The following is a 144,179-nucleotide window of genomic DNA, read 5'->3' on the forward strand; positions in this document are numbered from 1 at the left end:
AAAGACTCCTGTGAAGTCCCTCACCCCCATGTCAAGATTACTGTGCATGCTTAACCCCCAATTGGTGTCTCACCTAATCACTTCACTAGATGTTAGCTGGATAGTGGCAGATTTTAACCATAATTTCTATTATATTCTATGTTTTGTAGGTGATATAGTACTATCTGGTGGAAATTGAGAAATATGGGCAGATCATCCTCTTTTATTTCTGATTTATGTCGGCAGATTGAATTCAGAAATCCAGCACGAGCAACTGATTCACTATGCTGACAGCACAACTCTCTGGTTCAAAAATAAATCCCTTCAGAATTTGGCGATCATATCATTCTTAGAATAAAATTAAATTCACACATGTAATTCTTTTCAGAAATGAACTTGAAAACGAACCAGTCGAAATCAGATCTTCATTTGTCCCCCTGAGAGTCAGATCATGCAGTGCGGCCTGCTATTTTTGTGGATGTTTTAGAGTAAAGTAATTCCACAGTTTTTGGGAATGCTCTTTAATAGAGGATTGACCTGGAACGATCATGTAGACAACGTATGTGCTAGATTTTCTCTCAAAAATATTTGCCTTGTGAAAACCAGCAATGTTCTGTTCCCCAAAAGTCTTAAATACGGCTTATTATGGCCTTATCCATGTACATTTAGCGTATGGAATAAGGCTCGCGTAGGTTGTTCTAAAAACAAAATAGAGTGAGTTGTCAAACTCCCAAACACAGTTGTCAGAGCAATTGGAAAGTTCAACTTTAGAGAATTGTGCAAGGAATCTTTTAAGGAGCTGGGATTGTTGACAGCCCTGCTTCTATATTTCTAAGGTCATCATGTAGTGCATGTCCAGGTATGCTTTGGTTCGTGGTGGGGATGTTTACCAATTTGAAACCATAGGCAGGGACAACTTCAGAACACAAACTAACATCATCTCGACTCCACCCACAACAAATTGGTGTCAAACTAATTAAAAAGGTCTCAAACAACGTTTTATTCTGTTGAAGAATGAACAATGAGCCACTGGGACATTTGGAAAACAAGCTGGATCTGACGTCGGAGTCAATGTGTTTTTATGAGTTTATGAACATTTTATTGTTATTTAACATCTTGTCTAAATGTATGTCTCACTGCAAGAAAACGTGTACGTATGTTTTACAGAATTTTTATACAAGTTGACGATTGCGATACAATTAATATTGGATATTGTTAAATGCAATAAAGATGTCATTATTATAGATTCAAATGCTGCAACTGTAAATAAAAGAGTTATCATTATTAGTAGAATAATAATTAAAAAAAAAAAACACTGCGTTACTATTATAGCTTTACAGCACATTTCCAAACACAATCTTCGTATGGATGCAAGGTCTATTCTGTTTTAAAAGTCAAACGCACTATTATAAAAAAAGTAAGTGACTCCACTTTGTTTACAACAAAGCTTCAAAAACTAGGAACATAATTTTTTAGAATAATGTTAATAATACTAGTTTTGAGAAATATAATTTAAAACGTAAGTAGCGTCCACACTTTAAGCCTACAGGCAACGATTTTATCTAATGGTCAGTAGATTGATTTAGATAAACAAACAATCCTTTGCGCTATTTCCACGGGATCTTGTTGCATATATAAACTAAGGCTGAAAGACGTTCCGGTGGATATTTTCCTCAAAAGAGACCAAGAATTTCCATATAATGCAAAAAAACCATCATGGCTGAGAACAGATGATGACTAACCGGGATTGATGGCGTGTGTTCGTCCTCTCACACTACATTTTTTTTCTTGTATGCATTCTCTACTGTCATCCCAGCTCGGGCCACACTCATTCGTGGAATTTATACCGAGCCTTGTACTACATTGGCAAGAACAAATGGGTCAGACAAATTCCCAAATATGGTCTTCTTCTTTCATCTATTTTCATCTTCGTCAACTATATATCATCTAGCTGATGCTCTTTGTATCTGTATATTATTATTGTACTACGCATTATAATGGTATTAATATAGATGTGGTTTTATTTATATCTTTCGTTTAAGACATATTTAACCTTTGAGGTAGGATAGTGAAAGAGTATAAAATAAGAATAAAACTATGTACAACTGTACAATAATTATATATGTTTTCCTAATTAGACAGAATTGGTATCAGTTTGTTCCATCAATAATGCAGATTAAAATTATATACAGTTTGTAAATATTTTGAGCAACAGGTATCGAACTAGGTCAGTAAGAGTGCGCGAGTGCGGGTTCTCGCAATGCTTTACAAGCAGGCACAGCTCTGTCTCTCAGCTACCGTGACGTCACAACGGAGCCTGCCAGCCCGGAGTTAACGCTGACCCCAGTACACGCAGCCATGGCGTTGTTGATCCGCAGCGATTTACTACTTCATCATTCATTAATAAATGTTCAACAGTAGAACACTTAACGGAGATTACCTTACACTTGCATAGTAAAGGGTCAGTATTTAACTAAGAAGATACTTTGCTAATAATTCACAATAAATTAATTAAAAATATACATTACCATGACATTAACCATTATTTAAATGCTAATGTAAACAGATACGGGAAAAACGTAAAGAAATATTATTGCATCCATGATTTTGCTACGGAAATCTGGTAGTTAGTAAATTATTCGTGATAAAGATATCAAATTGATGTCATTAGCAATTATCTATGAGACATCTCAAAAGCAAATTTTTTATCGATTAACGGATCATAACAAGTGAATGCACAGACTACTACTCTGATAAAAAAACGGCCTTAACGTATTTACAGATAATTTTAAGAGACTATTGTTTTTATTTTCAGTGGAAACATATTTACTATTATTTTTATTATTTAAGTATGGGAAGAACAATCGTCAAGAACTAGAATATTGGCACTTTCAATATAATAGCTTTAAATTACTATGTTCTTTATGCATTAAACATTTAATATGTTTGGTTTCACAAAAATCTTCCCGAACTGATGGCGACGAACCAAAAACATTCCTCAAGACAATGCCTTTCAGGTAACAGGCAAGGATTGTCGTTGAGTAGAACTTACGGCTAATTACATTAAAAATAAACTTGAGTCAAACTTTAAAAACATGTCATATTAAATTTTTGAGAAAAATAATTTAAAACTTGAAAACATAACTTAATGTAGCCAAAAATGGGCAATGTTTAAGAAATTGAGAATCATTGTAATCTGCAAAATATAAACATTTAAATATATATTCTTCCCTCAGTACAGTTATTCTTCTGTATTTGGACGATCATTCCTCCAGTAGTTAAGCAATGAAAAGTAAGTGTTCGTTGAACACAAAACACTTTTTCGTCTATACAATTAATTAAAAAGAAATATTAAAATCAGAGTCGTCGTTAGTAAATTTACTATTAACAATAATAAACATCTAATACATATTTTTTGAACATAACAAATTCTCTAATAATTGTAATGAACTTATTACATATGTAACTAATACAAGCAAGAAAAGGAATTAATTCACAAAATGTTCTTTTCAACCTCTATATACCTTTAACTTCCCTACATCCCACTTTTTACTAACATTATACTCTAACATGAACATAAATGTATGTAACTAATATCCAAATGTAAACAGTTTCATATGTAAAAATACAACAAGAATGAACTTCAACCACAGAAGAAAAAGTAATTGCAAAAACACAGTGAACATCGCGGCTAAATGACAAAGTCATAGCCTTAAAAAAAATCCGAACTCGGGCTGTCTTTACTGAAGTTTTCGACAAAACAAAAACTAAACAGACATCATTGGTCGGTGTTTGACTGAGGTTGTTATGTTGGTGTTGTTTCGTATGAGATGTGATGGTGGTGTATTAATGTTAGTTAATTAATTGTACAGTTTACACTTATATTAGGATTTAACGCGTAAGTGAATTTATTAGGTGTTTAAAATATACAGAGTGGTGTTTTGGGCATTTTAAGTGATAATACTATTTTCACTGTGGACCTCATAGACTAGTCATTTTTCTTTAACCTATCTTATTTCAGAAACATAATGTCAAAGTTACTTAACTGAACCATATTTTAGAACGATTATTATAAGTATAAATCCATTGATTTCAAATTTTAGTATCAACTTACTAAACAAGTGAAATATGCCGCTTCCAGCAGCCCTTGCAGCAAGGTTAGCCAAACGAGGTTTGGTCCCAGATAAAGTTATTGAGGATAATTTGGAAGGCAACAAAACTAGTGACCAAACTGTTAATACTATTACAGAGGTAGTAGACACATCAAAATTGGAACAAGAAGAGGAAGTAATAGCAGAAAATTATGATGATCAAATTGAAAATCAGGAACCAAATCAAATGATAAGCAAGCCTCAGATACAGTTTAATGACGAAGACAGTAATGATTCTTTTTTGGATAGTTCAGGTAGAAAATTTAAGGGATTCGCATACTGTCCAAACAAAAATAACATCTTTCATGACTGCACAAAGTTTTGCGAAGAAACCTGGAAGAAACGTGAACCTGATCCAAAATATTTGAAGAGGAAAAAGAAAATGCTAGCAAAATATCCTCTACCAAGTCACTGGAAAGAAGTATATGATGCTGGAATTGGACATTTTTATTATTGGGAAGTTGATAGTGATTCTGTTTCTTGGCTTCCTCCTTCTCATCCTAAAGCTGTTATAACTGAATCTGCTGCTATATGTCGTCAGCAGAGAGATTTATTGTCAGATTCAGAAGATAATGATTCTGATGAAAAAAGTGAAAAGAGTGAATCCTCCGATGAAGAAAGTGAAGATGAAGCCCAACGCAAGAAAGATATTAAAAGACGAAGACTAGAAGAAATGGAGAAATCAAGAGCTAAAGGAAGAAACAAATTGAAAGAAAATAATTTAGATCCCATGGACCCTGCAGCCTACTCAGATATACCAAGAGGAGGATGGTCTGATGGACTGAGTAGGGGAAATGAAGCTAAAACTGGCGTTGACGTAACTGCATCTGGATCACTGTATCAAATGCGACCTTACCCTAACCCTGGTGCTGTGTTAAGAGCCAATGTTGAACACAAGAAAATTCCTCCAAACGCATTGAAACCAGTTGTTAATAAGCCTGAAAAACCTGAAAAAGGAAAAAAAGCGTTAATCTGAATCAAATGTGACCAAACATTTTGGCCTGTATTTAAAAACTGTGTTAATTAAATTCGTTAATTAGTGATAAATGTTGTGTTTTATTACCTAGGCAACGGCCACAACATTGTATCAATGAAAATTTTGAAGAAATATTATAAATTTGTTTTATTGGAATGGTTTGATTGTCAAACTTTTGTGTGTGTTTTTTATTCGAACCACATATAATTTAATGTGTATTATATAGGACTTGGTGTGTACTGTATAATTTGTTTTTGGAAACCATTATAGGTTAATTGATAGTTCCACAGAAACTAGTAGCCTACAATTTCAAATAAAATATCTTGGTTTTAAAATTGATTGCCAATAGTGTATTTATGTGCTGCTTAGTCTTTCATAGGATAGTTTAATATTGATCAATCATTGGAAAAGCACTGTGTTAGCACTACTGTGAACCATAGGTCTACGGTACAGTACCTATTGGTACTTGTACAATGATATTGTTTTGTTTTTTCTGCTAAATTTGTGGATTATAAATGCATATCTCGTCAACTGCACCAAAACATCAATGTATGTATAATATGCAGCAGAGTTTTTGACTGCAGTATAATAAGTGGTCACCACCACAATTGAATCAATGATATTCATTATTATAAAATCATCGATGTTCATAACTATCTAAAAATACTGAAAACAAAATTTCGAACTAAATTGTTATAGGTATTTCAAATAAAAATATAGTTCTGCTCATTTTACGTATGTTAAAAATCAATATATTAACGATAGATACGATTACTTTAAGGGGTAAACATGTCTGACAGCATTTAAGAAATGCTCAAATGTATCACACCACCATCAAGGTCATTCATTATTTTGTAACCAAAAATGGTTCAATGTTTAAAAATACATTTTGAGACAAATCTCATGTTCATTGGCATTGTTCTTGCTGATGTTACTAGCTTACTCAGTTACTAAATGATTTTACTTTATTGAATTCAATTAATTATCAGCAATATTGTTATTCTATTAAATAAAAACAGCTGGTAAAATGTTTTTATATTTGATTGTTTAGATATTTCTAATTGATAGTGATTTGATTGAGGTGGTGGCAGCTTATTATACTGCAGTGTTTTCCAAATTCAAAGTTATACTTTTTGGTCTATTTGTAATATTAACTTCAGTTTGTTTGCTTATTTGTCATATTTCATGTAACTAAACTAGATTTTATTGTTGAAATGAATTATTTGACTGTTCACAATAAAATGGTTGAAAAAATGAGATTGTATTTCTAGCATATACAATATAAGCATATAATAAACACTGTCAGCCCAAATTCATTCCACTTTGTTTATACTTGTAAAATATGAAATATGTCTCAGTCAGTCCGCAAACAATAAATACATTAGTGATAAAACTTGTATTACATAAATAAACAGACATTATTTTGTGCAGTCCTGAAACATTTGATTTAAATACAACATTGAAGATGGCTGGTTCACCTGAAAGGACTTTTAAATCTGTAAGTATAATTATTATATTTATTACCTTTTAACCTTGAGTTCTATGCTTATAAAATCAACATGTATTACAGCTATACTTGCCACTAATCTTCAAAGTTTTCGTTCTTACTTATTGTTAGGCATGCAATAAAAAATAAAATAAAAATCACTGTTGCATTTTAATACTTAACTCTGTGAAGTCGTGGTTCCTTAACACCTTCATAGTTATTGACGTAATATTACATTCATAGCAATTGCGTAAAAGTGTGCTACTGACATAATATTACGCATCGTTATATTGTTCCTGTTTTATTCCGTTGTTTGCTGTAATGTCGCAAGAAGCATTTCTATGACAACCATGCGTCTCGCAAGTAGTTCTGGTGCTATCAACTAAATATCAGCACTTTCTTGATCTTCTGTCATGAGAAGTTCGCTGTAGTCTCACAGTGCAGACAGTTACCAGTGTTATTGAAGTTCAGCCGTCCTGGAGTATTTTATGGTTTTATTTCTAATGTTTATTGTACCATGGAAGTATCCGACGCACAAATAGACGATTGGCTTTGTTCGCTTGATGGACACTGATAGTAAAAATGAATTAGTGGATGGTACATAAAAAAACTAAAAAAATTGAAAAAGAGTAATAGGATAATTAAATTTTGTATAAAAAGTATTTATATAAATTCTATAAACCTGTCTCTGTACAAAAAGAAAACTTTAGTGAAAAATAATTAAGTATAAAAACAAGACAATTGATTATGGACCCTCGCTAACCCGGTGCTCTTGTTCTTGCGCTGATTCATATTTGTCTACCCAGTGTGCATTGATCAGTTTGATATATTCATATAAATTCACTAAATTATGTTATTAACCCCACATTACAGGGTTATTTTTCTATTATTATTTAGTATAATTAATAGTCAACTAAAACCCTTATACCCTTAAGTTATTTTATTGCCATACATATGTTTCGGTATTCAATTATCGTCAGTGTACATTAACCTGTAAGCAAATAATAAACAACTAAATATACACATACACATATGGACCATTTAAACAGATGTTAAATTTATGACAGTTGTAATTTTGAGAATATTCTGTATTTAATATCTAATTTTTTTAAATTGGGTTTTTTCTTATTTTTTATATTGCTATTTAAAATGTTATGAGGCTTTTGATTATAATTTAGGTTGATGTTAGTTAGATCTGTTTGAGTTGTTTTTCTATAAATTTCAAATGAGTGCTTTACATTCAGATTAGAAATACTTATATCAAGGAAGTTAATTTTGACTAAATCACTAAATCATATTTCATAAGTCATCATCATAGCCTAAGAAAATTAATCTAAATACAATATAACTTATTTAAATAATCAAGATAACTTTCAAATGTAACAGGCTATTAATCTTGGATTCTACAACACAGTATGTTTTAGGCTATTGTTGTAATCTTTCAATCGGGGGCATGGCATACAGAAACTACCTCTTTAATGCAACTTATTGAAATAATGTTATGAAATATGTCCATAAAAACATATGGAAAGTGTGTCTAAAGACAGTGTGAATGTAGTGGAATGAACATTTTAAAAATCACATACATGTTTTTGTATAAAGACACCATCATCGGAGGATAAAAACACAATGCATAAGTTGGCATTAGCTACATCAAAATAAATATTGATTACACAACACAAATAAACAAAAACCGATAGGCATACCCGGACACACATTTCAGGTGCACATAGAAAATGTACTGTTTTCTATACCAAAATGCATGAGTGGTTTTAATCTTGAATTGTATGACAAGTTATGTTTTAGCTTATAGGTGTTGTAATTTTGCAATCTGGGCCGTTCAACACAAATTTATACCAGATTGTGTTCTGTTAAAGAGCACTACCATTTTTAGTGATAATTTTAAACAGTCATGTGCCACCTGTGAGTTTACCAGACACGTCATATTCAATTAGTTGTAAGGAAATAAACTATATAACAGCACCAAAACACGACAAACAAAGATCTGCCCTATATTGTAGCTTATACAATGACAACAACTGAAATCAGCGTGAACAAGGGATAACTGGGCATGTCCGAGTCATGGGTGACACATATGCCACACTTGAGAAATAAGTGCAAGCAAAATAAGCAAAGTGCGGCATGAGCCACCCTTGACACGTCATTGTATTAATAATTCAATATACTTTTTGCTACTTCAATTCTAAATTAATTTGGTCTCAATAATACAATGTCATTGTAATAATAATTCAATATACTTCTCGCTACTTTGATTCTCAATTAATTTAGTCTCAATAATACACATCATTGTAATAATAATTCAATATACTTCTCGCAACTTCAATTCTCAATTAATTTGGTACGAAACTGTTAAAAATATAAAAACTATAGTACATTTGGTGAAATTTAGTAGGATGCTCAACTAAAAGTGTACCATATAAAGTGATATGATAAGAGCTTACTATTTTTTATATACTTCTCTAATGAAAGAGATATTTTTAGGCAAGTTATATTTAGTGGTGTTTATACCTTACGAGGTACCTACTAGAAGTGTAGGTCCCAGTATCTTTATTATTCCTTTCATTGTCCTAGTTTCTGGTGGTAACATTTAAAGAAATAAGTGTATGTTGTGTCGGAAATTGTATTGTTTGATGATGAAGGGGGGCAAGAACATAAGTCTGCTGTCACTGTAGCCAAGGTTGTTCAGCATACGATACGATATTTGATTCACAGTAACTTCTATAGATTTGTTTGGAATTCAAGGCCTTTACTATTGTGTGAATATGTATATCGGCATTGTAGAATGATGTTGAACAAATTAAGAGGCATGGTAGAACGACATAGGTAACCATGTGCCTTTTAGTTTTCGAAAATACTTTGCAACCACCCAGCTTTAGGAGACTAGGTATCAATTTACAAAATCGTGACCATGGAAAGGTATGTTAATTTTTTTTTCCTGAAAACTACAATTTTTCCTGAAAACAATAGTGAAGAAAAAATTCGTCGGCAACGAAAATCAAAGGAGTTACGATTTTTTGAAATCCTCTGAAAACTCTGTTTTTGACAGTACCTCTGGCAATTTTACTGAAATGATGACGTTAATCCTATCAACGATGCCTGCCCGCTGCGCAGTGCTGCGCACTGCTTGCTCTTTTAGAAAAAAAATTAACTCGAGCTTGCAAAAGTCGAATCCCAGATCACGTGATGCCCCTGATCCTTAACCCTCCAAGTGTTGTTCGACAAAATTTTGTCGGTTATTTTCCATCCTTAATGCAATAATGGCCGAAAGGCATCAATATAATACAATGATATACTTTCCCCCCAGTTTATATGCACCTGTGATAATAATACTTGGCTATAAATGCCCAACCCATGAAAAAAAAGTCCATTTTTCATGGTCACGGTATTGTAAATAAATACCGGAGACTATACTAGGAGATATGCATGGTCTAACTGGGGATAAACTTTGTAAAGTACATCAGAAAATTGCTTTCACAGTATGAAAAATATCTTAAATATTGTATCTACTGAGTTTGTAGTAATAACATAGTTTTATTACTTAAGTATGATAGTATTTTTATTGTAAGTCTGAGGTAACAGCTTTCATAATTTGCCAACACATGTCAGTCAGTGTTCATGTATTGTTTATAAAACATAAATATAATTATTTAGGTTCACTTTTTCTTAGTCCTACTCCATATTTAACTCATAACCTTTGTGAAGCATTGTACCATACTTGGCAGGAGACCACAAAAGAAGTGCTGAAGCTCTATTTCCGTGGGCAGAAGACGCGTGTGACAGATGAGGCGACACAGATGGTCGCAGAGGTGACCAGTCTGGCCGTGGTGGAGGCAGTGCTCAGAGCTGGAAAGCAAGCAAAGGCTGAGGGCTCCTCTGTAATCCAAGCAGGACATCTCGAGAAAATCATCCCCCAGCTGGTGAGAGATATTTCAGTGAATCTATATAACCATTAGATTCTAAATCAAAAGAGTGCAAAATAGAATGACATCTAAAGTTTTCTATGAAGGGAGAGGAAAATTTCATAAATAATGCTGATTTTTAAGAGCATATGTGTATAAATAAGTTTTAACCCATTATAAATACAGTTACGATAGCTTTGGACTAATTTTCAATACAGTTGAGATCTGCCAATCATTTTTTATCTTTAGCAAAGTTGGCTCATTATTTCTCTCCCAGACATTAGTTTCCCTGTATAAACACATCAGTGTGATTCCATTATTTATTTTGACAGTCCTCTGTTCAAACAGCTGATTTTAACACCAAAGTAATTAATTATAAAGTAGTGTTACATTTTCTTTTGGAGAAATAATTACTAGACTGAAATATCAGATAATCTTTCAAAAGATTTTGTGTGCTTTTTTACATCATTATGAAAAGTATCATTCAATACTCGTCTCGAAAGTTCTATTTCAGGGCTCAATAGCATTTTCCACACTCGGCCTCGCCTCGCATGTAAATGCAATCTCACCCTTGTAATCTTAACCCTTTGCACTAGGATGATCACTCAATCACCATTCCTTTGCAGCTCATAATTGCTTAGTTTGAATTACGAGGGTCTTCCAGAAAGTAAAGAACGTTTTGTTATAAGTCAATAAAAACAAAAGATAAGAGCATGAAAATTTATTTATAAATACTTATAAACTTACTCTATTTTTCTACAAAATCGCCGGAACTGTCAAGGCACTTGTTGTAGCGTGGCACCAGTTTTTCTATACCGACGTTATACTGTTCTGCCGCCAAGGAATGAAGCCACGTTTTTACTCCTTCTTTGAGGTCTTCGTCACCCAAAAAGTTTTTTCCGCCTAAAAACACTTTCAACTTTGGAAACAAGTGATAGTCACTCGGAGCCAGATCTGGACTATACGGAGGGTGTCCGAAGATTTGCCATTTGAAAGAATTGAGTTCTGCTTTGGTTCGTGCACTGCAATGAGGCCGAGCATTGTCGTGGATCAGCACCACTTTCGACGACAGCATTCCGCGTCGTTTGTTCTGAATAGCGCGGCGAAGCCGGTGCAAGGTCTCGATGTAGGCCTCTGAGTTGATTGTTTCGCCTCTCGGCATGAACTCCACATGGATTAGGCCTTTTCGGTCCCAAAAAACTGTTGCCATCAATTTCCTGGTGTTCAAATTTGGTTTTTCTTTCCTGTTTTTTGTTGGTGAATTCGAGTGATGCCATTCCATTGACTGGAGCTTTGTTTCCGGGGTTCGATAGGAAACCCAAGTTTCGTCACCCGTTACGATGCGGTCAAGAAACGCATCACCTTCTTCGTCATACTGAGTCAAAAAACTCAAGAGCTGCTCCCATCCGTTTAGTCTTGTGGACATCAGTAAGAATCTTAGGCACCCAACGAGCACACATTTTCTGATAACCAAGACGTTCAGTCACTATTTCGTGCAAAAGCGACCTTGAAATTTGTGGAAAAAAATTCCACTAGACCACTCAAAGTGAAACGACGGTTTTGTTGAATTTTTCCATCAACTTTCGCTGCCAACTCGTCAGTAACGAGTGACGGCCTTCCACTTCGTTCCTCGTCGTGCACATTAGTTCGACCTTCCTTAAATTGAATGCACCATTTTCTCACTGATGACTCGTTCATCGCATTGTCACCGTAAACTGCCTTAATTTGCCTATAAATTTCAATAGGTCGAACATTCTGTGCATTCAGAAACCGTATCACACTACGCAGTTCACACTTGGCGGGATTTTCAATTAACGCCGCCATTTTAAACTTTCACAGGAGACGCAAACGTGACCTCACGGTACCGCTACTCAGCTCACACTGAGGCAGAAGGTGTGGCTAACGAACAAGCTATCTACAAGCGGTGGTGGGGGAACTGCGCCGCCCGTGATGCGCAATCGTTCTTTACTTTCTGGAAGACCCTCGTATCTTCTCAGATTGGATGGCCAGCTACTAACTATGTCATCCCGGACAATTCAGCAATTTGCCCCAGAGGTTGGGTGTACAGCACAACTGACCTTACAAAAAAGTTTTTATTATATTCTATGTGGTTGCTGAGGAAATGCAAGAAAGAAACCGCAACATTTAACACCATTTTGAGAACAAAGGGTTAACCCATTGCGGATCAGTTTGTTTGGCCATGCAACTTACGTTGAACTGGATTCTCAAATACAAGTTGGAACATATTTTCATCTATATACTTAAAAAAAGATATATAGTAATTATTTCATGAATTATTGTAATATTTCACACTTCACTCATTAGCACTCTAATACTAACACAATTTGGAAAATTGTACATTTTCTATTTTGATCAGCATATATTAATACACGAAACCAATACTGTAAAATTCGCAACTAATTGCTGTTATAAAAACAGGAGAGAAAAACAATAGAGATACACAGTGGATAGTAAATTCAGGAGATTTTTCAACTTCTACACACAAATGTGACCTAAGAATATTTACAAACTAGCTGTTTCCCGCGGCTTTGCATGCTTTTTGTAAGCTTTGCTTATGACATAAGCATTGTATGATTATGTCGTGCTCTATATTTATCTATATATATCTATATTTCAAGTGAATTATATTTCTAATGCTGATGTAGAGTTTATTTACCTTGTCATGATCAAGAAAATATATAGCCATTGTACACATTGATGTACTTTATTATAAAGTGGTATAACACTCAGGCTTGAAGTTCAACCAAAAATTTATTTTAAAGACAAATATGCATCAAAACTTAGCGTGCACCTTCAAATAGTGTTTTGCTATTTAATATACTTAACTGTCTCGTAATTGCAGTTTATAATGTGCAGGCACTTTGATAACTTTTATATTTTGCAGTGCTGCCTGGTGGTGAGTTACATCAATGGGTATAGCATATAAACCTTCTACGTGAAAAAAATACATATACATACAAATTTTCATAATAATCAGTCATATAGTTTCTGAGTCTATAAAGGACATACAAACGTTCATTTATATATGTGTGTTTGAGCATTCTCAAACACACACATATATAAATAAACCGTTCATTAAGGATAAACCGTTGTTAAAAACATTAAGTAGACTAATAATGAGCTCACCCTGTCTACAAGACATTATTAGAACAATTAGGGCCAAAATTAAAAGCGGATCACTTTTGTAGCTGAACTCGTTATCAAGGCCCAGCCACTCCGTGACGAGATATTCCGTCAGTGATCTGTAATAGGATAATTGTGCGTGCTGTCCTATAATTTTATTGAAAAGCTCCTTCCTGTTCATCAATATGTATTAAAAACTCCTCAAAAACAATGGTATTAGATTAATCCGGAATACCATTTCAAAATGGAAATAAATACAGTGTTAATTTTAAATATGATTATTTATCACATATTTAAACTGCAATGTAAAATGTTTTAATTTTTGTTTCAGATTTTGGATCTGTGAAGACTAATTGGATCTTCTGCTGTGAAAACACACTTTATTTTGTGATTTATATTATTTCTTACATTCTGATATTTTAATAAATAACAAATATAATTAAATAAAAACTACAAAATTTTGTTGTAAATATTTATAAGTGTTATAAAGTCATTGTAACTCCACTAAAATCCTATTCCTTACCTGTTTCATGCCAGTTTGTATTTTAAACTGTTTATGTACTCTAACATCCATGAGTTTATCCAGTTTTTATCAATCTCTATCAACGTTTGGTTCAAGCATTTAAATCTCATACTTGGTCAAAAATGCTGGAAACAAAGACATTTATACGAAATGCTTTACCATTTAAGGAGACGTTTAGATAGAGGATTCAGACTTCTTTCTGTTTGTTTGTATATGAGGAAAATGCAATACTTTAAAATCTTAAGGGGTAAACCAGGTAAATTTTATGAACAAATTCAAGCAAGTAATGTTTAATAGTCATGTAATGCTGCGTCAAACCCCCACCCTCCTCCGTAATGGTGCGTAGTGGTGTGAAAATTCCCTCCTGCCTCCCTTAGGGCGTTACATAATAAAGGGGACAACCTCCTAGGGGATGTGAGTATTAAACCACTTGTACATTATAAAAATTAACATAAAAAAAATATTGTCTTATTGGTATAAATCCATTTCAAATCAGAAATTTACTGAAGTAGTTTATGGATAGTCCTACACATTACTACAGCATAAAAATAACACTCTAAGAGTTTTATGGTTTTAAGTGATAGTGTTATGGTTATGAACAAGTTAAAAGTGACTGTTGCTAGAAGCAGACTGTGTTGCCATAGTGCCGTGTAGTTTCATGCTTGTGCCATAACATTTTCTTGTGAAGGAAACAGGATTTTTCCGGACATTTGCCATCGTTCAGTGAACACAACGTTTCGAGATCTGCAATCTGATCTCTTCTTCGGGTAAAGAACTAACCTAATACATAATTACAAAGTAGGTTAAAATAAACAAATCTTACCAAAGCGTTGTGGCACGCCTAAGTCGGGAATCACAACCACCATGTTGTTTGTCAACTTCACTAACTCTATAAAACATGCACTTAAAATTTGGTTACCAATTCTAAAAAATGAACTAAAGAGAAAACCAAAAGTATCAAACGGATCAGATATTTGTAATAAACCAATGCGGAGTCACAATATGGTTTTAAGAAGTTCATCTAGCATGAATAACAAAGGGGCCCATTCCTATCCCCCTTCCTTTTTAGTGCCCTCTGGTCAGTCGTAGGTTGTTGGCAGACGTATTGTGACCTGTATTCTGTAGTTCAGTTTTAATGATTAGTGTTGTGTATAGTTTTTTGTTAAGTGCATGTTTGTTGCACATGTGTTAGGTTGCACAAACAACACAAAACACAACATGGTGGTTGTGATTCCTGACTTAGGCGTGCCACAACGCTTTGGTAAGATTTGTTTATTTTAACCTAGTTTGTAATTATGTATTAGGTTAGTTCTTTACCTGAAGAAGAGATCAGATTCCAGATCTCGAAATGTAGTGTTACTGATTTCTTGTTTCACTGAACAATGGCAAATGTCCGGAAAAATCCTGTTTCCTTCACAATCCTTCCATGGTCAAAAATAACCTTCAAACAAAAAAAAACATTTTCTTATTAACGAATTTACCTTATGATGTTCCGTAATATTGACGTTACGGTTACGAAACACGTCGTAACCCTGCAATATTACAAACATCTGAGGATAAATTCATAATTCATTAATATTATGAATGTTCCAGCAGGAGAAATGAACTTGGATATTTTCTTTAATGTGTGTTAATTTGTAAACTCATACATAACAAAGTAACAATTTATTTAGTCCTCTATATGCTGTTAGTTTGCTTTCTTTAGAGATTTGAGTATATTTAAAGCTAGCAAACAATGACTCGTTCTGTGTGCTATTTATACGTGACGTCACTGGTCAGTTCTTAGATATCAAAGCCAACTGGAAGCAATAATGATGGTCCGTTTTTATGTAAGGTTTTTTTTCTCCAAAATAAGCTTGTCTTATCAACTTCTGAAAACTTATACATACAAGTATTTTTTTTATCCAGACTAGTTTTTTTTTTAAGTGGTACCCTGGCCAAAGCAAAATATACAAATAAATATCTCAGGTGAAAAAAACATTTTGAAATTTACCTAGATTTAGAAAATATATAATCTTTGACATGTTATATAGTTGGAAATATTGATAGTTCCGACTGGAGATAGTTAAAGAAGGCAAAATTGGTTACAGCAAGTATTTTGTTATAGTCTGAAATAGCGTATTAAGCTGGCTGACTAATAAACTTAGCCAGTCAAGAAATTGGCAAGGTTAATTTTTGTACTAAAGGTTCGTATGAGATTTACAAGTAATTTATATCTTTAAAACTGTTTATTTACAAAAAAAATTGTATACTATAATATGTTAAAATAATTGTACTGACGCTATTCTCATCTTGATGTTGACGAATAAAAATTTCTGTATGAGCATTGTCAAAAATAATTATGAGGCTTCCCAACCTTTTCGCTTGAGAGCCAGATTTTAGACTGCTAGGTCAAATACCTTCCATGATGTTAGGGGTATGAATTACATTATATAGGAACAAAACTAACATTTTCTGCTGTTTGACATTATTTCCAAGGTGTACACTTTCAAGAAAAAAAGTGTTTTTTCAGTGAAAATGTTTCCAACTGCTCCAGTTTTTGTACCAGATCTATTTTTGCCAAGGTCTATAGTCAAGCCTTTCTAACGTGTGCAAGTCCAAGATGGTAGTAAATATTTTCTATTGCCTTGTCAACAAAAAATTTTCCCCTTTCACACTAATGAACATCAACCTCTCTGCAATCATAAATTCACAAAGAACTTGAGTCGATTATGTAATGCTAATTGATTCATCCAAAGCAACAGAGGGCTACTTGAAACCCTTGTAGGCAACTTTAAATCAAAACACAAAAGTTGTAGTTAATATTTTCTATTCTAGATATCACTGTTTGCCCACAAAGTAATGCATCAAATAATAAATGTTTATCAGGACATACTTTTCACAGTAGTCAAAGTGTAATTTTTCATTAGTCTGCCTGCTTTAGCAAAACATTACTAACTTTAAACTGGCCCTTACAACAGACTTGTTTTTTAATGTTGAATTTAGCTCCAGTTCACCTTCCTTTTTATTGCAGCGTCAAGTATCTGACGCTATCTCAGACTTGACTCCTCGAATCTGGAGTCATGTTCCTCTGAAGAGATCTACTTCATCTGTTTATAGGTGTCTCTGATATCAAACTGATGTAAAGGTTCGTTTTGAGCTTCTTTGTCACCGACTTTGTTTTGTGACGGAATTATAATAGTGAAACTACAATATTGCTGCAGTGGAATTATGGTGAAATGACAGTAGTGGTATGATGATATTATGGCAAAACGATAATAGTGCTGGGTCGGAATTATAGAGAAGTAAGGATAATGCTGTGATGAAATTATGGTGAAACAACACTAGTGTTATGACGGAATTATAGTGAAATGACAATAGTGCTGTGGTGGAATTATGGAGAAATGAGAGTAGTGCTGTGGTGGAATTATAGTGAAACAATAGTGATGTAGCAGAATTTTTGCTAAGCGAATGAAGTATTGCTATAGCAGAATAATGGTGAAATGGTACCCACTTTATTATCTTTCCCAACCAGAAAACAAGATGCTTAGTTATGCACTGTAGTAAAAATTCTAAATGCTTGAGCTCAATATCATCTGCATTAGTGCAGTTTGCAAACAAATTATTTTTAAGAGGTTGTGTATTTTAAACACGCCTTACTAAAATAGATCACAGAACACAAATTTTTTTAGTAAGTCCTTGTATTGTTATTTTCTGTCTACCTGAAACTCCCTTCCTGAATCCACTAAATAAATAAACCCCCTTTTAATGTTTTATGGTGGGATAAAAAAAATATTTTTCCAAGAGTGGGGATGCCTGAGGTACAATTGTTGTAACTCTCTATCCTCCTAGTTTAATTAATATTAAAAATAAAAGCAAATGGTTTGGGAGATGTTCATCAGACTTCCAGTAGCAGGCTGTACTGGTTACCATCTTGATTTTAATTCCATAATACAACTACGCCCTTAATCATAGAGTTATGGAAGTGTCTTATTATCTTATGGGATAAAACACAAGGTCGTTTTATTACAGCTGATTCATAAGTTTGTTTGACAGTACAGCACCATTGGATCGGTTTTGTAGATTGGAGGAAGTCAATTTTATTAAAGAATAAACAATACTGGCTGAATTTCTAGTGTAATTTTTGTTCCGTTAACATATGTTCAGCATTCAGAACAATGCGTAACAACACACGTATTAAGACAGAAGGGCATCTGACTCATCCGACAACGGGCCATCATGAAGGGTGACACCACCTAGTAAAGCCTTTGGACCTAAGCTCACAGGTCTTCAAGTGGATGTCGGCTCCCACTAGGCAGGATTTAACGTAGAAATATTTAAGCATAATCCCTCGGATGGTAACTTTACAGCACTGTCACCGGCTGATCAATCAAATACATAAATAAAATGTTTGAACTGGTGGTTCCTTTCCTAATGTGCAGAATTACTGTCTTGTGACACTATAAACTCAAGTCAGTTCAGATCATATTATGTAAATATACATCAAACTGTTATGCTATTAACCCTTCCCACGCTGTAGATGGATATATTAAAATGGTAGACTGACCGAAACACCAAATACCGATATTATAGATTATGTCTCAAGAGTTTTTTAGCTCACAAAAGGCCTTCAAAATGCCTAGTGCACGCTCCGTGCTTATCCCGGTTGCCAAGGAAGTATTTATAAATGACTTTCACTCTGCGGCAGGGTCTAACTCCGACCCCCTGCTCATCAGTTCTGCGTCTCCTACAGAGCCATAACCAAACATATCTGTGGCGTGTATTGCTGCTTTCTCAGTTGTCACAAGTGCGCGTCGACTACGTATCTATTATTCTTCATCATGTGGTAGTGTTGTGATTAGTTTGAAATATTTATCTTGTTTTATAGTAAAATGTAATTAATTTCACTACATTGTACAAATGTAATTAAACTGAAAAGTTTAAAATTAAATTTAAAGTTGAAATTAACATTTATTTGAAATAAACAGTTATGTAAATAGTTTCTTTTTTAATTTGTATCAATAAATACGCTAAAATTATAATGCCCTGCTTTATACTTTTTTGTTTTTACCTTTTATAGTTTAGATATAATAAAAATTAGCTTTGAACTTAAAGAAATACAATTTTTTTACTTGTCTTGGTGTTACAGGAAAGTTAATGGATTTATTAGTGACATGCGAAGGGTTAACAATGTTGTAGTAGGCCTACAAGAAATTGATAATTGTAAATTTAGAAGATGGTAATCATACAGGCTTCAAACCAACCAATAGCATTGGTGCAACGATCGACATAGAAATTTTACCACCTGCTTGATCTTCAACAGGAACAGAGGACAGTGAAAACAGTTCTGATAATGAAGAAACACGATATTATGACTCATTCTAATGCTACGGCACAGCTAGATTGGTTTATGGTTTATTTTGAGAGACAATCTAAAAATTCCTCAGTGGAAGTAAAAACCTTCAAACATCTGTGTGATCGCACTTTCTGGAAGCGATGTACCAAAGTTTAACAAAAGAGACTAACGAGTATTTTTGTTCAAAATAATATATAACACTTCTTTTTAATATTGTGTTCTCTGTAACCTCTGTAGAATTAAATAAAAATTGCCTCTCCTTTATTGATATATTTAGAACTAATTCATTCCTTATCCATAATCTATATTCTCGGTTGTTAATTTTTCTGAATCACTTCCAGTAATCTTGATAAAAGAGGTTGTACTTTTATTTTACTCCCTTTTCCCAAAATTGTTTATTGTTTTTCTTATTGCTGTCAAAATTGTCTTGGGCGTTTTTAAGATTTTGACTCTATGTAAGCTGCACCCATTTAGGGGAAAGATAAAAAGTTTCTCTTCAGAAGTATGGGATTATTACGGTTTGCTTGTTTTCAATTTTAAAATGTTGAGTTCCACATAAAATTTTGGAAAAAGAGTAGGATACTTCAAAACAAACTTTAAGTACTGTAATTAATATCTCGAACAGCTTTAGCTCACATTTTTGATGTTGAAAGAGTTAGAGAATATTACTTCCTTTCTATACAGCCAATATAACCTACATTGAAGTCAATTCTTCTCCAAATATTCTGAAATACTCACATTTATCATCACTCTGTGTAGATAGATATGAACTTACAGGTTACCAGCTAATTTCTCATTACATATCCACTTCTTTGTCTTATGTTTATTATTAAAAATGTATGATTTGAAAGGATTACTAATATTTGCTGTTATTATTTGTGTTAACAATAAAAGTATGACATTTCGAGATATGATAACCTGTCCTTTTCAGGTATCAAATCTTAACCACAAGATCCACAGCTTTCAAACTGCATCACTTGTTCATCAAATGTCAAGGATGTAAAAAGGTTAGAAAAAAATTATAAGTATATAAAAACAAAAATCTTTTGACAACGAGGGAGAAAGATATCACTTCTGGCCTACTGTTTATCTTTTTTTCTGGATCTCAAGATCATCCAGTGCATTGTCCATTGGATGAAGTTTCTTTATTTCTTAAATTTGGTAATGTTTCCTAGTTAATTCTTTTTCTATTATTGGTAATCCATGTGGCCTAACTTAACAAAAATTAGACTTAGCAGTTAGTCTGCTAACTGTATTTGTGTTGTGATTTTTCATTTATACTTCTCCTGACTTGCTCAAATTCAAGCATGTGTTTGTAATTTTGAAATGAAAAATTCTGTATTTTTACAAGCAAAGTAGGGCCCACATGGCCCTTTCTTACACTTAACCTGTGACAACAAGAAATTAACAAATGAAATTAAATATTACCTTATGAATAAATATCATAGAAATAATTATTACAATTAAATTACGTCGAGAAATTAATATAATACTACAAATACAATGTAAAATACGGTATTTTTTATCCACAAAAAGTTTAATGTTTTTACTGCCATATTTTCAAATTGTTTACTTTTTTGCATAATTAATCTTGTATTGTTTTAGAACCGGATACCTGAAGAATATGACAGATACCAGATCTCGTATCTGATGTAACCTATAAAGATGCTCATCATTTCAGAAATCTCAATCAATTATACACGTTTTACAAACCTTTTGCTGCAAACCTCATAATATTGGATTTCAATCGAATAATTGCATAAATTTATCTGTTTGCCCAACAGATTATTTCAAGATTTTTTAAAATTCGTATTTCAAAAGAAAGTATTCATACGTTAAGCCTGAAACGTATTTGTTTATTGCAGATACAAAATGAATCATTCTTTTGTGTTCTTAAAACACCTGTGCATGAAATAGTCAATAAATATGGTGACAGGGTTGTGTCCAGTTTACCATATATACAAAAATGGATGTCAGGAAAATCAAACACAAAATGTCTCGTATCGATCAATACTTAAAAAAATAGCTGATTACAACATTAATGTATAAATACATTAGAAAAATATTACCAAGTAATTACGATATTTACATGCTACGGTACTTAATATTACTGTAATATCACAAAATTCAAAACACATCCATTTCGTCGACATCTAAGTCCAAAAAGTCACCGTCGTCGTCGTCTTCGTAGCTAACAACCTTGCGACCTATACTCTCCGCGCAGATGGACGTGCCGGTGTCCACATGTTCGGTCTCGTCCTCGCTGTAGACTAGCGTGCGCGAAGGAGGCGTATCCTGGTCTGTGGCGGGAGACGGCGGTGGGTTCGTTACGGTCAGCTCCACCTCGCCCTCTTCTAGGTTATTGCTTTCTGCGTCCAGTAGACCACCAGACTGTTTTGTATCCGACTCGGGAGGATACGCAGCAGTGTTAAGCCCAAGGAGTTTTTCTACAAAAATTAAATTAAAAAGTATTCAATAACGATCTTTTAAGCTGTACTTTATTATGTTGTTGTTTCTAAATGATTTCAAGTGCAGATATCCTAGTGAGGCTCACATTCCTATAATTTGCTTTCAGCTTAATATTTCAGAAAAATTATTTTAATTTTTAATAAAAGAATTATGCAATATTCCTGGTGGATTTTTCACACTGTAAGTTTACAGATACGGAATATTCTCTCAAAGGAACAAAGCAATACAAAAATGATGGACCATTTTGATTTGTGGCAAAAAATAAGTCTAGATATAACAGTCGTATTATACTAATAGTGCTTAATTTTGTTAAACTTTGGAATAATTATTATCACCTAATTGCTGCTTTCCATTAACCATTTACTTGAAATTATTAGATTAGATCATATACCGGTGGTTCATAATCGTTTTCAGTTTATACAGCCCGTTACAGTGGTTTTCATAACTAGCTGTACATTTAAACAAAAACTCTTTCATAATGTGTAGGCCAGCAACATAAACAAGTAATAAAGCTATTTTACATGTACTGGCAGATTTCTCATTAGTCACAGAATATATCCAAGTTAGTTTTAAAATATTTGACATAGCCCTGTCTACGTAATATTATTTTTAAAATAATATTTGAACACTTCTTAAAAATAGTAATATTTTTGATTAGCAAACTTAACATTCACTAAAATGTATAGTGAAAAATCACTCAAAAAAAGTCGTAACCTGGTTAACAACAAGGGTAAAAATATTTGTGACCTGAAAGGGTTCATGATAAATGAAATAATACGTTTTTTGTTTCTTATTATGTGACCATATTAAAGATGGGTTGATATTACGACTATAAATGCCTATGATATTTTGTGGAAAGATCAAAACTTATTTTATTTTTCCTGTTTTCAGGCAAGGTATATAAAAGGCCTGTGATTATGAAATTAAAAAAATGAAAATGAAATGCACTTGGCCCTACATGAAATGTAGTAATGTAGCAACTTGCAAAATTGTAGGTCAATAATGCAACAAACTCTATTTTTTATGCTTGAGTAATTTATATTGGAGTGAACTATTCCACAATTTGATGTGTTTGTTAATGTATTAGTAAATTTGGGAGAGTGAATTTATTCTATTATCTAAACAACTTGAACTTTTAATCTACAATCCTCGACTATACTGTAACCAAACTATTGTAAAATTATTTTTAATATATATTAATATACAGGGGGGGGGGTTAATATATATATATATATATATATATATATATATATATATATATATATATATATATTAATATATATTAACAAACTTCTGTGGCTGATGGTACTCATCATTTAAAAAATTAAATGTCATATTAACAGGTAGAGAAATGTCTCGTTTAGCCACTAGCCGCCATTTTGTATAAAAAAAACTCTAAAAATAGTTAAGCTAAAGAAACAAAATTTGGCACATAGGTTTGAATACACAAGAGGAAAATTTACAAAAATAATTGTGTTATTTTCTTTAATATTAACAAAATGGCGTCTGTTGAAAATTTGTAAAGTCAAATAACAAAAAAAACCAGTATAGTTACAAAACATGTTTTTAACATCAACAATTTGAACAATTTCATTTCAATTCCAACGGTACTTCTTTCAATGAAATTCCGTCAATGCATAAGTGAGCATCACTCCTTTAAAGCTTGCATGAGCCGGGAACAGCAAATCTTTTGTCTTTTGATAGGCATCAGCTTTATTACGTCAGTTGTAAAAAATTTCTACTTATTTATTCAGACCTATGTGCCAAATTTTAATTTCTTTAACTTAACTATTTTTAGAGTTTTTAAAATACAAAATGGCGGCTAGTGGCTAAAAAAGACACTTCTCGACTTATGCTTATATGGCATTTTTTGTTTTAAATTATGAGTAGTATCATCCACAGAAGTTAGTGACACCCTGTATATATAATCTACATATTTTCACCAGCTTTCAATAAGTACCTCTTATTAAAGTCTCTTTAATTTCATCATACTTCTTGCTCTTTTTTTTTCTATGTGCTTTCTTTTTCTTCCTGTTACAAAATTTATCGTTGAATATTTCCTTTGTGGCATCCGAGCTGATGGTGTTGTCTCTCTTCAGCAACAGGAAGTACACACCTCCTGCTGTCCGCCTTCTCTCTCCATTCTGGCAAAAATCAACCATTCCATATTAGTGCATTTAACTAAATATGAGTGTGTTATGGATGAATGACGGGTTGCCTTGTTTATTAACATTTTCATATTGAGAGTCACAAATTGATAGCCAAATAAGCATTCAAAACAAGAGTCTTCACATTTAACCCATCATACAGTGAAGGAACAGGAATTTTCCGTACATTTGTCATCGTTTAGTGATTGATCACTTGGTTTACATTTTTCTATATATCTCACACAACTCAAGGTGTATTATATTAAGCGGGCGACCTATTCTCTTCTTTTTCTCACTGTGACTAGATAAAATGTGCACTGCAGTTAAACATTACCACTTGTGAAGTGTGTTCAGTGATTCTGTTTTTGTTGGCACAAATCAATTATAATCCATGCCATCTTTGTGAAGTTTATGGGAATGGAATAAATAGTGAAAGCAGAGTGATCCAGTGGTATTGGATTTTTAAATGACCGCACCAATTTTTTGACAAGGATATAGTCAACCTAGACTGGTTACTGAAAACTTGATGAAAATCTACAAAAACATTTGTGAAAATAGCTCTTTTACGAACACTGAACTTTCAGAACATTTCTCCAAACTTGGGTAACATTATGAACAAAGGTTATATTCACAATTAAATGGCCTGTGGAGAAGTTTCGCTACCACAAATTTTGTGTCCAGATCAGTTCTAAAGATCCTTACAAAAGACAACAAAAAAAGGCTTATTGCATCATTAAATTTTCTTGAAGCTACGATAAAAATGGCACTGAACTTCTTAAATGTAAAGTAACTGGTGATGAAACATGGGTGAAGCATATCAATTGTGGGATGAAAAGGAAGTCTATGGAATGGGGACACATGCATTATCCAAAAAAACCAAGAAAGTGCCTCCAAACTCTTGTTAGAAGACTATGGCTGTTTTCTGGGACAATTTAATAAAGGTGTGATTCTGGTTGATTCCCCTGAATGAGGTTAGACAATTAATGCAGAAAGTTACTATGAAACACTGCAGAATCAGCAAGTGATAGAAAACATGTGTTAGGGAACACTGACGTCAAAAATGTTGGTTCTCTAAAATAATGCATGTCCGCACACAGCCAATCGTACCCGACAGCTCTTGGTGATTTTGGATGGGAGATGTTCAATCGTACTCCATACGTTCCACATCTAACCCCAAGTGACTTACATCTCTTACCAAAGATGAAGACCTGACTTGCAACACAGTGCTTTGATCGTGGCACCGAACTTCACACCAAAGTTAACCAGTGATTGAGATTTTACGCAGCATATTTCTTCAAAGTAGGAATTGAAAAACTTGGGTCACGCAAATGATAAGTGTGAATGGGAACTACATTGAAAAACAGCATAAAAATGGAGCTATCATATGTTTAAAAAAATTATTTTCTTTCACTTTGTTTCAAAATATGTTATTTTATGGACTGACCTTGTATAAGAATAAAACAAACTCAATCTACCCCTACACATTCCCATGAAATATGAGTGTAGACTTGATGGGTTAGACATTCCTAAAAGTCAAATCTTGGTTACAGCACTGATTTTAGAGAAGAGGGACAAGTCTTCATATCCTGAACTGACTCCCTGAATAAGAAGATCGGTTTCATTTCACATGTGAATGAAACCGAGTGAACATTGCAAAAGCAAATATGTCACTCACCATTAACAGCATGCCTCCATTATCTTCTACATCTTTGGTTTCGTTGTACAGAGCAATAGCCTTCTCCTTGCCCAACACCAGTACAACATTTACTGGAACAAAACACATTTCACTAAGTTATTTGTAATTTTTTTAATATGAAAGGCTCCAATTGTTAACTATACCTTTTCCCACATTTATTTAAATACCAATAATGAACCACTGCCAATAATTAATGGGTGTCAAAGGTCTCAACAATATTTAAATAAATTTAAGCTTGGCATAGTCAGCGTTTATGTATGCCAAGCCTACCTTTAGATCCGAAATGTTAGAATGAACTCCTTCAGTGCAAATATTTTACTAGACACTGAAAAGTGTGTAGAATGCAACAATACCGACTGAATCATGACTAAACAAAATATACAATATTACTACAACCTATTTACAGAGTATTATTATAATTTTTGTTGTAAGAAGACTACTCAAAAATCCAAATATAGACAATACGAAAACTCTGATTTTCCCAAATTAGTCTCTAACAAATATATTTAATTATTTTCTCCCTAATACAATACACTTATTTGAAGTCAGACAAGCATATTTATTTTTTATCACTCACTTAAACTTAATAATTGTTTGTTTTGAATACATTAATTTGGTTGTAACCTAAAACACTGTGTTTCAATACAGTAAAATCCTTGTTAACCAAACTCGAGTCGACTCCAAACAGTTCCATGAATGATAACGTGTATATAAATAACCGAGCAAAATAGTTAGTTTGTATTCAACACCAGAACTCTGGGTCAACCTCTGTAACTAGGCTACATAGCACCTTCAATGTACACAAAAGCCCCTATCCCTGCCAGACAGCACTCACCACCGTGCAGTCTACTCGCTTCACTGCTATTAGTCATCTTCCACAATCAATCAATGAGTATTGCGGAGACATAATTTACATGTATAGCTAAAGTCCATAATTAGAGTTCAGAGCTAAAATTATGTAAATTCTCACCAATTAGGATCACACTCAAATATACAATTCAACATTCATGGATCTTTCATCCATTTGCCAATTTTCCCCGTACAGCGCTGAAGTCAATCTCCTGATTGGGTGATCTCCAGTAAAATGCCAAAAACTCTGTAAAATTATAAAATGCTTGTGTTGGTTGCGGGGGGTAAGGGTTGTTGTTTGGGAGGGCAGATGTTTGTGACCATTGTTCTGTGTCTACCAGTTCGGTAGTTTCCCCTGCCTCTGGTCTCATATGAGCGGATGTCTTGGCCGATTGTCATGGCACATTTAGACATACAGAACAGTTGTTTCAAAAATGTAGACTCTTATGGTCCTTCAGAAGCGGGTGATAAGAGTAATGGCTGGCATTACACCGCGAGACAGCTGTAGAGAAGCCTACAAAGACCTAAAGATACTCACTGTGACAGCTCTCTACATTCTTGAGGTCATCCTAACGCTCATAGTCTCAACTTTTGACTCGAAACAACCGTCATGGAAGGGAAACCAGGCATGGGCATAACTTCAATTTACCAGCTCACAGAACTGCACTATTTTCCAAAAAACCATCTTATGCTGGAGCTAAGCTGTTCAACGCTCTCCCAACCCAGCTCAAGCAACTGGAGGAAAGCAAGTTGAAAAGAGGACTGCGCTGCTGGCTTATGGAGAAGTCGATTTACACCATTGGCAAGTTTCTGGAGAGGGCAATTGAACACTAAACCATAATTTATTACTTTTTTATTTTATGTTGTGTGATGCCTGTTCTAAACTTGACATTTGTGAATAAAGTTTTCTGTATTGTATATTCTTGGCAGAGTCAACAGCTGCGATTTTTTTAAAGGTTTCTCTACAAGACTCTGAAATTCAAATAAGCGATTATTCGAATCCCTTTCTTCTGCAATTTGAACACTCTTGTCAACTGGTTGTTTGCACAGACACCCCACAATACCCCTCCGTACGTAAGGTGGGGGTAAATCTGAGTCATAGTATGCCGTAATCAGAACCTGAGTCGGGCAATACTTGTCTAAAGACCTCAAAACACCTGCCGGAAGATAATTTGGTGCAAACATGGTCAATATGGTCATTCCATATCAATCATTAATGGAAAGAGTAGCACACAGTGCAATTATGGTACTTTTATAATGTGCATAGGATATTGCAGGGCGGAACTTTCAGTGTTTTTTGGACAAACAGGCAAACTGCATTAAGCGAGTCTGTGGTACTCAAAGGATCAATTATTAAGCTAAAAGTTATAGGAAAAACAGTGTAAACATCTATTACACACTCAATTAACATAATTCTCCTCAAATTCTTACGCTGACGCTGACAGCTATACTTACAGATGAGATCGATCTTAGACTCTCTCAGTTTCTTGGCTATGTCCTCGGCCACGTCTTCTGGTGGATCATCCGCAGTCACAGAGAGGTTTGCCATCTTGTATGCCCGGCAATTGTCTCCATGTCCAATCCTCTGCTTGATATCGCTGTGCCGACGTTTGCTACCAACCCCAAATCTCCTATCATTGCTGCTGCCACAACACAATTCATCACTACCGTGTTGGATGTCAGTTTTTACTATATCTAACAGCATTATGAAATAGCCTACTACATGAATCCAGACACATCAAATCTTAGTTTAGAATGATTTCCTATATCTCATAATATAATAGAGATCAAAACCAGATAGCTGCAGTTTACGTTATCTTTTGCCCTTCTGTTTTTTACAAGACCTCTCTCTTCTAATTACACAAAGAATTATTAGCTATCCGAAGTAAAAACATCAATGTGTTGGAAAACTAATTCAGAGAATTCATTGTTTTCAGGAAAAGATTACAGTTCTGTCCATTTTTAATGTTCAAAATTATGCTGTGAATAATGTTCAAAGATTACAGAGAATTTCTTTTAGCCTGAACTCTTTAAGTACACCACTTAATTAAAACACCAGAAACAACTTGAGAAGCAATAACTATTTTGTCTAAAACTCTTCAAGAGTACCATACAGAGAACATATGATAGTAAAAATGATTGGATTAATCCTTAATTGTTTTACGATGCTACCACGATTTTTTATTGATAATGGTACTAAAATAGGCCTATAAAACAACTTTTAGTTCAATTTCACAAGTAATTTTTAGAAAAATATCTAGACAATAACTTCAGTTATAGCATTATAAGTGTTACAATCTTAACTTACCCGTACTTGCTGTTGATGTATTTGTTCTCTATCAAGGGACATTCAGAGACCGACATGTGGAAATCATTGTAATGACTGTAGTCAGTGTTGTCTACTACTTTGTAGTTGTACGATTCCACGCTCCTCTCACGATCTATAGCTTCTACGTCGCACTTAGTCAGCGTCTCTGTTAGGGCCTCCTCCTGTATAGCTACGCTCCAGACCTTGTACTTGTTGGGAACTTCTTTCCTACTCACTGGTAACTGACATTGGGGTTTTACTTTTTTTGGTTTTGAGCATTGGGCGTCACTGTCATCGTCAGAGTCATCCGAGTTGTCGTTGCTGCTCTCTTCACTACAGATTGTCTCGGGCTCTCTTGAAATGGCCCGACTCAACGAGAACGACACAGGAGCAGACGAAGTATCGCATTCCTCTACGATCTGAAAACAATCAATAAGATTACAACAACCTAAGTTACATGGATTAGAACAAATTTACTTATGATTGAATAAGTTCAATGTTTTAATATAAATATTTGAGGAAACTTAAATGTTTCTTGGGTGCACGTGTGGAGGAACAAACACAATTTTCAAATCTGCCACCGAAAATAACCGCTAAGATGTTGTGACCTTTATGGTTTATTTGGTACTTTGGGATTATACCGAACACACCCAGACATGGTGTTATTTGACATTTTGCTTCTACTGATTACTAGATTAGCGTAGAACAATATTTCGTCAATATAAAACAGGAATTGTCTTATCGCAAACCCCTCCCCATCCTCAGACAGAGGTCAAAGTCGAGCGGTCTAATAGATAACGTGATTGCAGAGTCTCGCCGCCCATTCGCTGGTGCGTCGCTTTGTTGTACTTCCGTGTTTTACCTCTACATTTCTCCAAACACAAAAATTCAACAAAAACAAACATTACCAAACTAAAACTAAACTCTTTATTGAAAAAACACTCAAAACTTGTTTTTATTCTTCATCACATTCTGCCACCCAAAATGCGAATGCCTCCGGTCATCACCTTTGGTGCTGCCGAAGCCTGCGCTGATGTCAACGAAAGAAAAACATCCCTCGAGATAGTACCTATCAGTAAAATATCAAATTCTAGAGGGGCTGATCAGAAATATAAATTGAATTGTAATGGAAAGGCAATTATGTACCATGCAAATCATGTGATGCCGCGCGGCCTGCCGTAATCGGGATTCTCGAGAAAGATAAGATAACAGCGACAACAATACCGATCACAATACCTGGAAATGCTTGTAAGTTTGTAATTTTGTAATTAAAGAGTTGTTTTTTCGTTCTATCATGTTTGTTTCTATAAATTTATATTTTTGTGTTCTTCATACTGGTGTGGTCGGTATAATCCCAAAGTACTGTTTATTTTTGTTCCAGCTGCTGACAGTGTAATTACAAACGATAAATTTATATAATTAGTTATGTAATGTTCCATCCCTTAGATTTTATTTTATTTAGCGAACAGATTTTATTTGTAGGTTTATAGGTTAGGTTTCAACGACTGTTGTCCACCATTTTCTTATCACATTAAAGTAAGTGGTGGGAACTGGCTATGAAGTATGGTTAGGGGAAGTAAAGGTAACTCCTTGGTGGAATTCATTCCAGTTTCACATTGGTTGAAAATCCTCAATTTCGGAAGAGTTTTTTAGGCCGATTTTTCAAGGTGTTTTTATCAAGCTTATTTAAACCTCAAAACAATGTTCCAAATTTAACATGTTAAGTTTATAATGCTCTTGACTAACATTTGTAAGACTGCTACAAAATTGCCATACCCAAAAAAATTGCAATACCCATGGATAAGATTTCCCTAACTATACAGTTTATGTAAGTAGGCTATCTCTGTATCACAATTACTGTAGTTTTAATCAGTTAACATTGACTAAACTATATAAAGTGTATAAAATTAAATAAAGTAGATCTCTGTGATCCGGGCCATCACCTGGCCCAGTCCAAGTGCATTGAATAGTAAAATTATATGAATTAGGAATGGAATGATTAACACTGATTGGGCTTATTGCGATGTACCTAACATGTTGAATAAACATGAACCATACAACTGGATCAATCCATAACAAATGGACCAGCACTAGTTGCTTCACCATCTCGGAAAAATATGATATTTAATAAGTAGGTAAATTCCCATAGGTTTGGTAAGCCACAAAATTTTTAAGACAGTGAACAATAAACGTTTGTGCTTACCAGACTTACACTTTTTAGGAATCCACTCTTTAAACATATATTTTTAAAGGTCAAGCAGGTAACCAATTAACTTTTTGTGGATCAAAAATCGTATTAATTGACCAAACTGGTAACCAGATGTTCCTATGAGTTGTTCATTGCATGAACAATATTTGCAAAATAATCTAGTGCAACATGTACAATGTACATCATTTACACTGTCTGTTACTATACAGAAAGTCTGTATTCCTGAAAGTAATAGTAAAAGAACCCACTATATAGTGCCATTGGGCGTTGCTACTTTAAGCTTTAGTTAAGAGCAGTGATGTCTAATTCTATTAATATGACTGACATGTAACAAATTTAACCCTAGAACTGTTAATCGACATAACTTTGTCGGTCAATGCCGCTTCTGTAGTGTTACCCGTCAAAATTTTGTCGGTCAAACATTCCCTCGTATAATTACTTTTTACAATATACTCCGGTAACGTATCGATATAATTCATGCACCATTGGATTCGGGAAGAAAAATGCTAGGGAACAGATGAGTTTTATTCCTCTTTGTATTATGGTTATGACGTAGCAAGCTTGTTATTTTTGAACGTAAAAGAAAACGCGACGCCGTTTGTTTGACCGCCATATTGCCGCTGCCGTTCTGTATCACTTTCGTGCCGAGCTGTGGATATTTGTAAGTTTTAATAGTTTTTACACGTGTTTTAGTGTCGTATTTAATGTGTAGTGTGTTGTTTGATGTCGTAGTAGTGTAAACATATATATTTTAGAATAAATCAATTTCTATTTACTGAAATATGTTTGAGAAATTACCGGCTTTGTGTAGGCTATGGCAAAATGACTTGGCTAAAATTCATTTCACATAGTTTTGTTATTGTGTTCACTTACTAAACGTTATTTATAGCACTCTTTTAGCTCTGAAGTAACTATTTATTTTTGGTAAATAGATAGTTTTCACAATAAAATATATATTTCCTGTAATTTCTTTGGTTATATATAATAACTGTTTGGGTTATTCTATATTTTTTAAATATATTTAGTTATATTTATAGTTTTCTAACTACATAATATTTCCTATTACTTATAAACCATAAATTTATAAATTTTGATATAGTACAAGCTTTAAACGATTTTATATTTTGTCGAATGAAAATTTTTCGCAAAATTTTTGAATAATGGCAAAATTTAACTTTTTTTTTACTTTTCAAAAAATAATTTATGGTAATTATTTCATTAGTACTGTATATTCTATTTTATTCTAAGTAATAAAATATGCAATATAACATGTATTCATTGATAAATGTATTAGCAAAACTTGTTTTACCAAAGTCTTACGTGTACACCCGATTTTCAGAATTTATACGCATCTCTGCTTTTTGTTCTATAGCTTTATGATGCTTTCATAAATGTGTATAATGTTTATGTTTTTCTGAAACTAGATAAAATTTGACACAGAATGATTATCTCACTTATAAATATTTCTCACTATAACTTCATTTGCTAGGTATGGTCCCCCCCAAATTTAAGAAACATTTTTCGTAAATTTTATATTTGATTAAAAAAAGTGTTTATTAGAAAATCTTTTATGGTTAATTTTACAATATAGTGCAATTCTACGTTTAATTCTGAACACAAAAATATATACTCTTATTTATATTGCTTTTATTTTATTTTATATTTTTAATAATTTTTTTAAAAAAACCTTGCGCGAAGCTCCAAAACAGCCCGACACTACAGGATGAAATGACCGCCAGTTCTAGGGTTAAGATAGACTGTGGGTAAACTTAACTTTCGGATTAGCTGGTGCAACCTTTTTATCATACAGCCTGCCACTTGCAAAAAAAATTAAGGATCTGCTGAATCCTCTATTTTCAGACAATTTGACGATAAGGGGACCATACAGTGAAAAAATATTCAAAACTCTTAAATAATAACAAAACGATAACACAAAAGCATTTAGAATAGAAAAGTTGTAAAACTATGGGTAAATCTTAAGCTCAGCGACTACCGCTCCGAGTCCGATCGCCGTAATTTTTTGCATTCTAACACAGGTTAACGTAATTTCACCGAAAAAAATAGTCCCGATTATCGCCGTAGCCGTTTACTCCCCCCCCAAAAAAAAATTTTTGGAAAAAATAAAATTAAAAAAAACCTGACTGACAGTGCATTTATTCGTTTTTTTTTGGTGTTATTAGTTCGTAGGGCACGTAATTATTGATTAAAAAGCGCACACTCGCACAGTTTCAGAAAAATTTCAAAAGTCACACATATACCCAGTCTTAAATTATAAATTATATAGTATAGTAACAACTATAAATGTTACATAAGGATTACGCAAAAAGTTTGACTACATCAAAAAATTGTGTGTGCTCACATTTTGGCCATTATCAATCAAACCCATTATCGTTGTTGGTTAGTACATAGAAACATTTCTCATTTTTAAGTTCATAATTTTATAAATGTTAAAGAAATTATATATAGAAAGCTTTAAACTGTATTTATTAGCCTTAATCTTTAAAGTTTGAGTTTTGCTACTGCATTAAAATAAACCAAAATACTGTAAGACGTGTAACTTTAGAAAGAGATAAATCATTGCAAGCCTGGTTTTAATTATTTATGTATAATGTAAAACAATCTTAAACAATAATCCTCAATACTCATGTCAAGTTTAAACAATATGTCCTAGTTCTAAGTTCAACAAAGAACAGTTTATTGAATTAAAATTGAATAAAATCGTGTAATACATTTTACATATAAGGTTCCAATTTTCGATAATAATTTGAATGTTCTACATGTTTATAATTCATTATGGATATAATTGATTATGGAAATCAATTATATATTCATTTACTATTATGTTTTGAGTTCTTTCCTCAGAATTTCTGGTTCAAATGTATATCGTAACCATATAAGCCTGGCGAGTGAAAATCACAAGGGTGGAAAACGAGTCGAGAGGAAACAGTTATTACATTAACGTATTATGGCGGTAAAAATTCCACCTTATATGATCCGACACTTGACAGTTTAAATACTGACTACGACATATAAAACTTCAATTCATCTACTCCCTGTAAAGTGGCAGTTACACCAGTGTTATACCCTCATAATGCTCCTTCTTTGTTGGATATTAACTCTCTAACGTATAAAGAGAATTTTAAACTTTAACATGTTTAGTAGCACAGAGGTGTACTCCAGTTCGTTGAAGTGCAAGTTTTGCGTACTAATTAATGTTGTCACATTGACTGGAAAATGTTGCTATGCATGGACAGGTCAGAGGGAGGTTAATAAAGTTGAATATTGTTTCAAGCTCTGTACAAACTTTACTCAACTTAATGGCTGGATCTTCACAAGATCTATTTTTATATTTTCGCCACATCGTATGGAGCGGTATACTACCAGTTCTGGGCTTTAAATATTTCATATAAATACTCTGTTATACAATACTGTACTATTATATTGTTGGCTGAGCGTCAGCCTATTACTCAAGAGGCTGGAACAACTTTATTTCTGTCTGTCTGCCTTCTACTAAAGAGGCATGACTGATTTTAATGTCCAAAATCCTTCTTCATGAATATCGACAGGAGGTGGTTCCTACCCCAAACCTTATCCATCCAGAATGTATCTTTCCGGAGGATGCGCGAAGGTCCTTTAAGGGCCAAGTGCAAATTTCTCAGCTTCTTGTCCTGAGAGAAAAGAAGTGATGCAGTTGATGCGATTGTAGTATTTAAATACATTGTTAAATTGATGTTGGATTTAATAATTTTCTGCCATTGCTCAGTATGAAAGACATAAGTGTATTTGAAGACTAGAAATTTACGTCGGGCATAATGATTTTATTTTATTATAAAGATATTAGCCGTTATCCTCGGCTTCGCATACATAACTATTTCGTAATCCTAGAAACTGTCTAGTACTAACAACACACACACACACACACGTATATATAAATATTAAGATCAGCGACTACCGCTCCGATCGCCGTAAGGTTTTTCGTACTAACACAGGTTAACGTAATTTCACCGAAAAAAAATAGTCCCGATTATCGCTAACATATAAAAACCAGTTTAACGGCAGTACAATTGTTGGCAATACAAAACACATAAATAACAAGATTTTTCGACTATCAAACTAAAAACAATGGCCGACCATGAACGTTTTGATGAATTGACAGTAGCCACGTGACAAACAGGAAGGTTTCCGATTGGCCGGACGGGGTCACGTGACCTATAGGACGGCTTCGAATTGACCGCCAGACGTACACAAACAAACCCACATGGACAAGGAATAATTAGTGAAGTTATTGACATGGCTTGCGATGGTTCTTGTCACACGCTAAAATGACCTAGCTTGCCTATTCAAAATTCAGATCACGCGATGCTTGCCCGCTGCGCAGCGCTTTGCGCTGCTTGCTCTTTAGAAAAAAAATTGGTACTTTGGGATTATACCGACCCACACCCAGACATGAATCGTTATTTCACATTTCGTTTCTACTGATTACTAGATTAGCGTAGAACAATATTTCGTCAATATAAAACAGGAATTGTCTTATCGCAAACCCCTCCCCATCCTCAGACAGAGGTCAAAGTCGAGCGTCTAGTAGATAACGTGATTGCAGAGTCTCGCCGCCCGTTCAGCTGGTGCATCGCTTTGTTGTACTTCCGTGTTTTACCTCTACATTTCTCCAAACACAAAAATTCAACAAAAACAAACATTTACCAAACTAAACTTTTTATTAAAAAAACACTCAAAACTGTTTTTTATTCTTGATCACATTCCGCCACCCAAAATGCGAGTGCCTCCGGCCATCAGCGCGGGCTTCGGCAGCACCTTCAGGTGCTGCCCCGCGCTGATGTCGACAAAAGAAAAAACATCCCTCGAGATAGTACCTATCAGTAAAATAATCAAATTCTAGAGGGGCTAATCAGAAATATAAATTGAATTGTAATGGAAAGGCAACGATGTACCGTGCAAATCACGTGATGCCGCGCGGCCTGCCGTTAATCAGGATTCTCGAGAAAGATAAGATAACAGCGACAACAATACCGATCACAATACCTGGAAATGCTTGTAAGTTTGTAATTTTGTAATTGATAGAGTTGTTTTTTCGTTCTATCATGTTTGTTTCTATAAATTTCTATTTTTGTGTTCTTCATACTGGTGTGGTCGGTATAATCCCAAAAGTACCAAAAAAATTAGACTCGAGCTTGCAAAGTCCAAGCCCAGATCACGCATGACTGCTTACACACACAACACTCAGACAGAACTAACGCAGGTTTCATTACAGGCAAAAGATAAGCGGCGCGCGTTTATTACTGATAAGATAAGACGAGTTTATACTACAATTAGTACATGGACTACTACCCTAAGAAACTAATAACACAAAAAAAAACGAATAAATGCATTGTCAGTCAGGTTTTTCCAAATTTTTATTTTTTCCAAATTTTTTTTTGGGGGGGGAGTAAACGGCTACGGCGATAATCGGGACTACTTTTTTCGGTGAAATTACGTGCCCTACGAACTAATAACTCAAACACAAAAAAAAAACGAATAAATGCACTGTCAGTCAGGTTTTTTTAATTTTATTTTTTCCAAAAATTTTTTTTTGGGGGGGGGAGGTAAACGGCTACGGCGATAATCGGGACTATTTTTTTCGGTGAAATTACGTTAACCTGTGTTAGAATGCAAAAAAATTACGGCGATCGGAGCGGTTTTCAAGAAGTGGTTGAAAGAATCCTCTCCAGAAAACCATAACCTACTACTCTTCTGTACAAATAATCATAGAAATAATCTGCAAGCAGGTTGGTTGGCACCAACTTACTAAACATTTCACGGCCCCACACGAGCTACTGACTGTCCGATTATTATCACCAGTTGCACAGTCTTAAAAATTGTCACTATGGTTGATGGTAAAATGCAAAAATCCACTTTCACTTAAGCCAAAATACACCTTCCAGATGTCTGTGACTAAATTGTCCACATAATGCGGTTTTCGGCAACACACCTAAATCTTGAAGCTAATGCAAACATGTTTTTAAAACAATTTCATGAAGACTTATAAAGTTGACTATCATTCTGAACACAGATTAGATAGTAAAAGTTATATTTACTATCTAAAAAAGTGTTTACAGTTGATATAAATTAAATAATCAGTGTCAGTTAGTAAAATTGATACTTGTATTTAGTAATATAGTGTCAATATCGAAATAAAAAATCAGGTCCACTTATCACACAATATCCCAAATGATTTTGCTTAACTTTTTTTACTTGGTATGTGAAAATAAATAAAACGCCACTATATAAATGCAAGTCAGTATTAGAATGAAACTTGAAAGCCTATTTTGGCCTCAATTATATGGATCTAAACCATATCCTTCACTAAATTCAGAATTTGGAAACAATCTTTTGTCCAATCAGTTTATTATGAATAACCTCATAATAACTTTAAAGATAAAACTAATATAAAAGTTTAGTAATGTCCCTATAAAATTCTAACTCAATAGATATTTATAATGAAATAAAATAATTTTGTAAAAATCTAGTTAACCTAACCTAAGTAGTGAATTACCTCTCCATCTTCCAATACATCTGTATCCTCCTCCATAATAGCTGTGGAATAATTTCTCACATTTAGAATACAAAAAGTAAAATACTGAGTTACTAGTTTTGATACTTTTCCAGAAATCTAAGCCAGTAGATTTAAGATTTAACTTCAAGAAACGCAATAGAATAGACTACCTCAGTGCCTCAGTCAGAAAGCAAAGCTTATGAAGCTTAGAAAACGATATCTCTTCGATTGGTTAACAAGATATGAAATAGGGCCAATCATAGAATAGTGTCTTCCCAGTTTTTAACTAAAGGTTAAGAACACAGCTGGAAACAGTAGCTCAAAGATATATGACTTTTATATACTATATAAAAAAACTTATGTAAAAAAGAAATCAGTACTTTGGTATACCAATAATTTATTCTATCATCAATATTATTCTTTACTCAATTTTAAATATGCTTGTGTTTAAATATCAACTGAATAGTTAATTATATTGGGTACTATATAGAAGTGAAAACTGTAAAATAGAAGTGAAAAGTGTAAAATTTTTATTTTAAGTTGTAAAATAAAAACTTGTTTATTTTGTATCTTAAGTTATTTAAGTGTATCCTTTCTAAAATAACGATTAAAAACCATTGTTTTAATGCATTACTTTTTTTGCAAGAAAGCGAATTAAAGCACTTCGAACATTGATAACTTCCATTGCATATAGCTTATTGACGTGTTCTGACGTATGTTTGGCAAAACGCAGTGTCCCGTATTGTGTAAAACAATGGTACATCTGCGGTAAAAAATGGTGATCTCTTGCCATTCAAATTGGCATTAGATACACAGGAGTTTTTGTATGGTTAGGTTGTGAACCGATGTAATACTATTTCAAACTAAGTCTAAAGCAGTAATTGAACCTCCATTTCTTACGCAAATTTGGTTGACTCGAGTAACCTCATAGTACTGTCCAGTACATAATATAGTTCAGTAGCAGAGCCCATAGTGGATTGACCTGATGCTCAGCTTAAACCAATAAAGGATACTTAAAAAAGGACCAAATGCGGATATTTTAATACTATTTTGAAAATATCCAAAGTCGTGAATTTGATTAAAAACATGTAGACTGTTGAGAAATTCAAGACGGTAGATCGAAATGCTATAAAACACCCCAAGGTGGTATGCAACCTGGTTTGGGCAGTATTGTTGTTTGCGGCCTGTGTTTGGAGGGTAAATTTTCCAAAGGTTCTATACATTTTTAGTGTTGATATGAAAATTAAATAACTCTTTTTTACTTTCTTCAAACTTTTTATACATTTCACCAAATTAAAAACGTATTTTTTAAGCAGTCTGATGTTATTGTTTCGTGCAATAATAACATAATTTTATCTAATATCGCGATACAATTACTCTTAATACAATGATCTTTCTAATATTACTTCTTTTCCAAATTAAACATTTATCAGTTGTAAGAGAATACAGAAATTGGTATGTTTTAAAAATATTGATATTTTAGGAGAGGAGTGGTGAAGAGTAATTTATTATAATATATGGTAAACCAGAAGCTGCGAAGCATTAGATAGTATCTTACTCTCGTTGTTCTCTTCCATCAGTTTGAACTCAATCTTTACAATCCCACATGTATCAAGAATTATTTCCACGTTTTTGTTAGTGATAACTAAATCATTCTAGAAGTCATTATGCTGTTTTGATGGAAGTATGCAATAAAATAAAGAATAAAATCGACAAGACTATTAATACGAGATTCTTCTTTCCTACTCTCAAACTAATTCACCAAGTATGGGTATGTTATTGACAGACCCATGGTTACCTTTAAACATATTTTGAAAAGTACCTACATATTTTTCTGACAAGATTAAGTAGTCATTAAAATTGTAAAAACGACCAAATGGACCACGTTTGTTGGAGTCCACAATTACATAATTTTTTAATTAATAAATAGCAGCAAATTTATACCATGCATGCTTTTACTAAATTCATACCTAATAAACTAGACGCCATTTCCCTTCACAATTGTTTAAAATTAAATCGTCAATCTACAATAACACCACATTAAAACAGACTATTTTGCTGAAAATTACGATTTTCCGTATTATTATCTTGTTTGCATACGTTGCTTTGTCTAACGGTTGGTTTTAAGCGAGTCAAGTACAAAAATATGATACGAGTCTAAAGTTATTACTCGATATGTTACCCTCCATTTCCATTTTAACCCCCTCTAAAACCAGCATGACTGATAATCTGTTTTTATTGTAAGGTAAATCCCTCTATCAACCTGAAAACCTAGATTGCCTGCATAATTAAATGCTAATTAGCTGTCAAAGCAAGCCTGTTTGTTTATCTATGGCTCATAGACTACAATAATCAGGTATATGTGGTAAAGAATAAAATACAGCTCTTTCTTTGATCGTTTGCGTTACTAAATTTTAGATACCAATGAAGTTACTATAAACTATACCATAGTCATCTATGCAGTATTATCATTATCCTTCAGTCAAATATATATTTTACCTCACTTTGATATCATATTATTTATTTTATAAAAATTAACATTGATGTCACTATTCTTTGATGGCGAAGTACTATTGGAGGAATAAAAGTGGAGGGGACCAAAACATGGTGATTTGATAAAAAAGCATCGTTATCATTGACGACATGACGTGTTTTCCAATAAAAATCATTGAGTACGGGTCTTCTAGATTAGAACGGTAGTCAGTACTTGGAGGGGGGCATTGCGATTTAGATCTAAGTTCCAGTAGATTAGATCAGAGGCTTGATTGTACAGATTGTACGTGAAGTATTTTATGTAGTGTTGATCACAGAAGCTGTATTTTTTCCTGAACGCGTGCTATTCGTAATTCCCGCCAAAATCAATGTTTACATCTGACTCATCTGAGCGTGGATTTTGATGAAATTGTCATGACTACATTCGCGCTCAAATATTTGGGCCATTATTTGGTTACAAGTTCACTTTTGAAAGTAAGGCAGATCTCTTGTTTGTTTGTTACGTTTGTAAATAATTCTTCAACAATGGATTTTAAAAGCTCAGGTGGATCCCGACCATTTACAGTTTTCGTTGAAGGAAATATTGGAAGTGGTAAAACTACTTTCCTAAATCATTTTTCGAAGTATGATGCAATGATACTTGCTGAACCGGTGGATTTATGGAGAAATGTACGAGGACATAATATGTTGGTAAGTTTCAGAAGCCATTTTTAGAAGGCAATGTAAAATTGAAATGTTTGTCTTATAGCGTAAATGAACTAAGAGTACTATCTTTTTTCTAAAAGAGGATATTATAGGAGTCAAGCTGTAGGTATCTACACATTTCCTTTGAAATAAGTTTAATTATCAACGTGCAGATAGCCTAAATATTTTTTGTTATCAATACACCTTATTGTATTATATATATCATATTGTATTATATACTTTATTTGATAATTATATCAAATACTTTCTCCTCATAATCCCCCTTGAGATGAGGTTTCAAAACTCCCTACTTTTTAATGGTTTGACAGTTAAGGCCAAATAACATTTGAACAAGGCAAGAAGGATGCAATTGTAGTTACTGAAGTGAAACTGCCAAAGGATTTCCTGTCACCTGTAATTCATTGTTATTAATTTCAATATATCACTTGTTGCTTTTCAACCTCTTCACTGAAGATCTATGGAATTATTCTGACCAACGTGTTCCTAAGTATGATGCTGCAGCCAACGTGTTACAACATATCTACGCACATTTACTGCAGCTCTATACTGAATGATCGAAAGAAGTGTTTCTAAGTCTGATGTATGTGGCATCTGCTATAGTCAACATGTTAAGGGCTTTATAGTGAGACTTTTAAAGGTTCAAATCTGACAGCTTATTAGGCCAACCTATTTGATTAATAGGTCTAATTAGGCCTATTACCGTAGCCTTTTAAACTTAGTCTTTTACTATTAAAATGCATTACAAAACAACAACTTTTAATAATGATTACAGGTGCGGGAAGACAAAAGAAACTCTAAAATAGTAGCCTAAAATAAAATTTAAATAAATTATATAATTCTCTGTCCCAATGTAACTTATTATTTACACAGTATTATAATATTCTCACAATGTTGGCTAGATAGATACGTTTTATAGGTAGACAAAAGTGTAAACTTTATTATTTTCTTATGTAATTAATCATTCAAAACCAATAGACCTCACATGGCCTAAACTTGTATTTAGGCACAATCTCGTGGGATGTTTTTCTCATTCCTAAAGCTTGAACGCTTTGTAAAAAGAACTAGTTGTTGAACGATAATGCCTCCATCCATCAGGCGGGCTACTGTAGCAGGGGTCCTGCTCCACGTTGATGGTGGCGAACGGAAAACATCCCTCAAGATAGTATCGATGAGTAACGTATATAAAATGTCTTGAGGGTCTGTTCATGAATACCTGAGAGCTAAAAAATATAACAAGATATAACATACAATAAGAGCGAGTATTAATGAGACATTGACAGATTGTGTATGTACACTGTTATGCAAATGGCATTGACTGACTTTGTACATGCAGTCAGCCTTATGTAACTTTCCTGATCTTGATAGTAACTAATTTATCGTGGATAAAGCAAAACCATATTCTGTAATATTACTGTATATTCTTTTAACCTTAACATCATTGCCTTGAATGGATAGCCTCCGTTTAATCAGGAAGTACTTAACCTAAGTACCTATCCCCAGAAAGTAGGTTCACTTCTGGCTGGATTATATCTCCAAGTTTACACTCAGCAAAATTGATGTGTCATGTGTATACGGGCAACACTGTGGATATCCAAGAGCGGCACACTTCTAACCGCAAATGTCGAGATATTGGGGTGGAAAGATGGATCGACTGATTTAGTCTACTGTGAGGAACGATTGTATTAGTGGGTGGAACCCTCTTAATTTTAAAGGTTTTAGCCGGCCTGGACATGTGGGAATATTGTATTTTAAATGTACCTTGACCAACAGACGAGATGTTCACTTGTACGAGACAAGAGGCAGAGAAAACTGCCGAACTGGGATACAGGACGGTATCTCATTAACGTTTGCTCTCAGGCAGGGTTCATCTCATCAATAGCTTGCAAAATTAAATTTAAAATTCAACTATGCTTAAATCATTTAAAACTCCTTTGAAACGCTGTTTAGTGTCGAATGCATTTTATAGCGTCAATAAGTTTATGGTATATAACTGGGAGATGATTAGATGTGTGAAAAAATTGGTGATGAATGGAGCAAAAGAATGGAGGGATGGGAGTGTCAAAATGTACGTATAAATGAGAGTTCAGTGTGGCATATGTATAAAAATATTAGATACTTGACGTTTGCTATACAAATTTACTTTTTGTGGCGGCAATAAATATTTGACTATTGACTAAATCGATGGTTCTGTAATAATGATAGAGATCGACGAAGCAACGTTTGATAAAGGAAAATACAATTCTAATAGATAGTTAAAGGATGGGGATTGAATCCAGACTAGATAGTTTTTCCCTGTCCCTTTTTAGAAGAGAGATAAGGCAAGTATAATAAATGAGTTGATTCTACTAGATACTCATATTAAACAATAAGTGAATAGTTTCGTTGTTGGAAAACTCATGACTAACTGTGCTGATCTCGAAATCAGAGTTCATGCCAAAACCAAGAAGCAGTACTAGCTGAGGTTTGGTATATTTCACGTAGAGTTTGAAAAGATCACACTTCATTGGGTACCTGGCAAGATTCCTTTCAAGGTTAATTATTGAACCTTACTTTCTATTGGTTACAGTGGATCTCAAACAGCCAACACTAGTGAATGAAGTTTCCTTTACCCCTTAAATAAATAAATAAATTTTCATTTGGCAAAAGAAAGTAATTAGAATTATTGCAAATGTTGGCAATAGAGTTTCTTGTGTCCCACTTTTTAAAAAATTTAGAATTATGACCCTTCCATCCCTGTATATTTATTGTACTTTACTTAGTATCAAGGAACAATTAGATAGTTTTATTAGTAGACAAGAAATTCACTCCTACTGTACAAGAAAAAAATATATGCTTGAACAGATGAATGTTCGATTGGAGAAAACCAAAGGCACTTTTATTTATATGAAGATTAAACTTTTTAATAAACTTCCTGAAAAAGCATGGCATGTGTCTATTAATAGATTTAAAAATGTTGTGAGTAATTGGCTTGTTGATAACACATTTTATTCTTTAAATGACTACTTAACCTGTGATATTAGTACGTTAATTTTTTAATAGTTATGATTTTGTTGATAGTTATCTCTTGTTATTTATTTATTGTTGTTAAATCTATTTCATTGTTAATTTTAATTTGTTGAATTTTTTATCTATTTATTGTTACTTTTTATTGTTTTATTGTTATATATTTATTGTTTTATTTACTATTTAATTTATTCTGTATATAATGTTTTAGATATGTTATATATATTTAACGAGATGCTGCTAATACCATTTTTACTTTTATTTTCTTTTTAATGACTAAATTGTGGCGTTATTCACATGTTCATATAAAATTTACTTTGACTTACAGTCTAATCATTACACTTGTATTATGGGGTTTTAAAGGTGTGATAGGAGTAGGTAGCCTTTTAGATATAATAAAAAGTGACGTTGTCCATTGCATTGTCAAGTGCTTAAAGACAATAAAGATTTCTTGATTCTTTGATTCTTGATTCTTATTCATTTTTAGCTAGCTAAACTTACTAACTTATAACTGGTTGTAGTTAAGCAGCCTAAGTAGATTATGCTTAAAAATTGAAGGATGTTATGGTTAGTTCTAACCTTTTCGTAGTGTTTGTTTTTTATAGACATTTTAATAAAAATGACTTTTAGCCAGCCTAAATAAGCATCATTATTCTTTGGGGTGCTGACTTTCTGCATTCACAATATACCAAATTGTTATTTTGTATATACACTATATATGTGTGTAACATCTCCAGGAACTCCTCAATGAACTGATTCTTCTATTTAACCTCTGATGAACAAATCACTAACTTGTGACTTCGAGTTAATCTTCTGATCTGCTTTAAGTAGGCCTACACATGCATATGAGTCATTACATAAGAGAAGTCTGGTATGAACATCATTGAAAATTGATGTCTAATAGATATCAGTACTTGGTAGTAGATCAAGGTGAGAATAAATATTGCACCATCTTTTGTACACTTCAAAAAGAACTTCCTCCTCTTGATGGAAAATAGTCCAGAATGGAAAATATCCTAAAAGTATATCTTCTAGTCCCTTTCACAAATAATAATCTTCAGTTTAGATGGAACTTTTAAAATGTTCAAATTAATACTGAATTTACGAAATTATTGGTATGTTATTAAAAAAAAATTCCTGATAAGTTATGAGAACAGTGAATTGATGTAAAACTCAAGACTGTCTCATGACTTCTTTATAGTCTTTCAACATTATGCGTATTTGTTTAAGTTGCTGGGTCTAAATAGTTAATCTGTGGTTGCCATTGATATTTTAAAAACACATTTTTTGTGTTCATCAAAATTATTTTTCTTTTAATATTTGCATTTGAATAATGTCACCTCTTTCATTAATTTCTTGTTTCATAAGAGGAACTCTGCTAGACAAATTTTGGTATTTGCTATAGGATTTATATTGCATTAGTACTTTTATTTGAATATAAAGTTTCATTGAACATTTGAAAAAGGCAAATTTTGTACATTTTTGTAATCTTGAGGCTCACCTCTTGAGGCTTGAGGTTCACCTATAAGAAACTTTTTGCACATACAAATGTGCTTTTAGGCCAATAGACAAAATATAGTGGCTTTTTCATATTGTTTTTTTTGTTTTTTTTTTATTTGAGAAGCAGAACGTTGTTTTGTTGTGAAAAGATTGTTTTGCCTTGAACTCCAGATTAACAGTATATTTAATTAATCCATGTTCAAACCACCTTCCTCTTAACAGGAACACTTGTGTATTACTGATACTAGGTTATAGATGTTGCTCCTGCTTTCAAAGTTATTAACACACTGCAATGGTTGGTTATGTATTATGCCAGTTCTTGAAGTAACTATGTACCATCAGGTAGATGGTATTTCTGATTCTACAGGAATGCGTTTGTTGGAACAAATTTATTTATTCATAACACCTGTATTTGTATTTAACCATACATTAAATACTCGAATGCATTTCTCTAAATATACGAATTATTGAAAGCAATTTCCTAGGGAATAAAAACAAAACAAAAAGTAATAAAATACTAATGTATAGTAATTGAAGAACAATTTGTTAAATACTCATTGATAAACGATAATGTATCGAAGAATTGTAGATAAAAAGTATTTCATTTGCTTTCTTTTTTTTAATGTATGTATGCAAACAAATAAATCAAATTATGTCAACCCAAGAGCGTTTAATGTTAATTTTCTTTGATTTGAAAGAAGCTTTTTATTGATAAATAGAAAAAGGTTCTTGTAGAAAATTAATGTGTGTTGAAGACAACACATGTTTATAATTTTCACCCAGATGAGCGATAAACATCCATGTGTGGGACATAATACTTAAGAATTTTTAAGATTTCAGACTGAAAACGTTGAAGTGTACACAACTGGCTGTTAAAATAGCTTCATTTATACTATAAATGAATTCATAAATAATCTCAAATAAATGTTCTAGTTATTATTTTAACAATTAAATTATTGGGTTGGATTTTTATATTTTTAATTTTAAACTTGAATGAATAAATTAAAAAGTAAATTTATTTAAAACAATTTTTTTTAATGCTCTTAGTTTTTGATCGTAGATGTCCAATAAGTAAATTGCACATTTTAAAAATCTAGTAACTAAGTTTTGGCTAGTAAGTAATATTTTTTTCGTGCTCTTAAAAATGGACATAATTAATAGAGTTCAGTAAAATGTATTTTTTTGCAGTACGATGAGATAAATGCTTTTGGTGTTATTTTAAGATCCTGTCTTGTGTTGACAGGAGTTGATGTATAAAAGGTTCCATCTGTGTTGTCAGGAGTTGATGTATAAAAGGTCCCATCTGTGTCGACAGGAGTTGATGTATAAAAGATCCCATCTGTGTTGACAGGAGTTGATGTATAAAAGATCCCATCTGTGTTGACAGGAGTTGATGTATAAAATATCCCACCTGTGTTGACAGGAGTTGATGTATAAAAGATCCCATCTGTGTTGACAGGAGTTGATGTATAAAAGATCCCATCTGTGTTGACAGGAGTTGATGTATAATGATCAAGCCAGGTGGAGCTTAGCCTTCCAGACAATTGTGCAGAAGACCATGCTCGACCTCCACATCCGTAAGACAAGTAAACCGATATAAAGATGATGGAGAGATCCATTTACAGTGCCAGGTATGAGATAGTATAGATAAATTTATATTCTGCAGAATTGAATAGAATATAATAGTTTCGTGCTGTATAACAGAACGAGCTGTTCTGTGTAAACATTGTTTATTATTTTCAATTTGTTTACATTTGTAGTAAGTAAAATTTTTAATAAGTAATCATAATTTAACACAGTTTTAGATTTCAGCAATTAGGTAAGTACTAATCTACCTTAGAATATGCCCTAAAACATTAGGTCAGAATTTAACTGCAAAGACTCCCTTCGAAGCAGTCGGCAAGAACTATGCTAGATGAAAGTTCACTGGACTGTTCTTTTGAACTAATGTACCAATTCCAGGTCTAAAATATTTAAAAAGTTTATTTTCAATTTAAAGACTGATATAAATAAAACCCGTCTTAGTTTTCGTTTGGCAGAAGTAGGCTTCTCTTATCTGTGTTATATATTTTCTTGATCGGAAAACAATTAAAATAACAATGGAACAAAACATACCAAGAAACAAAGTAAATTACAATGGCCACAATTGTAAACTTTTTGATGTATTTTCTTGATCGTAAAAACAAGGCATCGGAAATATAGTTCACTTCAACCAGAAGTGGTTATAAATGTGCAACGCCTACTAAATTGCATGCAAAACAGCGGGTAACTGCTAGCAGTGCTTATATAAGAGAGAATGTTTTCTAACTATTACTACACAATTAAAAACAGTTATGAAACCTATCTAAACTGCCATATCTACATGACATAAGTAGGCTTCTCAGAGCTGTGTATGTATACGTATTTTCTTGTTCGGGAGAGAGGCAAAATCAACTTTGGAACAAAAATATACTAATACCGGAGTAATTAAAATGACCATAAATATATATATATTTTTACACATTTTCTTGATCATGGGAAGAAGGCAAACTTAACATTGGCGTCAGAAATATAATTTACTCGAACCAGAAGTGCTCATACAGGTGCAAAACCTGCGAAATCACGTGCAAGGCCGTGAGTAACTGCTAGTTTATTACAAATTTATGTTATTCATGACATTTTAGTATAATGATTTTCAAGCAAATTTTGCTTCACACTGTTTAAGGTAAAAGTTAACATTAATAATTGATTTTTTCTCTATATTTTAATGAAGTTCTCTTATATATTATTCCAAATTAAATTTCTACAAAACTGATTAAAAAGTCATTTTTATTTGTAAACTGACAAAAGTTTTACATGGATAAATTTTTAAAGTTTTGCTTTTACTTCTGAAATTGATTTGATAAAACATTTAAAAGTGACAATTGAAAACCTGTTAATTTTATTTTTTCAAAAATTGCAAAATTTTATAAAAAACTGTTTACCTCTTATTGGTACCCTATAGTTTTTCTTACAACTTGATTTCCTAGAAGAAGGAGCTGAAATTCAGGCAAAATTTATCAGCTGTGAGTTAGTAACAAAGTGTTTTCAGGCTTATTTTTACATGAACTTGTTTCTTAATTTTCATATGAAGATTAACTTCTTAATTAGCTCAATCTTCTTATATTCATGATCTACAAAGATATGCAATAACTTCATAATAAGCTCACTGCATATCTTCGTAGATCATCCAATATGTGCAGGCCTATATAAGATGTAATACTATCTATCGATCATTATAACTTCATAAATAGTTTTCTGATTTGGAGGGAAGAATATACTTTGCTAAGGAATGTCTCAGGTTAGTTGGTAGTCCAGAATCTACTGTAAAGACTTTCAAAATGGGGATGAGAACATTTCGTACACAAAGTACATAAATCGTAATACCTTTTTCACACCCCTAAAGTTAACAAATCATTATTTTGACGATCTTTTGATTATTTTGGACCCAAATACTTAAACCAATTGCATTTTGAAATAAAAAATAGGTGTTTATCTTTTGAATAATGTAATTTAATAAATTTAGATTCAATATTTTTTAGACAGTGTTTGAAAAACTGAGTTTGTGAAACAATACCGTAAAAATTCAAGTTTTTTCATAAGAATATCGTGAGACACAATGTCAAACGCTTTACTTAGGTCCAACAAGGTTTGCATGAGTATAATTTCTTTCTTCGAATCCTTGAAATACATAGACACTATATTTTCTATAGCATTGATGGTAGAAAGACCTTTCATAAAACCATATGGACTTGATGATAGAAATCTATTTATTTCAAAGTACTTATTGAGTTGTTCCTTAATTATAGCTTCTACAACTTTTGACATAACTGGGACTAGTGATATTGGACCGATAATTACTTTGAGAGTAAATATCTCCTTTCTTAAAAACAGGTATTGTAATGGTAATTTTCAGACACTTAGGATAGATACCCTCAAAAAAACATCCAGTTTATCAAATAGGCCAGAGGACATAGCAAAACACTGTAACATTGCTTTAATACATAGTTTGATAAACCATAAAAATCTTCGGACTTTGAACTACTGAGTTTTATAATACATCTTTCTACATCAAGTACAGTTACATCATTCCATTTTAAAATTATTTACAATGTTTAACATGGTGTTGTTTTCTAGCATTTTGTCTACATTTTTACAATATTGGCTGGGTTTGAATTTGGTATAATATCATTACAAATATTTACAAAGTAATCGTTAAAATTTTCAGCGGAGAAAAGGAAAACTATGATTTTTGTTGCTGCTCTTCCCCTCCCCATTTCTGAATTTATGACCTTCCAAGCTGCCTTACACTTGTTGTCAGAAGTAGTTATAAAATTATCATTGGCTCTCAACTTTGCTATCTAATTTCATACCTATACATTTTTTTTAATCTAGCATAAGCTCCTTGTACACTGTGTTGGTTTTAGATTTGTCAAAATAAAGTAAAAGTAGATTTTTTATATGTTTTAATTTTGGAGTGTACCAGTTTTTAACAGACCGAAAATCTCTAGGTTTTGATTGTTTTTTATTATTTTTTATAGGACAGAATTGGTTATAAAGATCAGAGACAGCCTCCAAGAAAAATTGAAAAAGCCTGTTCAACAGAACAAAAACTTTGACAGTTCACCAAGCCAATCTAATCTGCTTAACCTACTTATAAAAACTATTTACAGAATAATTATTCAAAGGTCTAAAAGTACTTACTGTTGTTTGGTCCTTGCAATTATTTTTATAATTTCCGGTATTGATTTTCAATTTAATATTAAGTTTTAATCCTAAAATGATCGGAGAGATGTGGCTGAATTATTTCACATGAATATTCGTTATTATGTTTGTTTGTAATAATGTTATCAAGACAGGCATTTAATCGAGTTGGGTTTTTTGTTTAAACAATACAGGTTATGAGATCTTAACATATTCTGAAAATTAATTATTTTTTTATCTGTAAAACGAATATCCAAATTAATGTCACCAGTTATAACCAGATTACAACTCTTAAATTTGTTTACATTTATTCAAAAAGAGAATCAGATTATTTAGTAGCATCATTGAACACTTCTATAATTGAATCTGGTGTTCTATAAACTGTGATAACAATTAGTTTTATACTGGGGAAAAACAACTAATGCTACTTCAAACATCTTTTCAAGACTAAATTGCTCTACATTTATTGGTTCAATAATCATATACAAAACTATTACTAACATATATAGATACTCCCCCATGTCCTAAATTTTTTTCTACAATAATTGGCTGCCAAAATTATACCCATTAGGCAAGTAGAGATCCACCTCCAGAGGAGCAAGCCAATGGTTCATTAAGGCAAATTATATCATATTTACCTTCATTTAAAAATATATCTAATTCATTAACCTTATTTCTAAGACACTGAATATTTATATGAAAAATTGTAATGCTATCAGAAAATTGGTGTATGTTATTGCAAAGTCTTATGTCTTTCAAACCCCTCTTCTGACAATGTGAAGTTTCCCGCTGGCATGGAGAGAACATTAGTCCAATTGGGTTTTGTAGCCCTGGATCGAGGTGACATCGATTCTCCGGTGATGTGTCTCAGGGTTCTCCCATATCTTCATTGCCAACCATGTCTTTCCTACTGAATTAAAATGCATACCATGTGCAGTATGCATGTATCTCCCAGCTGTACTTGCTTCTAAAAAACTCACATTATCATAATGGTCACTTAAAGCTTTTAGTTTCAAATTAGTTTTCTTAATTTCACTATTCACACATGACCAGTCCGGTAAGTCATATCTTTTGAGGTAAATCCATTAAGGTCGTACTTGATGGATAGATATCAAATGGTTAAAAACTGGTGAACAACAATCAAGCCTGCAAAAAGTATTAAACGGGGTTCCCCAGGGGCTCAGTACTTGGGCCATTTCTTTTTATTATTTTTACTAATGACCTCCCAAGTTTGTTATCCAGTAATTGTGCTTTATATGCTGATGACACAACATTGTTAAATGCAGGAAAAGATCTTAATATATTACTCGAAGACAGTGAAACCACATTTAAAAAGTCTTGCATATGGCTTGAAAATAATAAAATTATTACTTATAAAAATAAGACTGAAAGAATTGTTTTTGGGCTTAAAAACACTGAAAATAGATCTGTTAAACTCCTAGGAATAAATCTAGACTGCAAGCTTAGTTGGAATGAACATACAAATTCAATTGTGTAAAAAATTGGCTAAAGTTCTTTTCTTATTAAGGAAACTAAAAACATGTACCAGTAGGGAACTTATTTTAAATGCTTACTACTCTTTTTTTTTTCACTGTCACCTATTATACGGTACAACTCTTTGGGGAAACTCCTCTGGGGCTCAACAGGTTTTTATATGGCAAAAGAAGGCGATTAGATGTATAGTGGGAATTGGGGACACTGAATCATGTAGACCGCATTTTATTGATCTGAGTATTCTAACGTTACCCTGTGTGTTCATGTTTCAATCAATTATGTATGTTAAAGACCATTATGCAGAATTTAATTTACCAAGCAGTAAACATGTATATAACACCAGAAATAAAAACCTTATTGATGAAGAATTTGTACGTCTAAGTAAGACAAAAAGTAATTACATACATATTGGCATAAAGCTTTTTAACAAAATTACCTCTAAATGTAAAGTCTTTGTCTGTAAATAGTTTTAAATTAGTTCTTAAGAAATGGTTTTTAAAAAAAGCTTTTTATAGTTTAGACGAATGCTACAATGTTTCATTAGATGACATAATATTTTAGGTGTAATATTTATATATCATAATTTATTCTCATATTTTGTAATTTTTGTATTATTTGTTGTATTTATTGATTGTTAATTTTATTAATTGTTATGTTTGTTAATTGTTATATTTGTGTTCATTGTTATATATTGTTAATTGTTATATATTGTTAATTGTTATATTTAGATTAAGACTCAAGACACATTGACAAACAACAAGCTATCTTACATCAAATTTTCACTGAAGTCAAATGTCTGCTATTTTTATTTGTATCATTGTGCTACCATTTAATTGACTAATGTGACAAAGCCTATTGTAACATATGTTATTTAACGGCAATAAACGAATTGAATTGAATTGAATTGAACTTTAGTAATTACATAAGATATAGGATAAATGCTTAATCTGTCGAAAGGAGAAAGAGAAGATATTGTTTTATGTTACTACTTTTATTTTATTATTATTTTTAAATTTTATGTGATGGTAATATATCTCAGGATGACACAGACAGTAAATAACCTTATATTGAGAGAAGGGCTGGACTTAAGTATAATACAGGGTGCGGCAGCATAACTTCCTTTTTTTAAAATGCGCGCCATTCAGTTAGTTGATGTCATAGCGGAGCGCTAGTGGTCTCATTCAAGAGGGAGTACTGTAAAGTTTTGTCCCGACACGGTTCAGTCGCCATCATGCGTTGGAATAGTGAGGAGCGTGCCTTTGCCGTTGAGGCCTACTTTTCAAGCGGATGTTCGGTTATTGCAACACAGCGTGCATTTCGGAATCGCTTTAATTTAGCCCCGTTGGCTCCCGTCCCAGACCGCAAATCAATTGTTACATGGGTCACTACATTCAGACAAACTGCAAGTGCGACAAAACGAAGAACTGGAGTCCCTCGGCCCGTTAGATCACCTGAGAACATTGAAGCAGTGAGAGCGTCAATGTTGCGATCACCACGGCGTTCTGCGCGCAAACACGCATCTGCCCTTGGACTATCCCGATCGTTCTGTGAGAAGAATTCTTCGTGATGATCTTCATTTTCATCCCTATAAGATGGCGATAGTGCAGGAACTTTCAGAACGTGACTTCAATTCTCGGATGAACGCGTGTGAGCTTCTTCTTGATGTCGTTCCCGAGGGTGCTATTGTTTTTTTAGCGATGAAGCCCATTTTCATTTGTGTGGGTCGGTTAACAAACAAAACATGCGCTTCTGGGCTGACACAAACCCTCGAGAATTGCATCAAAGACCTTTGCATTCACCGAAAGTCACAATGTGGTGTGCAATTTCCTCAGCTGGAATTATTGGTCCCTGGTTTTTTGAGGAAAATGAGGTTACAGTGACAGTGACTTCGGACCGGTATGTAAATATGCTACAGAATTTTTTTTTCCCACGGCTAGAAGATTTGGATTTTGGGGACACTTGGTTCCAACAAGACGGTGCAACAGCACACACTTCGAGAGCATCGATGGCTGTTTTGAGGGAAAACTTTCCAGAGCGCCTTATCTCAATTAGAGGCGATTTGGAATGGCCGGCACGCTCTCCCGATCTGTCACCTTGTGATTTTTTTCTATGGGGTTTTTTGAAATCCCGTGTTTATGTGAACCGTCCAAGAACCCTACAAGATTTGAAGACCAACATCCGAGAAGAAATTGCCAACATAACACCTGCTACGCTAACAACAGTCATGACAAACGCCAGAAATCGGCTTACGCAATGTATGGAGAATGGGGGACGTCACCTAACAGATTTGATCTTCAAAACAATGTAAATAAAAACTTTAGACATGTACCTACATTATAAAAAATAAATAAATATTTTCTGATGCATATAATAGTTTTTATTGAGTTTTGGAAAAAAGGAAGTTATGCTGCCGCACCCTGTATTATATTCTTATCGCACTGCCACGGCTTTACTTGTAAATACATGGCAGTGTAAGTTCAGAATTGTAAATACGTGGCAGTGTAAGTTCTTAATTGTTTTCAATTTGCTATACTGTATTTAAATGTTGAATAAATATCATAGTTTTTCAAAATCAATATCTCCCTTTCTAATGCACATTGGAGACAAATCCAAAATATTATTAAAACAATAGGTTCCTATTTGGTGTATTAAGGTTTCAGAATTTTAGCCATTCATGGTTTCAAAATGTACAATTACACTTCATTTATGAAGCGTCAGAGAGAAAATAAAAAGTGTCTTAGAATCTTATAATCAATTACATTATTTGAAATTCACCACAAATATTTTAGTAAATATTTTTCAATAAATTTCAAATGTCATAAACTTACACTTACAAATAATTAAGCAAATGACTGAAATATACATTCTATTATTCTAGTCCTAGATTAATTTTGAGTATGTACTTATATGCAGAACAAACACTTGTACAAAAGTTATTATCTATTAAACTCTAAGTGTAAACTATACTTTTAATTATTTTCAGTAATTGCATTTTGTGCAGGTATTGTTTTGTGGAGAATCTCCTCCGCAACAACGTGTTGGCGCCCCCGAGCTACGCAGTTCTGGACGAGTGGTTTCAGTGGATTGTAAAGAATTTTGACACTCATGGAGATCTTATTGGTGAGGCATTGATTCTATAGTTTAGAAATAGGTCCATTCAAATAAATTTCCACTTTCACAAAGTATAATACTCTCTTTGTTATTTTTTTCACTGAATTGTTCTGTCTGAAAGGTTGGCAACATCATAGGTTGGAGATGTTTAATAAGTTATGCTTTACAAGCTGCAGTTAAAATTACCAACGATTAAGAGATAATATACATCAATTGTATCAGCTATTGCCCTGTTATTTGATCACAAAGATGGAGATACGACTAAAACGAAATTGATAGTTTGAGCAACCTGCGATTTCAAATTTAACACCAAACATATTGTAAAACAGTCAGTAGTAAAACAAGATGGCGTTCTCTTTGGCCTAATCATTAGTTAAATACCAACATTCTCTGTTTACAGGTGTTGCTGGATTAACTGCACAACACTTTTACGATTACTGAATTCATATTAGACAAATTATGTAATTCTTTCAAACTGTTAGCAGTAAATATTTAACAATTTAATTAACAACATGGCACTAGGGCTAAAACTTAACATTAACACAAACACATCGGTTCTCACTAACTCTGTTTCCGATTTTTACAACTTCTCCCTCTCGTGCCTGCGCAGATCACTGAGAGGTGTCTGCCGGTTTTGCTCAACCAATGAGAATCAACATTACCTTATGTCTACTTTAGACAAACTGCTCAAGACTATTTGGCGTCTAGTAATTTCTTGCCATCTTGTATATATGATTTCTGTATGTTAAAAATGTGTTTAAATTTATTTTAATTAATGATAATATTTGTAATTAATCTAGAACAATTACAATCATAAAGGTCATACTATAAATTTAATTTTAATTAAGTCTGGTATGTAAAATAAGAGTCACATTTAGAAATACTGCTGCAATATTTAGTATTTTTTAAGTTTGTAACTAATAAAATTTGTTGTTAAAAAAGTAATTTTTTTATTAGCCCTCTCAATTTTGATTATATTTAATATAATACATAATTGTTTAAAAACTACACAAATCTATCCCCAACCAAAATCAAATCACATGAAACAATGTTTTATTTTCATAAAATATATTTATAAACGTGATAAAAGTACATCGTATAAGTAAAGCTATATATTTAAAATAAGCTTACTGTAAAAAAATATAAGGAAATATTCTCACGTGGGCACACTAGCCTGTGTGTGAGAAAGAGTTAATTGTTTTTATAATCTGATAAGAGGGCCTGCAGATTTTTTAAATTTTAGAGTTTCTTTTATTATAAAAATTAAATTTGAAACTCATTTAGAGTACTATTATAATGTAAGTTATTTGGCAAGAATTTGGTTTGAATTCTTGTAACAATGTAGACTTTACAAAAGGTTCTGGTAGTTGTAACAATGTAGACTTGTAGTTGTCACAATGTAGAATTCACAAAAGGTTCTGGTAGTGGTAACAATGTAGACTTTACAAATGGTTCTGGCAGTTGGGAAATGGCGAAATACAATTCCAACTTTTAGTTATTGCCAGATCACACTACTAAACAATATATAAACTTTTTTATTTTACATGTTCTTAAAGAACGGTAATTGCGTCATTCCATTTTACCTATTAATAATAAGTCTTTGTGTGTAATAAAACTGTCTCTTTGAAAAACTATAGGATTGGATTTCCTCTAAGTCTCGGTAATTGACATATTTTCAGTGAAAAAGTGGCCATTGTAAGTGGATATCTGTGTACAGTGTACCTGAGGACGGAGCCAGAAGTCGTCTATCAGAGGATGAAGTCGCGAGCTCGCACCGAGGAGGCCCAGGTGCCGCTAGAGTATCTGCAGCAGCTGCACCAGATGCATGACGACTGGCTCCTACACAAGAGCGTGTTCTCCTGTCCTGCACCGGTGAGAGGGATAGGCTGATTGTGTATGTCCAGACATAACATGAGTAAAACACGTAGCTTGACGTAGGGATCAGAGCTATAGTTGTGGGTTGTCCCTGATCACTAACCTTCTTATCCCGTATAATTGGAAGTTAGCTGAACAAACATATATTTGTTATATTCAATATGGTCTTAGGGTCACTCTTAACCCATTGAGGAAGCAATTAACCTAACCTGTCTAAGACTGAATGTTTGAATTGATTTTGGCAAAAATGCATGCGTGTACTAAAATATTAATAGAATGAGTTTGGATACAGAAAAATTAGTCAATTTGTGGACATTTGGTTGCTCTACAATAGTGTTGGTTGCTTTCTCCAAATAATTTTTTACTTAATATTTTTTAGTATATATCTACACATTTTTTTAGTAAGAAAAACAAAATATGAAAAGGATCTGTCAATATTTTATTACTTTTTTGTTTATCTGTTTCAATGATTTTCTTATTAAAAACAGCACAATGTTTTTTTACATGGAAAACCAGTTTTTATTGGATTACTTAATTATAAAGCATAATAAAAAACAATCAAAATTCACTTAAATGTGTTCACTTTTTTATGATTTTATGACAAGGTCCTGAATTAGTTGTCTGGGAGATGAGATAAAACTGCTTGTTACATTCAACTGTTATTAGTAAAATGATAATTAAAATAAACTATTTAAATTACATACAATGACCATTCATTTACGTTTTACAATTTACTTTTGTATGTCTTTGGAGTACTTTTAATATCTCAATATCACTGTCCAAGTATCTGTCTACTTCTCAAGTACGCAAATCGTCTTGTTCCATGAAGTAGCAGTGAACGAAAAACTCATTCAACAACTATAAACAGTTAAACACTAAACATTTAGAACACAATACATAATGTAAGTAGAACATTGAAGTGACGAAAATTGAGCACATGGCAAAATGTAAAAAATAACAAAACAAGCTATTAGTTGTAGTTCCAGTGTGGAAACATGTTGAATCAAAACGGAATGATTGCTCATAAGAATGCAAGAAGGTGCAAAACTGCAATCTAGCGGTAAAACAAACAAATACGCGATTTGTCTAGAAAGAGTATAAGTGTTGCTCGGGCAAATTCCCCAATGGGTTAAAATATCACCAATTTGAATAATTTCAGTGAGAAGAGAATCACGTAGAGAAATTAATAACAATAAATGAAAACTATAAATAGTTTATTATGTTCAACATATCAGTTTCTTTAACCCTTTGAGGACTAAGGGCCGATCCGTCAGCCCATTGTGGTGTCAGTAATAAGAGCCCACAATTTATACAAACTGCTCATGTTTAGTACGGATTCCATAAATTTATGGAATGCCAAGATTCCTGAAGAACTTGTCATCATCATCATCATCATCGTCAGACGTTTCCGTTCTCACGGGTCGGTCGTTACACAGCCTCCTCCACTTTAGTCTATCGTTCCAGGTCTCCTCTTCATCCACCTGTATTTTCTGTAGTCCCCTTCTCTCTATGTCTTTCCACACTTGGTCCTCCCATCTTCCTCTCTCGGTCTTCCTCTTGGTCTTCTTCCTCCTTCCTCCTTCTCCAGTGCTATTCTAGGCATTCTATTATCTCCCATCCTCTTCACATGCCCCATCCACTGTATTCTTCTTCCTTCCATTGTCTCTTGCAGTGAAACTACCTTCAATCTTTCTCTAGTTATTTCGTTCCTTATTCTATCTCTTCTTGTAGTCTTCTCTATCCCTCTTAAAAATCTCATTTCTGCAGCTTGCAATCTGCTTAAATCATTGAAGAACTTGTGATCACATAATTTTATGGAATTGATGTTTTTTGTTTTAGTGTATTGTACAATCTCTTGATTTTATGTTGCAATCGTGTTTATGTAATTTGATATCTATTGTATTGTTATTAACATTCTCCATTACAATGCACACACTATATTTATTACATCTGCTTGTTTATAAAACAACAGCTGGCAACATGCATTGTTAGGTCATATTCTTTGGTCAAGATGCCCGCTCAGACTAAGGTATTCACACACAAAATTTTCAACTTCAATAAAATTGTACTTTAATATTATTATACTGTTTTGTGTCTAAATATACATTTTAAAAAATTAAAAAAGAATTGTTTGATATCTTTGCTTAAAAACTTGTCTTAACCGTAAATCACTTAAACCTTTGCACGTCATAAGCAAAGTTACTTCGTATGCATAAACGTCCTTAACAACAACATTAGATAGTTTAATAGTTGTCGAATTTGCCGCTAGATGGCAGAGAAAGTCACTGCTGCCTAGTGCCATTAGCCAACGTGCCAACATGAACGTTTGAGGAGTATCAATCAGTAACTAGCTTTCTTTCTATTCATGTTTGTTTCCGTTACTTCTCGAAACGCCCAAAGCGATTATACTCGCCGCCCATTTTCATGAAGCGCCGCCCATTTCGTGAAGTTCTATCTCTAGTGTTTTCCTGCTCACATGACAGTTTATGTTTTTACAGTTTTATTATTTTATATTACGTTAAGTGTTTGTGTAAAATTAAAACTATTACTATAGTAATAATTATTATTTATTATTTTGACGTAACTTGTGAATATATTGCCATAATTATGGCTTACGCAGACGTTCTGGACTTTGATGATTTTGTTCTTGGGTCATGTTTTCAAGTGTAGTTGACGAAGTCGAGGATGTTGAGCAACAGGACATTATTTTGCATAATTTGAGTGGAAAGTGAATCTGACTCTGAAGATGACACTCAAGCATCAACCTCAAATAGGCCTACAAGAAAATCTGAATTCCCTGGACTGAGGTAACTAATTATGATCCAGGTCCTAGCCATTCAATACCGATTTACAGTGAGTAAATCATGGACCTAACTTGCCTATTTCTTTTGATTCCGATTCAAAACCAATTGAATATTTTGATCTACTTTTCAACGACGAAATAATTGATTATATTGTATTTGAAACTTAATCTAAATGCAAACAAAAAAATCAGCACAAATATTTCATCTAACTCAAGGGGGGGGGGGGACCTTGAAAAGATGGAATGACATAACAGCATGTGATTTGAAAGCTTTTCTAGGCATAATCATAAAATATGGGCCCTGATTCCAGTGACCTCAATTGAAGAATACTTCAGTACTAAATGGAATCACGTATGAAGTTTTTTAGTGATATCTTTTCCAAAAACGAAATTTCTCAACATTTTTTGGCAAATTCACTTTAATCACGAATCGAGGTGGTGTCAAACCAATATGGCTTCCTCATACAACCTCTAATTGACCATATGAGCAAGATGTGTAAATTATTTTACACTTTGAGTAGTGCAGTCGCTGTGGACGAGAGTACCATCTTGTTCAAAGGTACAATAAGTTTTCGGGTTTACAATCCTCAAAAACCATCCATAATTTGGAATGAAAGTATTTGTGTTATCTGATTGTTTCAAACGGCTACATATATGATTTTATCCCTTATTTTGGAAAGCGGGAAATTATACCAAACTCGACTCTTCAAAAAACTACACAGATAGTAAAAACTCTTTGTGAGTCAGTAATTTTGAAAGATCCAGCTCATCCTGTAACTGGCTTACATGTTTATACCGACAGGTATTATACTAGTCCATAACTAGCCAGGGAGCTACTAAAATCAAAAACCAACTAGAGTAGGCATGCCTCCAAATCTAAAAACGAAATAAAAAAAAAAAAATGAAAAAGGGTGATATTATATCACAGAGAAATAATAATATATCAGTTGTTTCTTGGTTGAGACAAAAGAGTAGTTCACTTGCTGAGCACCATAATAAAGGCAGCAAGACAGACATGATTGATGTACCCAGTAAATGGCCGAACAAACCTCCAACAGCCAAACCAAATGTAAGTTTTAGACTACACATAGCCATATGGGAGCAGTGGACCGGGAGTGACCACTTTATTTCATCCCTATAAGTTTTTTGAGACGGTCACGAAAGTGGTACAGAAAAAAATTTTTTTGGCTGTTGGAGTGTAGGAATTGTAAATTCCTACATATTGTACAAAGACGTACAGAAACAAAACTTGAAGAAGCCGATGACACACGCACAATTTAGAAAAAGTTTAGTGAAGGACCTCGTTGCAAGCAAAAACTGGCGCAACCAATGAGCAGACGGGTCCGCCAGCGGCCGACCCACTCAAGGTAAAGGAACACCACCCGCTGAACGTTTGAACAAGAAACCATATTTATTTTATTCAGAAGAGACCAAAAGGAACAGCAAGATGTGTGGTTTGTCTCAAAAAGGGCTTGAGAAAAGAAACTGTATACTCGTTGCAAGACATGTACAGACAATCCAGCGTTATACCCGGAAGTTTGTTTTGAGGCGTTTCATACTTTGGACGATTATTATTAAAAAAAAAAAACAGAAAATAATTTGTAAGATATCTTTTTTACTGTTTTTTCTAAAATCTTAGTTCGATGTACCGGTATACGTTTGTAAAAATTATACAGTTGTTATCAAAATAACGTTTTCATTCAATTTCATACCTTACTGGTACTTAAAATAGAAAATTATCTATATTTCGTTTTAAAAAGTGCCCATAAAAGCATTTTATGGTTTTTTATTCTTTAAATCAATTACTTTAGCAAACAAATAAAAAAATGGCTTTACAGTTTTCAACAAAAATTAAAATATTCAGTAATTTGGCGCTAGGGCAAAACATATACGTAATTACTTGGCGTGCAAAAAGGCTGTTTAATCTTTTTTCTATTTTTCCAATGTGTGAGTAATATATAGGGTTTCCAAGAACGTCTAATATTTACACTGATTTAGAGAGTCAATATTAATAAAAAGTCAATAAATGTCCTAATTTTTCATTAATTATTTTTAAAACCAAAAAATGACTCAATTAAATCATCTATTCATCACTCTCCTTAACTCTTTGGTCTCAGCAGCTCCCAATAAAACCTTTTAGCTATCATAATTAATACAGATTAGATTAAGGCTACTTTCTTATATTATTTGTGGTTGTATTTCAAATCTTTTTATTAAAGTTTTGGAGAGCTGATGCACGGTGTAAGACACGGACTTTGGATCTGATTTTGAAATAGCGCAGGATCAAATCATGTCTGACCATAGCACTATATATCAGTACCATTGCGCTATGTTGACTCTCCTCCTTATTCTGTTTGATAAAATCCTTGCACTGGCCAATGGTGCTTGTGAATGTGCCGAATAATGCATAAAATCAATCAGCCTCTCCTTTGGTTAAAAAAATGTTTTGAGCTTGGAAATCCTCCCCTTGCAATTGACCTGATTTTAAATTTTACAATAAAGGGTGAAGGAAAAATCATTCTTTGATGTCTTCAGTTGTAAATTTTAATAGTACCATTTCCAGAACTTTAAAAATTCAATTTATCTTTGTTTCATTTATCTTTGCACTATAAACAAATCCATTTATGTTTACAATTTTGTGATATTCTTGTACAGTAAATTCACAAACTCCAAGACAATTAAAATTGGAATTCTTCAGTAATTGTTTTGTAATCAAGAAATAAAATCTTTTGCAGGCAAGATTAGAGTCATATCATGGGGATATCATTGTGCATATCCCATGAAAGATAAGATAGCACTATGTCCTTTGCCAACCACATAAAATAGTTAAATGATAGCAGCTATACATTTTTCATTTTTAACAATGATGTAACAGCGTAGACAAAAGGGAAGAATATATAAAAAGCAAGTAGTTTGTGCTATTGGAATGATAGAGTATTGCAGCGGAAAATAATTAACCATCAAGATTATAACTGACCTAAGCTTCTTTGAATAGTTTTTAGTTCCACCAAGGTTAGATTCTCTTTGTCACGTCAGTATCAGTCTCCCTCTTTGTTAATTTTGATATTATGTTAAATCGCTTACTTGCTTAAGTGTCGAACCTCCTCTACGTATACCTCCCATTCTTGTTATTTCTCCCCAACATAAGTACAACCACATTGTATGAACCACACATTTTTCTAATAAGGAAACCACTTAACAGCTTCTCTCCAAAGTCTTATAATCTGCGTTCCCAGGTGATTGTGATTGATGCCAACAAGGAACTGTCCGACATGATGGAGGAGTATGAGAGATGCGAGTCAGCAATGAAGACCCGAGGTTCCATCTTTACCACGAAGACTTGCTCGCCGAGGAAGTCTGCTTCTTTATTCCAAAGTGCTGTTCCACAGTCCCCATCTAAACTAGTACTATAACCTGTGATCTCAACACAAGCGTTTATAACTATTTAATGAAAATTTGGTTATTACAGTGTGTCGTTTGTGCCATAAAATGGTGACTGGTTGAATGTGTACCATATTAAGAACACTTGGATCTAACTGATCGTTCCAGTCTAAAAACGATGTTTGATGTAAAGAACATCCTGAAAAGTATATTAACAGTCCAATATTAGTTTACTCCATTTATTGCATTTTGAGTTGCTACGTTCGTATACATAACAGTAATCTATTTATGAAAGAAGTAACCCTGTTTAATTTTCTCGCATTAAGATGATTAAATTTGATTTTTCTTATCAAGGGTGTCTTTAAATAGACAAAAATATGTCATCAGTCTTTTAGGGCTTATTTCTGAAAGTGGAAGTTCTTTAACTCCTGAACAGACTTTGGGGAACCATTCTAGCATTTACTTAGAGAATGAGAGCCATTAAAGGTAACTTCAATGTGAACCTTCTCACTGTTAAAACATGTTGTACTTTATTATCCGGGCAAGCTGATCAAATAAATTACATTCCTGAGATTTTATTAAAAGTATTTGTAATTTTGATCCATATTGTTGATCCAATTATCTATTTTGTTGTCCACTGGGGATATGTTATTTTAATCAATAGTATTTTGTCACTGGGGATATGTTATTTTAATCAATAGTATTTTGTCACTGGGGATATGTTATTTTAATCAATAGTATAGACTTTAGTACTATTCCGGCTAATTCTAAATAGTTCTATTAATTTTCAATATTCACTATTCAGTGTGTTTTTTTATTGGAGTTTACAATTACTTGATAGTTTGGTTTCTATTTTTTCAGTAACAAAACAATTCAAAAGTTAAGTAGATTCTTTCAGTATTATTTAAAAATAACGGAACCAGAAAACTTAAAAAAAAAATTTTTGTGATAAAGTTGCATATTAGAGGATAGAGCTTTATTTTGTTAAATAGACAAATAAGTTTAAAATAATTTTGAGGGTTACCGAAAATATTGTAAAAAAAATTGTTACCTTACTGTACTGTACTTTTTTCGGAAATAGTACTTTTAAGCCATTATATTTTAGATATTGTTTTTTATTCATATAATGTCTATTACGACTGTGAATTATTGTTTTATCAATTATTGTATTGTAAAAAAATATAAGATTTAATCTCCATTATTTTGTATGTTAAACATGTTTATATATTTAATAAAGCTGAATAGCAATGTGTCGTCTTTAGACTGAATTGCTTTCCTCATTTTGAGTTTCAACCAACTAGACTTACAAGTTTTGAATTGAGAATGAAAATTAACAGTTTTGGAGCATGAGCTAGGGGGCGTGCTTATGGATTTCTGGGAGTGTGTTGTAAGAGAACGGAAATGTAGGGAAGATTATTAGAATAAAAAAGAAAGTGGATTGACAAAATAAAGTGGAATGGAATGTACTAAGAATTAAAAACAAAAATCTCTCAGGTGATAATGACAATAGAGATGTTGCGGCGAGTGCCTCTATAGATTTGAAATTGGTGCGCGTAATCTATCAGTAGCCGCAAACACGATAGTCAGCTGCACCGACCTCTAGGTCATAGGATAAACAAATGGGAGCCTCCTACTATCCGGAATTCTTCTGGACAGGTTCTGGTTGGATCATTCCTGCTAGGTTAGCAAGCAGAGAGGGGAGGTCTTGTGTGGGAGTCGTGCAGCGATCGGTTAGAAGTGAATGTACGTTGTTTAGGATTAAGTTTAATTGTTAGGGAACTTTTCGAAACCATATCTAAAATTATTAGTTTATCTTTCGTCATCAAAGCTGGTTAGGTTTGGATAGGGGGAATCTAGTGGCTGTATAATTTTAAAGAAGTTGCATACGTCTACGTTATAGACTCAAAATAATGAACATATTATTAAAAGAGTTAAATATTCCCCCCACCCCCCCCCCCCCCCACCCCCCCCCCCCCCCACCCCCCCCCCCCCCCACCCCCCCCCCCCCCCACCCCCCCCCCCCCCCACCCCCCCCCCCCACTCCAACTATATTAAGGGGAAAAAATAACTCTATCAACTCATTACTGTTGCAAGGTCTCTTTTAAGGGTGTGCGATGCCTTGTCATAAAACATATCACCATTGGAAGGAAATGCTGTTTCCATTGTGCCTATGAAGTCGAGCAATAGGATTAGACATCACTGCTCTTAACTAAAAGCTTAAAGTAGCAACGCCTAATGGCACTATATAGTGGGTTCTTTTACTATTACTTTCAGGAATACAGGACTTTCTGTATAGTAACAGACAGTGTAAATGATGTACATTTGTACATGTTGCACTAGAGATTATTTTGCAAATATTGTTCATGCAATGAACAACTTATAAAGAACATCTGGTTACCAGTTTGGTCAATTAATACGATTTTTGATCCACAAAAAGTTAATTGGTTACCTGCTTGACCTTTAAAAATATATGTTTAAAGAGTGGATTCCTAAAAAAGTGTAAGTCTGGTAAGCACAAAACGTTTATTGTTCACTGTCTTAAAAATTTTGTGGCTTACCAAACCTATGGGAATTTACCTACTTATTAAATATCATATTTTTCCGAGATGGTGAAGCAAACTAGTGCTGGTCCATTTGTTATGGATTGATCCAGTTGTATGGTTCATGTTTATTCAACATGTTAGGTACATCGCAATAAGCCCAATCAGTGTTAATCAATCCATTCCTAATTCATATAATTTTACTATTCAATGCACTTGGACTGGGCCAGGTGATGGCCCGGATCACAGAGATCTACTTTATTTAAATTTTATACACTTTATATAGTTTAGTCAATGTTAACTGATTAAAACTACAGTAATTGTGATACAGAGATAGCCTACTTACATAAACTGTATAGTTAGGGAAATCTTATCCAAATGGGGTATTGCAATTTTTTTGGGTATGGCAAATTTTGTAGCAGTCTTACAAATGTTAGTCAAGAGCATTATAAACTTAACATGTTAAATTTGGAACATTGTTTTGAGGTTTAAATAAGCTTGATAAAAACACACCTTGAAAAATCGGCCTAAAAAAACTCTTCCGAAATTGAGGATTTTCAACCAATGTGAAACTGGAATGAATTCCACCAAGGAGTTACCTTTACTTCCCCTAACCATACTTCAATAGCCAGTTCCCACCACTTACTTTAATGTGATAAGAAAATGGTGGACAACAGTCGTTGAAACCTAACCTATAAACCTACAAATAAAATCTTTTCGCTAAATAAAATAAAATCTAAGGGATGGAACATTACATAACTAATTATATAAATTTATCGTTTGTAATTACACTGTCAGCAGCTGGAACAAAAATAAACAGTACTTTGGGATTATACCGACCACACCAGTATGAAGAACACAAAAATATAAATTTATAGAAACAAACATGATAGAACGAAAAAACAACTCTTTAATTACAAAATTACAAACTTACAAGCATTTCCAGGTATTGTGATCGGTATTGTTGTCGCTGTTTATCTTATCTTTCTCGAGAATCCCGATTACGGCAGGCCGCGCGGCATCACATGATTTGCATGGTACATAATTACCTTTCCATTACAATTCAATTTATATTTCTGATCAGCCCCTCTAGAAATTTGATATTTTACTGATAGGTACTATCTCGAGGGATGTTTTTCTTTCGTTGACATCAGCGCAGGCTTCGGCAGCACCAAAGGTGATGAGACCGGAGGCATTCGCATTTTGGGTGGCAGAATGTGATGAAGAATAAAAACAAAGTTTTGAGTGTTTTTTCAATAAAGAGTTTAGTTTTAGTTTGGTAATGTTTGTTTTTGTTGAATTTTTGTGTTTGGAGAAATGTAGAGGTAAAACACGGAAGTACAACAAAGCGACGCACCAGCGAATGGGCGGCGAGACTCTGCAATCACGTTATCTATTAGACCGCTCGACTTTGACCTCTGTCTGAGGATGGGGAGGGGTTTGCGATAAGACAATTCCTGTTTTATATTGGACGAAATATTGTTCTACGCTAATCTAGTAATCAGTAGAAGCAAAATGTCAAATAACACCATGTCTGGGTGTGGTCGGTATAATCCCAAAGTACCAAATAAACCATAAAGGGTCCACAACATCTTAGCGGTTATTTTCGGTGGCAGATTTGAAAATTGTGTTTGTTCCTCCACATGTGCACCCAAGAAAACATTTAAGTTTCCTCAAATATTTATATTAAAACATTGAAACTTTATTCAATCATAAGTAAAATTTGTTCTAATCCATGTAACTTAGGTTGTTGTAATCTTATTGATTGTTTTCAGATCGTTGAGGAAATGCGATACTTCGTCTGTCTGCTCCTGTGTCGTTCTCGTTGAGTCGGGCCATTTCAAGAGAGCCCGAGACAATCTGTAGTGAAGAGAGCAGCAACGACAACTCGGATGACTCTGACGATGACAGTGACGCCCAATGCTCAAAACCAAAAAAAGTAAAACCCCAATGTCAGTTACCAGTGAGTAGGAAAGAAGTTCCCAACAAGTACAAGGTCTGGAGCGTAGCTATACAGGAGGAGGCCCTAACAGAGACGCTGACTAAGTGCGACGTAGAAGCTATAGATCGTGAGAGGAGCGTGGAATCGTACAACTACAAAGTAGTAGACAACACTGACTACAGTCATTACAATGATTTCCACATGTCGGTCTCTGAATGTCCCTTGATAGAGAACAAATACATCAACAGCAAAGTACGGGTAAGTTAAGATTGTAACACTTATAATGCTATAACTGAAGTTATTGTCTAGATATTTTTCTTACAATTACTTGTGAAATTGAACTAAAAGTTGTTTTATAGGCCTATTTTAGTACCATTATCAATAAAAAATCGTGGTAGCATCGTAAAACAATTAAGGATTAATCCAATCATTTTTACTATCATATGTTCTCTGTATGGTACTCTTGAAGAGTTTTAGACAAAATAGTTATTGCTTCTCAAGTTTGTTTCTGGTGTTTTAATTAAGTGGTGTACTTTAAAGAGTTCAGGCTAAAAGAAATTCTCTGTAATCTTTGAACATTATTCACAGCATAATTTTGAACATTAAAAATGGACAGAACTGTAATCTTTTCCTGAAAACAATGAATTCTCTGAATTAGTTTTCCAACACATTGATGTTTTTACTTCGGATAGCTAATAATTCTTTGTGTAATTAGAAGAGAGAGGTCTTGTAAAAAACAGAAGGGCAAAAGATAACGTTAAACTGCAGCTATCTGGTTTTGATCTCTTTTTTATATTATGAGATATAGGAAAATCATTCTAAACTAAGATTTGATGTGTCTGGATTCATGTAGTAGGCTATTTCATAATGCTGTTAGATATAGTAAAAACTGACATCCAACACGGTAGTGATGAATTGTGTTGTGGCAGCAGCAATGATAGGAGATTTGGGGTTTGGTAGCAAACGTCGGCACAGCGATATCAAGCAGAGGATTGGACATGGAGACAATTGCCGGGCATACAAGATGGCAAACCTCTCTGTGACTGCGGATGATCCACCAGAAGACGTGGCCGAGGACATAGCCAAGAACTGAGAGAGTCTAAGATCGATCTCATCTGTAAGTATAGCTGTCAGCGTCAGCGTAAGAATTTGAGGAGAATTATGTTAACTGAGTGTGTAATAGATGTTTACACTGTTTTTTCCTATAATTTTAGCTTAATAATTGATCCTTTGAGTACCACAGACTCGCTTAATGCAGTTTGCCTGTTTGTCTAAAAAACACTGAAAGTTCCGCCCTGCAATATCCTATGCACATTATAAAAGTACCATAATTGCATCTGTTGTGCTACTCTTTCCATTAATGATTGATATGGAATGACCATATTGACCATGTTTGCACCAAATTATCTTCCGGCAGGTGTTTTGAGGTCTTTAGACAAGTATTGCCCGACTCAGGTTCTGATTACGGCATACTATGACTCAGATTTACCCCCACCTTACGTACGGAGGGGTATTGTGGGGTGTCTGTGCAAACAACCAGTTGACAAGAGTGTTCAAATTGCAGAAGAAAGGGATTCGAATAATCGCTTATTTGAATTTCAGAGTCTTGTAGAGAAACCTTTAAAAAAATCGCAGCTGTTGACTCTGCCAAGAATACACAATACAGAAAACTTTATTCACAAATGTCAAGTTTAGAACAGGCATCACACAACATAAAATAAAAAAGTAATAAATTATGGTTTAGTGTTCAATTGCCCTCTCCAGAAACTTGCCAATGGTGTAAATCGACTCCTCCATAAGCCAGCAGCGCAGAGTCCTCTTTTCAACTTGCTTTCCTCCAGTTGCTTGAGCTGGGTTGGGGAGAGCGTTGAACAGCTTAGCTCCAGCATAAGATGGTTTTTTTTTTTGGAAAATAGTGCAGTTCTGTGAGCTGGTAAATTGAAGTTATGCCCATGCCTGGTTTCCCTTCCATGACGGTTGTTTCGAGTCAAAAGTTGAGACTATGAGCGTGTAGGATGACCTCAAGAATGTAGAGAGCTGTCACAGTGAGTATCTTTAGATCTTTGTAGGCTTCTCTACAGCTGTCTCGCGGTGTAATGCCAGCCATTACTCTTATCACCCGCTTCTGAAGGACCATAAGAGTCTACATTTTTGAAACAACTGTTCTGTATGTCTAAATGTGCCATGACAATCGGCCAAGACATCCGCTCATATGAGACCAGAGGCAGGGGAAACTACCGAACTGGTAGACACAGAACAATGGTCACAAACATCTGCCCTCCCAAACAACAACCCCTGCCCCCGCAACCAACACAAGCATTTTATAATTTTACAGAGTTTTTGGCATTTTACTGGAGATCACCCAATCAGGAGATTGACTTCAGCGCTGTACGGGGAAAATTGGCAAATGGATGAAAGATCCATGAATGTTGAATTGTATATTTGAGTGTGATCCTAATTGGTGAGAATTTACATAATTTTAGCTCTGAACTCTAATTATGGGACTTTAGCTATACATGTAAATTATGTCCTCCGCAATACACATTGATTGATTGTGGAAGATGACTAATAGCAGTGAAGTGAGTAGACTGCACGGTGGTGGGTGCTGTCTGGCAGGGATAGGGGCTGTTGTGTACATTGAAGGTGCTATGTAGCCCAGTTACAGAGGTTGACCCAGAGTTCTGGTGTTGAATATAAACTAACTATTTTGCTCGGTTATTTATATACACGTTATCATTCATGGAACTGTTTGGAGTCGACTCGAGTTTGGTTAACAAGGATTTTACTGTATTGAAACACAGTGTTTTAGGTTACAACCAAATTAATGTATTCAAAACAAACAATTATTAAGTTTAAGTGAGTGATAAAAAATAAATATGCTTGTCTGACTTCAAATAAGTGTATTGTATTAGGGAGAAAATAATTAAATATATTTGTTAGAGACTAATTTGGGAAAATCAGAGTTTTTCGTATTGTCTATATTTGGATTTTTGAGTAGTCTTCTTACAACAAAAATTATAATAATACTCTGTAAATAGGTTGTAGTAATATTGTATATTTTGTTTAGTCATGATTCAGTCGGTATTGTTGCATTCTACACACTTTTCAGTGTCTAGTAAAAATATTTGCACTGAAGAGTTCATTCTAACATTTCGGATCTAAAGGTAGGCTTGGCATACATAAACGCTGACTATGCCAAGCTTAAATTTATTTAAATATTGTTGAGACCTTTGACACCCATTAATTATTGGCAGTGGTTCATTATTGGTATTTAAATAAATGTGGAAAAAAAGGTATAGTTAACAATTGGAGCCTTTCATATTAAAAAAATTACAAATAACTTAGTGAAATGTGTTTTGTTCCAGTAAATGTTGTACTGGTGTTGGGCAAGGAGAAGGCTATTGCTCTGTACAACGAAACCAAAGATGTAGAAGATAATGGAGGCATGCTGTTAATGGTGAGTGACATATTTGCTTTTGCAATGTTCACTCGGTTTCATTCACATGTGAAATGAAACCGATCTTCTTATTCAGGGAGTCAGTTCAGGATATGAAGACTTGTCCCTCTTCTCTAAAATCAGTGCTGTAACCAAGATTTGACTTTAGGAATGTCTAACCCATCAAGTCTACACTCATATTTCATGGGAATGTGTAGGGGTAGATTGAGTTTGTTTTATTCTTATACAAGGTCAGTCCATAAAATAACATATTTTGAAACAAAGTGAAAGAAAATAATTTTTTTTAAACATATGATAGCTCCATTTTTATGCTGTTTTTCAATGTAGTTCCCATTCACACTTATCATTTGTGTGACCCAAGTTTTTCAATTCCTACTTTGAAGAAATATGCTGCGTAAAATCTCAACCACTGGTTAACTTTGGTGTGAAGTTCGTTCGGTGCCACGATCAAAGCACTGTGTTGCAAGTCAGGTCTTCATCTTTGATAAGAGATGTAAGTCACTTGGGGCTAGATGTGGGAACGTATTTATGGAGTACGATTGAACATCTCCCATCCAAAATCACCAAGAGCTGTCGGGTACGATTGGCTGTGTGCGGACATGCATTATTTTAGAGAACCAACATTTTTGACCGTCAGTGTTCCCTAACGCATGTTTTCTATCACTTGCTGATTCTGCAGTGTTTCATAGTAACTTTCTGCATTAATTGTCTAACCTCATTCAGGGGAATCAACCAGAATCACACCTTTATTAAATTGTCCCAGAAAACAGCCATAGTCTTCTAACAAGAGTTTGGAGGCACTTTCTTGGTTTTTTTTGGATAATGCATGTGTCCCCATTCCATAGACTTCCTTTTCATCCCACAATTGATATGCTTCACCCATGTTTCATCACCCAGTTACTTTACATTTAAGAAGTTCAGTGCCATTTTTATCGTAGCTTCAAGAAAATTTAATGATGCAATAAGCCTTTTTTTGTTGTCTTTTGTAAGGATCTTTAGAACTGATCTGGACACAAAATTTGTGGTAGCGAAACTTCTCCACAGCCATTTAATTGTGAATATAACCTTTGTTCATAATGTTACCCAAGTTTGGAGAAATGTTCTGAAAGTTCAGTGTTCGTAAAAGAGCTATTTTCACAAATGTTTTTGTAGATTTTCATCAAGTTTTCAGTAACCAGTCTAGGTTGACTATATCCTTGTCAAAAAATTGGTGCGGTCATTTAAAAATCCAATACCACTGGATCACTCTGCTTTCACTATTTATTCCATTCCCATAAACTTCACAAAGATGGCATGGATTATAATTGATTTGTGCCAACAAAAACAGAATCACTGAACACACTTCACAAGTGGTAATGTTTAACTGCAGTGCACATTTTATCTAGTCACAGTGAGAAAAAGAAGAGAACAGGCCGCCCGCTTAATATAATACACCTTGAGTTGTGTGAGATATATAGAAAAATGTAAACCAAGTGATCAATCACTAAACGATGACAAATGTACGGAAAATTCTTGTTCCTTCACTGTATGATGGGTTAAATGTGAAGACTCTTGTTTCGAATGCTTATTTGGCTATCAATTTGTGACTCTCAATATGAAAATGTTAATAAACAAGGCAACCCGTCATTCATCCATAACACACTCATATTTAGTTAAATGCACTAATATGGAATGGTTGATTTTTGCCAGAATGGAGAGAGAAGGCGGACAGCAGGAGGTGTGTACTTCCTGTTGCTGAAGAGAGACAACACCATCAGCTCGGATGCCACAAAGGAAATATTCAACGATAAATTTTGTAACAGGAAGAAAAAGAAAGCACATAGGAAAAAAAAAGAGCAAGAAGTATGATGAAATTAAAGAGACTTTAATAAGAGGTACTTATTGAAAAGCTGGTGAAAATATGTAGATTATATATACAGGGTGTCACTAATTTCTGTGGATGATACTACTCATAATTTAAAACAAAAAATGCCATATAAGCATAAGTCGAGAAGTGTCTTTTTTAGCCACTAGCCGCCATTTTGTATTTTAAAAACTCTAAAAATAGTTAAGCTAAAGAAACAAAATTTGGCACATAGGTCTGAATAAATAAGTAGAAATTTTTTATAACTGACGTAATAAAGCTGATGCCTATTAAAAGACAAAAGATTTGCTGTTCCCGGCTCATGCAAGCTTTAAAGGAGTGATGCTCACTTATGCATTGACTGAATTTCATTGAAACAAGTACCGTTGGAATTGAAATGAAATTGTTCAAATTGTTGATGTTAAAAAACATGTTTTGTAACTATACTGGTTTTTTTTTGTTATTTGACTTTACAAATTTCCAACAGACGCCATTTTGTTAATATTAAAGAAAAATAACACAACTATTTTTGTAAATTTTCCTCTTGTGTATTCAAACCTATGTGCCAAATTTTTTTTCTTTAGCTTAACTATTTTTTAGAGTTTTTTTATACAAAATGGCGGCTAGTGGCTAAACGAGATATTTCTCTACCTGTTAATATGACATTTATTTTTTAAATGATGAGTACCATCAGCCACAGAAGTTTGTTAATATATATATATATATATATATATATATATATATATTAACAAACTTATTAATTAGTTATATTAACCCCCCCCCTGTATATTAATATATATTAAAAATAATTTTACAATAGTTTTGGTTACAGTATAGTCGAGGATTTAGATTAAAAGTTCAAGTTGTTTAGATAATAGAATAAATTCACTCTCCCAAATTGACTAATACACTAACAAACACATCAAATTGTGGAATAGTTCACTCTAATATAAATTACTACAAGCATAAAAAAGAGAGAGTTTGTTGCATTATTGACCTACAATTTTGCAAGTTGCTACATTACTACATTTCTTTAAATAGTGTCCTGAACCATAAACATTTCATGTAGGGCCAAGTGCATTTCATTTTCATTTTTTTAATTTCTTTTTTCATAATCACAGGCCTTTTATATACCTTGCCTGAAAACAGGAAAAATAAAATAAGTTTTGATCTTTCCACAAAATATCATAGGCATTTATAGTCGTAATATCAACCCATCTTTAATATGGTCACATAATAAGAAACAAAAAACTTTTAATTTAATTTATCATGAACCCTTTCAGGTCACAAATATTTTTACCCTTGTTGTTAAACCAGGTTACGACTTTTTTTGAGTGATTTTTCACTATACATTTTAGTTAATGTTAAGTTTGCTAATCAAAAATATTACTATTTTTAAGAAGTGTTCAAATATTATTTTTAAAATAATATTACGTAGACAGGGCTAATGTCAAATAATTTTAAAACTAACTTGGATATATTCTGTGACTAATGAGAAATCTGCCAGTACATGTAAAAATAGCTTTATTACTTGTTTATGTTGCTGGCCTACACATTATGAAAGAGTTTTTGTTTTAAATGTACAGCTAGTTATGAAAACCACTGTAACGGGCTGTATAAACTGAAAACGATTATGAACCACCGGTATATGATCTAAATCTAATAATTTCAAGTAAATGGTTAATGGAAAGCAGCAATTAGGTGATAATAATTATTCCAAAGTTTAACAAAATTAAGCACTATTAGTATAATACGACTGTTATATCTAGACTTATTTTTTTGCCACAAATCAAAATGGTCCATCATTTTTGTATTGCTTTGTTCCTTTGAGAGAATTATTCCGTATCTGTAAACTTACAGTGTGAAAAATCCACCAGGAATATTGCATAATTCTTTTATTAAAAATTAAAATAATTTTTCTGAAATATTAAGCTGGAAAGCAAATTATAGGAATGTGAGCCTCACTAGGATATCTGCACTTGAAATCATTTAGAAACAACAACGTAATAAAGTACAGCTTTAAAAGATCGTTATTGAATACTTTTTAATTTAATTTTTGTAGAAAAACTCCTTGGGCTTAACACTGCTGCGTATCCTCCCGAGTCGGATACAAAACAGTCTGGTGGTCTACTGGACGCAGAAAGCAATAACCTAGAAGAGGGCGAGGTGGAGCTGACCGTAACGAACCCACCGCCGTCTCCCGCCACAGACCAGGATACGCCTCCTTCGCGCACGCTAGTCTACAGCGAGGACGAGACCGAACATGTGGACACCGGCACGTCCATCTGCGCGGAGAGTATAGGTCGCAAGGTTGTTAGCTACGAAGACGACGACGACGGTGACTTTTTGGACTTAGATGTCGACGAAATGGATGTGTTTTGAATTTTGTGATATTACAGTAAATATTAAGTACCGTAGCATGTAAATATCGTAATTACTTGGTAATATTTTTCTAATGTATTTATACATTAATGTTGTAATCAGCTATTTTTTTAAGTATTGATCGATACGAGACATTTTGTGTTTGATTTTCCTGACATCCATTTTTGTATATATGGTAAACTGGACACAACCCTGTCACCATATTTATTGACTATTTCATGCACAGGTGTTTTAAGAAACACAAAAGAATGATTCACTTTGTATCTGCAATAAACAAATACGTTTTCAGGCTTAACGTATGAATACTTTCTTTTGAAATACGAATTTTAAAAAATCTTGAAATAATCTGTTGGGCAAACAGATAAATTTATGCAATTATTCGATTGAAATCCAATATTATGAGGTTTGCAGCAAAAGGTTTGTAAAACGTGTATAATTGATTGAGATTTCTGAAATGATAGATCTTTTATAGGTTACATCAGATACAAGATCTGGTATCTGTCATATTCTTCAGGTATCCGGTTCTAAAACAATACAAGATTAATTATGCAAAAAAGTAAGACAATTTGAAAATATGGCAGTAAAAACATTAAACTTTTTGTGGATAAAAAATACCGTATTTTACATTGTATTTGTAGTAAATTATATTAATTTCTCCACGTAATTTAATTGTAATAATTATTTCTATGATTTTTATTCATAAGGTAATATTTAATTTCATTTGTTAATTTCTTGTTGTCACAGGTTTAAGTGTAAGAAAGGGCCATGTGGGCCCTACTTTGCTTGTAAAAATACAGAATTTTTCATTTCAAAATTACAAACACATGCTTGAATTTGAGCAAGTCAGGAGAAGTATAAATGAAAAATCACAACACAAATACAGTTAGCAGACTAACTGCTAAGGTCTAATTTTTGTTAAGTTAGGCCACATGGATTACCAATAATAGAAAAAGAATTAACTAGGAAACATTACCAAAATTAAAAAAAAATAAAGAAACTTCATCCAATGGACAATGCACTGGATGATCTTGAGATCCAGAAAAAAAGATAAACAGTAGGCCAGAAGTGATATCTTTCTCCCTCGTTGTCAAATGATTTTTGTTTTTATATACTTATAATTTTTTTTCCAACTTTTTTACATCCTTGACATTTGATGACCAAGTGATGCAGTTTGAAAGCTGTGGATCTTGTGGTTAAGATTTGATACCTGAAAAGGACAGGTTATCATATCTCGAAAATGTCATACTTTTATTGTTAACACAAATAATAACAGCAAATATTAGTAATCCTTTCAAATCATACATTTTTAATAATAAACATAAGACAAAAGAAGTGGATATGTAATGAGAAATTAGCTGGTAACCTGCAAGTTCATATCTATCTACACAGAGTGATGATAAATGTGAGTATTTCAGAATATTTGGAGAATTGACTTCAATGTAGGTTATATTGGCTGTATAGAAAGGAAGTAATATTCTCTAACTCTTTCAACATCAAAAATGTGAGCTAAAGCTGTTTCGAGATATTAATTACAGTACTTAAAGTTTGTTTTGAAGTATCCTACTCTTTTTCCAAAATTTTATGTGGAACTCAACATTTTAAAATTGAAACAAGCAAACCGTAATAATCCCATACTTCTGAAAGAGAAACTTTTTATCTTTCCCCTAAATGGGTGCAGCTTACATAGAGTCAAAATCTTAAAAACGCCCAAGACAATTTTGACAGCAAATAAGAAAAACAATAAACAATTTTGGGAAAAGGGAGTAAAATAAAAGTACAACCTCTTTTATCAAGATTACTGGAAGTGATTCAGAAAAATTTAACAACCGAGAATATAGATTATGGATAAGGAATGAATTAGTTCTAAATATATCAATAAAGGAGAGGCAATTTTTATTTAATTTTACAGAGGTTACAGAGAACACAATTAAAAAGAAGTGTTATATATTATTTTGTACAAAAATACTCGTTGGTCTCTTTTGTTAAACTTTGGTTACATCGCTTCCAGAAAGGCGATCACACAGATGTTTGAAGGTTTTTTACTTCCACTGAGGAATTTTTAGATTGTCTCTCAAAATAAACCATAAACCAATGTAGCTGTGCCGTAGCATTAGAATGAGTCATAATATCTTGTTTCTTCATTATCAGAACTGTTTTCACTGTCCTCTGTTCCTGTTGAAGATCAAGCAGGTGGTAAAATTTCTATGTCGATCGTTGCACCAATGCTATTGGTTGGTTTGAAGCCTGTATGATTACCATCTTCTAAATTTACAAATTATCAATTTCCTTGTAGGCCTACTACAACATTGTTAACCCTTCGCATGTCACTAATAAATCCATTAACTTTCCTGTAACACCAAGACAAGTAAAAAAAATTGTATTTCTTTAAGTTCAAAGCTAATTTTTATTATATCTAAACTATAAAAGGTAAAAACAAAAAAGTATAAAGCAGGGCATTATAATTTTAGCGTATTTATTGATACAAATTAAAAAAGAACTATTTACATAACTGTTTATTTCAAATAAATGTTAATTTCAACTTTAAATTTAATTTTAAACTTTTCAGTTTAATTACATTTGTTACAATGTAGTGAAAATTAATTACATTTTACTATAAAACAAGATAAATATTTCAAACTAATCACAACACTAACCACATGATGAAGAATAATAGATACGTAGTCGACACGCACTTGTGACAACTGAGAAAGCAGCAATACACGCCACAGATATGTTTGGTTATGGCTCTGTAGGAGACGCAGAACTGATGAGCAGGGGGTCGGAGTTAGACCCTGCCGCAGAGTGAAAGTCATTTATAAATACCATCCGAGGGATTATGCTTAAAATATTTCTAACGTTAAATCCTGCCTAGTGGGAGCCGACATCCACTTGAAGACCTGTGAGCTTAGGTCCAAAGGCTTTACTAGGTGGTGTCACCCTTCATGATGGCCCGTTGTCGGATGAGTCAGATGCCCTTCTGTCTTAATACGTGTGTTGTTACGCATTGTTCTGAATGCTGAACATATGTTAACGGAACAAAAATTACACTAGAAATTCAGCCAGTATTGTTTATTCTTTAATAAAATTGACTTCCTCCAATCTACAAAACCGATCCAATGGTGCTGTACTGTCAAACTTATGAATCAGCTGTAATAAAACGACCTTGTGTTTTATCCCATAAGATAATAAGACACTTCTATAACTCTATGATTAAGGGCGTAGTTGTATTATGGAATTAAAATCAAGATGGTAACCAGTACAGCCTGCTACTGGAAGTCTGATGAACATCTCCCAAACCATTTGCTTTTATTTTTAATATTAATTAAACTAGGAGGATAGAGAGTTACAACAATTGTACCTCAGGCATCCCCACTCTTGGAAAAATATTTTTTTTATCCCACCATAAAACATTAAAAGGGAGTTTATTTATTTAGTGGATTCAGGAAGGGAGTTTCAGGATAGACAGAAATATAACAATACAAGGACTTACTAAAAAAATTTGTGTTCTGTGATCCTATTTTAGTAAGGCCGTGTTTAAAAATACACAACCTCTTTAAAAATAATTTGTTTGCAAACTGCACTAATGCAGATGATATTGAGCTCAAGCATTTAGAATTTTTACTACAGTGCATAACTAAGCATTCTTGTTTTCTGGTTGGGAAAGATAATAAAGTGGGTACCATTTCACCATTATTGCTGCTATAGCAATACTTCATTCGCTTAGCAAAAATTCTGCTACATCACTATTGTTTCCACTATAATTCCACCACAGCACTACTCTCATTTCTCCATAATTTCCACCACAGAAAAACCCAGCACTATTGTCATTTCACTATAATTCCATCATAACACTAGTGTTGTTTCACCATAATTTCATCACGAACAGCATTATCCTTACTTCTCTATAATTCCGACCCAGCACTATTATCGTTTTGCCATGAATATCATCATACCACTACTGTCATTTTCATCATAATTCCACTGCAGCAATATTGTAGTTTCACTATTATAATTCCGTCACAAAAAAACAAAAGTCGGTGACAAAGAAGCTTCAAAACGAACCTTTACATCGAGTTTGATATCAGAGACACCTATAAACAGATGAAGTAGATCTCTTCAGAGGAACATGACTCCAGATTCGAGGAGTCAAGTCTGAGATAGCGTCAGATACTTGACGCTGCAATAAAAAGGAAGGTGAACTGGAGCTAAATTCAACATTAAAAAACAAGTCTGTTTGTATGGGCCAGTTTAAAGTTAGTTAATGTTTTGCTAAAGCAGGCAGACTAATGAAAAATTACACTTTGACTTACTGTGAAAAGTATGTTCCTGATAAACATTTATTATTTGATGCATTACTTTGTGGGCAAACAGTGATATCTAGAATAGAAGATATTAACTACAACTTTTGTGTTTTGATTTTAACGTTTGCCTACATGGGTTTCAAGTAGCCCTCTGTTGCTTTGGATGAATCGACTCAAGTTCTTTGTGAATTTATGATTGCAGAGAGGTTGATGTTCATTAGTGTGAAAGGGGAAAATTTTTTTGTTGACAAGGCAATAGAAAATATTTACCACCATCTTGGACTTGCACACGTTAGAAAGGCTCGACTAATAGACCTTGGAAAAAAAAATAGATCTGGTACAAAAAACTGGAGCATGTTGGAAACATTTTCACTGAAAAAAAACACTTTTTTTCTTGAAAGTGTACACCTTGAAAATAATGTCAAACAGCAGAAAATGTTAGTTTTTGTTCCTATATAATGTAATTCATACCCCTAACATCATGGAAGGTATTTGACCTAGCAGTCTAAAATCTGGCTTCTCAAGCGAAAGGTTGGGAGGCCTCATAATTATTTTTGACAATGCTCATACAGAAATTTTTATTCGTCAACATCAAGATGAGAATAGCGTCAGTACAATTATTTTAACATATTATAGTATACAATATTTTTGGTAAATAAACAGTTTTAAAGATATAAATTACTTGTAAATCTCATACGAACCTTTAGTAACAAAAATTTAACCTTTGCCAATTTCTTGACTGGCTAAGTTTATTAGTCAGCCAGCTTAATACGCTATTTCAGACTATAAACACAATACTTGCTGTAACAAATTTTTGCCTTCTTTAAACTATCTCCAGTCGGAACTATCAATATTTCCAACTATATAACATGTCCAAGATGACATATTTTTCTAAATCTAGGTAAATTTCAAAATGTTTTTTTCGCCTGAGATATTTTATTTGTATATTTTGCTTTGGCCAGGGTACCACTTAAAAAAACAACTAGTCCTGGATAAAAAAAAATACTTGTATGTATAAATTTTCAGAAGTTGATAAGACAAGCTTATTTTGGAAAAACAAAACCTTACATAAAAACGGACCATCATTATTGCTTCCAGTTGGGCTTTGATATCTAAGAACTGACCAGTAACGTCACGTATAAATAGCACACAGAACGAGTCATTGTTTGCTAGCTTTAAATATACTCAAATCTCTAAAGAAAGCAAACTAACAGCATATAGAGGACTAAATAAATCGTTACTTTGTTATGTATGAGTTTACAAATTAACACACATTAAAGAAAATATCCAAAGTTCATTTCTCCTGCTGGAACATTCATAATATTAATGAATTATGAATTTTATCCTCAGATGTTTGTAATATTGCAGGGTTACGACGTGTTTCGTAACCGTAACGTCAATATTACGGAACATCATAAGGTTAAATTCGTTAATAAGAAAATGTTTTTTTTTTGTTTGAAGGTTATTTTTGACCATGGAAGGATTGTGTGAAGGAAACAGGATTTTTCCGGACATTTGCCATTGTTCAGTGAAACAAGAAATCTAGTAACACTACATTTCGAGATCTGGAATCTGATCTCTTCTTCAGGTAAAGAACTAACCTAATACATAATTACAAACTAGGTTAAAATAAACAAATCTTACCCAAAGCGTTGTGGCACGCCTAAGTCAGGAATCACAACCACCATGTTGTGTTTTGTGTTGTTTGTGCAACCTAACACATGTGCAACAAACATGCACTTAACAAAAAACTATAACACAACACTAATCATTAAAACTGAACTACAGAATACAGGTCACAATACGTCTGCCAACAACCTACGACTGACCAGAGGGCACTAAAAAGGAAGGGGGATAGGAATGGGCCCCTTTGTTATTCATGCTAGATGAACTTCTTAAAAAACCATATTGTGACTCAGCATTGGTTTATTACAAATATCTGATCCGTTTGATACTTTTGGTTTTCTCTTTAGTTCATTTTTTTAGAATTGGCAACCAAATTTTAAGTGCATGTTTTATAGAGTTAGTGAAGTTGACAAAACAACATGGTGGTTGTGATTCCCGACTTAGGCTGCCACAACGCTTTGGTAAGATTTGTTTTATTTACAACCTACTTTGTAATTATGTATTAGGTTAGTTCTTTACCCGAAGAAGAGATCAGATTGCAGATCTCGAAACGTTTGTGTTCACTGAAACGATGGCAAATGTCCGGAAAAAATCCTGTTTCCTTCACAAGAAAATGTTATGGCACAAGCATGAAACTACACGGCACTATGGCAACACAGTCTGCTTCTAGCAACAGTCACTTTTAACTTGTTCATAACCATAACACTATCACTTAAAACCATAAAACTCTTAGAAGTGTTATTTTTATGCATGTTGTAGTAATGTGTAGGACTATCCATAAACTACTTCAGTAATATTTCTGATTTGAAATGGATTTATACCAATAAGACAATATTTTTTTTTATGTTAAATTTTTATAATGTACAAGTGGTTTAATACTCACATCCCCTAGGAGGTTGTCCCCTTTATTATGTAACGCCCTAAGGGAGGCAGGAGGGAATTTTCACACCACTACGCACCATTACGGAGGAGGGTGGGGGTTTGACGCAGCATTACATGACTATTAAAACATTACTTGCTTTGAATTTGTTCATAAAATTTACCTGGTTTACCCCCCTAAGATTTTAAAGTATTGTATTTTCCTCATATACAAACAAACAGAAAGAAGTCTGAATCCTCTATCTAAACGTCTCCTTAAATGGTAAAGCATTTTGTATAAATGTCTTTGTTTCCAGAATTTTTGACCAAGTATGAGATTTAAATGCTTGAACCAAAACGTTGATAGAGATTGATAAAAACTGGATAAACTCATGGATGTTAGTACATAAACAGTTTAAAATACAAACTGGCATGAAACAGGTAGGAATAGGATTTTAGTGGAGTTACAATGACTTTATAACACTTATAAATAATTTACAACAAAATTTTGTAGTTTTTATTTAATTATATTTGTTATTTATTAAAATATCAGAATGTAAGAAATAATATAAATCACAAAATAAAGTGTGTTTTCACAGCAGAAGATCCAATTAGTCTTCACAGATCCAAAATCTGAAACAAAAATTAAAACATTTTACATTGCAGTTTAAATATGTGATAAATAATCATATTTAAAATTAAACACTGTATTTATTTCCATTTTTGAAATGGTATTCCGGATTAATCTAAATACCATTGTTTTTGAGGAGTTTTTAATACATATTGATGAACAGGAAGGAGCTTTTCAATAAAATTATAGGGACAGCAAGCACGCACAATTATCCCCTATTTACAGATCACTGACGGCAGATATCTCATCTCGTCACGGGAAGTGGCTGGGCCTTGATAACGAGTTTCAGCTACAAAAGTGATCCGCTTTTAAGTTTTGGCCCTAATTGTTTAATTAATGTCTTGTAGACAGGGGTCGAGCTCATTAATTAGTCTAACTTAATGTTTTTTCTATACAACTGGTTTATATCCTTAATGAAAGACGGTTTATTTTATATATGTTGTGTGTTTTGATGAATGCTCAAAACACACATATATAAAATTGAAACGTTTCGTATTAATTGTCCTTTATGAGACTCAGAAACTATTATGTCCGGATTATTATGATAAATTTGTTGTATGTATAAGTGTATTTTTTTTTTTCACGTAGAAGAGTTTATATTGTCTTATTACCCATTGATGTTAACTCACCGATCACAGGCATGTGCACTGCAAAATATAAAAGTTATCAAAGTCGCCTGCAACATTATAAAACTGCCAATTACCCGTGAGGACAGTTAAGTATAATTAAATAGCAAAACCACTCATTTGAAGGTGCACGCTAAGTTTTGTAGATGCATATTTGGATCTTTAAAATAAATTTTTTCCTGGTTGAAACTTCAAGCGTTAGAGTGTTATAAACCACTTTAATAAAATAAAGTACATCAATGTCTAATTCAATCAATCTATGTACACATCACATGTATGTGTCGTACAGTATGTCAAGCGTTTTTTTTTGTTGTACTTTATATCTACCATTCAGTGTCAAGGTTATGCCTGGTTAAAACTCTCATACTGCCACACTTCAAACTACTGTGACGGCTGTGATCAGTGATCATGACTGTTGAAAAGGGCTTTCGGACAGGCTTCACACGTGCTCAAAACTTATTTTGTCATCAGATTTATTTTCAATTCTCAGACGTTAATGAGCATGTGACTCCATTTTTCCAAAACAGCTATATACGCTTCTGAAAACTTCAAACAACTTCTCGCCAAATTCACATTCTTTCAACTCTTACATTTCAGTTATACAGAAACAGGTCTCACCTGTTTTAACCTGCTCCGAAAATTTCCAAATTTATTTCCGATATAATAGTGAGCGTACCTACAAGAGAAGGGGGATCCACGTTACTCTCAATTCCTGTTCATCGATCGAACTTCTTTCAAGATAGGTCGTTCACTTGTTCAGGCCATGTCGCCTCTGGAACTCTATCTATCCCTGAATGATATTCGTGTGTGTTATAGAAGGTCGGGCTCGTTTTGGGGCGTCGGGCGTCAGGGACTTGTTGCTGGGCTGGTCTGTAGGGGGTGGCGGAGATGGCGGTGCTCCGTGGCTGTGCTTGTGGTCAGGCTGTGTGTGTTGAGGAGAATGAATGTAGCAATACACAAAGAAAACTATTTAAAAAGTTAAATTGTTTAATTTAAGTTTTAATTTACTCTTTGTTTGATAAATTTTCTACATATTCAGCTGATTAAATTTGATTTTTAATTATTACCTTAGTAGTATAATATTTTAGTTAAATTTAAATTTAAAATGGAATTTGTTATAGTTTTAAGCGTCATTAAATGTAAATATATGTATAATATATATCTGTATATTATCGTTGAGGTTGTAGTGGTTAGAGAGGGCTAAATAGCCCTAAACTCCGACATCCCTTGAATAAAAGGCATATTTCATTTCATTTCATTTTCATGTTCATCAATGTGTTACAATGGCTATATATTTCTTCTTGGATCATGACAAGGTAGTAAAATAAAACTCTACGATCCCAGCATTAGAAAATATAAATTCACTTGAACCCCCCCCCCCACCCCCCCCCCCCCCCACCCCCCCCCCCCCCCACCCCCCCCCCCCCCCACCCCCCCCCCCCCCCACCCCCCCCCCCCCCCACCCCCCCCCACATTTCCATTCCAATACGAATTCCTCTACGTTTTCTCATTTTGTTTTCCGCTTTTAATTCGGTTTACCTAGTTTTCCAAACATAATTATAAAAGTGATGAACTGCTTTTAGGAGTACTCATTAGATTGCTAGTCTGCGTTGAAAGCCATTGAATAGAATCTATGTCTGCAATTTAAATGTGTTTGATAGTTTAAAGTTTGGATTGAGTGACTTTTTACTCGTGGCTATGCGCTTCTTAAATTTTTAGGAAGTTGAGTTCGTTTTATACTCGGTATAACAAATACAATAAATAAGAATCTTATCTTAAGAGCTTAAGCTCTAAACGTAATATCTTTATGTAAATGATTAATTGTCATACAATTTTGATACTAAGCACAAAACTCTACGTGTACTCTTATGTACATGATGTCGAATGTTCGTTGTTCCCTTATATTTGACAGGCTTTTCGGATCAGGTAAGAGGTTCTCTCTCCTTGTAACAATGCTCCGGCATTGATCTATTACTTTGATCTAACCATCAATTATTGCGTATCTAATGTTTTTGCTTCATTTTTACACACAAAGATGACGTAACAGGAATGTAAAAGTAACCTTTCCTGCGCTTCCTGCAATATATTGAAACCAGTTTAATTTTATAAAATTATGACGAAGTTTATAATTTTATTCTGTCCGGAAAAATGTGATGAGGAAAAACGAAATTGGTTTATGAAAAATTGTTCATTTACAGGATCAATTTATCAGACGCATCTTAACAAATAAGGGTACAACCTCATACGGCTGGTTTGTTGGGTGCATTGATCGACATCAGAAACTCACAAAATATTTGTAATTTTCGTTCTAAAACCTTTTTGGACCGAATCCATAAAATCCCCAATTATCTGACATACCTATACAGAATTTCCATAAAACAACCTTTCAAAATCGTTTATTATTTGTCGCAGAGAAATGCATTATTTATCAAAATATTTATCTAGTAGTAACCCATATTTTATTATTCTTATAAACTTTTTCTAAAAATCTTCCGTTTTTTTAAGTTATTACCGTTAAACAATTTTATGTTTTGCCATTTTGAGCACTTTTTAAATTCAAGCCTTAATTTTATTACACATTTAACAAAATTTGAACTTTATACCTTAATTTAGTTTAAAGATAATCTTTTTTTCCACGTCCTGCAGCTGGACGGTAAACAAACAAGATAGGACTATAATTTGTATGACATATCTTACTTATGTTTGATCTGATAAACGAAATGGTGAAGTTCGATGGGTTAATTTATGGAAAGTTTATACACGCGTGCGGATATTTAGTTCAGTATAAAATCCAAACAGGTTACCCATTTGGAACCGGTTTTCTATTTTCTCACACCAAGGACCGTTTTACTAGACTTTTTTTCTATACATTTGAGACATTTAGTTTAGGCCCATGAGATGTAAATTATTTTTTTGGAGGATAAAAGAATACCCCCCTTTTCAAAGGGGGATAGAAGGTGCTAACTTTAAGTTTATCAAATTGAAACTCCTATATTGTGACATTTCGTTTTAAAGGTATATTAAATGGAAGCTCAATGACACTAAGAAAAGATCTCTACGACGTTCCTAAAAAAAGTTTATGAGCAAATAACCCCTTACATTTAGAGTGTAAATTATGTCATAATACGCCTAGATATATACATAGATATATAAAACAGATCGCGATAGCAATGCCACAATGAAATTACTTATTGAAATACTTTTTTGAATTTTTTAAGAATAACAATAGTTTTTTCTCCTCTTTTCAAATGGGTATAAAAGTGGGTGACTTTAAATTTTCAAATTGCAACCTCTATCTTGTAACATATCATTTTAAAGGTCAATTAAAAATAAACACACATGTCACTAATAAGGTTGTTAAGTATCACCCCCCATTTCCTGGACTTGTCTAGTGTTCCTGTTACTCAAATTTTTAGTCATAGTTGAGTCCGTATGCATTTTTTTGTAAACTCTTTTATTATTTATTACAAAGTTTTTATCTGGAATAACAAAATAGCTCATAGTACGTGGTTATACGTTTCCACCTTTCAGTTCTATTATTTTGAGCTGCGACCATTCGTCCACTTTCGCATTTTAAATCTCTCATTACACTTTTTGTTGGCTATTACCTGATTTATACTCCTTAAATTTAAATATTATTTGAATTCCTCTAAATTTTATATCTTCTTCTTGAGATTTTATAGATTAGATTTTATAGCACTTTTTATAAAGATGCTTAATCTAAGGTTAAGATTTTTCTAGTAAAACCCGAATTAATAGAAACAACTTGCTACTCTCTCGTCATGATTTTACATGGAATCTGTGTGAATATAAAGTGTAAACTGTTTATAGCAATTATAATACATATCTTTTATTCTACAAAGTCCAATATTTCTAAAACATGTAACTGAATTGTGGTCAACTACGTATAAAAAAAAAAAACAAATTGTTTTTTCTGACGAATTGCTTCGCTTAAAAATTACGTTTTGAATATTGGATATGTGTTCTATATGTACAAGGAATGCTGTTTAAAACAAGTCTAACAGAAGTTATGTAACGAGCATTTTTTATATCAACATGGTATTTATTAAAATTATGTCTGTTTTGAAACGTGTGAACAAAGGCAATCAATAGTTGGGGTTCCCGTATCCATGAGGGGGGGGAGGGGCTGATGTGGGTGGGGGACAAAATGTCAAAGTTTGGGCGCAACAGAATTGTCCTCTTTATTTTAAACAAAAGTCGTGTTAAAATGTTTTTCTCCACTTCTCTTCACTCCAATTGGCTCCAAACAAAAATTAATTGTATTAAAAAAACCCACACAATTTAGGCCGTGTTGAAAAATTTTACTTTTCAACCTATGGATTGTGGTAAATAGTTTTTCCCATATAAGTAGCTAGAATTGTAAAATAATTAGCTATTGAAAACATCCATTACTAGCTGAAAGAATAAGTAACTCATTAAAACGTGTCTTTAATGCTGAGAGTAACTTTATTATAGTATGTTTCTAGTTTGTAGTGCTTTAAAATGTGGTTTTTCGTTTTAAAATAATATGTGTAAAGCTTTTTTAGATTAAACACATTCATCACTAGCTGGAAATATAAGTAACTCGATAGATAAAAAGCGTCCTAATTGCTGAAAGTAATAATTATTGTATTGTAGTATTTTTCTAGTTTGCAGTACTTTAAAATACAATTTTGCATTTTAAATATTTTAAAATATATTTTAAAGGTTTTTTTGCATTAAACTGCCATTACTAGTGAAAATATAGGTAGCTCATTGTAGAAAAAGCGTCTTTAATGCTGAGAGTAACTTTATTGTAGTATTTTATAATTTTCAGTAGTTAAAATACAATTTTGCATTTTAAATATTTTAAAATATATTTTTAAAGGTTTTTTTGCATTAAACTGCCATTACTAGGTGAAAATATAGGTAGCTCATTGTAGAAAAAGCGTCTTTAATGCTGAGAGTAACTTTATTGTAGTATTTTATAATTTTCAGTAGTTAAAATATAATTTTGCATTTTAAATATTAAAAAAAATATTTTTAAAGGTTTTTTGCATTAAAACATCCATTACTAGCTGACAATATAGGTAGCTCATTGTAGAAAAAGCGTCTTTAATGCTGAGAGTAAACTTTATTGTAGTATTTTATAGTTTGCAGTAGTTAAAATATAATTTTGCATTTTAAATATTTTAAAATATATTTTTAAAAGTTTTTTGAATTAAAAACATCCATTGCTAGCTGAAAATGTAGGTAGCTCATTGTAGAAAAAATTCTTTAACTCTGAGAGTAACTTTATTGTAGTATTTTATAGTTTGCAGTAGTTAAAATATAATTTTGCATTTCAAATATTTTAAAATATATTTTAGAGGTGTTTTGCATTAAAACGACCATTATTAGCTGAATTTATATGTAACTTTTTAGACAAAAAGTATCCTTAATGATGAGAGTAACATATATTTTAGTATGTTTCTTGTTCGCAGTACTTAACAACGTGGTTTTTCCGTTTTAAATGTTTCAAATATGATTGTTGAGGTTTTTTTTTTGGATTAAAAATCTAGTAATTACCTTTATAGTCTCGTAACGTTACGCTTTTTAATATCTTTTGATGATACTGACTTAACTACAAGCGTTCCAGATCAAACCATCCGCTTTGCATGAGGCAGGCACGCCACGAAAGTCTATCATTACTGTTACAGTTCTATAGCCCACCTTAATAGCTGAGTGTTTAACAATCATCATAATGATGACGTTGACGGTCCGTGTTACGTACCCAATCAATGCGATGACTGCCAGAGAAGTGTTATGTATGTAGGGGGCGTCAATCAGGATCCAATTAACTGAGGGTTGGGAGTCGTCATTGTCAATTAGCCAGGCAATTAAAACAATACCTGGAATCCGTGTCAACTTGTGGCTAATTGTATTCTGCGAAATTTAGCCATACAGGGTGTCCGTTTAAACTGTGCCACCATTCGTATCTCAACTCTTAACAACTAGATTTATGTTTACGTCAATGACAACCTACATTTAACGTACAACAGACCGTCAGTAATATAAACTTAGAACTATACAACTTAGTGGTAACTTTACAATTTCGTATGAAACAACTAAGGTTTAGTATGAAATAACATTTGTAAATCTTTTTATTATTTTTATTTAGTTGAAAATCAAAAACTATTTGTATTTATGTCATGTAACAACCATCAAAGTGTAACATTTTGTTTACTACTCTGTACAAACATAATAAAATAAACATGGCTGACAGATTGTGACGCATATAACACATTCACATTAACATTGCACTTTCATTGCCATTGCTACAATACCATAGCAATGATTTTACTTTAATTGAATTAATATGAAACAATATTGTTATTCGGTAAAGAAAAAGAGTCGGAAAAAAGGAATTGTAAATAACTGTAGTCAAAATAGTTATTTATTCGATAGTTTACAATTTATAATCGACAATTTGGTACCATGATGCGATTGTGGTAGTACCCGCTTATATACTTCAGCCATAGCCTCGGCGAATGGCGATTACTATAATATAAATTTTACTTTGGGTACGTAAAATCTGTATTATAATTCCAGTTAAGTATAAACGATATCATTTATTTCATTTGCCTCCTAATCATAAACTCAATATAATTTTTATGAGCGATTAGTTCCAAACTAGGTTAGGAATACTTCAGTAACCAGGTTAGGATTTGTGTCTTTAATATTCATTAATTGTAAGGATTGAATCTATGGGCTGTTTCTCACTGTTTTTTCTTATATTTATTGGTAGAAAGAAAACACCATGTGCTGTTTTTATGATCAGACTTTCAGATATAGTAGTTATGTAGAACAGTTACTTATCTGTACATTATCTAAATAATAAATTATCTTAAGCTCATGGAATTCTCTGACTCATAGATGACACGTGTTTGATGACAACTGTAACCGGGCATACTCTCAGTACTCGTTCCTACCAACTTGACCTGACAGACACTGTCAAGGTATGACGATGAACTCTTTGTTCTACATGCGGATTGCAGGATGACACGTGTTTGATGACAACTGTACCCGGGCATACTCTCAGTACTCGCTCCTTCCAACTTGAACTGACAGACACTGTCAAGGTATGACGATGAACTCTTTGTTCTATCATGTGGATTGCAGGATGACAGGTGTTTGATGACAACTGTAACCGGGCATATTCTCAGTACTCTCCTACCAACTTGACCTGACAGGCACTGTCAAGGTATGACGATGAACTCTTTGTTCTACCATGCGGATAGCAGGATGACACGTGTTTTGAAGACAACTGTAACCGGGCATACTCTCAGTACTCGCTCCTACCAACTTGACCTGACAGGCACTGTCAATGTATGACGATGAATTCTTTGTTCTACCATGCGGATTGCAAGGATGACAGGTGTTTGATGACAACTGTACCCGGGCATACTCTCAGTACTCGCTCCTTCCAACTTGACCTGACAGGCACTGTCAAGGTATGACGATGAACTCTTTGTTCTATCATGTGGATTGCAGGATGACACGTGTTTGATGACAACTGTAACCGGGCATATTCTCAGTGCTCGCTCCTTCCAACTTGAACTGACAGACACTGTCAAGGTATGACGATGAACTCTTTGTTCCTATCATGTGGATTGCAGGATGACACGTGTTTTGATGACAACTGTAACCGGGCATATTCTCAGTGCTCGCTCCTTCCAACTTGAACTGACAGGCACTGTCAAGGTATGACGATGAACTCTTTGTTTCTACCATGCGGATAGCAGGATGACACGTGTTTGAAGACAACTGTAACCGGGCATACTCTCAGTACTCGCTTCTACCAACTTGACCTGACAGGCACTGTCAATGTATGACGATGAATTCTTTGTTCTACCATGCGGATTGCAGGATGACAGGTGTTTGATGACAACTGTACCCGGGCATACTCTCAGTACTCGCTCCTTCCAACTTGACCTGACAGGCACTGTCAAGGTATGACGATGAACTCTTTGTTCTATCATGAGGATTGCAGGATGACACGTGTTTGATGACAACTGTAACCGGGCATATTCTCAGTGCTCGCTCCTTCCAACTTGAACTGACAGACACTGTCAAGGTATGACGATGAACTCTTTGTTCTATCATGTGGATTGCAGGATGACACGTGTTTGATGACAACTGTAACCGGGCATATTCTCAGTACTCTCCTACCAACTTGACCTGACAGGCACTGTCAAGGTATGACGATGAACTCTTTGTTCTACCATGCGGATAGCAGGATGACACGTGTTTGAAGACAACTGTGACCGGGCATACTCTCAGTACTCGCTCCTACCAACTTGACCTGACAGGCACTGTCAATGTATGACGATGAATTCTTTGTTCTACCATGCGGATTGCAAGATGACAGGTGTTTGATGACAACTGTGACCGGGCATACTCTCAGTACTCGCTCCTACCAACTTGACCTGACAGGCACTGTCAAGGTATGACGATGAACTCTTTGTTCTACCATGTGGACTGCAGGGATGACACGTGTTTGATGACAACTGTAACCGGGCATACTGCCACTACTCGCTCCTACCAACTTGACCTGACAGGCACTGTCAAGGTATGACGATGAACTGTTTTGTCCTTCCATTGCTGGATTGCAGGATGCCGCCTTTGTTGCTAAAGGCGTAATAGCCTACTCTAATTGTACCAAACCAATCTTGTGCAATTGTGTCGTAATGGCGACACGTGACGGGTTCTTCGCTACTCCTTCTTCATTTCTCGCCTACACAGTTCACTTTGTTGGGCTCTTCGTGTATTCCTTAGAAAGCTGTTTATCAAGAACCTCTAGACAAATGGCGAGCCTGGCGTTTCAACACATTTTAATGGATCTTGTAAACGTTATTATATCTTCCATACTGATATTTCTTACTGCAAAAAAAGCTATAAAGTTTATTTTTGTAAAATAGCGAAAGAAAAATAATTTATAATATAAAATTATAGATAAAGGTGTAAGAATATTTATTACCACACCTAAAATATATAAAAGTTGGTTAGAATTATTGATGTAGATATTGACTTTTTTGTTACAATTTGAAAATTCGTTTTGATCTCACTCCAATTTAGATACTTTAATTTAGAGTTGCTTAGTCCTGAAAATCTTCATACTAAAATTTTGAGACATTCTCTTGTTTTTCCCCGTGCCTTATGTTTAACTTTCGCCTTGCGTGTTAAAAAAAGTCTGGTCGATATTTTTTATCTATTTTCAAGTTTTATGCCATTGAGATAGAAAATTAGTTTAAAACATATTTTGTATACAATTTGGTAAAACAGATAGATGCAATTTTAATATATGCGTATACGGGATTACACATCTACAGAGCACATATGTTAATTGTTTTTAGATTTTTGTAAATGTATTTTAACTGTGATATACGATTATCTAAAGGAGGCTCAAGAATTATATACAAACCTTTTTTGTTTGTAAACTGATTTTTAAAACTGTTTCTCTTTCCCATAAACGGTAATATTTACAGTATTTTAAACTCATAAGTAGCTTTCTAGCTTAATCGGTTTAGTATGAAATTAAAATTGAATTTAGATATTGAAGTTATTGGAATTTTTTATAATTTCATCCTTATGCGTGGTGATTTATCCTGAAGGTAGAAGCTAAGCATGATTTAAGTTGTAATTTGACGTGAATTACAAATTTTAATCAGACACGTCAGGGTATTAACAGAAACAAACGTTGACTGAAATAAGACTGACATATGTATTTGTTTGCTCAGCTTTTATAACTCTTTTTATAACAAATTTCTAATTTTTTATAATCTATAAGATGGATAAACTCTCGTGTAACAAAATGAGATGTAGCCGTATTGGAATTTTGATTGATTTTAATTGGAGTAAAAAAAGTTTAAACAATTAGTGTATTGAATGCAAAGCTTTTGCTGACTCACTGCTGACATAATCAATTAATTAATTGACGTAATTGGCAGAGAAAACACTGAAACTTGATTTTCACTGCACAATTTCTTTTTCTGGTTATTGCTCAAAGAGTCCCTACATACGATAACTAATGAATCTATGGGAACAAGATTGAGTGTCTCCTAAATGTCTTTCTTGTTCAAGGAAGATACCAATCGAATGGTGACTTGAGCTCATTTTATGAGCCTTAAATTTATCTAATAAACTGAGTGAAAATATTTAAAATCCGTTTCATAATTATGTTTACTTTCTAATAATATTATAAATGCGAAAATGCCTTTGTTTATTTGCTTTTTTGTCACGTGTAAACTATTCATACCGATTGTTCTGAAATTTAGCATGAACATTCTTACGGTTATAGGGATAAATATAGGCCTATTTTTATTTCGGTAATTACTCCGAGATACACCCCACTGATCTTTAAACGAGCGAAAAATCCCATCTTGGTCACTAAAGTTGTGTATATTAATTGAATGATACTGTCAAATGTAATCAACTGTTCTGTATAAACATTATTTATTATTTTTAATTTACATTTATAGTTGGTAGATTATTTAATAAATAACCATAATTGGCAACGCCGTTTTAGATTTCAGCGATTAGGTAAATAGTAATCAACCTTATAAAATGTCCTAAAACATAGAAGGTCAGAATTTGACTCCGAAGACTAAAATTTACTATATATTTAAAGACTTATATAAAACCCTTCTTAGTTCTCTTTTGACAGATGTAGGCCTCTCTGAACCGATATATGTATATATATATATATATATATATATATATATAGAGAGAGAGAGAGAGAGAGAGAGAGAGAGAGAAGAGAGAGAGAGAGAGGGAGAGAGAGAGAGATCAGGGTTCGACTCCCAGCGGAGCAAGTACTTTTTGTGATTCAATGTCTATTGAAATTAAATAAGGCTATTGCCAGTTATACAATTTAATGTAAATAAAAAGTCGTTTGACAGGTATTTGGTCTTCTGATCATATGTTAGTTTGCTTATTTAAACGCATATGTGACAGATACGGCCAAATACAAAATAATTGAATCGGAAAAAGTAAGCGCTCTGTGGTGAAATGGTAGCACATTCACCCGGCAAGTGAGAGATCCGGGTTCGACTCCCGGCGGAGCAAGTACTTTTTGTGATTCAATGTCTATTGAAATTAAATAAGGCTATTGCCAGTTATACAATTTAATGTAAATAAAAAGTCGTTTGACAGGTATTTGGTCTTCTGATCATATGTTAGTTTGCTTATTTAAACGCATATGTGACAGATACGGCCAAATACAAAATAATTGAATCGGAAAAAGTAAACGCTCTGTGGTGAAATGGTAGCACATTCACCCGGCAAGTGAGAGATCCGGGTTCGACTCCCGGCGGAGCAAGTACTTTTTGTGACTCAATGTCTATTGAAATTAAATAAGGCTATTGCCATTTATACAATTTAATGTAAATAAAAAGTCGTTTGACAGGTATTTGGTCTTCTGATCATATGTTAGTTTGCTTATTTAAACGCATATGTGACAGATACGGCCAAATACAAAATAATTGAATCGGAAAAAGTAAGCGCTCTGTGGTGAAATGGTAGCACATTCACCCGGCAAGTGAGAGATCCGGGTTCGACTCCCGGCGGAGCAAGCAAGTACTTTTTGTGACTCAATGTCTATTGAAATTAAATAAGGCTATTGCCATTTATACAATTTAATGTAAATAAAAAGTCGTTTGACAGGTATTTGGTCTTCTGATCATATGTTAGTTTGCTTATTTAAACGCATATGTGACAGATACGGCCAAATACAAAATAATTGAATCGGAAAAAGTAAGCGCTCTGTGGTGAAATGGTAGCACATTCACCCGGCAAGTGAGAGATCCGGGTTCGACTCCCGGCGGAGCAAGTACTTTTTGTGACTCAATGTTTATTTAAATTAAATAAGGCTATTGCCATTTATACAATTTTATATATATATATATATATATATATATATATACATATATTCTTGATCGTGAAACAAAAAATACTAGGATCGAAGTAAATTACAATTACCATAATTAAACTGTTTGACGTACTTTATTGATCGTGCCAACAAAGCAACTCAACATTGGCGTCGGAAAGATAATTCACTCAAACCAGCGTTGGTCATACACGTACAAAATCTCCGAAATTGCGTGCGAAGCCGCGGGAAACTGCTAGTACAAAATAAAAATCCTGTTTTTATAAAAAAATACGTTATAGTTTTTCAACATCAAACAGTTACTTGGATCTGAAATGTACTGCAGATAACTCATTCTAGTGTTATTAAATATGTCGAGTATATGGCGCTACTTAAAGTTGACATGCATTGGGAAATGTCAAATAATCAAAATATAAAAGTTTACAGTTCTGTACAAGTGAGCTCGACTGAATATAAAACGTGCCATCGAAATGCACTCGTGTAGAGGACTGTGACAAGGGGTAATTATTACTGTGACTTAATTTGTAATTAATAAGATTACAAATTTTAATTCAATTTTTAAAGATTTTCATTGGTCGGTAGTTTACCATGAGTATTCCTTACAGATGGCAACACAAGAGATACTAAGAGCCAGGTTCAGAGTTCTTACTTTGTTTTGTTTGAGTTGTTTCGTCGTCACGTTTTAAAAACACTGGAATACGGATGTTTTATTATGTTATAAACCTAAATTGTTTTCAAGATACCTATCGAGTGATATGGCGATGATCGAGTGGTAAAATATAAATTAGACAACTTTAAAATAATTAAAAATGGAAATCGGTCATTACTTTCCAATAGGAATAAGCACACTGACATTTGCAAGTGGAAAACGTGTTTCTCTTTTATATTTTTAATTTAGCTTATGATCATTAAACAAAATTTAATTTTAAACAAACACCAGTCTGGACGGATCTCCCAACTATAGTACTTCAACTATTATTTACTAGATAGCGGAGATTTTATGACAATCTATTATCTGACTTACCATCAGCAATCAATGTCGATAACCTTCAAAAACCTTTCGAGTCATATTATCACTAGTTCAGTTCTTTAGTTAGGCTACAAACCTGTGACCTTTCGTTCGCCTAAAGATTAGCTGTAAGCTGTAACAGGTGTGAAACTGATGGATGTTGGAACGAAAAGTTTATCATCCATTTATTTATTTTAAATGTACTTTTTGAACAATTTAATTTGCTCACACAAATTAATATTTGTAATAGAGAACACTCTACACGATTGGAATAAGAATGCGGGGTGCAGTTCTAAATAATCTTAATTGAAATCAGCTCATCGCCCGGTACTGGGAGTATCCAGTTCCCTGGATATGACGCAGATATTTATATTATCATCCTGCTGTGGTGGATTACCGTCATCTACAATTCTTTGTAATCTAAGCTTACAGGATATTAAACAAGCCTCCCCTATGAGTATAATGACATATCTTGTTCACTGGCAGATGTTCGTGTTCAACGATTCGTATTGCTCTGTTGTAAAACTCTTGTTGAATAGTGTAAAAAAATTAAATGTGGGGGTGTGAAACTTGAGAAATGAGTCTGACTGGTCATACGAGTGGAAATATGTGAACACTTAAATTAACGTTTAAAAATTAATTGAAGTATAATTAATTATTTATTTATTTTTCTTATTTAAATTCCTTTAAAGGTAATTACGTTTGGTTACTCTATTTAAATATTTGTTATTTTTGAGGTTACATAGTAGACAACAATTTGATCATTACTTTACTTCTTGATAAGTAAGTTTTCATTTCATTTGTATATATTTTTAACGATTTTAATGAATTTAATATTCTAAAGAAAGATATTAAGGCTTCAGAATTCATCATAACCTCACTTCTATCCTTCTACCATATTCACTGGTAGGACTGGCAGGCTAGAGAAGCTGATCGTACTTTTGCTCAAAAATGAACCTTACGGACCTCATTGTTTCATGTATTTGATCTTAATTTAACGTAACATTCAGAGTACTTCTTGTACATACAATTCATAATAATTTATCACTAAAACAGCTTTTGGCGAATATAATAAAAATTATATCTTTCGATTATATAACGATTTTAACAAAAAAAAAGGTATATTTCAATCAAGTTTGCAATCAAAACCGAGTTTTTGTAAAGTCTGATTATTTTCGAAACATTAATGCCAATGCTTTAAGTTAAAGATAGAGTATGAAATAAATGAATATTGATTATTAAATTTTAAAACTACATTATAAAAATACAAAGGTGAATAATTTAAACATTTCTTACAAGGTAAAATCTTTATTTTCATGTTTATTTATGCATATGTTTAATTTTAGATCTGTGGTTGAATTCGTATTTGAGAACCGCATTCAAATTATTATACTTTTCATAATTCACCTAAAAATGGAATTTTTCCAAATCACTATAAGGAAAAATAACAAAATTTTCTCCCTCTTTTTATAAACAAAACGAAACAAAAAAATAAAATGAGTTTTTGGATAGAGGATACTCTAAGGGTGTATGCTTCACACAACGTACTGTACTTTAATTTTTTAGATATGATAAGACAGAACTTATGCAATCGGACTGCAACAGACTCCTCACGTCGAACCAATATATTCTCCAATTTATATCAGAGCAGATATATTATATTTATTAAATATAACATTACATTCAACATTTTTATATATTAAAAGCTAAATTATTAACGCCACATGTAGGTATTGTTAACCTGTTTCACTTACAATTACATTTGCATGTTGAGGGTTTGTACACAGAAAACTACTGTATGCAATGTCCCTGCGCTATAAAAGTTGTAACTGCAAAGTCGAAGCTATTTCGGCCCCTACCAAATCTCAGGGGCAGACAATAAGCAGGTGAGATTGGTTCCTCAACTCCCTCACTACCACCTCAGTATCGACCGCTTGTTCCACTATGCATAGAATATTTTGTGCCCCAACACTCTCAATATCTCTTCCTTCAATATTCTGCCACCAACAGGAGGCGAAAACTTCTCAACCAAGTTAAACTTGGGGAAGGACACTGTTTCGGAGCAGTACGGTACTATTACTCGGTACAGTCTCTATCTCTGCTTGTATCCTACGTTCATCTAGGAGACTTCTCAACCAAGTTAAACTTGGGGAAGGACGTTTCTTCGAGCCGTACGGTACTATTACTCGGTATAGTCTCTCTCTCTCTGCTTGTATCCTACGTTCATCTAGGAGACTTCTCAACCAAGTTAAACTTGGGGAAGGACACTGTCTCGGAGCAGTACGGTACTATTACTCGGTACAGTCTCTCTCTCTCTCTCTCTCTCTCTCTCTCTCTCTGCTTGTATCCTACGCAATACTGCGTTCATCTGAAATTGACACAATAAAACTTGAGTCCTCAAATCTCGAGTCCAAGTTTTGAAGAGATCCAAAAAGAATTGGCGACAAATTCGATGTCAGGCTCTATTTTTAGATCTCCAGACACTTTTCAAGTCGGAGACACGTATCAATTGGGTTATTAGTGTCCAACAGAAGTTTTTAACCCTACTTTTTAAAGTGTTAATAAATATTTACTTTGATGGCTTATGCAATCATAGTTGCACTCTGTCGTCGTCCAGGATCTCTGATGTTAAAACGATAGTAATAGTTCGATTTGAACGTCTTCGTCGTCGACTTTCTTGTGAATCTCTTCAAATTGACGTGGATTCCAGATTTCAAGAATAAAGTCTGTGGCAGTGTTTCATTTCAGACAATAACCTAAGTGGACGTTGAAATTGAACAACATTTGAAAATTCAACTTTTGCAATGAATATATTCATCCCACTATAACTATGTTAGCATAGCTTTGTTGTGAGATCATTATATTTCACTTATATAATCGACGTTTTGTAACCTTATAAAATGTTCAATCGTATCCAAAATATATTGTTTTATTCTAATTATACACTAGATGCTCTATAACGGTGTTATATATTTTAACAGATTATGTTTAAAGAAGATTAAAGTAAAGTAAAGATTAGTCCTCTCTAACCCATTAACCTGGAGACCAACGGCTTAAAACTGATTTCCAAAACACCACCAATGGCCGGGCAGGCGGGCTGCTTGCAAGGACAAGATTGCTCAGCGGTCACCCATCCAAGCAGCAGCCACGCTCAACTTTGCTTGATCTGGCTATCTTGCGATAAACCGTTGTACCCGCTACACTGCGCCATTGGCAACATAACATTATTGAATAAGATAATTGTATCTCATTATGATTCTCAACATTCTTGAAAACCTGGTGAAATTACTTAATTACTTGAGAATAACAGTTATATGTCAGTAATATCAATGAGGTCTTGGTAGGTTTTAGGACTAAGTGACAAACTCTGTAGACAAGGTTTAATTTAATTGGTTTTGACTATTCAAGCATAAAGGTTTTTCTAATGTTGTTAAGGAAAAGTTTTATTCGGGCGAAGCTTATAAACTATTAAGAATACTTGAATATAAGGGCCTCTTAACTAACAGAGAGATCTTTTGGTTGAGAGCAACATTAATTGCCTGTCCAATCACCTACTGGCTTTCTCCAATTACAATTTCCTCTTCTGCTTACACTGCTGCACAATTTCTAGACAGGGGGAGTACTTAACAGTTCTGCTGGGTCACTTATTCCGTCTAACTAACATCTTCCGTTCAATAAGCAAATTTGGTAGCGTTGATTATTGAATTATAGATTACCCATTCAGAGCGGCGGCAGAGTTGTGCCGTTCCTAGCTGTGTGCTAGTACTTCTAGTTACCACCCACAGATAGCACCAGTTTCGCGTCGTACGGCGTCATCTTTCTATCTATATTGTTTCCTTTGTCTCAGACCGAAAACATCACCAGTCTGAGTCTTTGGACGGATCTCCCAACTATAGTACTTCAACTATTATTTACTAGATAGCGGAAATTTTATGACAATCTATTATCTGACTTACCATCAGCAATCAATGTCGATAACCTTCAAAAACCTTTCGAGCCATATTATCACTAGTTCAGTTCTTTAGTTAGGCTACAAACCTGTGACCTTTCGTTCGCCTAAAGATTAGCTGTAAGCTGTAACAGGTGTGAAACAGATGGATGTTGGAACGAAAAGTTATCATCCATTTATTTATTTTAATTGTAACATTTATTTAACATTGAACAATTTAATTTGCTCACACAAATTAATATTTGTAATAGAGACCACTCTACACGATTGGAATAAGAATGCGGGGTGCAGTTCTAAATAATCTTAATTGAAATCAGCTCATCGCCCGGTTCTGGGAGTATCCAGTTCCCTGGATTTGACGCAGATATTTATATTATCATCCTGCTGTGTGGATTACCGTCATCTACAATTCTTTGTAATCTAAGCTTACAGGATATTAAACAAGCCTCCCCTATGAGTATAATGACATATCTTGTTCACTGGCAGATGTTCGTGTTCAACGATTCGTATTGCTCTGTTGTAAAACTCTTGTTGAATAGTGTAAAAAAAATTAAATGTGGGGGTGTGAAACTTGAGAAATGAGTCTGACTGGTCATACGAGTGGAAATATGTGAGCACTTAAATTAACGTTGAAAAATTAATTGAAGTATAATTAATTATTTATTTATTTTTCTTATTTAAATTCCTTTAAAGGTAATTACGTTTGGTTACTCTATTTAAATATTTGTTATTTTTGAGGTTACATAGTAGACAACAATTTGATCATTACTTTACTTCTTGATAAGTAAGTTTTCATTTCATTTGTATATTTTTACGATTTTAATGAATTTAATATTCTAAAGAAAGTCATTAAGGCTTCAGAATTCATCATAACCTCACTTCTATCCTTCTACCATATTCACTGGTAGGACTGGCAGGCTAGAGAAGCTGATCGTACTTTTGCTCAAAAATGAACCTTACGGACCTCATTGTTTCATGTATTTGATCTTAATTTAACATAACATTCAGAGTACTTCTTGTACATACAATTCATAATAATTTATCACTAAAACAGCTTTTGGCGAATATAATAAAAATTATATCTTTCGATTATATAACGATTTTAACAAAAAAAAAGGTATATTTCAATCAAGTTTGCAATCAAAACCGAGTTTTTGTAAAGTCTGATTATTTTCGAAACATTAATGCCAATGCTTTAAGTTAAAGATAGAGTATGAAATAAATGAATATTGATTATTAAATTTTAAAACTACATTATAAAAATACAAAGGTGAATAATTTAAACATTTCTTACAAGGTAAAATCTTTATTTTCATGTTTATTTATGCATATGATTCAAAATAAAGCATGTATAACGTATGAATAATATTGTTGTGGTATATAAAGCGTGGTGTATTCTGTAAGATAAAAATGTCGACGTATGGTGTATGTTTTGCAAAAATATGTCGAATGGGGAATGTTGTAAGACGAAATATCGTATGGTGTATATTGTCCGAAAATATATTATCGAATGGGGAAAGTTATAAGACGAAATATCGTATGGTGTATATTGTGCGAAAATATATCGAATGGGGAAAGTTATAAGACAAAATATCGTATGGTGTATATTGTCCGAAAATATATCGAATGGGGAAAGTTATAAGACGAAATATCGTATGGTGTATATTGTCCGAAAATATATCGAATGGGGAAAGTTATAAGACAAAATATCGTATGGTGTATATTGTCCGAAAATATTTCGAATGGGGAAAGTTATAAGACAAAATATCGTATGGTGTATATTGTCCGAAAATATATTATCGAATGGGGAAAGTTATAAGACGAAATATCGTATGGTGTATATTGTCCGAAAATATATCGAATGGGGAAAGTTATAAGACAAAATATCGTATGGTGTATATTGTCCGAAAATATATCGAATGGGGAAAGTTATAAGACGAAATATCGTATGGTGTATATTGTGTGAAACTATATCGAATGGGGAAAGTTATAAGACGAAATATCGTATGGTGTATATTGTCCGAAAATATATCGAATGGGGAAAGTTATAAGACGAAATATCGTATGTTGTACGGCAGTGACTGGGCGGTAGCGGCGTCGGCCGTGCTGGAATGACAACAAAGCGGTGTAGAGGATGTCGTGACATGTGATTCGCCCACACCCTCATCTACACAGGTCATCTCACTTCACTGATTCAGACGCCGACACTGACCTGATCACCAGCAGTAGATACTCTTCCTAAAAATCGTTTCTATCCGCTGCTGTTTATTGGCTGAGCGCTAGCGAAGCCTATCACTAAGGGAGCTGGAATAATATGTCTTTCTGTCCATGCGATATCTCAAGAACGTTTTTAAAGAAACTTCACTTCTATTTAATGACCATCGAGTTGGTACGAGATGTTACTCTATGGTATTTGGCTGAGCGTTAGCGAAAATTTTTACATTGGTTTTCGTGGGCAACTGGAAAATCACAGAAAAAATACATTTTTAAACAAACTGACATATGACAGTTTAACAAATTGTATAATGGTGTAACGCATGTCACCTATCACAATGAAACGTGCTCTACGCTTGAAAATTTGCTTGCAAACTCAGCGAAGCCTGTTACGCAACACGTGGTTTGCCAAGATACTCCTGCCTTGGCATTGAGGACAGCAATTAGAACCTGTAAACATAATTCGTTTGTGCTCCGATACATGGTTAGTTGTAATAATAGTATTTGCTATAAGATAAAGCGCTAAATTGTTGTGTCGCCGGGATTAAATATCCTACTGTTTCTTTTTTGAGAATCTTGATATTATGTTTGTTATTTTTATAGGGTGAATAATGGATTAGCTGGGAATATTATGAAACTCCTGCGCTTTGTTCGCGATCTTCTCTTGTCTTTTACTTCTCACATTCGAGAAAGGTAGTCAGTACGTTAAAAAATACAGTATTACAGTATTTTTTTAAGAAGAGGTTTATCAATGTTTCTCGTATGCTGCCCGTCCTCGTGGGCAAACAGATTAAGGGAGAGAGTCGATACAGTACAAAGTCGATGGTACTGATAAAAAAGTACTCATTTATAATCAAGTATTGCTCATTTATAAATACTGTACAAGCAATGAGGTGGAATTTAAGGAGTTTGTTTTACCAAATTATATTGAGTAAGATAATTGTCTAACCTGGATAATATTTTTGCCACTCATAAAGTTTAAAATATTTAATAGTATATTATTAATTAATTGTATTTGTCACCAACAGAATTTGAACCTATACTATATCTAAGTCCGATGCTTTAGGCCGTGAGGCCACGGGTCACTGATGGGATTTAGCACGTTCTTTTGGCTTGTCCTAGTTGCAAACCTCAGTGACACGTAAAGATAGGTTTGCAAAATGCTAATCCTCGATTAACACAGTGCTGTAGCTTATTCAATGACACACCCCCAGAAAATACAGTTGACAGAAATTTTGACACCGAGTCACACGTAGAGGCAAACGTGTTTTCCACTATATCGTTCCATTGTATTTCCATAATTGAACAGTTATCATGGAACAGTGCACTTTTGAATTAGTTATTGGATGCACTATAACAGCTAATTAGTGATTAGATCAATAAATCAATCAATTGGTTAGATTTAAATTAATTCGCATAACTAATGTATTAGCCAATAATTACAGCATTACATTTTTTGTAGTATTTTGTTTAATCAACATTGCAAGTATTGCTCATTTATAAATACAAGCAATGAGGTAGAATTTAAGGAGTTTGATTTACCAAATTATATTGAGTAAGATCATTCTTAGCTGGATAATATGTTTCCGACTCATATAGTTTAAAATATTAAATGGGGTATTATTAATTGTATTTTGAGTTTTATGAAGAGTTTTATCACTTAGGAAGATGTGTAGTGTATTTAGTTTTGATAAGGAAATATATCTTTAACTTTTAAGGAAGAAAAGCTTATGAAATGACATAATCTCTTTCACTCAAATTAAACATTATATTTAAATAAATTTTATTCTCTTATATTTTTAAATTTCACACCTTCCTGAGGTCTTTTATGCTTAGTAAAGTTCTGGTAGACATTGATAATTGTGATTTTATTCCGGAATAAATTTGATGATTTTTTTACTAAAACTCTATACAACTTCATAGTTGGTCACATAGATGATATTGATTTAGATGACTTACTTCAATTAATTGACATTGAAACTCTGTGTGTTTTATATTATACGTACATATTAGCTTTAGATACTTAAGATGATGATAAAATCATTTAAAATTAAAACCTTACCTCTAAGACTTTTTTACATGGTAAGTATACTTCAATCTATAATAAAATATTTTAACAAATTCAGTTCTTCTCTAATTTTTGAAAGCGTGGTTATTCCTAAGCATAATTTCACATCTAGGATTCTACTACATTTACACCAGAACAATGTTCTTAAATAAGTAGTCGGAAACAAAAACCATTCATCTTTAGATGCATATATCCTTGTAAGCTATTGCCGTTTTCTTTAATGTTGTGTACTTGCCAACAAAACTCAGGGCATAGCCATGCCTTAATTTATTTGCGTGCATATAACATTAAAATTATTTTCTTTCTTGTTTCAGGTATTTACATGGAATGGTGTTCGAATGAAGTAGTAACTCTTATTCTGGTATGTAACCATATTAATAGCTTGTAATTTGTAAATTGTATAGATCTATGAGCTTATCTTTGACTGACAAGTTTTTATTCTACACTATACTATCCGTACCATTTTTGAAGGATGAAAGGATAATATATATATTTACTCTTAGAACTGATTTTGAGTATCATAACAATGTAGCATTGTTATAATCCAATTTCAAACTCCACAATTGCGTCTCGTGATTAGCACTGATTAATGTTCCTCTAATTATTTGGTAATAATTAATTAATTGATTTGGCCATTAATTAAGCTTGCTGAAATACACGTGATCTTAGTTTGTAACAAGGGTACATCGTACACTTGAATTCCTCTTACCGTAAATTTTAAATTCGTGTTATTGAAAGGCATTGTTCTTGCGTTGCTCAAATTTTTAACAACTAGTAATTTTAATTAAACAAATTAATAATTTATAACTGGGAATAGTAAAGAACTACTAGCGATTGTGTTATCAATGTTATAGATAATTCTATCGATACTATCTATGATATAAAGCTGTTACTACCAATAATTGATAGTGAAATACTATCGAATAGTATTACAGATTGTTTAGTAAAATGACACACTGTGGTAGCAGGAATTTGTTTGATGTAACCGTGTAGGTACACCATTGTTAAACCACAGTCCTGTGTTCACGGTCTGTCTATCAAGGTCTCTCGCTGCTTGGTGACATACACTGTGGTAGCAGGAATTTGCTTGATGTAACCGTGTAGGTACATCATTGTTAAACCACAGTGCTGTGTTCACACAGTCTGTCTATCAAGGTCTCTTGCTGCTTTGGTGACATACACTGTGGTAGCAGGAATTTGCTTGATGTAACCGTGTAGGTACATCATTGATAAACCACAGTGCTGTGTTCACACAGACTGTTCATCAAGGTCTCACTTTGCTTGGTGACATACAATGTGGTAGCAGGAATTTGCTTGATGTAACCGTATAGGTACATCATTGATAAACCACAGTGCTGTGTTCACACAGACTGTCTATCAAGGTCTCTCGCTGCTTGGTGACATACACTGTGGTAGCAGGAATTTGCTTGATGTAACCGTATAGGTACATCATTGATAAACCACAGTGCTGTGTTCACACAGTCTGTTCATCAAGGTCTCTCGCTGCTTGGTGACATACACTGTGGTAGCAGGAATTTGCTTGATGTAACCGTGTAGGTACATCATTGTTAAACCACAGTGCTGTGTTCACACAGTCTGTCTATCAAGGTCTCTCGCTGCTTGGTGACATACACTGTGGTAGCAGGAATTTGCTTGATGTAACCGTGTAGGTACACCATTGTTAAACCACAGTGCTGTGTTCACACAGTCTGTCTATCAAGGTCTCTCGCTGCTTGGTGACATACAATGTGGTAGCAGGAATTTGCTTGATGTAACCGTGTAGGTACACCATTGTTAAACCACAGTGCTGTGTTCACACAGTCTGTTCATCAAGGTCTCTCGCTGCTTGGTGACATACACTGTGGTAGCAGGAATTTGCTTGATGTAACCGTATAGTTACATCATTGATAAACCACAGTGCTGTGTTCACACAGTCTGTCTATCAAGGTCTCTCGCTGCTTGGTGACATACACTGTGGTAGCAGGAATTTGCTTGATGTAACCGTATAGTTACATCATTGATAAACCACAGTGCTGTGTTCACACAGTCCGTTCATCAAGGACTCACGTTGTCTGGTGACTTACACAGAGCTAGCAGGAATTTCCTATATTGGGACCGATTTGATTCACCTAAACTTACACCTAATTTGTTCTATAAAAATATAGATAGTAGTTTTATCGGTCGAAAGATTTTACTAATGAAAGTTTCATCACCCAAAAATCCTTGCACGAAATGCCGGTCAATAAATCTTTAAAAATCGGACTTTTAAAAGTTTAAATTCTACAATTGTAGACGGTATAATTGAATAATGCCAAGTTAAAAGCATTTCAGTTTGTGGTCACTAATCAAGCTACATGGTAGGTCGAAAAAGTAAACCGAATTATATTTAAGCTCTATTCCTCTCATTGTAATAACGAGCAAAGTGTGTTTTGAGCTGTTACTTCTAGTTCAATTATTTAAATGTTTAATATATTTTAAAACACCGGAATAACAAACTAAATAATGCACTTTGTGATACAAAATATTGAAATACAATATTAAAAAGTTAAAATACTGGTTTCAATCAAGCATTTTACTTTAACGCTGGTTATACATAGTTAGAGTAAAAGAAAATTAAGTAAGTTCTTGTAACAACAATTCAGACATTTATTAAGTCAAACACGTTCTCAGCTCTAGTGCACTGTTTCGTAGAAGGAGTATTCACTAAGTCCCAAGTTTCATAATTAACTCTAATACGTGTTTCCGCTGTCTTTAACCAAACACAGTTGTTGCTGCTGTTATTACTGTTGTATCAAACGGATCTGCAGCTAAACTCATAGAAGAGATATAAATTTGGTTCATCTAAACAATTACAAAGAGTATGCTCCGTAAGTCATTGCTGTTGTAATTATAGAAGGTAAAGGGGGTTTCCTTTTAACTCCAAGGTTGCGGAAATTACTTGAGAGTTTCTCTGGAAGTAAAACAATCGTATGTCCAGAAATGAAATAAAATATTTATTATAAAAGTCAAGGAGGTATTTTTAGACTAATAGGCAAACTTCTTAAACATTAGACACCTTTCAATTACATACCGGTTAATTCATTTTAAATTGAGTAAAAAATGCCAATACAGTTAGAGTCTCGTTTAAACCGAAATTTATGGGACCGAGGTCAATCGGTGAAACTAAATTTCGCTTTATATGAAGTAACTCACAGCATCGTCCTTTTTATAGCAAAAACGCATGAAAAGCGTGAAATATGCCTAAAGATATTACATTGAAAATACATTGAGCTTTGTTTTATGTTGTAAGCCATTATTTATTTACGTAACAACAACAAATAAACATTTAGTTATGAAACATTAAAAATCAATTATATATTGTTTGAAATTGATTCGGTTAATCTGGAGGCGGTTACGGTTAATCGAGATTTGAGGTTACAATATACTTTACTCAAAAAAGAAATGATTTAATTTATGACTCTGTTTGATCACTTATTTACAATACTCCAAGCAATAAAACACAACACATAAAAAGGGGTTCGAGATAAATCCAGGAACCCTTGAAATTACTCGCGTGTAGGTAGAGCCAGGGTCCAGGTGTAGTCTAAGACACTCGTTCCTAACGCTAAAGCTAGTCTAGACAAGGGACGGGCGAATAAACCATCTGTTCCTCATGCAAAGCTCTTCGCAACACTCCATTTACTGCGGGATTCTACGAGACGTGGTGTTTATACACTGCTACATCGTTCTGGTGAGCTACGACTTGATGCAGCTCTGTAGCTCAATGCGTAGTGAACTCTTTGAGCTTTGCTCGACGTTCCGTGAAGAAACATCATTTCAATGACAATACCTTTCTCGCACACCACATTTTTGTTACCACAGTGTAAAGTGAATGAATATTCATGTGGGATTTCGTATTACGTTTAACGTTCAAGAGGATATCACATTTAATAATTCCATAATTTGATTCATTTGTAATTGAAGGATTTTTTATTTTTCAAAATAATGTTGCAAAATTATTTTTACTGAAACAGCAAATGTTTTTATGACCGACTCTTTATGTTATGACCGAGGTTTATATTAATAATCAGTTTTCAAAATCAGTATTGTTACCTACAAGTTTACAGCGCATTCTCAACAATCTCTACAAAGTTTAGGTTAATAGAAGGTAACGTTTAAGGTCAGGCAAAGTTAAGTTGGAACCATCGACTCTCTCTAATTTATCGATACTTCAGACACATGACATTTTTTAACTTAAATATTCAGAGCTCAAAAACTGTTCAAATGACAGAATTAAAACTTTGTAAGATTATTTCCTGTAATAATACCTATGTTAGTTCTGAATGTTGTAAAAATTCATTTACTTACAAAATGGAAGCCGTTACAATATTTATATGACAAATTGTGATAAATCCAATGTACAAACAAAATAATTATTATAAAAACAAAATACATCATACAATATAATATTTTTACGTTTTATTTATTAAAATATAATTGTATATAATTCTAAAAAGAGTTATGTTTGTTTTTATATTTGAAATTATTTAAATACTACTAGGTTCTATTTTTATAGTAAGAACGTATTTTGTGACTTGTTTCTCATCCAATCCTAATACATGATTAACAAAATATTTTGTGTCCTCAATATCAAGCTTTTATATAATTTGATAACATTTATTTTTTAAACTGGTTTTATAGTTCTAGCCATTATACCCTTAACCCTTTCAAGTCAAAAAATGTAACATGAAGAACTTAATATAGGCGACGGATAATGGAATAAGATTAGAAACTTTGTTCTGTTAAGTTTTTGCCTTTTTTATGTAAATTGTAATAACCTGAATTGTAACTAGAGTGCGGAAAACAGTTTTGAGATCAATATAATCCCAAATGTCCCCAAAACAACTTAAAGATGTAAATCCCAAAACCTTATGATAGTCCACTCAATTCACATAAACAATATGTGCTCTCGAAATATATTTTAGGTATGAACGTATTTTGATAATAGATTAGACGTTACATTTTTACCAATTAAATGTCGTAATAAAAGGGTTACAAAATAAAATGCATCAAACAACTTTTGCATTCAAAGTCATTTTACACATTTTATTGTTATGTTGCGTAAACATTACATTCAATCTTACAGAGTCAAACGATCTCCCAGAATCCTCTGGCTGGAAAAACTATGAATTTCCATTTCTAGAGTATAAATGGATAAGAATACAAAGATGATGGCTGAAATTATTGCACTATTTAGGCACTACTATTGTCAAGTTGTTACATCCAGAAGTCGTCTAGGATATTAGAACGATGAGACAACTATACATTTGGTTACTGTGTTCTGATGTCCAAGCGTTCGCATTAATTTATCGTTCTGTAGAACGGTAAATTATTACTGTAGTATTAATAAATAAATATATAATAACTATATATAATATATAATAAATATATAAATAAATTATTAGTACTGTAGTATTAATTTTTTAAATTACTTTTTGTAAATGATCTGAAGATGTATACCTGAACTTACTTCAGTATAAGTTCAGATGATAATTTTTAGATTTCAAAAGTTCCTTTCCCGAACCAGGATTCGAACCCGGGTCCCTGGAGTGATAAACTGTCACGCTAACCACTGCGTTACAAAGAACGGTGTGGACACTACAATAGAAGTCCGGTTTGCTTATAAGCATTTCGTGTATCTAGATTGTGGGGACTGTAACATGGCATGTATGAGAGTAACTACAGTCATATTAAATTGTTTTTGATCTTTTGAAGGTCCATATTGCCTATTGGTTCTTTGACTATTCTCTGTTATATGTGCATGTGCATTATACCGTTCAGTCAAATGATTCTCACGCATATCTGCACGACCTTTATTCTGAGAAAGGATAAAATACGAAGTATAAGACGGCATTAAAAAGTAATCGGAGTTATTTTTATAAACAAAGTTGTTGGGTGAGGTGAAGTGCTTTTACAAGATAGCACGTTTGAGGCCATAAATATCAGTTTTAACTTGACAGTGTGGAGTTATAACTTGAGGTAGGTACTAGGGATGATGAATAGTGCACTCCAGCTCACTTATACCTCCCCAACAGAGGCACATGTAAATTGCATCGTAAGAAACGTTTTCCTCGCTAACTACGAGGAAAGTCCGATGGTTTGAGTTGCTAATAAATGTTCTTTTGGTTCCTAAACAGATCGTTTGTATATTTAATTAAATATTTCCATGAGTTTTGGGAAAGAAGTTTTGTTATAATAATAATAGTTAACAAAGAAGAACAGTTTTTGTACAAACTATGTAACCTAAACATTCGACCGCTTTGAAATAGCAAAATTATATTTTTTAAATAGCTATAATTACTCAAAGAGGTAATTGAAAATTTGATATAGATCACTATAATATATTGTGTGCTTTCTTTTATTGAGTAATCACTAATAGCTTATTTAGCTAGTATTTTCTTAATCTTAAAACTGAGTTTCGAAATTAAGATGAGCTAAACATAAATGCGACCGACTCTGACTTAAAAAGATACTACTTCGGTAACCCAAAAACATCTTTTAAATACCTAAATAATCTCTTACCTTGCTCATATCAGCGTTGTTCAGAAGTGCCTGTTCAAGGCTGAGAGGAGGGCAGAAGCAAAGTTTCCTAATATCTCTCAGAACTGTCCACGTTATAAAGCTCTTTGCTTGCACCGTCCATCGTGGTTCAGAACTACCCGTTAAAACCGGAAGGATAGCAGTAGCAAAGATTCGACACACTCCACAGGACGGTTAACGTTATAAAGCTCTTTGCTTGCACCGTCCAGCATTGTTCAGAACTACCTGTTAAGGCTGAGAGGAGAGCAAAATTTTAAAAAATCCTATAGAAAGGATCACATTATAAACCTGTTTGCTTGCTCAGATCAGCGTTTTTCAGAGCTACCTGTTTAATGCTGGGAATAGGGCAGTAACAATGTTTCCAAATCTCACAGAACTGTTTACGTTATGAAGTTCTTGACTTGCTCAGACCAGCGTTGTTCAAAACTACCTGTTCAAGGTTGGGAGGTGGGCAGTAGCAAAGTTTTCAAATAACCTACAGGACGGTCCACGTTATAAAGATCTTTGCTTGTTTAGACCAGCGTTATTCTGTAAACTTCCACCTTAAGTTTGCTCATGCAAACGTGAGTACCATCCGACATCCATAATGGAACGTATCCATGTAAAATGTTTACAAGAACAGTTCTTCCTCATCTTAGGAGTAATTATTATTATCATGTGTTGATTGTTCTAACTACGTATTAGGCAATATTTTTTAAACCTGTATTAAAAAGCATATTTTATCATTTTGCTTTAAAACCATTATGACTTTGGCGCAAAATGTGTTTTTTTTTTCATGTAATTATATTTAGACACGTGTATCACAAATTTAGCCTTCCGGAAATACTAGGAATATCAAGTGTAATTCTACATTGAGTCCTCCATTTCAGACCCTTTTGAATACATACTTAAAGCCTACTACATACATAACATCATCCGAGACAGACGTTTGGTATCGGAAAAATCAAATCTTCAGACGCGTCAATCCTGGCATGTAAATCTAAATACCTTCTGTCCATTCTCTTCTATAACGTGGGTTATAATACTGGCCGAAATTCATTTGCGTATAATTAGTTTACCAAATTTTTACCTAATTATAACAAAATATTTATACTTTTCATACATAAAATGAGCAGAGTAAAAGATGTATTGTGGTTATTACTTTAAAGACTGTTATTGACGATGGATAATTTAGGATGGACTATTGAGATTATATTAGGAATTCTGCATTTTCCGTCGTTTTTCATATGTTTCAAAAAATAAGACTACGTTAAGAGTACAGAAAGTTTACCTTTTCTTCAAGTGTCAAAATACTTCAATATTTAAACACGAATAAAGCACTAAAAAGGTAATAATTTTACAATTTAATTAATAAGTTTTTGGTGAATGTTTTATGTATTAGGAATTTGACACCTGAAAAATAGCGAAGATTCCAATATTCGAAACGTAGCGTTGTGCTTTTGGTCAAATGAGTAGAATTCTTGAGTAGATGAATGCAGACGTATTGTGACCTGTATTCTGTAGTTCAGTTTTATTGATTAGTGTTTTGTATAGTTTTTTATTAAGTGCATGTTTTTAGAGTTAGTGAAGTTGACACACATACATGGTGGTTGTGATTCCTGACATGAGTGCCACAATGCTTTGGTATGATATGTTTAATTTAACCTAGTTTGTAATTATGTATTAGGTTAGTTATTTAACTGAAGAAGAGATCAGATAGCAGATCTCGAAACGTAGTGTTACTGATTTCTTGTTTCACTAAACGATGGCAAATGTCCAGAAAAATCATGTTTCCTTCACAATCCTTCCATCGTCAAAATAACCTTCAAACAAGGATTAATACATAGGTGTGCTAAATATTAATACCTGTCATGGAACTGATTGGAATACAAATATATGGGTGATTCATATAGCGACTGTGAACAGCATAACTAATATAATACATAGGTGTGTTAAATATTAATGCCTGTCATGGAACTAATTGGGAGACAAATAGAGTGTTTCATATAGCGACTGAGAACGGCGCAAATAATATAATACATAGGTGTTTTAAAATATTAATGCCTGTCATGGAACTGATTGGGAGACAAATATGGGTGATTCATATAGCGACTGAGAACAGCACAACTAATATAATACATAGGTGTTTTTTAAATATTAATGCCTGTCATGGAACTAATTGGGAGACAAATATGAGTGATTCATATAGCGACACAACTGAGAACAGCATAACTACTCGTACATAGGTGTGCTAAATATTAATACCTGTCATGGAACTGATTGGGAGACAAATATGGGTGATTCATATAGCGACACAATGAGAACAGCATAACTACTCGTACATACATGTGCTAAATATTAATACCTGTCATGGAACTGATTGGGAGACAAATATGGGTGATTCATATAGCGACTGAGAACAGCACAACTAATATAATACATAGGTGTTTTAAATATTAATGCCTGTCATGGAAACTAATTGGGAGACAAAATATGAGTGATTCATATAGCGACACAACTGAGAACAGCATAACTACTCGTACATAGGTGTGCTAAATATTAATACCTGTCATGGAACTAATTAGGAGACAAATATGAGTGATTCATATAGCGACACAACTGAGAACAGCATAACTACTCGTACATACATGTGCTAAATATTAATACCTGTCATGGAACTGATTGGGAGACAAATATGGGTGATTCATATAGCGACTGAGAACAGCACAACTAATATAATACATAGGTGTTTTAAATATTAATGCCTGTCATGGAACTAATTGGGAGACAAATATGAGTGATTCATATAGCGACACAAACTGAGAACAGCATAACTACTCGTACATAGGTGTGCTAAATATTAATGCCTGTCATGGAACTGATTGGGAGACAAATATGAGTGATTCATATAGCGACACAACTGAGAACAGCATAACTACTACTCGTACATAGATGTGCCTAAATATTAATACCTGTCATGGAACTAATTGGGAGACAAATATGAGTGTTTCATATAGCGACTGAGAAAACGGCGCAAATAATATAATACATAGGTGTTTTAATATTAATGCCTGTCATGGAACTGATTGGGAGACAAATAATGGGTGATTCATATAGCGACTGAGAACAGCACAACTAATATAATACATAGGTGTTTTAAATATTAATGCCTGTCATGGAACTAATTGGGAGACAAATATGAGTGATTCATATAGCGACACAACTGAGAACAGCATAACTACTCGTACATAGATGTGCTAAATATTAATACCTGTCATGGAACTGATTGGGAGACAAATATGGGTGATTCATATAGCGACACAACTGAGAACAGCATAACTACTCGTACATAGGTGTGCTAAATATTAATACCTGTCATGGAACTGATTGGGAGACAAATATGGGTGATTCATATAGCGACACAAACTGAGAACAGCATAACTACTCGTACATAGGTGTGCTAAATATTAATACCTGTCATGGAACTGATTGGGAGACAAATATGGGTGATTCAATATAGCGACACAACTGAGAACAGCATAAACTACTCGTACATAGGTTGTGCTAAATATTAATACCTGTCATGGAAACTGATTGGGAGACAAATATGGGTGATTCATTATAGCGACACAACTGAGAAAAGCATAACTAACTCGTACATAGGTGTGCTAAATATTAATACCTGTCTTGGAACTGATTGGGAGAACAAATATGGGTGATTCATATAGCGACACAACTGAGAACAGCATAACTACTCGTACATAGATGTGCTAAATATTAATACCTGTCATGGAACTGATTGGGAGAACAAATATGGGTGATTCATATAGCGACTGAGAACAGCACAACTAATATAATACATAGGTGTTTTAAAATATTAATGCCTGTCATGGAACTGATTGGGAGACAAATATGGGTGATTCATATAGCGACTGAGAACAGCCACAACTAATATAATACATAGGTGTTTTAAATATTAATGCCTGTCATGGAACTGATTGGGAGACAAATATGGGTGATTCATATAGCGACACAACTAAGAACAGCATAACTTACTCGTACATAGGTGTGCTTAATATTAATACCTGTCATGGAACTGATTGGGAGACAAATATGGGTGATTCATATAGCGACACAACTGAGAACAGCATAACTACTCGTACATAAGTGTGCTAAATATTAATGCCTGTCATGGAACTGATTGGGAGACAAATATGAGTGATTCATATAGCGACACAACTGAGAACAGCATAACTACTCGTACATAGATGTGCTAAATATTAATACCTGTCATGGAACTGATTGGGAGACAAATATGGGTGATTTCATATTGGCGACTGAGAACAGCACAAACTAATATAATACATAGGTGTGTTAAATATTAATGCCTGTCATGGAAACTAATTGGGAGACAAATATGAGTGATTCATATAGCGACACAACTGAAACAGCAATAACTACTCGTACATAGATGTGCTAAATATTAATGCCTGTCATGGAACTGATTGGAGACAAATATGGGTGATTCATATAGCGACTGAGAACAGCAACAACTAATATAATACATAGGTGTTTTAAATATTAATGCCTGTCATGGAACTAATTGGGAGACAAATATGAGTGATTCATATAGCGACACAACTGAGAACAGCATAACTACTCGTACATAGGTGTGCTAAATATTAATACCTGTCATGGAACTCATTGGGAGACAAATATGGGTGATTCATATAGCGACTGAGAACAGCACAACTATATAATACATAGGTGTTTTTAAATATTAATGCCTGTCATGGAACTGATTGGGAGACAAATATGGGTGATTCATATAGCGACTGAGAACAGCATAACTAATATAATACATAGGTGTTTTAAATATTAATGCCTGTCATGGAACTAATTGGGGAGACAAATATGGATGATCCATATAGCAACTCCTAGATGATAAACTAAGAGCATTACCATTAAATTTATTCAAAGTTGTGATAAATAATAATGCCTTATCAAGGATCTAAATGACAGTAACTACTGATGTTTCAAAAATCTGTAAGTAAGAGCATGATAACTAAGATAACTCATAATTATGATTAATAATGCCTCTGAAGGAACTAGCGCTATAAGAAAGTTCTAGAATAATAATTAAATGCTTTGTCCAATAGAATGTGTTGAGTGTGTTTACAAATCTGTCTAGCTGAAGTAGTTCTCTGCACAATTCAAATTGAATTTTGAACCAGTAAAAAGGAATTTCCCCAGGCTCCATGCTTAAGGGACCTATGGACATTATTTGCAATTCGAAAAAAAACAGTAGTCGAAGAGGCGGAACAGCAATTACATTAACAGACGGCCCTCTTGAACAATTAACTCAAACTTGAGAGACAATATGTTTTGTAGAATTTATCTCAATAATTACGTTATCACTTCTGAGGCTTTAATTGAATAAATAAATATATATACATTTATATGAAATTATTAACTTACAGTTTCAGTAATAACTTAAACAAATAATAATAAAATCTAAGTAATTTTGCTGTTTATCTTCTTGCAAATATAATTTGAAAATAGTTATAAAATTGTTATGAGATAAACCTTTCTGGTTCATGGCATAATATCGCCGAAATACGTGGCAGTAAACATTACTTTAACTAATAAAATTTTCAAATTATTCTTCTGAAAAACTGTGTTTCATGTAGTTAATGGTTTGCCACCATTGAATTTTACTAAATATAAACGTTCTTTAACGAAATGTAGTATCTTACGAATTCATATTTGAAATAACTTCTCAAAACAATTTTCAATCCCTTAAATAGGTCTGTTGTAATCAAGAATAATTTTTTTAGTTTACATAGAAGTTTTAAGTAGTTATTACAGTTAGATAATACTTACATATTCAACCATTTTTTAATAAAATAGCCTTCAAGTGGTGGGAAGTAAACAAATATATTTAGCCGAAATGTTATAAAAAAGAAGTTTCCCGAGCCGCCAAGCTCAGAACTACTTACCGTCCTCCAGGGAATAGAGCTGTGGCGAATATATCACAGTAAAGAAGTTACTTCATTCTCTTTATTTATGGCTCATTATTTCTATGCAATGGTGTGAAGTGTTGGATTTGAGTCTCTAGTTCTGCTGCAGATTATGCCAAAGTAGGTCCTTAAGTACGTTCTACGAATATTTGTGTGAACTTAGCAAAATGTTTCATCGTAACTGTTATTACTTTTTATATTAAAGTTGTAAGAAGTGTAATTACCAATTCAGTGGGGTTTTAATACTCGTTTAGCTGTCATTCCTGTAATTATATGCAATCTGCTGTTGAAAATAAAGAAATAAAAAAATTCCTGCTATATTCGTTATACATGTTGTATTTGTCTGTTGGATTGTTTTATCTGTCAGAGCAAGGACAATACAGTGCTGGACGCCTCACTGAGGTTGTAACTAGGAACTGTCAATAGTCTTTTTGACCTTCGCCGTAGCTCAGAGGTAAGGTTGAGGCTCTCTAACCGGGAGGTCTGGGGTTCGATTCTCGGGAGGTCATTAAATATTTGTAAGTCGTTATGGACCGTTTTTTCGTAAAAACGTTTAGTATTCTCACTCAAAACCTTCACTACGGCTCTATACTCTATAATGCTCTATTATGATCCCTCGTAATAATGAGAACAAGAAGATCTGTCAAAAAGTGTTTATTTATGGCCATTATAATTTACTGTGGTCTTATTAGCTTCTGTTTCATAGTTTATTTTACTCTATTTCCCGACCAAGAAAATACATATTCACATACAAGTCTGAAAACCCTAATTCTGTCAGAAGGCAACTAAAATGTGTTTTGAAACAGTCTTTAAATTTATACAGAGAGTTGCATATAGACCATTGCTATAAGTTTATAAGAGAGTGGAGTTAAATAGAGAGTATGGAATAATTGATCAGTGAGTTAAGAAAACTCCGAATGCGACTTTTTATTTATTGTATTGGATTTTGTTCTTTTTATTCCGAAATCTCAAAAATTTTCTCCTTGAATCAATATACAATATATGAAATTTATAATCTCAAACCGCTATGAACATGATTTTTGAAATCAAACTTAACTAAATTCTCCAATTAACTTAACAAAATCCTGATTAACGCCAATTATAAGAAATAATATGTTCAAAGTTCTAGAATTTCTACAAAGTCAGAAGACCCTGATAACTCCTCATATGTAGCAGCGAACTAGCGACTATAGTGCCAAAATGTTTAGGTTCAGGTACTTTGTGAAATCAATCTAAAAATACAAATTATTACTTTAAACAGACATCTGAATTTGGAAGAACAAATAACTCGGATGGAATTAAAAAATAACTGTGAGTAGATAAGTTAAAAAAATTCCTGTTGGATGAAAATTAATTATAAACTCTTTAAATTATTCTAGGTTTGGAAAAATAATGGATTTTAATAACGAAATGAACCGATCCAAGTCAACATTAATAATTCATGCAACAGTTGATTGAGTAACGACCCAATCATCGGAACCATACCATGGTGGGAACAAGCAATAAATGAATAAACAACATGGAATTGGTTTCAAATAAATATATACAGTGAAATTGGTAATTCTATCGCTATTTCCAGTACTAGACCCTTGGGTTATCTAGGGACAGAATGTTGGCCCTCAAATTAGTTGTGAACACAGGCACTAAAACAACGAGTCTTTTCAATCTGAAGTGCGATATTGTAAGTTTCACAGCGATATTGTAAGTTTCATTGAGATATTTTAAGTTTCACAGCGATATTGTAAGTTTCACAGCGATATTGTCATGTTTGGTTTCACGTCCACGTACCATTTTCTGTAAATTTGTACAGCACTAGAGAAATTGCTAAAGCCTGGTTTGTCCAATGTAAGTTATTCGGGCCTTAAACGAAAAGAAAATTGAAGCCTGGTCTTATACGGTCAAACCAATATTTAACTGGTTCAGAATCCACCTTAAACTACTTATGTTCCTCTGTCACTAGGCGCTAAGTCTATAAAGAGCGATCTGTCAACAGAACTACGTAGGTTATCTACATTCAATCTGCTTATCATTTATCTCTTACAAAACATTTGGACCACATTTTTGTTTTTTTTTGTTTTTTTTTTTTTTTGTTTTTTTTCTTTAGGAAAAGAAGCTTATAAATTGCACTTAGTCCTGTAAGGACCTTTGCGCTGCTTCCGGAGTGATAGGATATTCAGGATGGGTAAGGTTAGGGAGTAGGGGCCGCCTCCTATCGAGATCCATGAGGAAGAATTAGGGCACTACATCTCAAAGTCATCCCGGAAGAAGGGAGGCCAGCTGTGAACCAGCCTCTCCAGTCAAAGTAGGCAGGGGGTGGCACACCTTGTTGAGGTTAACAAGAGCCTCTGAGGTAAGGGAACAAACCCCACCAACTCCAACAGCCATCCTCCACAGTAGGCTAGACCTATCGAATTGCCCATGAATCCCAGAATCTCAACATTTGCGGTTAGTGATGTGCCGCTGCTGGACATCCATAAGGTTGCCCAGATTGAAGTGGCACATCGGTTTTTGCTGTGCCCAGTGGTGGGTTCAACTGGTAGGTATAAACCAGCCAGAAGTGATCCCTGCTGGGTGTTGGACCACGTTAAACATTATCCATTTTATATGAAAGCTAATATCTAACTTGTTTGTTATACGCAATGTATTTACCTAAATAAAATGCAAATATTTGATTTAATACGTAATGTCTCTTGTTAACACCGATAGTCCAAGGTCCACTTAGAGATTTGATTGTGTAATTAGATTTATTTTAATAATTGTGGAGTACTAATAATAAAATTTAATTCCAAAGTGTTAAACTTTGTAATATGCGTTTTAATAGTCTTTAATTGGTTGGGAATATATCAATGTGTTAATTATGTATTAAAATTATGTATGAATATTTTTGAGTCAACTACGAGAACTTTTTGACCAGTTATTTTGGTTAATCGTTCTTGCATGTGGCATTTTTAAGCATTAAGAATATTCCGTTTTGCTAACTTTTTACAATACTTTCAATTTTTTCAAAAACTCCTCAAAAGAATATAAATCGAAGTGAGTACTTGGTACTGTTTCAACGTTCTACCAATCATTAAGTCTAGTACTGTACGTTTTGCAGCATTTGAGGTGATTCTTGTTCTATTTAGAACCAGGAATCAATCCTGAAAAAGAACTGAGAACGAAGAACAACAAATACGAGTAAATGTTTCTCGGTGTGTTCCCATTACAAGCGATCAGCCTCAGGATGAGACGGATCTCATGATACGACGCGCAACATAAAGATGATTTAGTGAAGATGAGATTCTATTACCCCACAAACATGAAAGGCCGCCAGCTACGTACCTCGTACATCGTACATCGTACACTCTGATAGCACCGAGCTCATTGTGTCTCAGCTTGGCTCATCATAGCTCACGAGTCTTCACTAAAGGTCCTTTGTGGCTCTGAGATTACTTTTCTTAATAGGTAAACGTTTGCTGAATCGTGTCTGAACCGCTTAATTTCAATTTACCAAATTTAAATTAACAGAATAATTTTTCCCAAATTAGATACATCGTACAACATTGTGAATCTATAAACCACGCAAATAAATAAAAATATTAATAACAGAGTGGAAAGTCAATGTTAAAAGTCGATTTCTAAAAGATCTGACTTCAGCACACTCTGGCGTTGTACAAAGTTTTGAATGAATCATGTGACAATATATCTTGAGATAAATATCATCTGTAAACTTCCACACTTCGATATGTCCATGGAGTTTGGCTGATCCCCATTAAAGTCTGTCACTCAATCAGGTTGACATAATTTCTTTTTTCTCTGAGGGAGGTTATTCAATTTTTATGATGCCACAGGACATCTTGACATTTAAATGAACAAAAACTTGAAATTTTGTATGCAATCTTCGCAAAGAACGCTAGGCGAAACGTGTTGTGGCTTAATCCTGCCTTGTATATAAAAATGTTCAGAATATTTTCTATTATTTTATAAAAAAATCCCACAATTATCCAATAAGTTTAATATTTTCACACGAGGCCTTTCGGCATCAAAGATGCCATCGTCAGTTGTGAATGAACAATTCTAAATAGTATAAATATTTTACAATTTAAAACAATTATCAGCTGAGTAAAGCTTAATACAAGATTTATATAGTTAAAAGTAAAATAATATTAATATATCTATACAAGTTTGGGTCAAAATTAATTTAGTTATATTTGAAAGGAATGGTAAATTTTGAATCGGTCCAAAATCATTGTTTAAAATTTTATCTTTGTATTTTTTATGTATAATGTTTCATAAGCGTCGAGTTATTCTTGTTTATGGACTTGTTTTAATAATATGAAGTTTTTAAAGGTGTGATTTGTTTCTAATGCATATTTAGCAATAGCTGATTTTTGAGTATGTCCTTATTTATATAATATCTTTAGTTTTCTTTAAATCTGTTTTTGATGGTTTTTTTTGTCTGGTCAATGCATACAAATCTTGTATTAAGCTTTATTCAGCTGATAATGTTTTAATTTGTGAAATATTTATACAATTTCTAATTATTTATTCACACCTGATATTGGCACATTTGATGTCTAAAGGCCTCTTGTGAAAATATTACAATTATTGGATAATTGTGAGTTTTCTTTTACAACAAAAAAAAATAGAAAATTGTTTCTTCAATAAGAAGAGCTCCTCATTCAATGAAATGTTCAGAATATATTTTAAATTCTTTCAATTTAAAAGCGCTAATTTAATTGGACCGAAATTGCAATAAAAAGTTACACACTGATTTTTAAGCTTCGAACCAACTATAATCCAATAATGAAAACGATAACTTTTAACTTTTAAAAAACTTTTAAGAATATAATGCGATTAGTAAACCGCTGCTACAACAGGTGTTTTGTTTGATATTGCAACCCTTACCCAGCAATACGGCAGCGTAGAAGCCCCAATTTACTTTTTGTATACAAAATTAAGGTTTTCAGTAAACCACTAAGCTCGAAAGATGCTTTCAGAATTAAAACTATTAAATCCGTTTACCTTTTAGGATGATGGGATAAAAATCTACTCGAAGAATCAAGTAGATTATTAATTCAACATTATCAACTCATACACAGCCTGTTTTATACTGTCTGTATACATATACAAGAATGTTTTCAAAATGTTGAAACTTGTTTCAAAGGTTTTTTAGGTTTGGTGACGTTCCACCCTGCAGAGCTCTTGTGTTAATAAGAACATTAACACAATTACTAATGAGTTCGCACCACTGGATTTAATTAAAGTTGTGTGAATTCTTTTAAAATGGTCATTGAATTCAGAAATTTTTGTTTGTTTTTCCGTTACATTATGCACTTAGATATCATAAGAGTTCTAATATGTAAAAAACTTCCATACCTGATATGCAGTTTACTAAGTACTAATCATACTTCACTTAAGATTATTAATGATCTAGAAGGGAGTTATACATCCATTCTAAACGTGACATAATGACTGTTTTTCGTAGTCCAAGTAAAATTATTAGTTAGATTACTTTTAGATTCTTTGTCTTTTGTGGTAACATTATTCGGGATTGTGAAGAATAATTATAAATAAGGCAGAAACTGAAAGGTTGTAAAAGTGGTTCGAGTTAATTTTCGTAATACATTACGTTTATGAGATATTAGAATACATGTTTTCTCGGGTCCACATGTTTTGAATGCGATATTTGGTATATTATTGAATGCTTATACGCTATATGTTTATCACTCAGCGGTCACCCATCCAAGGAGTAGCCACGCTCGACGTTGCTTGATTCGGTTATCTTGAGATAACTTCAAAACACAATAGACTGCACCATTGGGAGGGTAGTAAAACTTGAATTTCCTTACTCGTAATTCATTTCTTTGCGATAGTTTCTGTATACAACTTTTGATACTAAAATAACAAATTACTTAAATGCTTTTATTACATCAAATATCTTATACTATTTTGTATCACGAGCTCCCCTATCTTAATCAATATATTATGGCTAACTATAAATTGAAACTAAGTCTTTTGTTTTATCAATTTCGAACCAGTCCGTTTTTTGGCCGTTGAGGTGACAAAATATTGTTAAATTTAAAAAAGGTAAAACCTTAGTATTTTTACTCTCAGTCAGCGTTATTCATTATCATCTTGCTTTTCCTCTTTAAACGTCCACAGATCTGTTTTATATTTTACACTGTTGCTTGTATTGTCTTAATTAAATAAAAATCTTTACGGATTATAACTTTAACAGAAGGGCAAACTGCTACAACTAGAGGTGTAAAATATAACATTCATTCACAGTAATTTGAAAGGCATCATGACATTAAAAGGTCTTTTCTAAGGTATTTTTAACCAGCCAAGCTGGAAGTGGAGAGTGTTTTAGAAGAGAAATTTAGGTTTCCCATTAGGGACTGCTAATATTAACCTCTAACTTCTCTGACCTGCCATTTGAAAGGCATTATGACATTGAAAGGCCTAAAATTATACGAATAACCTATAAAATTCCTAACTTTTCATTTTCATGACAATCAATGAAAGGCTTTTGTAAGATCTTTTTGACTAGCAAAGATGGATGTGGAGAGTGTCTTAGAAGAGAACATCTTTTTTCTCATTACGGAAGTTGATTGGTAACCTGTCCAGTCTTTAGTCCTTTAACTCCTTGGCCTTCAAGAATTCCATACTTCCTTCTTACCTTCTTGAGATATTTACAACTGCTGTAGCTGTGAGTTGATTTTTGTGTCTCATAGCTGTGAAAGTCCTATTTTATACGTGTCATGATCAAATTGTAGTAAACTTTCTAATCTTCTCAAAGTCTTAGCATCCAAATGGCTGTTACCGTAAGTTGAAAATTAATCTGAACTCGCATATTATTAGAGCACTTTAAGGGGACTAGAATTTGTGAAGTAAACACTAATCAATGCAAGCAGGAAGTCCCTAAACAGTGTAGTTGGGAGGTAGGCGTCAAGTGCCTTGTTGACTCCAGTATTAACGGCCCATTAACACAACTGTGTCGACACCCGTAGTTAATGGACGGCTAACAATTACACACATTAACACTTGTTAATATTGACAATCCTTGTGTTCCGGTACTTGCAACGTGCGACAGTGTGTGAATGTTACACTTACAGCAACACTCGCTAATTACTTTATTGCTCAGCAATTAAGTGATATCTCTTAGTAATCGTCTTACTAGGATTAATTAGTAAATTAATTATTTTTGAAGACTTATTGTATATATTTGTTTTGTTTGAATGTTTACAAACTTGTTATACTTTCTTTTTAGTTTTATTTTGAAATGCTTAACTAAAATGATTTTTACGTGTTTATCATTTGGTTTTCTAAAGTAGTTGTATAAATATTTAGGTATCTTGTACAAACTTTATTCAATCTCATAATATAATAATTCTTTTGAGGATTCTTTGAATAGCAATGGCATTTTTTAAGAGGGTTCAAACTCTCTTCCAAAATTTATGCGACTGGTTTTTCTATAGTTACCCTGTTACCTGCTTGCCCTGGGTCATTAATCTAGCCTATTAAAATATTTTTTTAAATTTTAAATCCATGAAAAAAATAATAAAAGTGGACCTAAGCTAGCATAAGTATGACATGTTAAATTAGTGGAATAGTTATTTTAAATATATTTATACATTTACGTAATACTGTGCATTAATTATGTTTCTTCATTATTTCATCAATACATTGTATTTGTTCTTTGTTTGAATTTTTTATTGTTAAATAATAACTGGTAAACTTTTTAGCCCTGAAATATGTCTCTAATAAAACTACATATCAAGAGTCAACAAACATAATTATATGTTTTATACGTTGCTTTTAAATACCAACAATACCATAAATAATTAAATTTAATTACAGCCTTCTAAATCATTAACAACTTTCTACACTTGGATAGAAGTGAGAAGTTAGACGCCATCTACTGTCAGCTTTTAATTCATTTACTGCTGTACATTTTTACACCTAACTTTTAAAATTAATCTAATACTCAGCCGTGTTCATGTTTGCTCCTTTATCTGTAAACAGCCTATGGAAGGAAATGGTTTGGATCACCACATAGAGATAATGAATGGCATCACCACATATCTCACGGAATTCATCTTTTGGTGAAACTTCCAGCTTACCTATAGGACATTGGCCATTTTTGTAGTTTAGTGACACAGTAACGAAGGTTTGTATTGACATTTTTACGTTTCAATACTAATTACCTATTCGTAATGGATTATGTTTTATTATTATATTTTATATATTTTTGTTTATATATCCAGTTATATAATTTATTATCTATTTATACTATGAATAATGTACTAATGTAATATACTATACTATGAATATTATCCCCTTAATGCTATATAAAATGCCAATATTTAAAAATCTGGAGTTATAGAAGCACCACAGCCACACAAAGAGCAATATAACATTTTCTTGAAAAAGCATGAACTAAACTGATCAAAACAAATAATTAATGAAACTGTAATTTTGTATCTTGCTTTTTTAAGTTTCATTATGGACCTCACCGATAAGTCATGTTGACTTGGTGGGGCCATGATTATGTAAAATTATGTGTTACAAAAAAAAATTTAAAAAAATGAACTTGGACGTTGAGCGGTTTCCATCTGAATTTTGACATCATCGGCTTGCCAATGATCGTACAGTCACCTTTTCTGAATTCTATTTACGAAAAACTTTAAAGAACTGAGAATCTAGCAATGGCGTAATCTAGTGGATTATCTCAATATAACTTGGATGGGTGACTATTGAGGTATCCCCTACTGCAAGTGTACAAATGTATGTGTCGATTATATTTTATATAATCGATATCATTGATTAGTACCATTTTAATCCTTACATATGTAAATGTTGTATAGAAACTATCGAATATTATATTTTGTGTTCCTTCAAGCAGACCGTCTCGCGTGAAGAACTGAGAATCTACCAATGGCGTGATCTAGTGGATATAGCGGTTATCTCAATATAACGGTTGACGTGGCTGCTGCTTGGATGGGTGACTATTGAGGTGTCCCCTACTGCAAGTATACAAATATATGTGTCGATTATATTTTATATAATCGATATATCGATTAATACTATCGTAATACTTACATATGTAAAATGTTGTATAGAAACTATCGAACATTATATTTTGTGTTCCTTCAATCAGACCGTCTCGCGTCTGCTGAGACATCACTCGTTATCCTTCCTCATGGGATCTCCACAGAAGGGACTCCCTGCCCTCAACACTACCCACCCTGAATATTTTGTTCCTCCGGAAGTAACGCAAAGGAAAAGTGCAATGAGGGATCTTCTTGTCCTAAATGAACTTACTTAGCCTACACAAACCTAAAAACTAATTATCAGAAAAATACTTTGGAGTTTTCAATTATTTACATAAAAATACAACCTGATCTTCTAACTTATCGTAATAAATGTGTAGCTTATCAGATAGGTTTAGTTTATAGCCTTATTACGAGAGTTTTTCTGTCACTTCTGCCAAAAGCAAAATAACGGCTTAAGACGAAACACGTTCCTAATCTAGTTTTACTCTGAAAACGTTAGGCTTTCAAGAACAAAACATACTAAAGAGGTGCACTGGAGAGGGATAACTTCTTTCATTCGTCTGTTTGCATTATATTACAAAGAAACTTTGTCGAGTTGTCCTTGTGATTGCAGACTCGAGACAAAATATTTGCTCAGTTTAAAAGTAGCTCATTAGTCCGCGCTCAATTATAAACCCAGTAAGCTTTTGTTTACTTCCGTTTTGTAATCCGGATGTAGACCGAAATAATGGTTCGTTTAGTACAGAAAGCTTATGTCAACCCGGTAAACTTTCTTTATAAATTCCAAAGTAGAATGGATTTCAATGTAGGTTTGCAGCGAGTGAATAAAGAGCACGGGTTGTTACTAAAGTGCTTCAACAACTCATTGGATAAATAATCGGTTTCCGTCTGACGTAGAACGCAGATTATTTTTAGAAACGTTCAACAAATTATTAAGATCAAATCTATTTATAATATTGCTTGATTTATTTATTATTTTCTTTACCACGAAGGTCAGGCCCCAAGTACAGGGTGATGAGTTCATTAGGCTTTGTTACTTTTCTGTTTTGTTTATTGTTATTGTTACTTAAATGTAAGATTCTATTTATTGTTATTTAGGTATAGTATTCTATTTAGTGTTATTGCCATTTATGAAGTGTTTATTTATATACTATTTCTCTATATATTTATTAGTGATAGAGGTAATGTAGAGTACTGAGAATGTATAAATTGGTATGTATTGGTTGTAGTATTAGGGATACGATTTGGAATACTAATATGGAAGTAGGCACACATAACATGAAAAATAGTTTAATTACTGAGTAGCTATAATGCCCACACACGCCATTTTTGGTGTCTGGGTTATTTTTGCATGTCATTATATTGTATATTTCCGAATAAAGGATTTCTGACTTCTGACAATATCAGAACTATGTATTATATAGTATTAGTATATGTTAAAAATACCATAATCTAAAATATTAATTGCTAGTATACAATGTCGTTAAAACGAAAAGTGATAGACAATCACACATGTTTAATGTCTCATGCTAAGGAGCTCCGTCCAACAGCTCTTCCACATAGTAAAACGTATGTTTGACCAAGAATTACTTTAAATTCTTTTTAAAGGATGCCTCAGTTGAAGAGGTTTTAGCCCTATGCGGCAGAGCATTCAATATTTTGGGACCAACATATGCCATGGATCTGTTGAAGATGTTGCTGTGGTGGTGCGGAATGATGATGTATCTCTGTTTCTAGTGGAATACAGATGATTATATGTAGGGAAATATTGCACGTTTTTTAATTTATACATTGAGACATAAAATGTAAAAAGTAAAGCAAAGTCAAAAGGTTTTCATTAGTGAACACTGCCCGACAACTGTCACGACTACCCAGGCCACACATCACTGTAACATTTTTTTTTTTTTTTTTTTTTTTTTTTTTCAATTTAATAACTCTACCAACAGAGTTAGCTGGAAACGTTCCCCAAAAGATCAGCCCATACGTCAAAATAAAAACAAAATATCCAAAATAAACTAACCTAAGCGTCTTCCTACATAAAAATGTGTACTAATATCTCAATGAATATATACATACAATTAGTTTTTTACATGCATGATTAATATGTTTTGCCTAATCTAAGTTAGAGTCCAATGTAAATTCCTAAAAAAACAAACAAATGTGGATTCCTGAAAAGGATTACTATCCACCAAGTTCGTCTTACCACTCCTATTACTTTTGGGTCTGAAATGTATGATTCTGGGTTTTCGGTGTTTAAAAATTAATCATTCGAAGATAACCATGAGCTGAGACTTTTTAAATTTAAAGATATCGATTGCGAGAAAGCCAATAATGACGTTTTTTTTAATCAGATCGTGGAGATAATAATAAATCTGGGTCGCATGCATGGATGCTTACGCAATTGATTGAGCGTTAGCAAAGCTTATCAGTCGAGGGGCGGGAAAAATGTATGTCCGTCCGCACAGTACGTCAAAAACAACAAGCTGACATATAAACTTTAATATATCTATGAAGCTATATTTCTATATAGGCAACATTGAGTTGGACGATACTGCATGAGTTGCCAGAGCGTTTAGCAACTATTTTATGTACGTATTATGGGTAACCATGATGACAACGAGGAATAGCAGAATAAGTTTATAAACCAGCTGAGTACAATCATATGAGATTTTATCATATGACAACAAGTTTAGATTATTCACACAGCAAAGATGAAACATACCAGAGTGGGATGTCTATGTTAAAAATCGGTGGCAGCATTTGATGTCAGCATACTACTCGTATATTGTTGAAGTATTAATGAACATATACGTGAATCTATCATGTGGTAATGTATCCTAAGGAAAATTTCATCTCCTTCATACGAAATTGGCTGAGGGTTAGCAAAGCCTATCATTCGAGGGGCTGGAAAAATGTATGCCTTTCTGTCCGCAATCATTGCATTTCCCCCATATCATGCTCCTCTTTTCCTCCTTTTTATGGTTGATGTTCAAAAGAAACTACAACAAATGTTGAGCCTCTTTCTTCTGTCTCATAATTTCCCTCCTAAAACTCCTCAAAGACTTTTTTTACTTAAACTCTCTCCGATTCATCCTTATGTTTATCCTGTGTCTAATTTAATTGTCTTATAAATATAAGTTTAAAACAATGAAGTAGGAATAAAACTACTTTGAGGGAAAATAGCTCATGCCACTTTCACATATTACATAAGCCGTTTAAATAGCTCTAACTTTATGTGATTATAGCATGTAAAGAACAGTCTTCTCAATAACATGGGATATTTAATTACTGAATGCTATATGCATTAATTACATTGCATAGTGATAAAAGTCGTTATCGTTGTACTCCATTAATGGGTTCTTCGTGAAAATGGCGTTTCCTTAAAGTTTTTGTCGGAAATACCTGTAAAGAAGATTGTACGTTGAGACATTTTGGATCCAGCTCATATTGCTAAGGCTTCTCAACAGTGCTTAACCATTGTGCTGATTTCACTCATTCTATCAAGAGTTCCTTAAGAAGCACAATTTTCTCCATTGTGAAATAATATATAAAGTAGGTGTTCGCCCCACCAAGGTACTGCAACATCTTTCGGGTTGATATACGTTACGCTTGAGCACTAGAAAGTTTGGAACCCATTTATCGAGTATAAAGGATTGTCTATTTTGTGTTATTACCTGAAACAGTATGGCTGAACTAAAATCCTCTTGGAATCCCGTATCGGGCTATGTTCGGTTTATTACATTTTCAATGAGATCGATTTCATTCTAACAAGACTACTCTTAAGAAGGAACCTCTTTATTTGTTCAGTTGTCCGATCCATGATTGGTGCTTCATGACATACAAGTATTTAACATCTATAGACACACCACCCACCAGAAGTTGCTTTGTGTTTTTGTGACTACAAGCATTTATGAAATAATTTCCTGCATCAAATTTTGTAAATATCAGCAGCTACACTACAGTTCCTTTCCGTTCGTATTCCTATCCATTTTACTATCTTGTCTTGTTGTTCCTATGTTTTTTTTTTAGAAATAAGATGTATCGAGAATTTTTTTGATCCCAGTGGTTACAAAATTAGTCCCATTAGATTGATGAGAAGATCTCAGCTCCCCAATTCCCCGTAAAAAGCCGTGTAAAAACTTGCTTGTAAGCATTCATCCATATTCATCCACTGTAATATTGCTATACGTGTTGATGCGTCAAGGGGATAAAAACTTCTTAGTTGCTATTTCGCTATTTAACGAACCTCTTCCACCAGTTTAGGATTTATAGAAAACATCTATCACTGGGATGTACAGTGTTTTATTCTATTAACAGACAGGTAAATTCTGTAGAATACATAACTCTAAATTCTATAAAGTAATATCTTCCATTTCAAAGAATTTACTCGTATTTTCCATTACAGCAATACTTTTATAGCATTGAAAATACCCTTTTCTTTCAAATAGTCAATCATTTTTGCCTATATTCCTTCTTATAGTATCTTGAAACATAATTTATATTTTTAACTCAATATAAAAATTTTATTAATTTTATTGTTAAAGATTTCAATAAATGTATTGGCTTTAGAATGAAAAAATAAATCCAGTATTTCTCTGCTCACCTTGTATTAACGATGTTCTATGATTGAACAAATACAAAACTCCTCTTGGAGACAATAAAACGGTATTTCTGCTTTTCTCGTTGCTGCTAAGAGTGTATCTTTCAAGTTCACATACCTATTGTTGTCTTATCTGATAAATGTGATGTAAACATGCTATTGCACCGCCATCTTGGTTATTTTGGTCCACTAATTTCCGTACTATCTGTACATGTGTCAATACTTTACATGGAGATTTGCAACGAACAATTGTAAATAACTTAAGATAACTTTGTAAATTGTAGTTTCTCTGAAAGCACAATGATCTTGAGTTGCTCACGAAAACATTTATTTAGATCATGTAGATTTCTACATCAAACAAAATCCCAATTATTGAGTTTTGTATCACAATTTATCTATGCTTTGAGATGTTTGATCTTTAGCTTATCACGAAGTTCTTAGGCTTGCTTATACGGTTTACCGTTAGATTCATGATAGACTTGTAGATTTATCTTCTGGAGTTATTGTAGCACCATACAGTACACACCTTTAAAGAGTTTTTTCTCTGCAGAATAGAACCTTGAGGATTATCTAAGGCCTGATGTGGCAGGACAGTTGCAGAGAGTGATTACGGCCCTGTGGTACCTTATGTTTGTAAACCTTATTTAACACACTTTTTTCTTCTTGTTCAGAATCTACATTACTTTCCTGTTTTAAATTACATTTATTACACGAAAAAAACCAAATATTTTAAACCATACAAATTTTAACACTTATACTAAAATTCAAAATTTTTTCAATGGTTCTAAATGTTTTAACATACTTCCAGAGCATGTAAAAAATAACAATACTTTCACTACGTTTAAATTTGACATGAAAGAGTACTTGGTTGGGAGTACGTTCTACGTTTTAAAGAGACCCTTGAGGAGATCATAGGTGGGGGGAGGGGGCAGTGCGTCTCTTCAGCTTGCACTTAGCATCTGATTAGATTAAGTTCGTGCAATCGATCTCCGTTTGGAAAATATTTGTTTATGTTAATTCATAGCCCTTTATGATAACTTTCCTTAAACATAGCAAAGGTAGAAAATATTTTTTTGATCATTCCTAGTCATTTAAGGAAGGCAATCGAGGCCACTTTGTTATTATTTCCAAATATAATCAGATGAAGATCAAAATTTGAATTTTTACATGACTTATAGCTTAAAGGATTGACATGTCTTTTTATTTATAGAAACATTTATTTTTTAATAAAAAATAATTTAAAACATGTCTTTTTCGTCAAAACTATGTTTAATTACATAACATAATTTATTTTCATAATATGTTCAGTGATAACTTACTCGTATTATCAATTTTATCTCTGGGTTATATGTTTTATGTGTTTAAGCCTGCGTAAAACACTTTAAAATTCATATTGCATAAATATTTGAAGGTTATAATCATTAACTTGCTTAGTAAGTTTAGAAACGTACTAACTTATAAATTAGGGTAAAACAATTTTTATTTGTGACTCGTAATAACTTATTTAGGCCATACACTCCAGTAACTATTTAACATTGATAGAAAGATAGACATTAGTATTGATGGAGTCATTAATTTCTCTACATATTAGTTGATTGTATATAATTGTTACTCTATATTTACTATGGTTCTCAGGATACCAAACTATTCAATAATTAAAAGCGGGCTTTTCAAAGCAATACACTTTGCCTATCCTTATATGGAATCTACAATTCGTGTTTATTCAACAAAGTCCCAACTTTATGGAGGGTAGTTTAGCTGAGATAGTGTTGAAATTGAATTGAATCGAATTGGCTTGGATATTTATTTCCCGACACTGTATATCTCACTGTATTTACTGTGAAATAGAGTCGACATTATGGACTGCAGTTGCTTTTACAATATTTGTACACATCTCTTTCGAGTGAACGTAATTTACTTATGCGAACACAAGTAATGCGTTGTAAACAAAAAGTAATTTACTAAGTGTTTAATATGTCTTAGTTTTTCAACACTACTTGAAAGATTTACTATTCTTTTCATGGTATGAAATGAGCACAAAGTAAATCTTTGTGTACTTCGGAACACGGCAAATCCCTAAAAACGAATAGACGTCTACGCAACGGAGTAAAACGCTTTTGACACCAGGAGGTGTTTTAATCGAGATTTAAACTGTTTGGGATAATTTACATGTTTAATACTATCAGGCAGCTTGTTTATCAGTTTCACACCAAGTTGGGACGGCAAGTGTTCAGACGCACTCGTTCTATGTTATACAATCCAAAAGTTGTCCCTGCCTCTTGTCTCGTATTGGGGAACGTCACTGCCTTGGACCAACTCGCATTTGAGTCGACAGTATAGAACGACGTCGAGAATATAGAGACAGGGTAAAGTTGACAATCCAAGCTCTCTGAAGGCATCTTTGCATGAGTCTATGAAATTCAATTTATAAAGAATTCTGACAGCTTTCTCTTGTGCTCTAAATATTTTTTCGAATTTATAGAAAAGCTGCCCCACAGTCTCAATCTGTCAGACAAATATGGATGTATCAGACCAAAGTAGGCTAGTTTTAATACATCAATATAACAGAATGTTGCATCTACGCTTAGCGAAGCCTCTTACAGGAGACGTGGATTAGCGTACTCCCACCATTTCTTATAAATAACCGAATACATGGGATATTCTAATATTTTTAACAGATTTTTGCACCTTCAAATATTGTTGGCAGATCTGGTTACACATGCAAGCCAGCAGCCTGTTGGCCCTTCAGCTTAACCAGGGATCTTATACAATATAAGTACTTGAAGATACATGGACTTCAGGATATAAGGACTTAATGAATACAAAGAAATTAAGGATACAATGACTTGAGGATACAAGGACTTAATGATACAAGGACATCCCAAAATATATACCACTTCAAATTTTAGTCCGCATTTTATACCACAAACATTATTTCCCTCATATATTGCTTGAAAATCTAAAGACACTTTCAAATGCTGTATCGAATAAAAAACATTGACGAACCACGTTTACAAATATAAAATAAGTCGTACGTCTTTTATTAAAAACAGTTATTTCGTTAAATCTATTTAAAAGCATGTATTTTATAAAGTTAGGTTCAATACTAAAAAGATTTATTTAGTAATAAATGAATACAAACACGAAGCGATATCCTATACACATTTATACAAATTTCACAATTTCCACCTTCAGCCTTTCTGTTTAGGCTTGATTAAAAAATCCCCTAAATTTCCTATTTTAAATACCTGAAATTTCACGTATAATGATAAAAAATATTTATACTTTTTGTATTCAAGACCACTATCTTAAAACTTTTTGATATTAACACAGAAAAATCTTTTTAACCACTCTAAAAAAGATGTTTAACACATCTTTTTTTTTAACTTATTTTTGCCGCTCTTGCGGAACTAAATTATGAGACTTTAAATTAAATTATTGTTGTATCAAAGTAATTTCTCTTTATAGAATCAGAAGACGAGTAATATATGTTACATACTACAAATAACAAATGCCTCTAATGTAATCACGATGAAACACACACGACAGACAAAGTTGTGTGTCCCAGACAAAACAAACGGGTCCAGACAAGAAGGGCTGAAAGGATCCATGTCAAGCATCCTGCACACAGAGGTCCTGAATTATAAATAAACAGGCCCTAAGTAAGACCGGCTGGCCCGTATTATCACTTGTACCCAAAAAGAACAGTCTCGCTCTTACTTGCCCTCTCCTGTCTTGTTGGACACAAGAAGGGATGAATTTTACTTTTTTGTCGGTACTTTGATACAATTATAATACCAAAATAATTTGTAATGAAATTACTGAAAGGTTTCAATCCAGTTTTAGTAACAATTCTGCTCCAACGTCAGTAGAGGATTTTCCGATAAACCGATCAAGTTTGTTTTCCTTACAGATTGTTTCTGTGACATGGGCGGGGCCAAACTGAGAGCCAAACTGAGAGCTAAACTGAGAGCAGGTCAAGAGACACTTCACTTCTCTATACACAATAGCCTCGTGTCTACTTGTTATTTTTGTAAAATGAGTTTTACGATAGGCAAACACTCGAACAATTGTGCATCGCTTGACGTGGGTACCACAAGGAGTTTTAGTTTCTATGGTTAGGAAAACACTTATTTCTATTTATTATAGATAAACACTGCAACAATTTTGTGTATCTCTTGCATGGATGTTTACTATATATATAATCTCTCATCAAGTATATACAATACATTGTAAATAACGTAAGGTAAATTACAATATACTCGTACATACACGATAATACACAGCGTGACGTTTAGATAACATACTTGTATATTTTTTAATATTATTTCTACAGATCATTGATAACTAAGCACCACCGATCATTTTATGTGTTAAACATCTTTTATAGAGTGGTTAAAAAGATTTTTCTGTGTTAATATCAAAAAGTTTTAAGATAGTGGTCTTGAATACAAAAAGTATAAATATTTTTTATCATTATACGTGAAATTTCAGGTATTTAAAATAGGAAATTTAGGGGATTTTTTAATCAAGCCTAAACAGAAAGGCTGAAGGTGGAAATTGTGAAATTTGTATAAATGTGTATAGGATATCGCTTCGTGTTTGTATTCATTTATTACTAAATAAATCTTTTTAGTATTGAACCTAACTTTATAAAATACATGCTTTTAAATAGATTTAACGAAATAACTGTTTTTAATAAAAGACGTACGACTCCTTAATAGCTAACGTCATATACATACTGTAAATATTTCACAGTTTTTATCATCAACCATTTTTATTTCGGGTTGATTACAAAATGCGCTAAATTTCACGTACAGTGATCAAACAAATTTCTACTATCTCTGTATTCAAGGGAGTTATCCGAAAGGGCTAGGAATATTACTCCAAATCAAAATGCATCACTTAAAATCAACTGCACTTCCTTAAAATGTTGTTTCGGCTCATGTCATAACAATTAATTTATTATTTCAAAATGTAAAGTAATAAATACGCAGTTCCTGTGAAAACCCAAATAACACTAGTTACTATTATTTTTTTAACGTTATTAAAGTATAATTACTTTTAATAGGTAAATTGTTTTACTATTGTACTTGCGAGTATTGTACATAACTGCAAAACTAATATTACCAGGTAAACTCTTAGAGTATTTTATTCTTATAAGTCTTAAGTATATACTCTTACCCAGAACAGTAAATAATGATAAGTAACCGTTTAAAATTAAAACCATCCTTACTCAAGTAACCTACATCGTATGCAATTAGCAAGGCTAGGCAAAGTGAGGTCGAAATTATTTATGAAATCCGGAATCAAATAAGATGATAGAAAACTTATTGTACCAACAAAACCTTTATAGCAAACAAATAGATTTGAAATTGTTTTTCAAAAGAGCATGTTTACATTTAAAATTAATTTAAAGTATTTAAGAAATTCTTATGTCCAAGAATACAGTTTTCTGCTGATGGAAAAAATTACAGGGTTTATAGAAAAAATGATCGTAAATTTAGAATTGAAATCTGAATTAATTAAGAAACATTTGAGGACGTTTAAATCTGTTTGAGTAGACGTGCAACATAAATCCGAAATAAAAATTCATTTGCTTTTAGTTGTAGTTGAATGAATCTATCTTCTTAAATACTATATATATATATATATTTTAAATAGTACGTAAACACATAACGTGCTTTGAAACTACAGTTAAAAAGTTGGTTACAACTATTGTAGTATATTTAGTTGAGATGCCTAAAAGAATGTTGGGCCAATAGAACTAGTGTACAATAACTTATTTTTCAGTAGTTATAAGATTTATTCATCTGAAATTAAACATTATTTGACTAAACAGTAAATAATTTCAACTCTGCTTTTTCATCCTTTAGTACTTTAGTAAACTGTATCAACTCGGAGACCAAAATCTCTCGGTGCTGGACAAACTCGCCTTACTCAATGGACACAGTAATGCACCTAAACGTAAGTTCTAACAACGAAAATGACTACATTACTAGGTAATGTGCTGTGTAATATCTCATTCTATAAACACAGCATTACTAATATTCTAGAGCAAATATTTTCTGAGGTGTTCACTCTATAAAACAGTTTTAGGTGCACACAAATGTCATTGTGCACCATTTACTACCACAGAAATTAACTAAAACTAGAATATTCATTTACAATCCATGTATTATGAACGAATATTCTCGTTGCAATATCGTGCAAAGATATTCTCTCCTGTTATTCGCGTGTTTTGAAGTTAAAAGCATCCACATGTGAATATCAGCCAACAGAAGTTACCGATGTTGTTGGTAAGCGAGTCGAGATTCCTTTAGGAACCTTCCGGTTTTGTGTGTGAAGGTTGGTAATTTTTCAAGAGCCCGCCTCTTGCAAGGGGAACAATAGAGACCTGGGGGTTCGTTCTCATTAGAGGAGAGGTTCCTGGCCTCAGACAAAACACACACACATGCACACACGCGCGCGCCCGCGCACGCGACTCGACAGTGGAGGAAACCCATTACATAGTGTTCCCAACGCTCCTGACAACCTAATTTATGTTCATTCCTGTTACTTACTGTGTTTAATGTGGTTCTCTGCTTATCGTGTTTCTCAACGTTATACGACTCTAACTCATTTCTGTCATTTAGAAATAAAATGTACATTTTTTATGTTCAATTCAAGTCAGTTATTTACTGAAAGTAGGCTTTATTTTGAATATGTGTGTATTTATATATATATATATATATATATATATATATACCTTAAGACTAAAACAAACGTACTTTCAATTATTTTTATTTTTCAGCTACCACGATTTTAGTACCTAATATTTTGTCTTTATTCCCAAAAAAATAAACTGTTAGAGAATTTTTTTTAAGAATAAACACAATGTCCTCAAAAATAAAAAAAAATGTATTGTAAAATAAAAGATTATTCTCCTACACGAATATGTCAGCCAAAATGACTCGTATATACTATATATTAATCTAGAAACGTCTATACTGAATATTAATCTAGAAATGGCAATACTGCATATTATTCTAGAAACATTAATACTGTATATTAATCTAGAAGCGTCTATACTGTATATTAATGAAGAAAGAAACGTTTATGCTGTATATTAATCAAGAAACATCTATACTTCATACTAATCTAGCAACGTCAACACTGCATATTAATTTAGAAACTTCTATACTGTATGTTAATCTAGAAACATCTGTACTGTATATTAATCTAGAAATGTCTGTACTGTATATCAATCTAGAAACGTCTAGGGCAACCCATAAAAAGACTTAAGGTGGATGTTGCGCCCCCCCTCTAAACCCGTGGTCATCGCTGTTGCCACTTTTACTTGTATGAAAATAACTTATCCGTCTCAACAACACAGGACAGCTGGTGGTCAGCAACGATATGGCAACACTGTCTCAAATGTCATCAGACTATGCTGCTCTAGTGCTTATTCCTCAGGAATATGTTTTAGAATACTCTGGTGATTTACAACAATAATTGTTCTTCCATAGTAGTCGTAATTTTTCAAGAAGATGACCTTATAAAAAGTGGAGGTTTGTAGAATAACATAATGGAGATTGAGCTACCTCGATAAATGATTGGATTTAACTGATCTTAGTACAGAAATACTACGAGAAAACTCGTCAGCCAATACCAACCCGTCAAATGTTAGTACAGGCTGGACATTCAAGTTTTAAAAGATATATTGGTTATTGTTTAATAAATACCAAAAATGAAACCTTGTTGATAGACTTTGAGGAACTTTATTGTAATTACATCTTCCGATACTGCACTGCTTTGGATATAGAGTTCTTGAAAGATAGGTGCCACTATATGGGATAATTAAAATAAAATAGAAACTCTTACCCAATTATCCACTTAATTGGCGCGGAGCTGAAACTGCCAACTCGGTTTTATAAACTAAATATTCAGTGGCAAACATTGCATCGTATTTCTTAAAGTTTACACTGGCCACGCAATGGTGTCCCATAATACAATTTTCAGAGAGCACGTTCTTTTTTGTTGTAATCGTTTTAAAATCTTATTCTAACAGTGTTCCCTAAAAATGTACAGTTGAACTCATATGTATCCTCTATATAAATACATAATACGAGGTCTGTTCAAAAAATATCGTAACTATCTCCAAAACATTTATTTATTCATCACTCGCAATTTTGTCCCCTTCAAAGTAATCCCCATTAGATATTATAAGCTTGTTCCAACGTTTCTTCCGATCCTCGAAGCACTCCAAAAAGTCATTGTTGTGATCTTGTTCAGCTCCTCCTTCGATGCCGTCTTTATCTCGTCAATCGTAGCGTAGCGTCATTCTTTCATTGGCCTCTTCAGTTCCGGGAAAAAGAAAAGGTCACAGTGGACCAGATCTGGGGAATACAGTAGCTGCGGCATCATTAGTGTGTTTGTTTTGGCCAAAAAATCGCGCATAAGTAACGATGTGTGAGCAGGAGCGTTATTGTGATGCAAAAGCCAATTTTTGTTCTTCCAAAAATCGAAGACGAGCCAAACACGTGCAAGCAAATCAGCTGTCAACAGTAACTGAACATTCAAGGTGGCCGAACTTGCTGGCAAACATCAGAGACACGTATACCAACATAACGCCAAAAAACATTTAAAAAATGAATGTACATAACCTGCGAATAAAAAAGTCACTATATTTTTTACCTACCTTGTACTCGTATAAGATCTTAATGCTTTAATTCCACGGAAACTACAATGGCTGGGATTTGTATTCCAGGAGAGTTCTCCTCAAACAAAAGCATCTCGTTGTAATATTTGGAATTCCAACTTTAACATTTCACATGAAGTAATGTAGCCACATCATTTATTTTCAACTGTTGGTTTTATATGTCTCATAATTATTTCTTCTGAGTAGAAAATTGCCCCAAACAGCTTCAATGTTATTTGAATAAAACGGGTTATGAAGTATGCACAAATAATGATGTTCTCCTTAATGACAAATTAATGAAATTTCGATCTTTTATTTCACTGACAAATTAAAAATAAAATAATTATAACTTACTATTCAACAAAAGAAAAGAATTCATTCCTATATGGATTATCTTTAAAATAAGATTTATAAAAATACATATAAATCAAAGTAACGCTAATCATACATGTCCATAAGCTTACAGAATGGGGAAAGCTTTAATTAATTGTAGCTTTTTAATGTCTAGAATGTATTATATTCAGGATTCACCATTGTGGTTATGTTGTACACGAGCTTTCTAGTTTTGTTTCTTTCACCACTTTAGATCATTATTAAATCGCCCACCCATGGTCTCTGTAATGGATTTTGTCTACGATGTGGAATTTTATAAGTTAAAAATTAACTCGTCTATGTCTCTTAGCTGTATTAATAAAAGTTTAAGCCATACACTATGAGATCTTCAACCCATTGAGAACAGTTTACTCTTAATAACCAGATATAAGTTCCAAACTTTTACGGTTACGGCAAGGAGCAACGTGATTTGTATCCATTTATCCTCTTATTCGAAATTAAATTGATTGCGAAGCCGCGGGTAACTGCTAGTATTTTATAAGGAAATGAGTAGTGAATGCGTGTGTGTATTTAAACACTTTTTCAAAACTTGCTCTAGGTGCAAGTACTAGTACACATTCCAATATCTTGAGCTTGAAATGATAACAGGAATTCGGACATTTGTCATCGTTATAGGTGGCATCGGTAAAGGTGTAACACCTTTTATAACCTATAACGATGGCAAATCTCCAAAATCCTGTTATCCTTTTAAGCCTGCATCGTCAATAACAAACTTTAAACAAAGAAATCTAGAGCTTAATGAAGAGGAAGGTCGCAAAATGCATTTTCTTATAAGAATCCGCGAAAACATCGCGAAAATCTTGGAAAAGTACGTGGAAATATGTAATTGATGAATAGCCACTGAGCGCGTAAACTGAGAGATGGCGTTCTTGTTTTTTTCCCGCGCAAAACCGTTATCTCCGCCATTTACCGACATGTCGGGACACGCCGTCCCGTAATCAGAGCAATTAGGAGAAGGCTGGCGAGTGGTTAGCTTCAGTTTTAGCAGCGTTCCTCAGCGCGAGCAATTAGTGTTGGGCTTGATATCCTGTGCTTGAGTTTTTCAGTGGAATTAGTATTGTTGTTACTAACTACGTAATTGTGTTAATTAATGGTTTTTAAGTAAAAATTTAAATAAATGGCTTAAAGGATATCGCCAGGAGAGAAAAGTTACCACAACACTACCACTACGACTAATTCCCGTGGTTTTCTACAAATTAACATTTATTTTTATGAGTCAACGCCTGTTATTTTATCATATAAACAGAAGTTTTATACTATTGCTTCACAAATATTTGTGAAATTTGAAACTAATGAGTGTAAGCAAAGCCTACTGTCTTGTCCTTGACCTAGGTCCGTGTTTTATGGTTTTGAGCTCGATCCTAATTAATTGTGAATTTATAAGTGTAGTTATTTGAATTCGCGATCAATGTTTGCACTTTGGGAGGTATATAAGCTATTTATTAGGCTTACAAAAAGGTTAATAGTTGAACCACAAGCAAAAAGAATAACTCAAGAAAAAATCCATACAAAATAAAGTATAGTATTTTGCACAACTCCGAAAACGGTAGTTATTTCTCTTTTCTTTAGTAAAATTATATCTGTACAGTACAGGTTTTGACGTCCTCCAATACTGTACTTTGTCTGTGCAGCACTTCAGTACATCAAAGACATAGTTGTTCTTGTTGCCACGTGTATTTTTCCAGGAGTTATTTTCTTAGTGTCTTGGGTAAAAAGCAATATTATAATTTAAAGTACCTATCAAAATAATATGTCTGCAGTGAGGAATATATCGCATCTTTTTTGTGTGTTACTCTTTAAAATGTGGTTGAAAAATTAATAAATTGAAAACATTTTACAATGGTACTTAATACTTTTACACTTTACTTAACACTCTTAAAAGTCTGATATTATCAAGAAAAAATACTAAGAAGCTGAGAAATTGCACGTAGTTCTAAAAGAACATTTGAGCTGCTTCCGAAGTGAAGGATATTCCGGACGGGTAAGGTTGGGCGTGGGGCCGCCTCTTGTCAAGGTAAAAGAGGAAAGACTTTGGAGGCCAACTCTGTACCAGCTTCTCCAGTCAAACCAGGCAGGGGTTAGCACACCTTTATGACTAGGTTAGCAACAGCCTTTAACACAGGGGGCCCTACGAGCTCAAACAGACATTTTCCACAGTAGACTAGACCTATTTTCACAATAACATGAATAAACGACTTTCTTAGCAAAAGTTATGGGTAAATAATGCCATCATCACTTGCATCGCATTGTCTCGACATTGGCGGTTAGTGATGTACTGCTCCTGGACATCCATAAGGTTGATCATATTTAAGTAAAAATTTGTTTTTTGCTGTACCCAATGTAGGTTCAAATGGAAGATAAAACCCAGCCAAAAGTGAACCCTTCTGTGGTTATTACTGTAAGCACTGTCGATGTTTACACACAACTTACTGTCATTCTCTAATACTTTTGAAGCAACTATAAAACTTTATGAACACTGTAGTGTGGTTACTATCAGTATAGTTCCACGAATGCTGAATCTGCTGTAAAAACTCCGCGTCATTTTCTAATTTGAAAAAATACGGATTACGGACACAGTTAGGAAGTAACCCATGAGAACCTTTCATCGATCAGTTTTAATATAATGGTAATGTGGCTAAATTTCCTATACATTCTCTGCACCAATCTCATAAGCTCGTGATGATCTTGGGCTGGAGTATGAGATGGTTAGATGTTCCCACATGTCGTTGCTCAGACGTTAAGGATATACAGATAAATCCTACTTCCCTGTTCCCACGCTAGAGGGTTTCTAGCAAGGGTATGATTGGGAAATATAACCTCTTGGAGAGAGTTATAACCCCTGCAGTCCTTAATAGTAATTGGTGAAAACCCAATTATACCCATTCTCTCCGAGACCACGGCTTCGTGGACTCTTATCATGGGCGTGATTGAACTTGTGACCTATCATCAATGATATTAAAATATTTCTACTATATACCCTATGCTGTTCCTGTACTAAACTTGAATCGGACTCTGTTGGTGATAAGATCATAAACACCTTTGAAGTCATTAATAGTTACAGGATCTTTACTTTGTTCCCATCTTTGTTCAACACCCTTGCACCAGAACCAAATTCTTGAGGCTTCCAGAAATTCATCATTACCCTCCCATCCTCCCCCCATTTTTATGATGGGATTTGCCAAAGCAACCCTGTGATTATTAATGGTCATTATGTGAAAATCCCACCTTCAATTCTCATCCAACCTCTACTGGCTCAGAATCATTCTTGCATGCCAGCGTTAAAAACATCTTGGTAGTGTTTAGTGTACGTAATACACATAATTAATGTATACAGTGTTCCTAAATATTGTCTTTTCTGATGTTTATTACTCTAAATCAGGTTGTCAATCATGCTTATATCCATTTATGCAAGTTTTCATCTTCTTTAGTAAAAATACAAACACATCGGTATCTGTAAAGTCCATTTTATTTGTATGCTACTTTAGTTACTAAATGATCTAGTAAATCACGAAGTAACCAATCAGCATTATTTCTCTTAAAATAAAATACGATTTCGTAGAACTATGATGTTTTATAATAATTATCATAAAACCAGATTCCATTTGATCCTTTAGCAAATCGATTCGAGATCATTTAAAATGGTTAATATTGAAGAACGCCTGGGTCGAATAATTTTACTTGTATTATCTCCATATAATAGAATCGGTGAAGATTTCTCCACTTTGGTGTATTAATACGGTGGTGAACGCTAAAGTATTTCTCATACAGTCGATTCGTAATATATAGATAGCATGGACAAATAAAACTGATGTATGTGCCGTATGGAAACTAAATGGAAATCAATTCCGATATTTATAATTTCATAATTAGCTTGATTTACAATTTTTGTAGAATTTTAGTGCTTGTCAACTCAGGAAAAATGCTTTGGCCACAAAAGCGCTGTAAAAGAGCTCTTAAATGATTGATGAAATCTGACCTTTTGATACATTCAGGGCACTGATTGATTGACCCGACACAAACTCGTGATGGCAGCTGGGCGAGAGCTGCAGCTCTGTGTTGTAGGCTGTAGTCATGGGTGAATAAAAAATAAGTGTGTTGCGTTGTGCTGTGTTGTGATGTACTGTGCTGTGTTGTGTTGAGCTGTGATGTGATGTTTTGTGTTGTGATGTGTTGTGATGTACTGTGCTGTGTTGTGTTGAGCTGTGATGTGATGTGTTGTTTTTGTGTTGTGCTAGGCTGTGCTGTGCTATATTGTGTTGTGCTGTACTGTGCTGTGTGTGTTGTTTTGTGTTGCGCTGTATTGTATTGTTTTGTTTGTTTGTGTTGTGTTGTGTTGTGTTGTGGTTGTTCTGTGTTGTGTTGTGTTGTGTTGTGTTGTGTTGTGTTGTGTTGTGTTGTGTTGTTGCCTTGTGTGTGTTGTGTTTGTGTTGCGCTGTATTGTATTGTTTTGTTTTGTGTTATGTTGTGTTGTGTTGTGTTGTGTTGTGTTGTGTTGTGTTGTGTTGTGTTGTGTTGTGTTGTGTAGAATGAGGGAACGCCGAACCTGAAACACGATTCGTGGGAATCCACGATAAATTCAATAAAAGTCCGTTAACGAAACTTAACATGTCGTATATCGTTAGTGTTGTTGGTAATTTTAAATTCATAGCTATACAGACCTTGACAAAATAATTATATCAAAAATTACAGTAAAGAGGGAATTACAATACA

General features: G+C 33.4%; 5 protein-coding genes across 9 annotated transcripts; 4 read left to right on the forward strand and 1 right to left on the reverse strand.

Moving 5' to 3' along the window:
• Nucleotides 1-3,764: 3,764 nt before the first annotated feature.
• LOC124355316 (centromere protein X-like) lies at nt 3,765-14,126 on the forward strand. 4 transcript variants are annotated; one of them, XM_046806410.1, is made up of 4 exons: nt 3,765-3,877; nt 6,465-6,604; nt 10,336-10,530; nt 13,988-14,126. In XM_046806410.1, exons 2-4 carry the CDS (start codon nt 6,572-6,574, stop codon nt 14,000-14,002), a joined length of 243 nt encoding a protein of 80 aa, XP_046662366.1. In that variant the 5' UTR covers nt 3,765-3,877; nt 6,465-6,571; the 3' UTR covers nt 14,003-14,126. The 4 variants fall into 4 exon arrangements, with proteins under 4 accessions (XP_046662366.1, XP_046662368.1, XP_046662364.1 ...); XM_046806412.1 differs by having other exon boundaries at nt 6,538-6,604; XM_046806408.1 differs by having other exon boundaries at nt 3,767-3,830; nt 6,538-6,604.
• Nucleotides 3,820-5,177, forward strand: LOC124355315. The gene has a single exon (XM_046806407.1). The coding sequence runs from the start codon at nt 4,108-4,110 to the stop codon at nt 5,104-5,106; it is 999 nt and encodes a 332-aa protein (XP_046662363.1). The 5' UTR covers nt 3,820-4,107; the 3' UTR covers nt 5,107-5,177.
• A 7,382-nt stretch (nt 14,127-21,508) lies between the features above and the next one.
• On the reverse strand, nt 21,509-37,953 carry LOC124355317 (phosphorylated adapter RNA export protein-like). Of its 2 annotated transcripts, none has more exons than XM_046806413.1 (6): nt 37,743-37,953; nt 28,984-29,402; nt 28,131-28,318; nt 25,806-25,897; nt 23,944-24,127; nt 21,509-21,961 (listed from the first exon to the last, which is right to left on the reverse strand). In XM_046806413.1, the coding sequence occupies exons 1-6, from the start codon at nt 37,776-37,778 to the stop codon at nt 21,642-21,644; spliced, it is 1,239 nt and encodes a 412-aa protein (XP_046662369.1). In that variant the 5' UTR covers nt 37,779-37,953; the 3' UTR covers nt 21,509-21,641. The 2 variants fall into 2 exon arrangements, with proteins under 2 accessions (XP_046662369.1, XP_046662370.1); XM_046806414.1 differs by having other exon boundaries at nt 28,131-28,315; nt 37,743-37,951.
• Nucleotides 37,954-40,388: 2,435 nt separating this feature from the next.
• Nucleotides 40,389-63,651, forward strand: LOC124355318 (deoxynucleoside kinase-like). Its single transcript, XM_046806415.1, is given in 7 exon segments — nt 40,389-40,586; nt 40,634-40,925; nt 46,939-47,037; nt 47,040-47,074; nt 54,661-54,779; nt 56,488-56,642; nt 62,685-63,651. Coding segments are annotated over 6 exon segments (861 nt in total). The 5' UTR covers nt 40,389-40,586; nt 40,634-40,649; the 3' UTR covers nt 62,862-63,651.
• A 1,855-nt stretch (nt 63,652-65,506) lies between these two features.
• Nucleotides 65,507-75,125, forward strand: LOC124355975 (phosphorylated adapter RNA export protein-like). Its single transcript, XM_046807124.1, has 7 exons — nt 65,507-65,513; nt 67,154-67,569; nt 68,272-68,276; nt 68,373-68,428; nt 70,677-70,768; nt 72,458-72,642; nt 74,674-75,125. The coding sequence occupies exons 1-6, from the start codon at nt 65,507-65,509 to the stop codon at nt 72,614-72,616; spliced, it is 735 nt and encodes a 244-aa protein (XP_046663080.1). The 3' UTR covers nt 72,617-72,642; nt 74,674-75,125.
• Nucleotides 75,126-144,179: the final 69,054 nt, after the last annotated feature.

This window comes from Homalodisca vitripennis, chromosome 2, assembly GCF_021130785.1.
Source record: "Homalodisca vitripennis isolate AUS2020 chromosome 2, UT_GWSS_2.1, whole genome shotgun sequence".
In the NCBI taxonomy this organism is placed as follows: domain Eukaryota; kingdom Metazoa; phylum Arthropoda; class Insecta; order Hemiptera; family Cicadellidae; genus Homalodisca; species Homalodisca vitripennis.

What these genes read in the sequence shown, in the direction of transcription:
- LOC124355317 (XM_046806413.1), bottom strand. Translation starts at nt 37,778, where the DNA reads ATGGAGGAGGATACAGATGTATTGGAAGATGGAGAG. An exon ending in ATGTATTGGAAGATGGAGAG is followed by an intron (nt 29,403 to 37,742) that starts GTAATTCACTAC and finishes GATTGTTTTCAG; the next exon opens with ATCGTAGAGGAATGCGATAC. An exon ending in GTCTAAGATCGATCTCATCT is followed by an intron (nt 25,898 to 28,130) that starts GTAAGTATAGCT and finishes GTTTTGTTCCAG; the next exon opens with TAAATGTTGTACTGGTGTTG.
- LOC124355316 (XM_046806408.1), top strand. Translation starts at nt 3,787, where the DNA reads ATGTTGGTGTTGTTTCGTATGAGATGTGATGGTGGTGTATTAAT. An exon ending in TGTGATGGTGGTGTATTAAT is followed by an intron (nt 3,831 to 6,537) that starts GTTAGTTAATTA and finishes TATTTTGTGCAG; the next exon opens with TCCTGAAACATTTGATTTAA. An exon ending in CTGAAAGGACTTTTAAATCT is followed by an intron (nt 6,605 to 10,335) that starts GTAAGTATAATT and finishes CATACTTGGCAG; the next exon opens with GAGACCACAAAAGAAGTGCT.
- LOC124355315 (XM_046806407.1), top strand. Translation starts at nt 4,108, where the DNA reads ATGCCGCTTCCAGCAGCCCTTGCAGCAAGGTTAGCCAAACGAGGTTTG.
- LOC124355975 (XM_046807124.1), top strand. An exon ending in GTCTAAGATCGATCTCATCT is followed by an intron (nt 68,429 to 70,676) that starts GTAAGTATAGCT and finishes GTTTTGTTCCAG; the next exon opens with TAAATGTTGTACTGGTGTTG. An exon ending in ATGGAGGCATGCTGTTAATG is followed by an intron (nt 70,769 to 72,457) that starts GTGAGTGACATA and finishes GATTTTTGCCAG; the next exon opens with AATGGAGAGAGAAGGCGGAC.